Source organism: Dipodomys merriami, unplaced genomic scaffold, assembly GCF_024711535.1.
Source record: "Dipodomys merriami isolate MVZ:Mamm:240054 unplaced genomic scaffold, mDipMer1.0.p SCAF_177, whole genome shotgun sequence".
Taxonomy (NCBI): Eukaryota; Metazoa; Chordata; class Mammalia; order Rodentia; family Heteromyidae; genus Dipodomys; species Dipodomys merriami.
Genome location: NW_027203126.1, coordinates 677,765 through 820,368, shown reverse-complemented (window position 1 = coordinate 820,368; position 142,604 = coordinate 677,765). Strand labels below are relative to the sequence as shown.

General features: G+C 44.1%; 3 protein-coding genes and 3 long non-coding RNA genes across 14 annotated transcripts; 4 read left to right on the top strand and 2 right to left on the bottom strand.

Moving 5' to 3' along the window:
- The first annotated feature begins 21,815 nt into the window (after positions 1–21,815).
- On the top strand, positions 21,816–27,142 carry LOC138829839 (uncharacterized). Its single transcript, XR_011372749.1, has 2 exons — positions 21,816–22,433; positions 25,913–27,142. It is a non-coding gene; the product is annotated as an uncharacterized lncRNA (long non-coding RNA).
- Positions 27,143–28,706: 1,564 nt separating this feature from the next.
- LOC138829838 (ankyrin repeat domain-containing protein 13A) lies at positions 28,707–59,712 on the bottom strand. 2 transcript variants are annotated; one of them, XM_070026385.1, is made up of 15 exons: positions 59,335–59,712; positions 52,349–52,481; positions 50,973–51,097; positions 47,533–47,578; positions 45,328–45,471; positions 44,134–44,323; positions 39,754–39,820; positions 38,293–38,374; positions 36,820–36,881; positions 35,844–35,977; positions 34,977–35,134; positions 33,823–33,930; positions 32,174–32,334; positions 31,457–31,524; positions 28,707–30,618 (listed from the first exon to the last, which is right to left on the bottom strand). In XM_070026385.1, exons 1-15 carry the CDS (start codon positions 59,428–59,430, stop codon positions 30,423–30,425), a joined length of 1,770 nt encoding a protein of 589 aa, XP_069882486.1. In that variant the 5' UTR covers positions 59,431–59,712; the 3' UTR covers positions 28,707–30,422. The 2 variants fall into 2 exon arrangements, with proteins under 2 accessions (XP_069882486.1, XP_069882487.1); XM_070026386.1 differs by having other exon boundaries at positions 35,844–35,974; positions 59,335–59,711.
- Positions 59,713–62,166: 2,454 nt separating this feature from the next.
- Positions 62,167–116,605, top strand: LOC138829837 (ARF GTPase-activating protein GIT2). 8 transcript variants are annotated; one of them, XM_070026378.1, is made up of 20 exons: positions 62,167–62,343; positions 67,556–67,689; positions 69,808–69,920; positions 70,502–70,607; positions 72,706–72,792; positions 73,199–73,329; positions 77,108–77,202; positions 82,731–82,776; positions 83,937–83,985; positions 87,947–88,019; positions 88,269–88,366; positions 90,846–90,957; positions 94,622–94,764; positions 96,505–96,654; positions 102,027–102,275; positions 103,810–103,899; positions 109,031–109,113; positions 110,094–110,276; positions 112,644–112,707; positions 113,440–116,605. In XM_070026378.1, exons 1-20 carry the CDS (start codon positions 62,292–62,294, stop codon positions 113,650–113,652), a joined length of 2,271 nt encoding a protein of 756 aa, XP_069882479.1. In that variant the 5' UTR covers positions 62,167–62,291; the 3' UTR covers positions 113,653–116,605. The 8 variants fall into 8 exon arrangements, with proteins under 8 accessions (XP_069882479.1, XP_069882477.1, XP_069882483.1 ...); XM_070026376.1 differs by having other exon boundaries at positions 83,934–83,985; XM_070026382.1 differs by lacking the exon at positions 96,505–96,654.
- A 1,623-nt stretch (positions 116,606–118,228) lies between these two features.
- Positions 118,229–122,632, top strand: LOC138829835 (uncharacterized). Its single transcript, XR_011372747.1, has 3 exons — positions 118,229–118,609; positions 119,078–119,286; positions 122,330–122,632. It is a non-coding gene; the product is annotated as an uncharacterized lncRNA (long non-coding RNA).
- LOC138829834 (trichoplein keratin filament-binding protein) lies at positions 120,225–135,077 on the bottom strand. Its single transcript, XM_070026375.1, has 13 exons — positions 134,946–135,077; positions 132,029–132,222; positions 131,118–131,328; positions 130,589–130,645; positions 128,900–128,968; positions 127,729–127,902; positions 126,840–126,952; positions 126,674–126,740; positions 125,673–125,845; positions 124,750–124,831; positions 123,114–123,299; positions 122,494–122,637; positions 120,225–121,467 (listed from the first exon to the last, which is right to left on the bottom strand). Exons 2-13 carry the CDS (start codon positions 132,220–132,222, stop codon positions 121,435–121,437), a joined length of 1,503 nt encoding a protein of 500 aa, XP_069882476.1. The 5' UTR covers positions 134,946–135,077; the 3' UTR covers positions 120,225–121,434.
- On the top strand, positions 125,005–132,025 carry LOC138829836 (uncharacterized). Its single transcript, XR_011372748.1, has 3 exons — positions 125,005–125,197; positions 125,480–125,584; positions 131,939–132,025. It is a non-coding gene; the product is annotated as an uncharacterized lncRNA (long non-coding RNA).
- Positions 135,078–142,604: the final 7,527 nt, after the last annotated feature.

Below are 142,604 nucleotides of genomic sequence, written 5' to 3'. Positions count from 1 at the left end.
TTGAGGTTTACTTTTGCAGTTTGTGAGAACCGACGGGTTCCTTCTGGCCCGGCGTGGCTGACTTAGCAGTTGGGAGTAAAGCAAGAAGAAAGCGTGTTTGAAACCCGCTGTGCAGAGCTCAGCCCCAGAGCATGGCTGCAGACAGGCGGCCGATGGGCTCTCGAACCTCACACCTCACAATGAAAGCCACGAGCAGCTGTGATCTGACACACGAGAATGGTGACCTTGGCAGCACCCAACGGGCACAGCCATCCTCAACCCCAAGACAGCCCTGCCCAGCGCTCAGCCCTGATCACCCTCAGGACCCCCGCGATTGCCGCCCTGAGCTCAGGAAGGGCAGAAGTCCTGCGGAAACTTACTAACGGACACTGCACTTTATTTCTTTGTGAACCCTTCTCATCTACCTACCAGCCTTTGAGTTTCAGCGACTTCACCCACAGGCGCTGAGCGTATTGGTGTATGCATCCTGTACTTTTGGGGAACCCTCCTATGTACAGAAAGTGAGGAGTGGACAGTGGGCGAGGGAGATGGCTCTGGTTGCCCACCCAGTCTCCATTTCTCTTTTTCCTTAGTATGAAGATGCTGTTTTAGGACAGCAGTGTGCTGATCTAACCCAAATCCTGGCATAGTACTAGATTTATTAAGAGCTATGGCTAATTTTGCTGGCTTGCGCTATCACAAGCTAATAATTTAACTTTCCTTCTCTCTCTAAACATGTTCAAGTGTGAGCAGAGAGTTCAACATCCCTAGTACCACAAAACAAGAAAACAAACACAATCAATGGAGCTGGTTTTGAGACTGGCTTGGGAAGGGAAGAGGAAGGCTGTGGGGTGAGGGACTGAGGTGGGGTGAGTCTGATCAGGTAAATTTATATGTGTATATGGTCAAGACACCCCCTCCCCTATACCACTCATTGATGCTAATCAACACTGTAGAAAAGAAAAAAAGCAAATATGGGTATATGCGTGCTGTTGTATTTGTGTATTTTGTTTTGTAATGCAGCAGAAGTAAAAGGAAGGAATAAGTGTGAACATCAATTAAATAACAAGACCTGGATAAATGGGCAGCATAGTGTGGCATGGATTTTCAAGTTGTTAGGAATTCTCTGAGCTCTAAAGCTCAGAATCACCTTTTATATTTACTAATAGCATCATCACAGATTTTAGTTAAAGGTAGGATCTGTAGAGAATTATAGACTATCAAACATCAAACAGATTGCAAGAAGAAATGATTGAGAATTACTAGAGGAACTGAGGGTATAGTTCAGTGGTAAGATTTGTAGGTAAGGCTTAGCATGTATAAAGTTCTAAGTTTGATCCATAGGACCACAAAAACAAGCCAGTACACCCATAAAAAAGAACGATGAGGAAAAAAGTAAATACAGAACACATTCCATGTAATGAGTTAGACCAAGCGATTAGGGCCGGGTTGAGAAATGGAAGTTGGAGCCTTTATATTTGCTCCATTCAGACATCCAAAGAAAGAGAACACTCAAACAGGTTAAATAACATGAAATACGGAAATAGAAGTTCTGATCATCTTATTTTCTTGCAAGGAAAGCATAGGGGAGAATACATTTGCAGTGACAACACCCAACCCATTTCTTGGGTTTGAGTAAAGTAGAACTGCTCAGGGTGAAAAAACAGAGCATGAATAAACAAAAAACCCAAACCCAAACCAAAAACAAAAATTACATTTGCAGTTGAAGAAAACCACAATAGCCGGCTGGCTATGGAATAGCCAGCACTGGGGAAACCAAGGAAGGAGAATCTGGAGTTTGAGGCCTGGTTGGGCTACATAGCAAGACTCTGTCTCAAGAAAAAAAAAACAGCAAAAAACAATAACATGAAACAAGAAAAGCACAGGGAAAGCTTAAATACCTGGAACCCACCCTGGAACCATTAGCAAACAGGAGAGAGAAGAGGGGAGGGGGGAGCTCACCATCACTGATGTCACTTCCTCCCAGGAGGCCTATTTCCTGGCTCTGTCATTTCCCCAAGGGCCACAAGCTGCTGACATGATCTTTGACACGTAGATTCCTGGGGGACACTGCAGACCCAAACTACAGCCAACAGAATAAAGAGATCTCCCCTTCTCCCCCCTCCCCGTCCAGGTCCCCAGGTCATTAAGGACAGGGGGGGAGAATGCTCTGAGCTGTTAATTTGAGGTGTCAGAAGGTGCGGCAAACGTTGGCAAATGAGCCAGGGAGCCGGGCACCGTCCACATCTGGATGGAAGCACACTCTGAGAGGGCCAGCAGGAAGGAAGGCCCAGCAGGGCCCACGGTTCCCGACTGGTGGGCAGTAGTGAGGTACCACCACGATGGTATTCTCCATTTCCAGTGAATTTAACGAGCTGCTGAATTCAACAGGGAGCACTAAGAATAGACACGGGACCAGCTCCAGCAGACACTCCTGAACGCGGGTCCAGACAAACATGCAACGCCCAACAAGCTGTTCCAAAGAGCAGGATTCCGATCCTCGGCCAGCAGGGCAGGCTGGAGACCTCAGACAGCCCCTCCCCGCTCGGGGCCTCCCTTTGCCAGCGCCTCGCCCAGCCTGGACCGGTGGGTTGTAGTGGTGGTGGGGAGCTGACCCCAGCAGTCAGCTTGGGAGGGCAGGAAGCGTCCCTCGCCCCCCCCCAGGCTCCTCCGCCACACACGGCAGAACGCCCCCCACCCTGGTGTTGACCCATTTTGTGTGTGGGGGGGGGCAACAGCCCAGCTGTGGCTTGTTGTGCTGTGGGGTGGGGGCGGGTGGCAGGGGCTCCTCCAGGCCAGCCCCTCCCAGCGCAGGCTGGGAAGGGAAGGGGGTAGGAGGGGGGGAGAAGCCCCCAGCACCTCTTCTAGCTGTGTGACCCTGGACTGGTCGCTCCACCTCTCTGAGCAATGTCTCCTGAACAGTGGGGCTGGGGGACGCATAGGGTTGCTGGAAAGAGGGAAGCTTGGAGCATACAGTAAGTGCTCCATAAATGCACCTGTCATTACATTCCTTCAGAATAGTGGCGGCAGAGTGTTAGGTTTTTAAAGAAGAGGCCGAGTAAGAACAACACCGCACATGTGGTAAGGGGTAGGTTTATTCATCATTCCGGCTGGCACCAGGCTAGGTTGGCACTCCACGAGGCTGGGAAAGAGAGCGTCTGGCCCTCTAGGGTAGGGGCGGGGAAAGGTGTGGCCACATCGAATCCAGATGTGACCATCCAGGAGCGGACCTTACACGGAGCATCTGTCTTCCACTCAGGGGAGGCTGAGGCCCAGAGCGGGCAGAGACTTCTCCAAGGTCTCAGAGCCTGTCTCTTGCTGGCTCCATTCTCCTGCCCAGCTCCAAAGCACCAGGCAGGGCAGGGCTGGGCTTGGGGCAGTCCAGTCCCACTGGGCTGCGGGTGGGTGGGCAGAGGAGAGATGGGGAGGCAGTTTCTCCCTTGCCAGCCCCCATTGTTGAGGGGCGCCTGGGTGCCAAGGGCTTTGCTGCTTTTCTCATTCAATCCTGGAAGTCCTGGGGTGGGGGGTGGGGGAGCTGTAGCTCGGTCCTCTCCGTCTGTACACACGGGGAAACTGAGGCTCAGAGAGATGAAGTGAGTTACCCAAGGTGGAGGGGTGAGGGAGGGGAGGCCTCAGACACCCCTCTGCCCGCCTCCCACCCCCCAGGTCTAAGGAGACCTGAAGCTGGTCCTGGAGGGATGCACACATCTGTCTCCTGACCTTGCAAAAGTGAGGGGTCAAACCTCACCCTTACCTTGGGGTAGCAGAAGCTTTTCCTGTGAGCCTTTACTACAGAGGTGTCCAGATGTCCAGGAACTAGGTGCCCTCCTGTGGCCGGTGCCCACAGTACCCACACTGGACCACAGACTCCACTCCCAACTTGCAGCCAGTCCCAACTTGGCCTTACTGGCCCCTCATTGGATGCTCCAACCCAGTACACATCTCCTACTGACTTACTTTGTCAATACTGCTGCCTATTGGCCTTGGGGGCTTAGGGGGACATGCTGGTCCTTCCTGACCCTCCCTCTCCTCCAGGCTCAGATTTCATGTCCATGGGTGGGAAGGGGGGGCGGGGAATGGAGGGATTCACCTGCGCCATGCCAGCCCCAGCAGGTCCTTACAAGCACTCCTGTCTTCTCAAACCACATTGACCAGCCCCTTGGGGCTCCACCATATCTATGTTCTGTAATCACCCTCCCAACAGAGAGGCTGGGGTTTGTCCTGTTTTTACCGATTTCAAAAACAAGAGACTATACCAAGGAGAAGGAGGAACACAGTTCGCCCCTTCCCCTCCTTCCTCTCCCATCTAGGGTGGTCTTCACCCCTCAGCTCCCTGGAGATTCCGCCTCCCTTCTCCCTGAATTCCCTTTGGGGGTCTCTGGGAAGCATTTCTTGTGTGCAGGTAACCCAGGCGGCCAGGATTTCCCAAAAACCCTTCTCACGGAAGTCCAGGAGAGATCCCACAACTTGTGGGTGGGAGCGGGGAGATCAAAGCGCGCGGTGAGGACATTGGGATTGGGTGAGGAGCAGGAGAATGTCTCTGCGTTCTGGGGGAGAAACGCTCTGGAGATGGAGAGGAAAGCTCTGGTTTCCACAAACTCTCAAGCAGCCAGCAACGGGTTAAAAGCCAGGCCAGGCTGGTGGGCGGGGCACCAATAAGTATGGAGAGTCTTTGTAAAGGTCATTGTCAGGAACCTGGACTTGACCCTGAAGGGCACTGGGGAGGCTGGGGGAGGCTGCAAATTCTCTGGGGGAACCAGCGTCTTCCTTCTAGAGCTAGGCTCTCTAAACAGAAATCATGAGTCTCCCCTAGGGGACGGCACGGCTGAAGGCCATGCCCACCATTACAGAAAGTTCCACAGATGGCAGAGGGCCAGGGGCACTCAGGTTTGAGGTGGTGAGTATTTCTCAGAGGAGAAAAGCATCAGTCAGAGATGTAGGGTGGCTGGTGCCTCATCCCTGGACTATTCTGTTTACATTTAAATCCGATTGTGATTATTGTAGTTCTCCTCCCCCTCGTCATTTTAGGTCTAGATTCCACAAATGAGTGAGAACATTCCACGGCTGGCTTTTTGGAGCTTCGCTTACCTTTCTTGACATAATTTCCAGTTCCATTTTCCTGCAAATGATATATCTTCATTTTTCTTTATGGTAGAGAAACATTCCATATTTATGTACGTACATATTGTATACATGTATATATATATATACATATATATGCCATCCATATTTGCTAATTGTGAGGCTCCCTGGCTATTTCCACAATTTTGACTATTGTGAACAAGGCTGCAATAAACACAGATATGCAGATATCTCTCTTGGTATATTGATAGGTACCCCATTAGATATATTCCCCAAGAGTGGTAAGGTGGGCTCATAAGGTCAGATCTATTCTTAGATTGGTTTTGTTTTTTTAGGGGGGGGAATTGCCATATTAATTTCCATAGAAATAGCACTAATTCACTGGGAACTTCCTTTAATGTCCTCACAAGGCAGATCTATAAGCAAAAACTCCATTTTTATTTTAGAAACTCTTCATTAATTTTCCCCCTTTGCCTTAGAAGGATCATTTCAATGGACATGAAGCTCCACAGTAGGTCAGATTCTTTTTTTTTTTTTCTCCTCTCAGCATTTAACTCTTTCTTTCCATTGCTTACATGATTTCTGAAGTTTAATGTAAGTTCTACTTCATTTCTTCATCAAGGAAGATGGCTTCTCCTCCTGGGGCTTCTTTCAAAGTTTTTCCCCTTGTCTTTGATTTTCCAGACGTTTAAATAGGATACACCGACTTTTCAGTGTGCTGGTATTTATCCTGCCTGGTTTTCTCTGAGATTTCTGGACCTGTGGTTTGGTGTGTCTCAAAAAAGTTACCATCCACTGTCATTTTACATGCTTCTTACGCCTCTCTGTCAATCTCTGGCTCCACTAAATGATGTTTTTCTTCAGTATTTTTTTGTATTTGTAACTTGAGAAATTTCCTTTGAGAAATTTCCTTCGATGTATCTTCAAGTTCAGTGATTCTTTAGTTTACTGAGGAGTCCATAAGACATTTCCCCTCATTTTAGATTTTTTTCTTTCCATTTTCCCTCCTTCCTTTATTACCTCCCTTTTTTTTTTTGACAAGACTGGGTTTGAACTCAGAGCCTCACAGCAAAGCACTCTGCACCCCAGCCCTTTTTGCTTTAGCTAGATATTTTTTCAGGCAGAGTCTCACTTGTGCCTGGGAACAACCTCAAACCATAATCTTCCTACCTATGCTCCCTGCTTATCTCTTTTACAGACATGAACTACCACACCCAGCCTCTTTGTTGAGATGGGAATCTCACTAACTTTTTTTGTCCTTACTGGCTTTGAACCAATCCCCCTGAATTCTACCTCCAGAGAATCTGGGATTAAGTAAGAGGCTCACAACACCACACCAAGTCGAAATTTATTTTCTTTACCCACTACACAGCTTTTTTTTTTTTTTAACCTCAAGGCTCGTGCTCTACCACTTGAACCACAGCTCTACTTCTGGCTCTTTGGTAGTTTATTGGAGAGAGGGGTCACATGGACTTTCCTGCCTGGGCTGGCTTTGGGCCATGATCTTCATATCTCAGCTCCTGAATAGCTAGGGTTACACTTGTGAGCCACCAATGCCCGGCTCTTTTCATTGTGTCATTCTTTATATGGGATACAAATGATAAAAATACAAGAGGAAGAACACAAATTTGCTATTGCAAATAACACTTCCAGTGGCATCCTTTTTGTAGTACCAAAGTAGCACTTGGTCACTATTATTTCTTGACAAATCATATGGACTTTTTCTTGGCTGAAAAACATAAATTTGTTAATGAAGATAAGACAATGACACTTCACAACAGCAGTGCTTCCTGGGCTCAAGTGACAGACTCCATGATTCACAAGTTGGAAAACCAGCTATAGGTTGTTTTGACTGACAGGAAAGTGGTTAAAGGTCTTTGGTATGCTGTAGCAAAACTGGACAAATCTGATTATTACAAATATAGATGTCATTATACCTATAATGTGTAGTCTCCAACTTCCCATCCCCCCCCCCAAAAAAAAAATCACAGAAGTCTAGGCTTCATTTTTGAAGCTTTTCAAAAAACTTTATTGGAGCACAAAAATTGTCTTCATGTACATTTACATGGTGACACAATTATTACATGGAAGGAATTCACACACCACCAGGCACAGCCCCCACCTTCTCTATGGGGGGTAAAAGGCTTACGATCTACTCTCAGGAAATTCTAAGTACACAGTACAGTATCGTGTTTTGTAGGGGCCTTTACCTGTTGCTTTTCTTGCATCACTTCTGAAGCCTTTACTTTGCTCAAACAGCTCCTAATCCAGAGCTCCTGGGCCCCCACTGTTCTGCTCTCTGCCTCTATGAGTTCAACAGCTTGGATCCCACAGCAAAGTGAATCCCCATATCTAAGTGAGATAGTTTCTTCCTATGTCTGATGATCCCATCAGTATACAATGCCCTTGAAGGTTCATAAAAATTGCCACCAGTGACAGGATTCCTTTTTTTTAAAAAAAAAATTAAGGCTGAAACACATTTGTGTATATAACCATATACACATATAACCGTAGTTTTTAAAACTCAAGAAAATCAAAGAGCTTTTTCTTTACAAGGTATTTTTTTCTAGTAGGCTGCCTTTAAAAGCAGACCATAGAGAAATGTCGAGAAAAATGCTTGGCACCGCTGTGACCTTGATAAATCATCAAGATACAAACTGCTATGTGTTTGTGAACCTAACCAAAAATCATTTGCCAATCAGATCACATTGTGGGCCATGTTAGCTACAATCCTGTACATCCATGTCTGGAAATCCAAAGGATTCAAACTACCTAACAGCCCTTCTGTAACAATAAGTTTTTCTCCCAGTGAAAAGCCAAAATGGATACCCCAAGATACAAAGTGACAAGTAATGCTCTACAATGAAACGACTCAAAAATGTTTGAAGAAAGAGGAATCCTAGGACTGAAATAAAGCAAAAGAAAGGAAAAGTCCGTTATCGCTTAGGCTGTAATACTAATCAGTAGGAAGAGTAAAATAAAACGGAAGGAAGGATAAAGTTCTTGGGTGTATAGCAGTTGATAACTGAGTTGGCAACACAATTCAGGAAATGAATGCTCCTTACAGAGGACTGCCGACTTTGTCTTATGATAGCAGTTGTCTCCTTAAAGAAAGGCCTGACATGGAGAAGCAATTATGAAGGGATCATGGGGGAGGATCATGGCAGGACAGGTACAAGGCATGTGATGAGTTTGGAAAAGCTCTGGTGAATCCTGAGGCTTACACGATAAATTTCAGGTCAAAATAAGCAAGAGAAGCACTGATGCCAGTTCCACCCAATGGAATGTTGGGGAAACCATGAATCAGTATGATGTAATGGCACCACCAAACATGAAGGATCTCAGTATTGATGGGACTTATGTACTGGATAATGTCATTTTTTTCCAAAATAAGGAAAAAGCCATTATGGAAAATGGTGCGTAGCATGAAAAAGCATCACTGAATGGAATGAGAGAAGTTCAGAAGTGAAGGGACAGGATCAGGAGAGAATAAGCAAACACTGAAATCACTTTAGCAGTGAAACTAGGAGAAACTCAAGGCAGAGGTTGATTGAGCCTCACAGGGAAAGAATGCAAAAGAGAGAGCAATATTTGAAGAGAAAATGGTGCAAAAGACTGTCAGAGATTGGAGAGAAATACCAGCCGTGGAAGATAACCACAAGAAATGGGACGGCTGAGTGATGGAGTTGCCAGAACGAGAAAAAACCAAAGCACAGGATGGAGCCATGGCCCTGCCATGGCCCATAAGTCTCTTAAGCAAAACATGATTAGTTTCCCAGAGTGCTTTTCTCTGTCTATGCTTATTCCTTATGGAATACTATCAGAGCATCTGGCCCATACTTTTCTATTAAAAGCATTGGAATGCTGTAATCTCCGTGGTAAGAGTCCATGCAGACATACGCCAAAAGAAAAAAAAAGAATCCATAGGCAAAGCAATAGGTTGAACAAACACTGAAGATCCAAGGGTCTCAAGTATCTTCATGAGACCACAGCCTACAGCAAAACTCATAAGAGACAGAAAAGAGGGACATGGGAAAGAGCTCCAAAGGTGGAGCTGATAGGTAAGAAATCAGACACAAAAGAGATGGAAATAGGAATTGAATGACATGCATTCTGCTGCTCTCCATCTCTGTCTCTCTCCCTCCCTCCTCCTTTCCCTCCCTCTTCCCTCAGAACCACTGAAGTAGGCTTCTGTATGCACAAGGGCAGCGACAGTGATGGAGTGACCTTGAGAAATGCCAGAGGAGAAGGTGGATTCCTGTCTCCTCCTAGGAGCGTGCGTCCCACCCTCAGGACTGCACTCTCCCGCCTGTGCTCCTGTCTCGGAGCCTCAGTCACCTGAGGCCCACAGGGCAGGATGCCTTACTTCCAGGGCTCCTTTCCAGAGCAGATTCCACCACTGTCCCAAAGGGTGGTACTCATGTCCAGTTTCTTTAAGAGGAAACCACTGTGTCTGGGACCTTTGCTTAATCCTGACTTCCCCCCATCCCTCCCTCCCTCCCTTCTTAAGCTCCATCTCTCTCTCTATCTCTCCTTATTTCTGCCAATTTTCCTTCTCCTGGTCAACCTCCATCTTTAGAAGGTTCTCCACTGTGGGGAAAAACTGGTGGGAAGGTCAAGGATCACCACTTCCCCTTTCCTTACTACTCATCACATAACCAGACCATCCTAATTCTCAAGAGAAGCTTTGGGGCCCTGTTGTCACCTGGAGGAGGAAACTGGATCCAACCACCATGTTGAATGAGATTTTGGAATATGGGGTAAGCTTGAGGAATCTGGGAGATATTGTGCCCTGACTAGTTCAGAGGTGAGATGGTTTGTCCACATCCTCCCTGCAACCCTAAACCGGCCAAGGGAATCTCATGTCCAGGTGACTTTATGATGGAAATTGTACGGAACCAGCAACGCTTCCATTTCCTGTGGGACAACTTAAGGGCGGGGGTAGGGGCTCTTGGCGGGACCTTTTGTTGGAGTAAGTAGTTGAGTGAGAGAGGCAGGGGTCCCCTGGACCTTCTTCCCCAGAGGCTCCATCCTGATTCCATCAATGCTAGGAGAAGAGAGGCAGCCAGTTGAATGGTGAGGGCCAGTGTGTGCTGCCATTCCCTTCACCCCAGCTTCAATGACTCTTTGCCTTGACCTGGAGGGGCTCAAGGGACAGCTGTACACAAGCAGCTCAAATGGAAGTAACTTCAGGGTTTTCTATGAGCCCTAGGATTTGGGAAATGACTGATGGAGGAAGTGCTGCTCATCAGGCTTCTCCAGAATGACCGAGAAGTGTGGATTAGGTAGCCTCTGGATATATTCTATAACTCACCACACCCTCCGCCAATACTGGATAAAAATGGCAGAACTGAATTGCTGCCACCAGGCCCTGAGAGTTCCAAGCAGAAGGTTTGGCTTCTCCTCCACCTCTTGGTACAGGTGAGGGGAGCATCTGTGTCCAGGTTCCCTGAGGCACAACACTTGAGATCCAGGCCTGTTCTCTGAGAGCCTGTCCATGAGTTCCAGTGCCCAAGGCCCCAGTACGAATGCCTGGTACGCAGGCTGAGATGTGTGCCAGGGGCAGAAGCGGGAAGCACCAGGTGTGTGGGGAGCATTGTGTTGAACTAGCAAAGCACGTGAGACTGGATGCTGGAGGCCTGCCATCCTCCTCTACTTCTCCCCAGGTTACTGAAGTAGGAAGAAAGCACATGCTCCTTGTTGTTTGTATCCTGTGCCCCCTGCTTCCCTCTCCAGAGCAGAAGTGCAACCTGTTCCTCCTGCCCAGGAACCCATCTGGGGGCCCGGCCCGGAGTGGGGGGGGTGTCAATCTGAGAACCCTTCCCATGGGGGCTTGGCCCAGGGGGTCTCTCTACTTGCACAATCTTTGTCTTCATTATTGGAATCATATCAGTGTCCACATTCTAGCCTTTGGAGTCACAGACATTGAGAAAAAAAATCATTATAATGAGCACCTCACCCATTCCTTCTAATCAGTTGAGTTTATGTTCGGTCCTACATAGGATTTAGATGTTGGTTGATGGCAAACATCTATATGATGGAGGCTTGGTCCTGAATATGACATTGTTGAGAGATGGTGCAGATGTTCAGAGGGTGGGGCCTCTAGAAAGTAATTGGCCATTAAGAAAAATCACTCTAAAGAAGAGAATAATGTTGTGTTCCCAGGCCTGCTTAATTCCCCTGGAGTTTTGTGTTTTAAATACAAACCAGGCCTCCAAATATCTTGGGCATTCTCTCAGTTGATACTCTCCCTCTCACATGAACACATACATGTTTTCATGAGCCAAGGGGGTCATCAGGACAGCCAGGAAGGTTCCAGGTCTGGGGGGCGAGGTGGCTCTTGAACTCTCAAAACTGTGAGCTAAACACAACTCTCTATATAAAGTACTGAGCCTCAGGCATTGTGTGAGATGGCATAGAAAAAACTAACACAGTCAATTACACAAGATTGCTCTGGTCTCTCCTCTGGGTTCTCAGATCTTTCCTGGGCACTTTAGACCCAGAATCCTTCAAAAAAAGAAAAGAAAGAAAGGCACTGTAAATACCTGCAGCAAGTGCCTTCAAGTGATTTCTGTCCTGAAGGAATCACCTTTCAATTCCCTTTTCTCTGGACACATTAAGCTCACACCTCTATTCTCACCAAGCTGGAATCCTAAGTCTGACATATGCACATTGAGTTTATGGGTTCCATGAAAAGTTGGGCAGTCTTCATGGCGGTAGCCCAAGAGGGGATGGGATTGTGTTCTCCATATTAGAGACACATGCCAGCTTAGAGATGTGAAATATAGCTAGTTGGCTGAGGCGCTGCAAGTTCCGCTTTATTAAGTTAATGATAATTGGGTTGGTACAGACATGGTATTTGCTATCATACTGGTCAAGGAGACCTGGTCTCCACTCCCGGGATATGTCCTTGCAAAGTAGTCTGGGGCCCGATCCAATCACTCTTCTAATCCTCCCCGTCCACAGGCACAAGAGTCAAGTACCGCATGAGGACCTGGGGACCCCAAGTCAGTGCGGTCAGTGTCCAGGCCTTCCTGGAGATCTAGCAGTGCCTGGACTGAACATCCTGTCTAGACACCACGAGAGCAGCAGGATCAATAGGGCCTGGATGTCCTGTCCAGACGCCACGAGAGCAGCAGGATCAACGGGACCTGGACATCCTGTCCAGATGCCATGAGAGCAGCGGGATCAGCAGTGACTGGAATCCTGTCTAGATCCCATGAGAACAGCGGGATCAGCAGGACCTGGAAGTCCTGTCTAGATTCCATGAGAGCAGTGGGACCAGCAGTGCCTGGACGTCTTGTCTAGAAGCCATGAGAGCCGTGGGATCAGCAGTGCCTGGATGTCCTATATAGATGCCAAGAGAGCAGTAGGATCAGCAGGACCTGGACTTCTTGTCTAGAAGCCATGAGAGCAGTAGGATCAGCAGGGCCTGGACTTCTTGTCTAGACGCCATGAGAGCAAAAGGATCCGTGGGAAGCTGCTGTCTTCAGGAGGCACCCTCACCCTGCACCCCTGGTTCAGAGTCCGTAGAGACGCCTGGCTCAGGCTATGGTCAGGAGGAACAACTAGGCATAGCCTGCATGGCCTGGAGCTACAGCAGTGCATAGAAGGCCCTGCCCTGCACTCTGTGCTGAGGATGTTGCTAAGAGATGGAGCCTGAGGCCTTTCACACAGAAGACCTGGACACGCACACAGTGTAAAGGTGCAGGATGTTGGCCTGTCCAATGCCATGTGGAAATACAGAGAGCGTATGTCAGGTGAGTCTTCTGATTAAGTGAGATACTACTGGTCCATCAGTAGAGATTATGAAACACACATTGTTCTTGTTAACCTCTGGTAATATTGTCCTGGATTGGGCTAGGATAAATTTTCTTGATTCATTGAGATTTACATGACATTAAGTGATTATTTTTTTTGCATTTGATTTATTACATTTTCTCAAAAGATTTTTGCTTCTTAAACATAATTTTTTTGCTGATGCTGTTATTTGCTTTTTTTTTGATGATACTAGAACTGCAACTTGGAGCCTCTTCACTTGCTAGGCAAACGCTCAAACAGTTGAGCCACGTCTCCAGTCCCAATCTGATTAATTTACATACATGTATAACAATAGCTAAATGGTGATGGTATTTAATTGAGAATAATGACACTGATAGCAAGTGGAATATGAATGTAGAAACACACACAAGAAGTCACACACACACACACACACACACACACACACACACACACACACACACAAAACAGAAGTCACACACAGCACCCCCACATGTTTACTGTGACCTAACCACATCCTTCTCCTACAAAGCTCAGATATTTGGAAGGAATTCATAGAGTCATTCTGTATCTGCAGATCAATTCATCCCCTTGCACCTTAGTCCTCAAATCAGCAGTACCCAGGACCGGGCAGACTGTCCACACTAAAGAGACCACCCCCACCCCATCTAGATTAGCCACCTGCAGGCAAGTGATTCCACAGTGGATCCATTTTCGGTTAGTCTTTTTTTTTTTTTGTCAGTCGTGAGGTTACAACTTGAGCCATAGCGCCACTTCTTTTCTTTTTTCTTTTGCCAGTCCTGGGGTTTGAACTCAGGTCCTGGGCACTGTCCCTGAGCTGCTTTTGCTCAAAGCTAGCATTCTACCACTTGAGCCACAGCACCACTTCCAGCTTTTTTCTGTGTATGTGGTGCTAAGGAATCGAACCCAGAGTCTCTCATGCATGCAAGGCAAGTGCTCCACCACTGAGTCACCTTTCTAGCCTGACTTGGTTTTCTGATGGTTTATTGGAGATAAGAGTCTCATGGACTTTCCTGCCCAGGCTGGCTTTGAACCATGATAGATCTCAGCCTCCTGAGTAGCTGGGATTACAGGTGTGATTCACTGAAGCCTGGCTTTTCAGTTGTTCTTGCATCAACCTGTAATGTCAGAAAAGGAGCCGCTGTGAAGGCCAGGCCAGCCCAGGTGCAGGCACAAGTCTTCTGATCACTCTGTGACATTAGAAATCAGATGAGAAACCAGTGAGGTTATGGGCACAGAGCAAATCAACTGCTGCCTAAAGACAGCACTTGCTGGCATACGCAGGTCACAATTGTATTTATTTATTTATTTTTGGCAACTATAAAGTTCTTTTCCAAGGAGGAAACAAATGCTGCTCAGAATAAAATTCACTATGATTGTGCTTAAAATTTTTTTTTTTAGTCAGTTGTGGGGCTTGAACTCAGAGCCTGGGCACTGACCCTGAGCTCTTTTTGTTCAAGGCTAGAGCTTTATCATTTTGAGACACAGCCCTATTTCCAGTTTCTTCATGGTTAATTGGAGATTTATCTCACAGGGACTTTTCTGTCCAGGCTGGCTTCAGACTGTGATTCACAGATCTCAGACTCCTAAGTAGCTAGGATTACTGGCTTGAGCCATCAATGCCCAGCTAACTTAATTTTTGATTGTTATAAAGGTGATGTGCAGAGGGGTTACAGTTACACAAGTCAGGTAATGAGTACATTTCTTTTTACACCCTTTCCTTGCTCTCTCACAGTTTTTCCCTCTCCACCCACAAGTTGTATACTTCATCTTCAACATAGTGTCTAGTGAGTACCACTGCTGCATTGGTTTGCCCTGTCTGGTACATTTTTTGCTGGCTAACTGCATAGGAAGCCTCATAGACTCCCTTCCCCTGCTCCTGCCCCAATACACACACCTTGCTGACTTCAAACTGCAATCTTCGAAGTCTCAGCCTCTGAACAGCTAGGATTGCAGGTATGAGTCACCAGTGTTCTGCTTGGGATCAGTTTTTTAATGATATCTGGAATAAGAACTCCGTTAATATTCCCCCAACCCAGGAAAGCAGGCCACATGTAATGCACACGTTTTCATGTTGTCATAGTGTAATACATTGTGCTATATCTCACACAAAGATGGGTGAACTTGCTTCAGCATTCAGGTGTCACTCTTCACGTGCCTTGTGACAAGGAAGAGAATATAGCTAGGAAGGTGCAGACGAACTTTCAGTAAAATGATAGTCATGCTTTGGGTTACTCAGAAACATTTGTTCCTGGGATATGGTCAAGAATACAAAGCCAAGCAGAAGGCCAGGAGAGAAATAACAGCTCCTCTTAGCTTACCAGCTAAAGGAATCACATCAATATAAAACAGCCCATTTATAACAGCAGCAGGGGAGGGGGGGGGAGGGAGGACCTCTAAGGGTCATGCTGTGACCAAGTCCCAGTCTAGACCTTATCTGAAAAACAAACTAGAGCAAAAGGTGCTGGGAATGTGGTCTAAGCAAGGGATGCTTCCTTAGGAAAGGTGAAGTTGTGAGTTCAAACTTCTGAAAGTCAGGAAAAGAAAACTGCTTGGTAAATATTGGTTGAAAGTCATGGCATCAGAACCAGGCAGAAGAGGGTGTATGTGGAAAAAGCTTAAGTTTAGCCTGCAGTCTCAAGTGCATTGGGTGGCCTGTGCAAAGTGCTTTTACCACCCTAGGAAAGTGACCCTGAGGAAAGTGCTAACTATACACTTAGCTTGTAATTGATGCGGTCTCATCTGTGTACCATCTTGAATCCACCAGCACTTGACAATAGACCTGCTTTTGACATTGTTCCACAGAGGAAGTTCTGAAAGCCTTCCTGCATGTACAGAAGAAGAGTCTGATATTTCACGTTATTGGAAGAAAAAAAAAATAAAAGAAGCCAAGTAAGCAACATTTGTACCTCAGATACAGGACAGCTTTGCCTTGGTGTAGGACATGGGTCTTTCTCCTATGTGCATTCCCACAGGAGCTACCACCACTATGACCCCCATGGAGTCAAGTGGGAAACACTGGTATTCCTGCAGAATGATGGAAGGAATTTTCAAGGCTTGGATGGATGGAGGTGGCCAACTGACACAGACTTTCTAGCAAAACTGGAATAAGCTCCTTAGTGGATGAAGGAAGGAAATACAAAATAAGGAAATAATAAAGAGTAGAGATAAGGATAGATAAAATGGCAAGGGGAAACGGATGAATCCACTATTACAGTGGAAGATTTGAACCCCACCTTGTCAGGATTTGACAGATTCAACAGGAAGAAGAAAGTCTAGAGTCTTAACTGCACAGCTATGTTATGGATCAAATAAGTCTCCTTCAACACATGCTAATGTCATAACACCAGAACCTCTTCATCTGGCCTTATTTGGAAATGGAGCCATTGCAGATGCATCCAGTTAAGACGACTGAAAGCCACAGTAGTGTGCACCCTTTATCTAATATGATTATGTCTGGCACAGCCTCAAGAGGAGAGAGTGTCATATGATTCTGAAGGCAGAGGGAGTGCTGCAGGTACAAAACCAAGAAATCCAAAGAAGGCGGAAGAACCAAGCAAAGATGCTTCCCCTACAGATTTCAAGAAAGTATGGTCCTGCCTATACCTGGATTTTTAGGTTATCTTGCCTTCTGAGCTCTGAGACATACAAATCCCCTTCAAGCCAACCAATCTGCTCGTTGATCATGGGCGTACATCCAAACTAATGAACACATTACCTTTCAGCGAATCAGCATTTATACCACTCTTTATTGGACAATAAGAAGATGAGGTTGCTTCTCAAGGTCAAATGACTCATTTTTTTAAATCCATAAAACATAAAACATTTCGTTGACACATTTAAAAGAATACAAATTGGGGGCGGGAGGTATGATTCAAGAGGTAGATTGTCTGCCTAGCAAGCGCCAGGCCCTGAATTCAAACCCCAGGACCACTGAAAGAAGAAAGTTAGAAAGAAAGTAAAGAATATAAATCTTACAAAAATGCTCACAAAGTAAATTAGGGCTCAACAAAAGGAGACCAGGAAAGCTCTTAATATTTTGAACTTAAACTATACACTACAAAACACACTGACCAAAGATGAAGGCTTCATCCCAAATTTTAAATGTTGTAACAAAAGGAAATGAAAGTAGACCTTGCAGGGCTGGGAAGGTGGCTCAGTGGTAGAGTGCTTGCCTTGCATGTATGAGGCCCTGGGTTCGATTCCTCAGCACCACATAAGCAAAAAGAAAAAAGCCGGAAGTGGTGCTGTGGCTCAAGTGGTAGAGCGCTAGCCTTGAGCTGAAGAGCTGAGGGACAGCGCCCAGGCCCAGAATTCAGGCCCCACGACCGGACCCCCCCCCAAAAAAAAAAAGAAAAAAGGAAAGTAGACCTTGCAAAATGAGTGGCATGAAAGTGTTGCTCATTGATCATAATCTGTGATGCTGAATGCAATATTATAGAAAAGCAAAAGGCCTACATTCAACAATCTTAAATAAAAGATCAGTGTAATTTAAACAGACACAAAGAAAAAGTAGCTTCAGCCGGGCGCTGGTGGCTCACACCTGTAATCCTAGCTACTCAGGAAGCTGAGATCTGAGGATCTCGGTTCAAAGCCAGCCCAGGCAGGAAAGACCATGAGACTCCTATCTCCAATAAACCACTAGACAACTGGAAGTGGCACTGTAGCTCAAGTGGTAGAACGTTTGCCTTGAGCTGAAGAGCTGAGGGACAGTGCCCAGGCCGAGAGTTCAAGCCCCATGACCGACCAAAAAAAAAAAAGAAAAGAAAAAAAGAAAAAGTAGCCTTTGTTGCAGAAACTAATATGAAGAAAAAGGAAAATCAACAGAGAAAAAGCAACACAAAATCTAATTTCTCCGAAATGATGACAGAATTGGCAAGCCTCTAGCCTGGCTAGCCTCAAAGAGAAAGGAGAAGACACAATGAGCCAATGCCACAAATGGAAGAATTGTCACTGTGGAGTCAGTGATTATTAGATGGATGTTATTTGTGTGTGTTGGTACTGGGACTTAAACTCAGCGCCGAGATCATTGTTCCAGCTCCAGGCTGGTACTCTACCACTTGAACCTTACCTCTACCTCTGGCTTTTTGCAGGTTAATTGGAGATAAGAGTCATAGACTTTCCTGCCTAGCTAGCTTCAAACTTCAGTCCTCAGATCTCGGCCTCCTGAATAGCTAGGACTACAGGCATGAGCCACTGATGCCTGGATTTATTGGGTGGATATTAAAAGAATACATTTAATAGCTCTCTACCCCAAATTTGATAGTCTGATGGGACAATGGTTCTATCCAGGGCATCAGTATTTGTGATAAGAACCACTGAGCTATCAAAGCTACAGAGAAATAGAAAAGTCATCTTCAATGTGCATCTCCAAAGTGAAGTAAATCAGACTGCAAAACCCTGTGTGCTGGTGATTCTGTATGAGATCCCTTTGATAGAAAAATCCACAGAGACCAAGGCACAGGTGGTCCTTACCTGTAATCCTAGCGACTTAGGAGATTGAGATCTGAGGACTGAGGTTCAAAGCCAACTCAGACAACTCCAAGAGGTTTATCTATGGAGGAATTAATTAATAAAGCAGAGGGGATGATTCAGACTGAGAAACTATTTTGCAATGGTGATTCACAATGTTAGGCGATTGCCAGACCCCATAGAAATGGTAACGTTGAGTGAACCTTAATGCAACTCTGGATGGTTGGTAATAATGCATTAGTATTGGTTTAGTTTTGGTAACACAAATGTATCACACTGAGTTGTTCTTTTGAGAAAGGCAGGGAAAAACAGGAGTGCGTTTGAAAACTTTCCATGCTGTCCTTTCAATTTTGATGTTCACTGAAAATTGCCCTAGATATCTGTTAATTTTATAAATCTGGCAAGAGTGTTGGAAGAGGAGAGCTTTTTCAGATAACATCTAATCCTGTGGCAAATGTGTAAACCTTCACTGGAGACGATTACTATTAAAGTACAGAAAACTTTATGTTGTAAGTGAATCTTTGCTTCTGAAATCATAGGAGTCATGATTAATATATAAATTTGCATGCATCAAATACAGAAGAGTATGGTTTTGCACATTGACAGTTTTCTCTACAATGCAGGGCACTCAATAATCTAGTCATTCTTGAGGGTTGACTCCAGGACTGAATTTCCCCCGAAACATCATCTGACTCTTCAGCAGGCTTCCCACAGCTGGGTGATGAGAGGAGGTTTCTGCCATCTTGACCTTCAGAGAGGGATTGATTCTTATAGGAGATAAGAGCAGCACTGTAGTTACCAGAGGTAAAGGAAGTGATGTCACAAGAGGACCATAGAAATGAACTCTGATGTATTGTTGCTTATGGTTGCAGGTGAATGTTTACTGGGATGACTTATAAAGTTAGAGTAAGGGAGCAAGAGCACTGAACTGGGCTGCGAGGACTGGGTTCAAATCCTACTTAGAAGCTGTTGCACACCTGGGAGAGTTCAACAGACTTCCCTGCTCAACTTTGTGGAGATGGTCACAATCTGTTGAATTGTTTTAGGTTATAGGATAAACGTGTTTAAACACAATGTGTTAAGGAGACAGGTGTATCGGTTGTACTCTCATGTGTCCATTCATTAAATATCAGGAAGCATCAGCTAGGCCCTGGTGGTAACTGGACAAAGAGGTGGCTTCAGCAAACTGGACGATGGATTCTACTCTTCATTCTCTGATGTGTATCACCAAGCTCAAGGAGACAGTCTCTTCTTTTCTGTCACCTCACAGAAGCCCATGCAGGACAAGGGATTGTACTTAACAGTCAAGGAACAGAAATTGAGAAATTTTCCTTTCATTTGGGAGGTAGGAGGAGAGGAGATGGCTGTGATAGTGGGGTTTGAACTCGGGGCCTATGAGATGCCCCTTAGCTTTTCCAGGAAGGCTGGTATTCTGTCACACAAGTCACAACTCTACTTCCAGCTTTTTGGTAGTTAATAGGAAATAAGAATCTCACAGAATTTCCTGCCAGGGCTGGCTTTGGACCACAATTGTCAGATCTCAGTCTCTGAGCAGCTAGGATTACAGGTGTGAGCCACCAGAATCTAGTGCTAGCCTTGAGCACAGAGAGGCTCAGGGACAGTGCCCAGGCCCTGAGTTCAAGTCCCAGGACTGGCAAAAATTGAAAAAAGAGAGTCTAGGAACAGGCACAGTGCCTCCCGTGCATAGGTCTGCCACCACAGACAGCATGACAACGTGGGATCTTGCTAATTTTTTGGTCCAGGCTGGCCTTGAATCTTTATCCACTCATCTCAGTCTCTTGGATAGCTGGCGTTACAACCATCGTGCCAGCTACCATGGCTGGAAAATTCTTGAGTCCTGACACAAGCTTTGAAAGATCATGAAAGTAGAAGAGATGTGCAGCAGTCTTTGACAAAGGACTTCAGTTCTAGAATAGAGTTGTAACTTAGTACTGTCAAAATGTGTAATTTTTGAAGTGCTCAAACTAGATGCATTCAAGTTGACTTAGGGCAAGAGTTGCTGAGTTGATGCTTTTAAAATGAGAAAAATGAGAATGTTGATGTAACTAAATGTGACTGTCTTGGGCCATAAATATTTGAGAAAATAGAAAAAGGCATCCTCATTGCTGAGAGAGAGAGAGAGAGAGAGAGAGAGAGAGAGAGAGAGAGAGAGAGAGAGAGAGAGAGAGAGAGAGAGAGAGAGAGAGAGAGAGAGAGAGAGAGAATGGTGTTGAAAAAGATTACTGTTACTCTGTTCTAAATGTGTATCTGTGATTTTAAGTGTAGAACTTTTTTTTGAAATCCAGTCTTCTGACATCACTGGACACTTTTGGAGTTTGTGTGAGTGTGTGTGTGTGTGTGTGTGTGTGTGTGTGTGTGTGTGTGTGTGTGTGTGCGTGTGCGTGTGTGTGTCTGTATTGGGGCTTGACATCCCTTAACTTTTTACCCTTAAGGCTAGTACTCTACCACAAGAAGCCTCAGCACCACTTCTGGCTTTTTTAGTGGTTAATTGGAGGTGAGTCACTTGTAGTTTTCTGCCCAGGCTGGGTTCAAATCATGATCCTCAGAACTCAGCCTCTTAAGTAGTTGAGATTATAGGTGTGAGCCACTAGCTCCTAGTCTAGAGTTTTAACCTTTGAAAACAGTAATCTCAACTTCCTAAATAAGAAAAATGGGTTTTATTGTTTTGTCATTTTAGGAGGACGCAAAAAGTGGGCACAGAAATTGAGGGGGGAAAGGTGAACAAATGCAGTCACGGTATTCAGTGTACACTATCTAAAAAATGAACCACGCAAGTTGTGGGCAGGGACAGGAAGGGGAACCTGGGAGAAAGAGAAGGAGTGACTTTGTCCAAGAAGAACTGTACTCATTACCTAACTTATGGAATTGTAACTCTTCACCTTAATCGTAACAATAAAATTATAAAGTGTTTCAGAAAAAATGGGGATAAAGACATAAAAGGGCTGCATGGATGTAGAAGGAATACCTACATGTAGATAGGTAAATTAAGACCACAAGGGGAAGGAGGAGAGGATGAAGATGGTTGTGATTTATTTCAACTAAAGGGAAAGGGCAATAATTGAGCCAACTATTTCCTTTGCTAAATTACTTGGGGGTATTTCCTGTTCAAGTTTCTACAGATTCATGGCACCAAACTCAACAAGTACGATAAAACAGAAAAAGAAAAGGAAGGAAGGAAGGAAGGAAGGAAGGAAGGAAGAAAGAAAGAAAGAAAGAAAGAAAGAAAGAAAGAAAGAAAGAGAGAAAGAGAAAGAAAGAGAGAGAGAAAGAGGGAGGGTGGGAAGAAAGGAAGAAAGATGGTGAGAGGGAGAGGGAGGGAGGGAGGGAGGGAAGGAAAGTAGCACACAAGAGAAAAGTCGTTGGTTTAAGTGACTATGAAGGCTGGCTCAGGAGGGCCAGTGACATCATATTTTGTTCCATTTCTCTGATTCCCCAGATCCCCTTACTTCTGTGGAGGTCTAGATACATCTCTGATTGGTCTAACTCAGTCACCTAGTAGGTCTTCTCCAGTTCCTGAGGTTCATGGGATGGATCATGCTCATTGGCCAGGTTCGGGTCATGTGTCCACTCCTGGAGCGAGGGCCTGAGGTCCTCTCCTAGGCGGGGAGGGAGGTGTGCGTTGCCACTGGGCACCAGCTATAACTTAAGGAGGAACAAATCCCAGGCAGCCAAAAGCCGCCAGTGTCCATTTGTCATCATCGCGAGATGTCCGGAACGTTTCTCCACAGGGCCGCCGACAAGAGCGGAAAGTTGGCCGGGCGGAAGAGTAATCAGGAACAAACCGACGTAGAGGCGGAACTTTGGCCGAAGTATACGGTTACCAAGGCAACGACGCACCTCCCGCCCTCCCCCTCCTCGTGGGCGGAGGCAGCGGAAGGGCGTGTGCGGATGGGACGGAATGGGTGGGGCTTAAGGCGGAAGTGGTTTCTCGGCTTCCCCCGAGCAGGTGAAGATGCGGCGTCTCGTGTGGCGGTGGTGGTGTCTCTGCTGCGTCCTGGTGGCCCAGGCCGAGGCCCCGAGCTCAGAGGAACCCCCAGAGCGGAGCCGGCCGTATGCGGTGCTGCGCGGGCAGAACCTGGGTGAGTGGTCGCAGGTTGGCGGGGTCGGTTCTGGACTGCTGCCATTCCGGGTGGCGGAGGCCTGCGCACGCACGCGCGCGGGGCCGCACGCCGCGCCTGCCTGGGGTGTGGCGTGACGGGGCGGGCGGGGCTGGGAAGGGGGCCTCTCGGGGAGCCCCGCCACCCTTCCACGCAGGAGGCGTGGTTCTTCGTTTAAATCATCTCCTGTTAATACCCCACCTACTCCTTTCTTTAGAGGGGCCAATAACAGAAGGGTCATTGATGGGGGCCCTTACGATTGGTGTTGTGCCATACAGAGAAGGAAAGTGAAGCTCAGTCGTGACCTTTTACTACCGAGGTTTACCCGGGAAGTCATGGAGGCCAGTACTAGAACCTGGGCTTTGTGGAACTTTCAATTCTTGGGGGGAGGGGGAGGAGGGAGGAAATCTCTTCAACCAGGCACACATGCATATACATGTATATGGCTTTAAAAGAACCCTGGAACTTAGAGCTTCACAGTCAATCGGCCTGGTCCTTATAAAGTCTTCCTTTCCTTTTGTATTTCAATCGTACATCTATATAGCTACATGAGTGGCCACGTGGTATACTTCATTGTCTTGACTCCCTAACTCAATCTCTGCCGTGTACTGACCACTTATATACCGCTCTGCTAAGTAGTTTGCACACATTAACATCCTTAATTCTTTTTTTTTTTTTTTTTTTTTGGTCCGGTCGTGGGGTCTGAACTCTGGGCCTGGGCGCTGTCCCTCAGCTTTTCAGCTCAAGGCTAGTGCTCTACCACTTGAGCCACAGCTCCACTTCCGGATTTTCTTTTTTTTTTGCTTATGTGGTGCTGAGGAATCGAACCCAGGGCCTCAGGCATGCAAGGCAAACGCTCTACCACTGAGCCACCTTCCCAGCCCCACATCCTTAATTCTTTAGAACCTACTGATAAAATGGATCAAATGATTTTTTTTCAGGGTTGTGTGTGGGACCATCCTGACACTAGAATGTTCAGTAGCACCCCTATCAATTTTCTAGATGCCACCTACAGCCAGGAGGATTAAAATGTCTGTGGACATTGCCAGTGCTGAGTTAACATCTCCATCGCTGTGACCACTGCTATATAATAGCACTGCTCAGAGAGTGATCTGCAAACACAAGGAGAGGGGAGAGGGGATATACCTATACTGGGGCTTGAATGTAGGCTATGGCCACTGTCCTTTAGCTTTTTTGCCCAAGATTGGTGTTCTACCACTTGAACTACTCAGTTCCACTTCTGGCTTTCTGGTGGTTAACAACATAAGAGTCTCACAGACTTTCCTGCCCCAGCTAGCTTTGAACTGTCATCTTCACATCTCAACTTCCTGAGTAAAGAAATGGATGGATTTCCTTTGTCCCACTTAATGAATGGAGAAAACAAGGCTCAGGGCAGGGAAGGTGGCTCAGTGGTTGAGTGCTTGCCTTGCATGTTTGAGGCCCTGGGTTCAATTCCTCAGCACCACATAAACAAAAAGAAAAAAGCCGGAATATGGCACTGTGGCTCAAGTGGTAAAGCGCTAGCCTTGAGCTGAAGAGCTGAGAGACAGCACCCAGGCCCAGAGTTCAGGCCCCACGACTGGACCCCCCCCCCCCACAAAAAAAAAGAATACAAGGCTCAGTGATGGGAAGTGTCTAATAAAGATGGACTAAAAAGGCTTCTTACAGGACTGCTGGTCAGACAGACGATGCTGCATGCAAAATACCGGGAGAGGTAGAAACACCAAGTGTGGAAGAATGTATCGAGCCCCAAATGAATATTGTGCCTCTAACAACACATTTTAAGCTGCTTTTTCTTTTTTCTTTATAAAATTCATTCCAGTCTTCAGACTTTGCTTTAAAATTCTTTTAGCAGCCCCTCCACAATGAGAGACAATCGTTTCAAGCCCAATTATAGTTAGAACAATAGAATTTTAGAATTCAAAACTTTCAAAAATTAGGGCAGGTATTTAGTTAACAGATGACATTGAGCTCATGTAAGGTGTTGGTTTTAACCAAATCCTTAAAATTACTTTGGGCTTTTTGGAATTATGGCATTGTCTTTGTGTCTTCCCTTCACCAAAAAAGATGATCTTTCCAGATAATAACTGGGTTCAGGGTGGATGATGGGACTTGTGTGGGGTGTAGAGGGAGATCACAGATACTCTGAAATTACTGACTTAAAGAAAACTGGTTTTCTTAGAGGAATAGTAACCATGGTTACTGGGTTCCAGCTGGAACCTGGGATGGACTCACATACACATATAAATGTACATTTGCTTAGTGAAGGAGACAGAATTTTGAATGTTTCCCAATACCTCTGAGATACCCCCAGGCACTGTTGCTGTTGAATAAACTAAACCTGGCAGGTGGCTGGTTAGGTTAGTAGTTTAAAACCCAGATCCTTAACATCTTGTACCACAAGGCTCAGCCTAAATAATTAGTCCTCACTTGAGATCTTGAAAAACATAATGGGTTTGTAAAATTAGTTGCTGTTTTATTGCCCTTGTCAATAGTTTTCTAGAGCCAGCCAGTTAAGTCTTTTTTATTTTTGCAGGGAGAGGGGAGGGAGGTGGTACTTCTCCCGGGGCTTTGAACTCAGGACCTGGGCACTGTCCACAACTCAAGGCTAGTGCTGTTACTTGAGCCATAGCTCCATTTTCCCAGCTTTTTGGTGCTTAATTGGAGAAAACAGTTGGGCTGGCTTTGAACCATGCTCCCCAGATCTCAGTCTCCTAAGGCTTACGGGTGTGAACCGTTGCTGCCGGCTCATCGGGATCTCTTGTCCCTGCATAAACTGGCTTCTGCCTTCCTGTCTCATGTCCTGTGCCCATCTTAGCCCTTTCTCCCTTCTTTCATGCCTGCCTCCTTTCTGTTCACTGGACATGCTGGGCTTGCTCTGGCCTCAAGGATCCTTGGGACTGCAGAGCTCTCCTTTTGGAGCTGTGCATGGCCACTTAACGGCTCAGCGTGTGTCTCACTTCAGATGCTCCCTCAGTCACTTGACTTCCTACTCCCACGTCACCCTCAATCACCCATTCTTTTTTCTTTTTTTAATCAATCATGGGGCTTGAACTCTGGGCCTGGGCGCTGTCCCTCAGCTCTTCAGCTCAAGGCTAGCATTGTACCACTTGAGCCACAGCGCCACTTCCGGTTTTTCTGAGCAGTTAATTGGAGATAAGAGTCTCATGGACTTTGCTGCCTGGGCTGGCTTTGAATTGCAATCCTCAAATCTCAGCCTCCTGAGTAGCTAGGATTACAGGCATGAACCACTGGCACCTGGCTAATCACTTATTCTTTATGGCATCCCAAGCTATGTGAAAGGCTCTTCCTTGTTTATGTTTCATGGGATTACTTGAATTAAGGATGCTTTTGTTTACTACTGCTTCCCCACATCCAGCACAAGTACATTTGGTAAATCATGTTGCAGGAAATGAGGATCTGAAGTTTCCATTTGGAGGTAACCTGTTTTCCCTTTGCAGTGTTGATGGGAACCATTTTCAGCATCCTGCTGGTGACCATCATCCTTATGGCATTTTGTGTCTACAAGCCCATTCGTCGTCGGTGACAGCAGAGCAACTTCCGCTGCAAGTTTTGGGGAACAGGATAAGTTGTGTTGCACATGGGCCAGTGGAGATTTGGAATCAGAACTTTTCTACTTAGAAAAGACCTTTGGTCTGGACAGTTGATGAATGCTAAGCTAAGCAATGTAGAAAAAAAAACCAAAACATTTACTAGCAATGATTTTTTTTCCCCTCTATATTAATTATTGGCTGCTGAGTATACTCAGTGTTGTTTTTTTATGCCTGGATGTTCTTAAGAGTAAGACCCAAAGTCGCAAGCTTTGAGTAAAGTTGAGTGTTCATGAGAAAGCATGTGACCCACGAATGTCTGGAGACCCACACTGGAAAGGACTAACCGTTAATCTTGAAATAGCAAGAGGAAGCAAGGCATCCTCTGCTTTTGTTTTCTTTGTGAATTAACACACATTTGTAACAGGAGGAAGTTTCATTGTGCATTCTAGATATGTGCACAGTGCAGTTTGAATAAAATCATCCTCTCTCCCTTATTCCCCTCCCTCCTCCACCAGTATTCCCTCATCCCATCTGCTCTGTTCTCAGATGCCCCCACTGAAGTCAGGAACTTACCAGGTGGTGTTATGGAGTGCTGTCTTGGCCTTGAAGGCCAAGAAATGCTACAGTTGACCCATTAGAAAAAGTCCCATCGTACTCAGATTACCTTCATCTCCCTGTACTATATGCTGTCACTGTAGCCTACCGCCTAGACGTGTGTAGGAGCTGATACTCAGCCTGAGTGGAGGGCTTGGCTGAGAAGGGCACGTATGCTGTGCCAGAAGGTGTTTACAAATTTAATCTCAACCTTGAAAATGCTGCTGCTGTTTGCACTGCTGGTAAACTGGATCATTTTTCCCCTACTGAAATGACACCTTCATACTAAAAAGGTGGTTATTAGTATTTATTGAAAGGTGCTAGATTTAATGTTCTTATAAATCTGAAATGCTTACCTTGTGCTCCACTTAAGCACAGCACTGATGTGAAATAACCTGCACTTAATGTGAAATAACCCATGAGAGATGTTGTAACTGCCTGATGTCAGGATTTTGGTCAGAACCTTGTAATACGAAGTCACTCAAATGTTCAGCATTGTGTGCTTTTGAGCAAAATGTCAATTAAAATAAAGATGAAACCTTATATGCCATTTTACTCCTAGTGATTATTTAAAATGCGCGCGCACGCGTGTGTGTGTTTGTGTGTGTGTTTGAATCTGATGTTATTTTTTAAAGAAGTGCTGCAAACTTTAAACTTGTATGTGAGATAGCACCATTGTCATAAGGCAAAATACTAATTCTCTCAGAAAACTGAGCCATAAACAGTCAGGCTGGGCCTAAGGTAGAAGCCTGGCTTCTTGTCCTATATCCAGTTGTAACAACTTCTCTAGAGCCTCAGTTTTCCCATATGTAAATCGATTTTTTTTTGGGGGGGGGGTCCGGTTGTGGGCCTGAACTCTGGGCGTGGGCACTGTCCCTCAGCTCTTCAGCTCAAGGCTAGTGCTCTACCACTTGAGCTACAGTGCCATTTCCGGCTTTTTCTTTTTGCTTATGTGGTGCTAAGGAATCGAACCCAGGGCCTCATGCATGCAAGGCAAGCGCTCTACCACTGAGCCACCTTCCCAGCCCGTAAATAGATTTTTAAAAGGAAATAGTAAAAACTTGCAAAGCTCGTAATCTTTTGTAACGTACTTTTTGCTTTAGAAATACAATCAGGTAGTCAGGAGCCCAGTGGCTCCCACCTTTAATCCTAGCTGTTCAGAAGGCTGAGATATGAGTATTAAGGTTTAATGTCAGCCTAGAAAGAAAAGTTGAAAAGACTCCATCTCCAAATAAACAGCAAAAAACAAAACAACCAACAAACCACAACATAAAAACCAGACTAGAGACGTTTAAGTGTTAGGATGCCAGCATGAACAAAAAGGCTGAGCTAGTGCACAAAAGGTCTAAAGTTCAAGCCTCTGGTAGTCTCTCTCTCTCTCTCTCACTCACACACACACACAAATTTACTATAGTAAAATAAGTATTCCTCTTCAAAAGAGGCTTATTACAAAGAGATGTGTAAAGACAAAAGCACCAATTTTGGGACAATTATAGTGAATACTTTTAGCCATCAAAGACTGGCCAACTAAGATATTTCTAGACAGTGGTCTAGGCAGACTTTGAACCCCATCACTTACTGGATCACAGTCACTTGAACCTCCTTAGCTACTTCATCTTTCCTGACATCATGGTCAGGAGATCTGGACTAAACTGGTAACATCATTTACCTTATTTCCCTTTCCTGTCATTTACTTTTCTGCTGCTGTGTGTTGTGACAAGCTTGTTTGCAGAACAGACTGTCTTAGAAACTTTCTTCTACCTGATTGCCATAGTGTGTTAGGAGCCACTGTTCAGTCAAGTTTTGGTGGATATTGAGCCATTAAGAGGCTTATTGAACTGAACAGTTTTCTACATGGTGCAGTATGGCTCAAAGTACTGGTGGTGCCCCCTAAAAGCAAAGCAGCCTCACATTTAGGTATAAGGTGAGTCTGGAGGCACTGATTATCATTTGAGCACTGACTTGAGAAGCAGCAAGCCCTGGCCTCCCAGAAGGCAGCCTTGGAAGAGACTCCAAGTTGGGAGTTGCCCATGTGGCAATGTGATGTGGGTGGGAAGTGAGTGGGGTACATCCAGTAACTAGAAAACAGACCACTTGGACTCCAGTGTATGAGCACCCTCTAGGGAAGCAAGCTTTATTTGCATTTTGAGGGAACATGAAAAACAGGTTGACACAATGCTCAGTCCCTTTTTAAGTGACTCCTTGGGGACAAAGTCAAAGAAGTCAGGAAGCAGAGCAATGGAATGCAAACATAGAAATTCCCTATGATTTGCCTTAGTGAGTAAACAACGCGTAAAATAACTGCAGTCATTCCCAAGAACTTGGCTCATTGTAAACGCCGCTGTGTAAGGAATGAGTGTGATGTCACCTCTACTGGCCTTGTGTGCAAAGTTTTTGGTCAGAGCATGACAAAAAAAGGCAGATGGCTATCGGGCATTAAAAGCACAATTCTTTGTGTCTAGGAACATAACTGGCAACGTTCACTGTATGATTCAGACATCAACTAGAATAGGAGTTTGTGTTTCTCTTCCTATCCCAAAAGAAGCGCAATTGGAAACAGACGCAAAACAAAGGAGGATACAGTTTACCGGGTGATTTCAGTGCAGCCTGGGAGAATGGTCGGCCGTATTCCCCAGGGTCTGTGTATTATGTGATGGATATTTACAGGAGAGCTAGACAAAATAGTTAACTACTAAAAGTATCCAAAAGAGGCCTGAGAAAAATCTGGTTAAAATGTATAACCTTGTATTGCTACTGATGGGAGTAGTCATTTTTATCTTTAAAAATAATAAAAAGATTCTGTTAAAAAATAGATTTATCCAGAAAGATGTTGTTTTGAACTCTCAAAAGCAATGTGGAATCATCACTTTCCCTTTTGAGGAGCCATCATGCTCCGTGTTCACATCTCATCTCAAACCCATCCTTTCCTGCCAAATTCCAAGTCGGATTTGCAGCTGGTGCCTCCTAGGCCTCCCTGGAACAGGCAACACATTTGTGTTGGCAACAGCCCTGGGTTCCCCTCTCTATCCCGCCAGGGACAGGATTAGCTGCCTTGGGTTTTGCCTGGAGGAGCCTGCTCTCAAAGGAGCTGCCTTCTCAAAGACAATCCAGATCCCTCAACACATGGAGTGAGGTGGTTTGAAACTATTAGTAAGTTTTAAGGCTAAGGCAACATCCGTGGTCATTCATCTTCATTTGATGCAAATAGTTAAGCATAATCTAAAATAGATCCTGTACATATCTCCTCTTTAACTTTAGCTAGGGTGTGAGGAGGAGGTGGAAGGGGTGGGGGCTGGAAGGTATGGAATAAGGTGGAAATGGAGAGGAATGATGGCAATATCCTAGAAATCCTATAGAAAGGTAAAAATAAAAGAGTAGATCGGCACAACCCATTTCTTTGGTGAACACTAAAGAAGGTGTCCAATTCTCATAAGCCACTCTACAAAGGCTGCTGCTCTCCTATATAAAAGCACCCTGACTTAGCAATAATGTTATCACTCTGGGGTAGAAATGTATCTAGAACCCTGCACGAATTGGGGTTTTGTCTAAAGCTGGTAGTAAAAATGTGACCTGCAAGCCAATACAGCTAATGGAAAGTGGCGGTGCTGTCCTCCTCATGGCCTGGAGCTGGGCTGCCAGGCCCTCTTTCCACTCCAGGGGCACCTACAGGGCCGGGGAGTCACTGGTCCTGCACCTCTGTGGAAAGAAGGGGCAGCTGCCATCTACACGAAGGTGGAGGCCCTTAGGCCTGGGGCCTGGCAGCAGACACAGCACTCATGTGCAGCCCAGAGCCTTGGTGCATGGCCCATCCGGACAGAAAGATCTATTTCTCAGTGAGTGACAGCTGTAAGACTTGCTGGAGCTCAGCCTCCTCCTCCTGGAGACGGAGTTCCCGCTCTTCCAGCTCTTTGGCAGAGAGCTCCATGGCCAACTGCAAGTCGCTGTCAAAACGGCTGGACTCATTCAGGGCACCTGGGCACAGGCCTTCCATGTTGGTGAGGAGGCTCTCCTGGATGGCCCTGGGTTGAAGAGAAAGAAGAAAAGGCAGTCAGCTACTACATCATGGCAGTGGCAGCAAGGACACTGGGCCAGGTGCTTTTCTATGTGCATATAAATGTGCATGGGAGCGTGGGTGCCACACACCAGCCAGAAAGCTGCTACTCAGAAGAGGAGACCCTGCCCAAGATCACCCAGCTACTATGTGATGGTGCTGGGAATTGAACTTGAGTCTGTTTTACAGCAAAACCAGGTTGTTTACAACTCTGGCTTATACCTAACTTACAGAAAAAAGTGCCTTGAAAATGCATCATTACAGTTTTCTTTTCCTTAAAAAGAGCTAACATCTCTGTAATTATTCCCCATGTCACTGTCTTTAAAATGGTATAAACTTCTCACTAGAGACATCACAGGCCGAATAGACCAGAAAACATTTTCTCTCTTTTCTGTCAGTAGCATTGACCTGTGCCCTGTCAGCCCTTCTACCACTCCTTCTTGAAAAGGAGCTATCAGGCATGTAGAGGGCTAATTTAATGAGTAGTTTTGCCATAAAGAAAAGAGTAATATGCACAGCCACACATTTGCCAAAGCAGCAAGGGCCTGTGTCAACCTCAGTTTGACAAGAGCCACATCGTCAAGAGTCATGCCAAGCCAAAAGTAGGAGCTCATGGCAGTCATCCCAGCTACTCAGGAAGCTGAGATCCACAGGATCCCAGACCAAAGTCCACGAGACTTTCATCTCCAAAACAGCTATCAGAAAGCTGAGCTGGAGACGTGGCTCAAGTGGTAGAGTGCCAGCAGTGGGTAAGGAAGCCTGAGTTCAAAACTCAATACTAGCAAAAAAAAGTTATTATTTATCACCTCTCATACTGGGCCTCATAGCTGTGTGTCGGGCTGATCCCTCCATTTGAAGCTGGTCCTGAAAGTTCCTACAAATACAAATACGATGGACGTGAACAACTCTGAGAAGGAATAGCTGCCACCTTGACAAGGAAATAAGAGCTATAGAAACAAAATATTTTCCATGCCTATTATTGATAATGCTGTGTGAAATACTAATGGAGATTGGGGTTACCTCAAAGATCCTACAAGATTTTGAAGGGTGTCAGAAGCCATGCTGATTGGGCTGCCATCTTCTCCTAGATTACACATGATACCCTTAGGCTACATTTTACATGGCCAAAGACATCACTCTTTTAGGGCTAGATTAGAGGATCACAGTTCAAAGCCAGCACAGGCAGGAAAATCCATGAGACTCATCTCCACTAAACCAACTGAAAACCGGAAGTGGCACTGTGGCTCAAGTGGTAGAGTGCTAGCCTTGAGCCGAAGTGCTGAGCGTGCCTAGGCCCAGAGTTCAAGCCCTATAACCGACAAAAACAAAACAAAACACCTCAATTTTAACTACATTTTAAGCATGAGGAATAGGAAAGATTCTGAAAACACTGTCAGCAATGCAAAGTAGGGTTTGCAGACGGTCAGCTTTCATAAAAGACAGGGTATGTAAAGCTTAAAATAATCTATAAATACCATGAGTCAAACTGGTTATTTAGGTAAGTGCCACTGATGCCAACAAACCTGGCTCCTGCTGGACTCCAGCAAGCTCTGTTGAATGGCAAACTGCATGATTTCATAATCTTCATCTTGTAAGTGCACATTTCTGCCATTGTCTTGAACGTGATAAGATTCAGGAATTTCAAATACAGATTGATCAACCTCAAAGTTTGTAACCTGGGAAGCTAAAACACAAAAGGAAACAATCCAGTGTCTGAGCTCATTACCATAAATTTTGACCTTTCTTATTTCCAGACAGGATCTCAATGTGTAGTTCAAGGTGACCTCAACCTTACTACGTAGCCCAGGCTGGCCTCAAGCTTATGATCCTGCTTTGAGCTAGGAAGTCAGACACATTCCAACTTGTCCAACCTTCAGACTTTTTTTTGTTTGTTTGGAAATAGGGTCTTGCTGTGTTGCCCTGGCTGGCCTTGAATTCCTAAACACAAGAGATCTTCCTGCCTCAGCCTCTCAAATAGCTGAGACTACAGGAATGAGCCATAATACACAGCTTTAAAGATTTTTAAAAAAGGATCACAGTAATGATAATTACTATTACATGAAAGATTTTTAAGACTAGTAAAACAGTAAAATGTATTGCAGTACAGTTTTTCTTTATGTTTTGATCTTGTAAGTGGAAACATTAATGCATAATCATAAAAATACTGAAAACTATTACATAAAAAGTGAAGATTTCTCTTTCAACTCTAGTTCTATTTCTAGATTCTAGAGAGAGGAAGGGTTTACTTGTGTATCCTTTGAGGACTAAGTCTAATATGTGTGGTTGTGTATTTTTCCAAAAGAAAAAAAATTGGATCGAATGCAAGAAAACATGAGGGAATTTGGAAACATCTATAAATGCTGTCTTAACTGTATTGGTGTTTACACAGAATGCATAGATCTGTTCAAATGCATGGAATTGTCACACTGAAGTGAGACCATTTGACTATGCATATTAAACTCATTATAGATGATTTTCTTTGGATTTTAAAAATTAATATATCAATTATACAGGGGACCATGTTCATTGCTACATCTTCAATAAAGCTGATTTTTAAGAAAAGCTGTCTTCCCGGCTAGGGGCAATGCAGGCAACTGAACTCAAGGCCTTGTGCTTGACTTCTTGAGCCATGCGTCCAGCCTTTTTTGTTTTAGGTATTTTTCAGTTAGTACCTTGTTCTTTTGCCTAGGGATAGTCTCAGGCACACCCCTCCCCCCCACCTTCCTGGCTGCCATTAAATAAGCAGTTCTGCCTTACCATACCCTTTGCCATTATATTCACCCACAGAGCCAGAAACAAAGGAGCCAGCAGAACACAGCCTATAACCTATGAAACCATGTGCCCAAAGTAAGTCTTTCCTCATTTTGCTTCACTCTTGTAAATCACAGTGATGAAAACTGACTAATAAAATATCCTCCAAATTTTTTCTTTTCATTAACTCTGAAGGAAATCTAAAAGGTTCCATTTATCCAACACAGATCTATTTCATATAGATACCTGAGTATCAAAATGATTAGTACAATAAATATAATAAATCAATTAATGTTAATCATTAATATATGAATTATTGATATAATGCATTAATATGTTATACTATATCAATAATATATTGTAATATATCAATAATGAATATATTTTGCTTTTAAAATCACAAACTGATTTTTTTTTTTACCTGAATCAGCCTGGGTCCCTTCCACATTTTGACTTTCTTCAGCAGTACTGCAGCCATTAACATTTCCAAATGTAATCCGTGCATTTAAGACATGAAATAAGGGAATTTCTAACAAAATAAAAGCTTTTATAAATAAACTTTACTGAAAATAATAACAGCCATCATTGACTGAATGCTTACTAAGCTGGTACTATGCTCAGCACTTCTTTCTCAGTATGATTTCACTTTATCCTCAATAACATCGCTAATATCAAGATGGAAAACTGAGGTTCAGATTCAGATTAAGCATGTGATTAAGTGACTGAGCTAGAATTCATATGTCATGAATACACAACCAACTCAAACTAAAATTCATCAGCTTTCTTATTCATAGCTAGCACTCTACCACTTGAGCCATGCCTCAGTCTGCCATTTTTCTCGCTAAATAGAGATAGAATTTTTTGGACTTTTCTGTCTGGGCTGGCTTCCAACCATAATCCTCTCTGATTTTAGTCTTTTTTTGGGGGGGAGGAGGGGAGGTCTGGTCGTGGGGCCTGAACTCTGGGCCTGGGCGCTGTCCCTCAGCTCTTCAGCTCAAGGCTAGCACTACCACTTGAGCCACAGCGCCACTTCCAGCTTTTTTCTTTTTGCTTATGTGGTGCTGAGGAATCGAACCCAGGGCCTCATGCATGTAAGGCAAGCGCTCTACCACTGAGCCACTTTCCCAGCCCTTGATTTTAGTCTTTTAAGTAGATAAAGTTACAGGTATGAGCCACTGTATTTATATACTATATATAGCATTCTGCATACTAAGTTAGGCCCTAAATCATAGTTACCTATCAAAGGTTCTTAATGAAAGTTGTATTCTCTAAATAATTACCTAATCTGAAATTTCATTTGAGTAAAGTTTAAAGTTTCACTTAAGGTTTGACTTTAAAACAATGTTATATTTTGATGGCTTTTTACATCTTTGTCAATGGAACCAAATGGCTAGAGATCTCCTAATTCACATATGCAAAATGAACCAGATTGTAATGCTTCTTAAAACAGAGCATAATTCTGTTACCTCCTCTATTATATTTATCATAGGCTACCTGGTACCTCCAATTCCATGAAACATTGTATCATCCACAAAAATGAGTAAATCTCACACTTGTGCCTGAGCTGAATGGTACCTATTTTGACAGGAAATCCAGGCGGGAATTCCAATTTGATGAAATCTCTTAGTCTTGCAAAATGAGCGCTAGTTCGAGCCATGAGGTCAATAATGGGAATGACTTGCTCCACAAGGGAGAGGGGAAACTCTTCACACATCCACAGTGTAGCTTTAAACCTGCAGGATTTGATGGAAAAAGACAGATGCTCTCAGATGGGGAGAGCATATCAGTACAGCACGGTGAGTTAGAACACCAGCTTCTCACTCCACATGCTACTGAGTTATCTCTTAAACTCAGAACCACTCAGGCCTGGAACCATGAGGAATTTACATCACCCAGAATTCTTGTGATCAGGAGAAGAGGCCTTACATTCCAACCTACTCCTGCAATAACCTTAATTAACAAAAAGCATGGAGAAATTGATAGCTGATGGAAATCATTTCATTGGAGCAGCCAATGGGGGGATAAAAGATCCAGGCACTGGTGGCTCATGCCTATAATCTTAGCCACTCAGGCAGCTGAGATCTGAGGATTGTAGTTCAAAGCCAGTCTCGGAAGGAAAGTGTGTGAGACTTTTCAATTAATCACTAAAAAAAGTCAGAAGTAAGAGTTGTGGCTCAGGTGGTAGAGCACTAGCCTTGAGCACAAAAGCTCAGGGACAGTGCCTAGACCCTGAGTTCAAGCCCCAGGACTGGCACAAAAAAAAAAAAATAGAATACTTTCATTTATTATCCCACTTGAAAAAAGCTAATGAGAAAGGCAGTCTATTATTACTTTTCCCAGATAAAGTAACTTAAAAGTGAAAGGGCCAGAGGCATGAAGGACCCTTACACTATAAAACAGTACAACTTCTGACTCCATCTGTAAATTGAAAATGGCTCTTACTTTTGCGTTCTAATTGTCAGCTCTTTTGGCCTTCCGATGTCCCTGTCTTTCAGATCAAAGTCTTCATCAAAGTACTGGTCAGGTGTGATGGCCGTGGGGTTGTTTGCGGTGGCACACTCTGTAGTGAGGTCCTGCTGAGCCAGAACTCAGAATCAGAAGTGCAAATGATGCTTACAAGTAGTGGCCTACAGCACTCAGTCTATGAGGCAGACATGTTAACCAGCTACCATCAGGAAATTCTAGTCACTAGTTTTGTTTTTTTTAACTATTTAATGGAACATGCCAATCAAAAACTCTGTTAGCAAGCTACATGGCAAATCCAATGGATTTCCCCATCTAAAAATGTTCCTGTACTCTCTCTTCCATTTTTATTGAAAAGAAATTGACAAAAACACTTGAAAGTTGGGTTGGAGGCATGGTTCAGGTTTCTGAGGTAAGGTTCCTGAATTAGGAAATCCATTTATAGCAGGTGTGCAGTTCTGAGTTCAAACGGCAGTAACTCCAACACACACATACATATTTTTTTCAAAGAATGTGAGATTTGAATCTTGGAGTTTAAGTTCCAGCTCTGTGATTGTCTAGCTTTGACACTGGAAAGGAAATTTCATTTTTCTGATCCTCAGTGATATCCACTGTGCTAATTACATATAGTGATTTGGGGGAATCAAGTAAAAAAATATTACTGTGCTGTCACAATAGAAACAGTGTCATGTCATATAGAGGTGCCTTATTTATAACAGATGAGAGAGAGAAAGATGAGAGAAAACACACCTAATTTCTGTAATCATACCATTCCTTCAAAAGCTTTGTTTTCAAAGACTCATTCATCTTAATTCTCTTTCAAAAGAGAGCCTCTTACTCAAACTTGGGAATTCTTTTTACACAAAGTAGCCTACTCAGGATGCAGAAAATACCATCATAAGCACCGATGAGCTGATTTCACTTTTCATTAAACTGCACTAAATGAAAAACTCACCCCTTGAGCACCAAACTGATGTTCCACAGTACCCAGCAGGGATTCTAAAGGGTTCCTGTCCGCTACAAAGGAAGAATAGTTTAATGCTTAATATTATATCTCACTGGTGCCTGTAGAAAAAATATCTTCATCACATTTTAAAGTTTCTGAGCTAAGCTACCTGGCATTAGGAAATCCATTTATAGTTAGGCTGATAAAAATCATCCACAAAAACAACTTTATTCTTTATAGCATACTAATTAAGATCTTTAAACTAGAGCATTACAAGAATTGTTTGTTTGATTGCATGTTGGTTGTGGGACTTGAACTTGGCCTAGGCGCTGTCCCAGAGCTCTTCAGCTCAAAGCTAGCACTCTCCCACTTAAGCCACAGCACCACTTCTGGTTTTCTGGTGGTTAATTGGAGATAAGAGTCTCATGGACTTAGCTGCCCTCGCTGGCTTTGAACCATGATCCTCAGATCTCAGCCTCCTGAATAGCTAGGATTATAGGCATGAGCCACCAATGCCTGGCTCCTGAAATCCATTGCTTTATACAATTAATATATGTTAATAGAAGAAAACTGAGTTAAAACAGAAGAATATTGGATGGAACTTGGATTTAGGAATGAGCCAGATATGGGTTCTGATCCCACCTTGGCCATTCACTGCTGTGTGCTCTGGGGCTCAGTTCCTTCCTCTGTCACAATGGAGCAATGGAACAGTGCTAGTGGTACTGGTGCTTAAGCAATTACTATATACTTCAGGCACAATGCTAAAGTGTTGTATGTGGGAACTCATCCAAGTCTCTTAGCAACTAAGAGAGGGTCAGTATCACCTCCTTTTTGCTGCTGAGGAATCTGAGACACAGGGGATATGCAGTTTCACAAGAAATAGCAACACCAGGATGTGGAAACCACTTCTTGGTTCAGAGCCCATGTTTTATCCAGATCTTTCCTTATGAGAGGTTAGATGACATCACTCATTGATAAACATTCTCTAATACTCTTTATCTACTTCTTTGGATAAATCTAACAATTGTCATAATTCAGAAAGAAGCCTCATGAATGGCTTTAATTACAGCTGAAAGCAACTATGGAAAAACTCCAAGAGTGAGTCAGTCTGTGGAAACTTTTATAAAAAGGTTAGCATGCCCCAATAACATGAACCCCAAATGTAATAGAGCCAACAAAGGCTCTCGCTAAACTAAAAAGAATAAACAAGAGAATTAAAAAAGCAAGGGGAGCCAGGCAATGGTGGCTCACGCCTATGATCCTAGCTACTCAGGAGGCTGAGATCTGAGGATCGCGGTTCAAAGTCAGCCAGGGCAGGAAAGTCCATGAAACACTTATCTCCAATAAACACTCAGAAAACCAGAAGAGTGCTGAAGCTCAAGTGGTAGAGCGCTTGCCTTGAGCTGAAGAGCTGAGGGACAGCACTCAGGCCCAGAGTTCAAGCCCCACGACCGACAAAAAAAAAAAAAAGGGGAAGATTACCTTTATATCTCTTTTTTTCTTCCTCCGTCAAATGCTCTGTGCGTATTTTGGTTATCACACTCACATTATTTACTGTGTAAACCTTGAGAGATGTGCACAAAAGAAAACAGTGACACAGAACATCAAAACTCAGAAAAGAAAACATCTTAAGAGCAAGAATGCTGAAGCAAAAGAAACCAAAACAATCTAGCCAAATTAAAATGAGAAATGGTTAACAATCATTAGGATCCTTTCAAAATACACAAGCTATTCATCTGGAAATGCATCCACAGTTATCCTTCATAGCTGGTCACCGACAGGCTGCATCTTCCCACTTGCCCTGCCTTTTGCTAACCAGCCTCCATGTCTTGGACTTAGGTTTCCCAGCCGAGCTCCCACTGCACCCAAGCCTGCTTCCCACTCCTCCACTGCTCTGATAATCTTCTAACAGTGCTGTCTTAGGCAGCCATCTGCAGGGCTGGACAGAGGGAAAAGGGAGAGGTTCTGTAGACCTGGCAGATTCAGAGAAATCCTGCAAAACACTAGTGAAGACATTCTACTAGTGACAAAAAAAATTTATATATATATATATATATATATATATTCCTCCAGAGAAAATGCTCCCAGGGGTGACTGAGGAATATGGTGATGTGAAAAATCAAGGGTCACAGTTAACAAAGAATTAACTGTCTGTGCCATATGTGGATTCCCAAAGCTGAAAGCTGCAGAAAATAACACTCAGGACTGTTTCTGAATACATCTCACTGAGCATGATGTAAGATTTCTCTGCTCACTCAGAGGCCACCAGAGGATCCTGCAGCACCTGGCTCCATCCATAAGCCATCAATCCCTGACGCACTGCGAGACCAAGCAAAGGCCAGCTGGCAGCTGGCCAATGGACAAAATCAAACGCCAGATGACCTGACAGAGCGCGGCTTCCACGACTTCAAGGTTTTCAATTCCCTGACGTCATGTAAATGCACCATGAACCCACTGGTTACAATGAGGCTAATTTTTTTTTAAATAAGAGACTTAGAGTCAGCTAGAGAAATAATTTTTTTAAAGTAATAGAAATGAACAAAAATTACTGTGTAATATTTTTAAAAGATGACAGGTCTAATCTCCCTCTATCTCTAAAGACCTCCTCAGGACACACTATCCCATTTTCTGAATGTCAAATAAGATAAAATAAAGCATCTGAGTGGGGGAGGAAGGGGGAGGGAGGGAGAGAGAGGGACAGAGGGTGGAGGGAAGGGGGAGAGAGGGAGAGAAAGGGGGGGAGAAGGGGGAGAGAGAGAGGGAGAGAAAGGGGGGGAGAAGGGGGGAGAGAGAGAGAGAGAGAGAGAGTGAGGCATTAGACAGAACTTATTTCCCCAAGGACCTTCTGGCACAGATGCATGAAACAAAAAATCTGAACAGACTCCCCATTTGCATAGAAGCTAAATAGCTATATTAAATCTTACTTTAAGAGTTTCCTTTTACCTTTGCTTCGTAACCATTAACAACTTCTGCTTTATCTGTCCTCCAGCCCCAGAATCCGGATTTAGTTCTGATAAAAAGTGAACACCACAAATTTCTACATGTACAATATGCCATTCAGATTCATCCCTGAAGCCTTTACAGTTTTCTCCCCCAGCTTAAGTTAGCGAAGGACATTTGGAAATCATGGTCCTGATGGCCACAAAAGGATGCTATCGATGACAGATGGTTTTAACATCCCCCGCCCGCCTCCCACTGTTATTAATCAATTTGCCTCACTCCACACGTAGAAAGCTTCCATTCTTGGCTTCTTTACAAAAACTGCCAGTGTAAAGGACAAAGGTGGTGACATTGATTGGACAGCTGTCCTAACGAAGAGAATGAAGATGACCAGCATCCAAAGTCTCACCGCAAGGAAAAGTATGTGGGTCGCCATTTATCTGGGTCATCTTAACTACAGCCACAGATAAGCGGCCACATCTCCATGGAGGAATCTTAGAACAATGGAAGAGTGCCCGCTGGACTGGAAGATGGTGGGTGGGGCACGAACTCCTTACTGCAGTAGAAGAGGCTAGGAAAGCTGGTGGTTTGTGAATCACCACTCCAGCAGGTCCACAGCAGTAGGGGAGAGAGGAACACAAGCAGTTTTTCAGCACCGTTTTTGGATTCCAACAGCAACAGTAGCTGCAAGCGTTGCAATGGGCCCAGAAACCCAGTGAGTCAACTCTATATACTCCTGACAAGAAATACATTCAGAACCAAGGACAGCCAAGAGGTTTTAATTCTGATTCTCTTTCTTTCCTTTTTTCTTTTTTATACCATCTCACTACATAGCCCAGGCGGACCCCAAACTCTCAGTCCTCCTACCTCAGCCTTCTGAGTGTTGAGATTTATAGGTGTAGAGATATAGGCATGGACCACCACACTCAGCTCTGGTTTTGGGGGTTTTTTTTCTCCCTTTTCTCTCACTTCTTTCCTTCTTTCCCTTCCTTTCTTCTTCTTCTTTTGTTTTGTTTTGTTTTGTTTTTTGTTTTGCCAGTCTTGGGGCTTGAACTCAGAGTCTAGGTGCTGTTCCTGAGCTTTTTGGCTCAAGGCTAGCCTCTACTACTTGAGTGGCAGCTCCACTTCTGACTTTTTTGGTAGTTTATTAGAGGGAAAAGAAGCTCTGGCGATCCTCAGCTCTCAGCCTCCAGTAGCTAGAATAACAGGCATGAGCCACTGACACACTGACACACTGACACACTGGCTGTTTCTTTTTTTTTTTTTTTTGGGGGGGGGGTGGTCCAGTCGTGGGGCCTGAACTCTGGGCCTGGGCACTGTCCCTCAGCTCTTCAGCTCAAGGCTAGCACTCTACCACTTGAGCCACAGCGCCACTTCTGGCTTTTTTTTTTCTTTTTGCTTATGTGGTAACTGAGGAATCGAACCCAGGGCCTCAGGCATGCAAGGCAAGCACTCTACCACTGAGCCACCTTCCCAGCCTGATGACTGGCTTTTTCTTAAGCAGACTAAAACACTACCACTCAGAAGGGACCCCTGCATAGCCCTGCCCTTGGTCTAGGATAGCACATGTTAGCTTTATTTGGCCCTGTGTAGGGCAAAAGCCTGCCTGCTGTTCTCCCGGCTGAGTGAGGAGAAGCTCGAGAGCAGCTTTGGGAACACTAGCAGGTTAACCAAGTCATCAAAACCAATGCATTTATTCATCTTTTGTGTTTCTTGTTTCCTTTCCTTCCAGTGGAAGTTGGTAATGACATGGGTCTGGATGGGGCATCATGAGGTTTTGGTCTGTTTTATACCATTCTAGAAAGAAGAGACCAGGCCTTTCCATTTCCTCTGAGTTGCCTATAATTAGTGCAACATAACCTATGCAGGAGCAGGCAGGACTCTGAACAGGATTACATCAAATGCTAGCTCTCGCCCCTCAGAACTTACATTCCAGAAACAAAGTAAGTGTTAGAAGGCAGATGTCTGGAGATCACAAGTGTAACAAATAAACCACAATCTCATGGCCATCTCTAAGTGAATATCAATTAACAAATTCAATCCTCAGTTTCTGGTCATTGCTTGAGTCACTTCGTGTTTAAGCTGGGACATGGTCTCCTTGGGGACTGAGAGGTGATGGCATCTGTTCCACATCATTGTTCACATTGGCTGAAGGATGAAACTACGCCATTCCCCAAGGGCCCACCAAGCTCTTTGGCTGTCTATAACGGCTCCATATCAATCCTGGCTTCTAGTGACTTCTAACACTGCACTATAATTAGTGAACTCAGAGGCAACCGATTTTAAAACCATGATGCTAATGGCCTTGGCCCTGGGATAACTGCATGTAGAGGTATTCAAATGACAACCTGACTTCGCTCTAACATCCTTTTCGCCTCCGCCTGTCTTCCCTGAGATCAGACACCAAACACAATTTAGAGAAAAGCCCTAAGTGACAGGGAATGTTTTATTTGAGGTGGGCATGGCATAATCTTTCAGAGAAAGGAAAATCCAAAGTACGATCAAATAGTACACACTGCAGACCAAAAATCCATCAGGGACATATAGTAATTTGCAAGCATGAAAAACTGATTGACAGACTCCAAGAAAGCAATGGACAAAAGTGACTATTGCCAAGTGGGAGAGAGCCATACCTTCCACATAAAATGGGAAAGAATCACATTCAGCCAAATAAACACTTGCACCTCTGTGCAAACCTCACAGTCAAGAGTGGCTAAAATCCTTCCTTGATGCATGAGAAGCTCACTGATCACATATTTAATTATGAGGTCTGTAAAGCAGCTCAGCTGTCCCAGAAATTCTTGCTCAGCAGCCAACTGTCAGCTGCAAATGGAGAGTCAGCTAGAACCATTTGAAACCTTGTGACCATATAAATACAAAACATGCCTTCTTCCTCAATACTCGTTTCCTATCTGCACTGGTGGAATAAAATCATTTACTGCTTCACTCCTTTTATAAGGCACAAGCAATGACTCTTGCAACTGTGCTGATGAGCTATATAGGGAACAATCTCTTTTCTTATGACATCTTAGCGTCATAGACTTCTAAGACCTCATCTTGAAACACACATGCTCTCTCTCTCTCTCTGTCTGTCTCTGTCTCTGTCTCTCTCTCAGCTAAGGAAATGGAAAACTGGAGAGATCAAGCCCCTTGCCCTGAACCATGGTTATTCAGTGGCCCTACTGATAGCATTCAGTCTTTCCCCTCTCATCTCTACTGATGGGCTGTGGGAATGAGGGCAGCCTTGAACTCCTGGGGTTATAAACAGAGTCCTAAACTGAAGGTATGCTCCCTGCCTGCAGAGGAGCATGGGAAACCTGGAGATACTTCCAGGTAGATCCACAGTTCAGTCCCTCAACTCTGCTGTCCTCAGCGTTGGCAGGAAGACATCCCTATCTCAGGGGATGCTTATGGCTCCCATCAGAACAAAACCTGGGGACATCACACAAGCTGTGTTGTTCTAGCTTTCTTTCTGCTCCAACAGATACCCTAATCCTACTGTCTGATGTAAGTTGGAAGGTAAAAAGCACAAATTTTTAGGTTTGCCTAAAAATCTCTCAGTTTTATGAGGCAATTTTACACCAGAATCATAGAAGAAAAGAGTAACTTCAAAAGAGGACAGTTAGCATATTTGCGAAGAGGAAAGGATGTCTGAAGCCAGGGTGAGTGCCCCTTTTAGTTCAGGTTATGCTACTCTGGTTCCAAAGAGTTGGATCTGACATACTAGGCAAACACTAAGGGCTCATAGGGACTCCTTGATCGGTGTGACCCACGGTAGACAGGTGACAGCTACTGCTTCCCCTATACTCAAAGGCCTCCCGCCTCCTCTCATAAGTGGATAATCAGGAGTGGTACTCTCATCTGGATCAACCCAGGTACACAGCTCTCTGGAAAATTCTCATAGAGTGTGCAACAAAACCAAACTCCTTCTAGATTCTTGTTCTAAACTATTGCTCATATACATGGGGGGAAAAACATATTTTGCTGTTATAGTAAGAGCAAATTGGACTAATATCAGTACAATTGAATTCAATACTAGGTTAATGTTAGCTGCCAGAAACTCACAGCTCTATGGTTTAGGACTAGGGATGTTGTTGCAGATTCAAAATACCAAAACAAAAATAAGATCCAAATAATATCCACTAGAAAATGTCCATGGAAGAATATGAAGTCATTTCTCTAACACTTAACCAATGTACTATAAAAAGGATAGGTAATACTGGAGGTAAGCTATGGTTTCTATTTGGTTGGACTAGAGGTCATTCTTGAAACTTGCTAGTGTTTATCAGGTCATATTAGGAAAAAAGCCCAATTAACCCATAATTTCCAATGAATACAGAAAGACATGGAATAGGCATTAAAATCTAGAGTCCAACTTCATACCTTTCGAAAGCAATGTTTTTAGTATCAAGGCTGGTATTGATAACTGGACTTGTGAGCCGCCTTTCAACTTCCCTGCTTTTCGGCTTCATCAAGTCCAGAGTGAGACGCTCCATCTCTTGGGAAAGATCAAAGTGTTCAGTGGTGACCACTTTGTCATCGTGGTTGACTTCCATCAACTCTGCCCAGTTGTCTGTTAAAAGAGACAAGAGCATAAGGAAGCTCAGCTCTAGAAAGATGCAAAATCATGTTAAGTCTCACATGCTAAAACATATCATCTTTCACATGGTTACTCTTTTTTCAAATGTTGCCTGATAAAGCCTCAAGAATGCCGATTCTTGGGGCTGGGAAGGTGGCTCATTGGTATAGTGCATGCATGAAGCCCTGGGTTTGATTCCTCAGCACCACATAAGAAAAAAAGCCAGAAGTGGCACTGTGGCTCAAGTGGTAGAGTGCTAGCCTGAGCTGAAGAGCTGAGGGACAGTACCCAGGCCCAAAATTCAGGCCCACGACTGACAAAAAAAAAAAAAAAAAAAAAAATAGAATACTGATTCTTGATTACCTCTTAGCACTGGGATTATGTGGCCAGCTTTCTAAAAACTTACACATAGAAAGCCTTGAAATATTCTGTCCCAAAGACACAGATTAAAAAAAAATACTTTGCATTCTTTATTTAGCAACACATTTCATCTATGACCCTTATAAAACATACTACTGCAGAATTAATTAATATAAATTTGCCAAATACAGTAGGTGAGCAATGCCATTTTTTAGCCTCCATGGGGAGGATCATGCTTAATTATGGAGGAAAACAGAGATGCAAGACAGAAAGCTTGTACTCAAATGCCCAGGAAAGCAAGCTGTCTCGTGTGTCACAAAGCTAAGTGTTGTGTGATAAATGACATGGGCAAGACAACTAGCCCAGACAGAAGGGATAGAGAGCTGAATGACTGATAAGAAAAACAACAACAAAGCTCCATAGTATCAGAAAAATAAACCACATACATGACTGTGAACGGGTGCTAGTGGTTCAAAATCACTCTTACTAAAGGGCTGAAGCGTGGCTCAGCAGTACAGTGCCCGCCTAGCAAGCAAGAGGTCCTATACAACAAAGTAATAATATTAGTAATAGTCATAATAATTTTAAATGACTCTGTATTTAGCTTGTGCAATGATTACTATAATGGAATCACTTACCTTCTCCTTTAAATATAAAACTACGTCTCCCTCTTATCCAGCTCATGTTCTCAAATCCCAGCAATGTGATATCAACACGTAGTTTGGCACCACTTTTCCATATACGACAGACATCGTTTGGGCATATTCTGGAAACCAAGGGCACTGAAGAAAAAATGTACTACTGAGAAAACTCCAAGGGCCAAACTCTCAGGATTTTGATTTTAGCAAAAGAAGGGAAGTACAAGATTCTGACTGCCAAAGAGAACTAGACTTCTTGGCTCCCAACTTATTATGTAAGAAGTTAACCTTAAGAATAACACAGAAAGCTGGGCACTGGTGGCTGTAATCCTAGCTACTCCTACTACCTAGGAGGCTGAGCTGTGTGGATCATGATTCAAATCCAGCCTGGATAGGAAAGTCCATGAGACTCTTACATTCAATTAACTACCAAAAAGCTGGAAATGAAGCTGTGGCTCAAAGTGGTAGCACTAGCTTTGAGCACAAAAACTCAAGGAGAGTGTCCAGATCCTGAGTTCAAGCCCCAGGACCCGCACAAAACAACAACAAAAAAAACATGGAAGCCAATGTGCATGCTGAAATCCCAACACTTTGGAGGCTGAGGCAGGAGGATTGTAAATTTGAGGCTAGTTTCAACCCTGTCTCAAAAATGGGGGTCTGGGGACTTAGCTCAGCAGGCAGACATCTATTCAAGAGGGGGGAAAAAAGCTTAATCAAATAAATAAACAAAAATGGAGGGGCTAGGTCTGTAGCTCAGTGGTATAACATCTGCTTAGCACCAAACTCTGAATTCAATCCCTAGCATCAAAAAATAAAAATTAAGAATACAAAGGACCTTCTGTTCCACTTGTCAGAGAAACTCTAAACAAACACGAGTTTTCTCAGTCCTGAGATGAACCCTGCTTACTAACCCCCTCCAGGACTCGGAGTATATCCATCTGGCCTTTGTCATTCACACATGCTATTCTTGCCATATGGCTCCAGCCTTCTACATGACCACGTCCACCATTCACAAAGCAGATGTCTAAAATATGCCACTTCTCAACAACACCTGAAGAACTCCTAAGTTTCCCAAACCAGGCTAAGGTTCTGTTCTAGAAACTTCTCATTGCATTTAACTGCTTCAATACAAGTATACGTCTTCTTGCCTGAAAGAGAAGTCTGGAAATGAAAGTGATTGAAATCTTGCTAATGAAGTGTCATTATTAATGAAGCAACAAACAGAAGTGGAGCATATTTAAAAATGTTCTCATTGCAGAGCATTGGTGGCTCATACACGTAATCCTAGCTACTCAGATGGCTGAGATCAGAGGACCAAGCCTTGAAGCCAGTCCAGGCAGATAAAAACTCAAGAGACTCTTTTCTCCAATTTACCAGCAAAAACCAGAAGCAGAGATGTGGCTTAAGTGGGAGAGTGCCAACATTGAGTATAAAAGCCAAGCCAGAGTGCAAGGCCCTGAGCTCAAGCCCCAGCACCAGCACACATATGCTCACACATGTGCACACATACACACACTCTCACTTGCTTGTTCTAACATTGATCTCACTTTCTTCCCCAGAACAGGAAGTCTGACAGAATCAAGTGAAATCATGGAAGTCTGGTTACTAAAATTTTCATAATTTAAAGTGATATTTTATTCTGGCCAAAGCAGATTGTTTGCAACTGCGAAAACAACAATGAAACCTGTTGAAATGTTTTGGGCAGGGAGGATAGGGAAAAATGGGGATGAGAATGACTAGGAAACATGGTAAGCATATGTGGACTAGAACATGAAATTTTCCCTGTATAACTACTGTATGCTCTTAAGCAAAAGAAGAAGAAGAAGAAAAAAAAAAAAAAGGCTGGGCGCAGGTGGCTCACGCCTATAATCCTAGCTGAGTTCTCAGGATTGCAGTTCAAAGCTAGCCCAGGCAGGAAAATCCGTGAGATTCTTATCTCTAATTAACCACCAGAAAACCAGAGTGGCATCATGGCTCAAGTGCTTGCCTGAGCTGAAGAGCTCAGGGACAGCGCCCAGGCCCAGAGTTCAAGCCCCATGACTGATAAAAAGGGAAAAAAAAAAGGAAACTAGTAAGATGGACGGGCATAGTAGTGCATACCTAATGAGGCACTCAGGAGTGAGAGGCAGGAGAATGGTTAAGGAGTTCAAGCCAGCATGGAAAAGGAGAAATCCCAGAAATAAATTCAAACCTACTGCTACTCACCCCAGCTGGTAAATTCCCACTTCATCTGTACATAGAAATCTGGCGCCTGAAGGAGAGACGAAGTAGGTCAGGTTCTTTGTTTTTTGGTCAGTCATGGGGCCTAAACTCTGGGCCTGGGCGCTGTCCCTCAGCTCTTCAGCTCAAGGCTACTGCTCTTCCACTTGAGCTACAGTGCCACTTCCAGCTTTTTCTGCTTTATGTGGTGCTGAGGAATTGAACCAGGGCCTCATGCATGCAAGGCAAGCACTCTACCACTGAGCCACCTTCCCAGCCCAAGATGAAGATTTTATTTTTTTTTTATTTTTATTTTTTTTTCGGTCGTGGGGCTTGAACTCTGGGCCTGGGCGCTGTCCCTCAGCTCTTCAGCTCAAGGCGAGCGCTCTACCACTTGAGCTACAGCACCACTTCCGGTTTTCTGGTAGTTTATTGGAGATAGGAGTCTCACGGTCTCTCCTGCCCGGGCTGGCTTTGAACCGCGATCCTCAGATCTCAGCCTCCTGAGTAGCTAGGATTACAGGCGTGAGCCACCAGCGCCCGGCTTCCAAGATGAAGATTTTAAATATATGATCGTTCATGCCATTAGCTAAATACAAGCATAGCAAGGATTAATAGGGTTTTAGGGGGGGAAGAAAGGAGAACAGAGAAGAAAAATCAAGTGCAAACCCATTGAAATGAAAAGTTATATGAAAGCTATTGTTTTACTTTGATATCATATATATCTAGACAGTAAAGAAATTAACAGAAAGTGACAAGGTTGGAAGGGAATAAAAGGGGGTTCAATCAGGTTCCTAACAGTAACAGGAAGATGAGCTTAATTATTGCCATATGCTGTGGGCGATGGTCTAGCCTCAACCAAGAGGAGGAACTCAGTTCTGTCAGCTCTACGGGGAACTTGACGAGAAAGTACTTCAGATTTACTGGACTGCCTTGGGAATCTAAAACAGGAGGCTGCTAGACATCACTTCCTGAAGTGATTTTTCTCTCTGGTACCTTAAAAAGATTGTGCCCCAATGTCCTCCTAAACTTTCAGTATTTGGCTTTTGGCAGTTTTATACTACTAGAGCAGTCTTCTTGAGGATTATTTTTTTACACACCATTAATATCTTTAGAAGGGTCTTGAAGAGGTACTTAAGAAATCCAACAGCTGGGCACCCTTGGGTCACACCTGTAATCCTAGCTACTCAGGAGGCTGAGATCTGAGGATCAAGGTTCGAAGCCAGCTGGGGCAGGAAAGTCTGTGAGACTCTTATCTCCAATAAACCACTAGAAAACCGGAAGTGGCGCTGTGGCTCAAGCAGTAGAGCACTCACCTTGAGCTGAAGAGCGCAGGGATAGCGCCTAAGCCCAGAGTTCAAGCCCCATGACCAACCAAAAAAAAAAAAAGAAAAGAAGTCCAACAGCTACCATTCAAGAAGACAAATACAGAGATTCCAGATGTTTTTTCTTTTCCTCTTTTTTTTTTTTGGTCAGTTGTATGACTTGAATTCAGGGCCTGAGTGCTGTCCCTGAGCTTTTTTCCTCTAGGTTAGAACTCTACTTTGAGCCACAGAGCCACTTCCGGCTTTCTGGTGGTTAACTAGAGATGAAAATCTCATGGACTTTCCTACCCAGGCTGGCTTTGAACTATGATTCTCAGATCTCAGCCTCGGGAGTAGCTAGGATTACAGGCGTGAGCTACCAGCACCCAGTTTCCAGGTGTTTTCTAGTCCCCCAAGGTTTGGGGGTCTTTACAGAAGCACTAGGTGGGAGGGCCAGGAATCTACTTGGAGCTAAACCAGCTGATGGAGGTAGCTGATTAGAAATGTCAGCATACTTTATAAGGAGATTCTGCTGAAAAACACCATGTCAACAATAGCCTCTGGTACCACTAAACACACAAGTCATTTAATGGCTGTCCAAAGCCTCAGAGTACAAATCAGTATAGTCTACTCCTATAGATCAATACAGGTAAAAAAAGAAAATCTTTCATGGGCTAGGACTGTGGCTTAGTGGTAGAGTGCTTGCCTAGCATGCATGAAGCCTAGGTTTTGATTCCTCAGTACCATATACACAGAAAAGGCCAGAAGTAGTGCTGTAGCTCAAGTGGTAGAGTGCTAGCCTTGAGCAAAAGAAGCTCAGAAACAGTGCCCAAGCCCTGAGTCAAAACCCCAGGACTGGCAAAAAAAAATTTACACTGTATTTTTAAGTGAAGTGTGACCCCATGTTAAATAAGTCACTTGCTGCCCCACCAAATGTATGATGTTTTTAGTTCCTTCTACAGTAAGCTAGATAAGAAAACAATAAACCCATGTGACCTTTGCACAATCCTAAACATGTATCTATTTTGAAAATAGTGCATGAACTATTTGATATTTTATGGGAAATTGCATTCTGCCACCTAGTAAAGGAATATCTTAGTTATGGCTTAGAAAAAAATTTAAAGAATGCTCAATTAACACACAACAATCATCTCATAATGAAGTTGTTACTCTTCTTGATAGGGCTATTGATTTTTCTAAAGAGATGTACTTTAATGTGGTAAAGCTGATTTAACTAGTAGATATCTTAGGAGTTATTGCAAGAAACTCACTTTTGTACTTAAGACGAGAATAAACAACACTGAAAACTGAGTCACTGCTGCTTTCTTGTCTGCTGCTACCCTGGGAATATTACACATGGCTGACTGATAAGATGGTTCTTTCAAGTAATAAAGATTATCCCAGGGCCAGGAAGGTGGCTCAGTGGTAGACTGCTTGCCTTGCATGCATGAGACCCTGGGTTTGATCCCTCAGCACCACATAAGCAGAAAAAGCTGGAAGTGGCACTGTGGATCAAGTGGTAGAGTGCTAGACTTGAGCTGAAGAGGGACAGCACCCAGGCCCAGAGTTCAGGCTTCACAACCGATTATCCTAATGAGGCAGCCATCATTCCAAACCATCCATGAAAGGTCACTGGGGGGCCACAGAGCTCCTATATTTTACTTCTCAAGATTAGATAAACTTTCCCCAAAGCTTTAAGTATAAATAAGTTAAGGAAATGGGCTAAAAGTGACAAAATATAAATGGCTGGAAGTGATTAGGAGAAGGGCAAGGAGAAGCCACACACAGACCCTGGAGCCTCGGCAGGCCCTGAAAATGCCTAGACCCATCACTGTGCTCGCCACCATTTTCTCAAGGTAACCTCCATTCTAGATACTGCTTTTAAGAAAAATAGGTGCCTGGACAAACTGTTTTGTGTCCAGGTAAGTGATCATTTTAAGTAGCACTTAAAATGGCAAGCCTGGTGACCTTGAAACATAATTTGTGAGAGGCCCCACACTTTGACAAAGGTGAACAGGCAGGACTGGTGCTAAGTGGCCATCAAAATGCCATATTCACTATTCATGAATCTTTCAAGGAGATGAATATGGATGTCTCCAGCTATTATAGCAGCATTTAGTTCAAGCCCAGGTTTCTGGCTACCTCAAGAATTTTATGTAGCAGCTCAGGAACTCCTTCAAGGGCCATGGATGTGTTATGGTAGTCTCGATGTTGAAGAACCGTGTATACCATCTCAGGATCGCCAGTGCTCACAGCCTCATGTAAGACTGGAAAATAAAAGGGGGACGTTAATGGCCAAGTCTTCTCATACATGCTGATCAATTCTAAGTCTTCTCATACTTTCCAATCAATTCCAAAAAGCCAGTCTGAAAAGCTATCTGTACAGATTGAAGACCAATATTTGCCTCAAAGAGGGACAAAGGCTACATGCAGCTGGACCCTGACTTCTGATTGCTAGCTCACAGCAGTGTAAAAGCAAACAGACACCTACAGCCTCTAGATCCTAGCTCCCTTTTCACTGCTGGTTCTGAAGCCCTGACAGGGTTTCAGACACCAAACCCTCACTATGTGCTCACACACTAAGATTACTTGTAGATAAGTAGGTAGAACTGCACTTACTTATGAGTATATCCTTGCTTGGCTAATAGTAATAGAGCTTGAAAAAAATGACAAAATGCCAAGATTTCACAGACTCAGAAGAGACTGTCTCTAACAATAATTTCTTTTTTCTTTATTTATTTTTGTTGGTCGTGGGGCTTGAACTCTGGACCTTGGCACTGTCCCTCAGCCCTTCAGCTCAAGACTAGTACTCTACCACTTGAGCCACAGCGCCACTTCTGGTTTCCTGAGTGGCTTATTGGAGATAAGAGTCTCACAGACTTTCCTGCTCGGGCTAGCTTTGAACCGAGATCCTCAGATCTCAGCCTCCTGAGTAGCTAGGATTACAGGTGTGAGCTACGGGCACCTGGCTCTTTTTTATTTTTGCCTACTCTGATGGACTCAGTGGGGATCTGACCATATTTGCAGGTTAAAATTGGCCTCAGAATTCATGTATAATGGGACAAATTTGCATGAGAGCATTCTACAGGAGCCATCACCCTTTACCAAGGGATCAGGTCACTGTGCTATAGACCTGTCAGCCCTGCCTGGCAGCAGCCCCATTCTCATCTCCTTGCCCCTAACCCTGTCCCTAGAAAGGATCAATTGAGTACTGAGAGTGTGGCTTAGTGGTAGAGTGCTTGCCTGGCATGCATGAAGCCCCAAGTTCAATTCCTTAGTACCACATAAACAGAAAAAGCTGGAAGTAGTGCTGTGGCTCAAGTGGGAGAGTGCTGACCTTGAGCAAAAGAAGCTCAGGGACAGTGCTTAGGCCCGGAGTTCAAGCCCCATGACCGACCAACCAAAAAAAAAAAAAAAAAGTTCAACTGACTTGGAAGAAAATCATGATTGAAACTAGTCTTTTTCAGAAAGAGGAAGTAAAATGAATGACTTGAAATTACTTTTTGAAGTATACTTACCTGTCCATCCCTGGCCATTTTCTTTGGTCACATCTGCTTTATGTCGGAGCAAGACCCGAGCAGATTCCAAATGTCCCAAAGAAACTGCAAGGTGCAATAATGTTCGACCTCGAGGATCCAGAGCCTCCACATTCTGTAAAATAAAACACTGGCACTAAATACACCTAGATACTTAAGAACATAACATGCTTGAGAGCTGCCTTAAGTACAAAGAGGAGAAAATGGTATTTACACACTAATTACAGCAATATGTTAAGGCACATTTGAAATATGAGTTTAGGGACTATAAATAAAGATAATTACTGTCTCTTTTTAAAACTTTTTTTTTTTTTGCCAGTCCTGGGCTTGAACTCTGGGCCTGGGCACTGTCACTCAGCTCTTCAGCTCAAGGCGAGCGCTCTACCACTTGAGCCACAGCACCACTTCTGGCTTTTTCTGCTTATGTGGTGCTGAGAAATCGAACCCGGGGCCTCATGCATGCAAGGCAAGCACTCTACCACTGAGCCACCTTCCCAGCCCCTTAAAACCTTTATTTAAGCGATGAGTTTCTCTTTGTATAAAAGCTTAATAGTTACACATGACTCTTAGCCTTACATCATCTACTACAATCTAAATCTCTTGTCAGCACTCAAATCTAAGAAAGGTTAGAGGCTTTCATGAAGTACAGTCAGCTACTACACAGAGCACCAAAGTACAGGACATACTCCAAACTCAAAACACAGACGATAATCCATGTCAGAATAAAATTATATCCTGTAGATAGATTCACACAAAAATCCTCTTTCATGGATGTGTACTGAGTTCTAAGTACCCTGGAGTAGTGCATGACCTCCAGGGGCATCTGTGGGTCCCTCTGATTACGGGTGTGCTGTGTGGTCTGCCAGGCACATCTGCAGATGACACATGTCACTTCATCCATCCTGGACATCTTTCCTAGAGCTAGACATACAAATCTGGCCTTTAGCTCTTCATCCCAATTCTGCTATTCGGCCCTCCTTTCAGTGCCATGTGGGAGCTACAAAGGCAAGCTGCAGATTCTCTGACGCACTGCCTGCAGTAAGGCTCTGAAAGTTCTTCCAAGGACACGAAGAACTGCTCCACAGCAGTTTTGGCAGTCCTAAGCCATTTTTAAGTGTCACAGCACTTCTTAGGGAATGTGCTTTATCTTGTTTGAAAAGGCTGGATGCCCCAGGGCACTTACTAAAGTCTCCAAAGACATACAACGTGCCACTTAGGAAGGAAGTGAGACTCTGAGTAGACAACTCTTCTGTTTTACTAAAATTATGTCACTCAAGGAATAGGAAAAGTGGTTGAAAGCGCTGCTAGCTGAGAACCAGGCCTTCTGGACCAGTCCCAGGTCTTAGTGCTCTCCCAGGTGCTGAAATACAGTAAGCCCCTTTTCCAGAGCTGGAGGGGGTGTGGAGGGTGGGGGAACTGCGGAGGCACATATGGCATATGTTCCAGAAGTCCCAGTGGATGCCTAAAATAAAGCCTAGTACCAGCTTCTATGTGTACATGGCATTTTTCCTGTGCACACATGTGTGGGATAAATGAACAATTTCCCCTCGGCACTTGAAGGAAGCAGTTTTCAGCATCTCTCTGGTATCAGTATTCTTGTGTGCTTTAGGGCCCTTGTGGAGAAAAATCAGATACTGAGCTATCACTACAATGGTGAATCTGATACTGAAAGTGGTACTGTGACTGACGGGTGGACAGCAGATGAAGTGTGGATTCGCTCCACAAAGGGACAAATCACATCTCCGGCAGGATGGAACAGGATGACAGGAGATTCCAACATGCTACTCACAGCATGCAATTAAAAGAAGCACTGTTTATTTCTGCAATTTTATATTTCCTATTTTCAGACCATGATCGGCCACAGATACATGAGATCTCAAAAAGTGATGTCTGGCAAAGGGGAGACTACTGTAGCATCGTGTCTCCTGACACAGCGGGGTCACAGCACCTTTTCCCAAGAGAATGGCTTATCTATCACACCAAAGAAATTGAGAACTCCAAAAGGCAGAGCTCTGCTACATGATTCTCTAACTTGCATTCAGTAACTATTTTCCTGAAAAAAATAACAGGTTATAAACTTAGGAGCTATGAACAAAGCAGGAAAGAAATAACTATTGGATTCATTATCTTCCTGTATCTCTATCGTATAAACTAAACCTTCAAGTTCAATTAAATGAAGAAGGGAAAGGAAAACTTACTAGCTTACTGTATGAGCCCAGTATTACCCTGATGATGAATGTATCATAGGAAAACTATGATACTATTATCTCTTATATGAATATAAATGAATAACTCTCCAACAATCTGTCATGATGGTACATACCTATAATTCCAACATTCAGGAGGCTGAGGTAGAAGAGCTCAAGTAAAAGCCAGCCTAGGCTACATATTAAGAATCCATCTTGGGGCTGGGAAAGTGGCTCAGTGGTAGAGTGCTTGCCTTGCATGCATGAGGCCCTGGGCTCTACATAAGCAGAAAAAGCCAGAAGTGGAGCTGTGGCTCAAGTGGTAGAAAAATAGCCTTGAGCTGAAGAGCTGAGGGATAATGCCAGGCCCAGAGTTCAGGCCCCACAACCAAAAAAAAGAATCCATCTCAATGCTGGGGGCCAGTAGCTCATGCCTATAAGATCTGAGGATTGTGGTTCAAAGCCATCCCAGGCAGGAAAGTTTGTTAAGACTCCTAACTACAATTAACCACCCAAAAGCCAGATGTAGAGCAGTGTAAAGGTCCAGCTAGAACTGGCACCAAAAAAAAAAGAATGGCGGATTTAGAATAAGTTCAACTTCCTAGGTTTAAATTCTGACTCAGACAGTGAAGTATGTACCTGAGCCTCTCTTCCCATCTCGAATATGGGACTCAGAGGAGTCTTGCCACAGAAGGCTGGTGTCCAAAATAAATTCATAACTACACGTGCGCACACACACACACACACATACCACTACTACTACCACCACCACCATCGCCACCAACAACAACACTGCAGCACAGCACTGCAAGAGTTAGCTTCCAGGGTCACTCTCCTCATCTTTACAAGATTAAATACACGGGCTAGGAAGATGGCTCAGTGGTAGAGTGCTTGCCTTGCATGCATGAGGCCCTGGGTTCGATTCCTCAGCACCACATAGATAGTAAAAGCCAGAAATAGTGCTGTGGCTCAAGCAGTAGAGTGCTAGCCTTCAGCTGAAGACCTGAGGGACAGTGCCCAGGCCCAATGACTAACAAAAAAAAAATAAAGATTAAGTACCAAACTCAGACTCAAATAGTTAAGAATTTCTAGGTGGTGACAGCAGAACACTCAACCAGTCATGAAGGGCCTGTGCAACTTCCCTGTCTGAGCCCCTTTGATGGCGAAGATGAGGGGTTATGACAGTCAAGCTTCCCCATCAAGATGCGCAGGTCAGTGTCTCCTCCCTTGAAGAAACTGCTAGACTATGAGATGTCCCATAATAATAGCTGATAACAACATTAAACCACCTAGCCAAGCATGATGGCATTCACTTATAAACCCAGCTACTCAGAAGGTAGAGGTAAGAGGGTCACAGTCTGAAGCCAGCCCAGGCCAAATCAAAAGACTCTAGTTGAAAAACACAAAACAAAACAAAAGCAAAAGGATTGGGAAATCTAGTGGTAGTGTCCTGAATTCTATACCCAGAACTAGAGGAAAAAGCACACTAAACCAAACCAAAAAAACTTAGCAAGTATGAATATTCTTCCTCAACCTTAGATAAGGGCATTAAGAACATAAAGTTTACTCTAGGAAAGTCATCTTAAAGATTTTAATTCCCAAATTTCAATACAAATGTCCTTAAAGTTTGCACAGAGAGCCAGGGGATAGTGGCTCATGCTTATAATCCTAGCTACTTCAGAGCCTGAGATCTGAAGATCATGGTTTGAAGCCAGCCCACGTAGTAAAGTCTGTGAGACTCTTATCCCAGTTAAGCTGGGCTCAATTGGCACAGCCTTGAGCAAAAAAGCTCAGGGACAGTGCCCAGGCCCTGAGTTCAAGCCCCAGGACTGACATACAAAGAAGAAAAAAAAGTGCAAAGAATTTCCAATAGCTACTTTTATCACATTTTGCAGGCAGAAAGATTACTATGTCACACTTTAGATTATAAACCAACACTTTGTTCTTGTTTTAATGAACATTTAGCTCTTAACTTCACCTCCAATGATTGTAAAAAGCCTGCTGTTTTCAGCAATCAGGATTGAAAGAGTATAGTTTGGTTTAAATGAGAACAAGAGGTCTTGAGTTCAAGCTCCAGTACCAGCACCAGTTAAAAAAAAAAAAGTGTGGTTTAATGATAATGAAACTTTTTTTATTCAGTAGGACGTTAATTCTCTCATTTTTTTAATATTGCATAAGCGGGGCAGCAACAATAATGAAAGGTACAGATAAAAATTTCTGTCCCCTAAAAACCAGAACTATTGGGGTTGTTTACTTCCCTCTTTGGATTGTTAGGCAAGTGTCTACCACTAAGCTGCACCTAACACTCCTTGTATGTTGCCAGGCTGGCCTCAAGCTTGTGTTTCTCCCATGTCAGCTTCAAGTGAAGCTGAGATCATAGGTCATAGGCATGCACCAGGATAGAAATGGTGAGACACAGATGTAAGAGTAAGCCAGGTGCCAGTGGCTCATGCCTGTAATCCTAGCTACTCAGGAGGCTGAGATCTGAGAATTGCAGTTCAAAGCCAGTCTGGGCAGGAAAACCCATGAGACTCTTAGCTCCAATAAACCACCAGAAAATGGGAAGTGGCATTGTGGCTCAAGTGGTAGAGTGCTTGCCTTGAGCTGAAGAGCTGAGGAACAGTGCCCAGACCTAGAGTTCAAGCCTGAAGATAGGGGCAGTGAGGGGGGAAGAGTAAAAAAAATCTTGGAGACTGCCCTGGCTCTGGGCCATGTCTAGAAATAGAATAAGAATTAAATCATCAGGTATACTGGGATACCTAATGGTGAGTCATTTTGTCTAGGGGCATGTGCCATATCACCTTAACAATTAAATAGTTACTGTGTCATCTAATTGATTACAGTGACTCTTATAAAACCTTGCTCTGCTATTTTTTTTTCTAAGACAGGGTCTTGCTAAAGTGTCCAGGTGAGCCTCCAAGATACATCTTCCTGCCTCAGCCTCCAGAGTTGTCTGGATCATAGGCAGGTAGCTCCATTGCCCAGTGTGGAATTCTTTTTTAGATGAAAAAAGAAAAGACTTTTTGACAGCCAGCAGATGCTTAACCAACTTTAAATAAACATGGCAGGCTGCAAGCACACACTTAGCAATAATGGGTCAAATGGGGTGACGCTGACCTTGCACAATTTTTTACCAACCTGAAGAGAACCAAGACTCCCTTTCCTCTAAAAGTTCGTGACAATTATTACAGGGTCAATTTGAAGCCATTCAAAAGCAGGTCTTTAACACTCTGGATAAAATGAATGGAGCTAAAGATAAGAATTATACTTAAGGGGCTGGGAAGGTGGCTCAGTGGTAGAGAGCTTGCCTTGCATGCCTGAGGCCCTGGGTTCGATTCCCCAGCACCACATAAGCAAAAAGAAAAAGCCGGAAGTGGAGCTATGGCTCATGTGGTAGAATGCTAGCCTTGAGCTGAAGAGCTGAAGGGCAGCGCCCAGGCCCAGAGTTCAGGCCCCACGTCTGGACCCAAAAAAAAAAAAAGAATTATACTTAATCTCAGGAGCAGTTACAAATCCTTATCCTACTTCCTGAATTTGTTAGTTTGTAACTAGAGAGTACCAACACCAACTGGAGTTGCTGGCCTTTAAAACAAGGTTTCTCCAAGGTACTATGACATTCAGAACAGATTAATTCCCTGCTGAGGGTGGCTGCCTAGTGCATTGTGGGACTAGCAGCATCCCTGGCCTTGACTCAACTAAGATACCAGTACAGCAGCCCCTCCTCCTCAGGTACCACCAAAAATGTCTCCATACATTACCAAATGTCAGGGTGAGAGGTGGGGCGCTCTCTCTCGCTCTCTCTTCTCTTCTCTCTCTCTCTCCCTCCCTCCCTCCCTCTTCCTCTCTTCCTCCCCCCTCTCTCTCTGTGTCAAAATCCGCCTCCAACTGAAAACCACTTCTTTAGAAAGATGGCAATAAATAAAAGATAAAGAATCAAAACATGTTAGAACAGGAAGGGATTTTAAAGGACCCTGAGCACCAATGATTCTCAAACTTTCCCATGGACCAGCCTCCCTGAAAGCTTGTTAATTGCTTATTGCTAAGCCTCCCCCTCCCACCTCCCCCCTAGAATCATCAATAATAGAGTCCAGTACTGAGTTTGCATACATCCCCATCAACTTCCTCATTCTAAAAATCTGTTATTACGGGCCTCACAATAAAAAAAAGCCATGCCCAAGGTCACAGGGCAAGTTAAAACCTGGTCTTAAAAAAAAAAAAAAAAAGAAAAGAAAAAACAAGAACCAAACTCTTTCTCGAAAGAATGGGTGGAATACGGTGTGTGTGTGAGTGTGTGTGTGTGTGTGTGTGTGGTTCCTAAGTCTTTGAGGCAGTTGGTTAAGACTGAATTCTGCAGCTAGCCGCCCTGAGATAAAATGCCGACTTGGTATTAATGAACAGAGTGGCAGCAACTAACCTCTGGGAGCCTCAGTTTCTTTCCCAGTCAGATAGAATAATACCAACACTTCTCACCGACCTACCTACCTACCTACCTACCTTCCTACCTTCCTACCTATCTACCTACCTACCTACCTACCTACCTATCTACCTACTACCTCCCTACCTACCTCTCTGCCTACCCCCTGGCGTTCTTGGCAAGGTTACAAGGATAATGACAAAAGAGGAGAAGAAGAAAAGCCCTCGGCACAGGGCCTGGCATACAGCAAGCGCCCCATACGTGCCCTACTGTGATTACTGTCCCACGATCGCAAAGCCGAAGGCGAGGGCGAGACCCCTCGGCACTGAAGGCTGGCAACCACCCGGCTCCCTCCGCCCCCTCCTCACCTGGTCCCGCAGTTCCTTCTCCAGCTGCCGGTAGTCGTTGTTCCAGACCAGGAGGTGCAGGGGAAACTGACCGCGGGCGTCGCGGGCCGAGGACATGGCGAGGATGCCGCGGCCCGGATGGCCGGCCGGCCCACGAGCCTCAACCCGGGAGGGGTCTCCGGCGTCTGCCTGTCTGTTCGTCCGTCCGGCGGCTGCCGATCTAGAGAACTCCGGCAAGCGGACGGACGAAGAGAGCGATACTCCGTCCGCCGCCTGGCAAGCGGGTGCGGGGCGCGCGAAAGGCCAGGGGTCGCGGGCCGGGTCGGGGACCGGGTCGGCCGCGCCCACCCCGCGCCCCGACGCGCTCGCGCCCTCGCTGACAGCTCCGGAACCGACTTCTGCGACCCGAACTGCCCCAAACTGGGAAGTACGGAGAGCGAACCACTGCGCACCGAGGTGGGGGGCGGGGACAAGGACCTGCAACGAATCCCAGATCCACCCGATCCCACCCATCGCCAATCCCACACCACGAATCGTAATGAAAGCACGAGGAAAATCTTCAGTTCTCGGAGTTGGCTCAAGATCTCAAGGAGGAAAGCTCAGTTTTACCCGTCACGAGGAAATAACCCTCCTGCTCGAGGCGCCTGAGTTGGTTCGCTCCACAACTGGGCCTCTTCCATTGACTCTGCAGTGGAGGGGTGGGGGGAGATGACAACAGCGGCTTGGACCAAACCATTCTGGCTACTGGCATCCTTGCCAGCTTTTTGGATCAGTGCAGATCCTTCCATGACTGGTCAGGAGCCATTTTGGAAGTGGGCAACACCAAATAATTTTCAAAGGTGGATCTTTAAAACCCTAGGGAAGTGGCTTCAGGTAGCTGAATAATAATAGATCTACCTTTTTATATTTCTCAGCCTTGGAACATTTTTATTTATTTTTTTTGGCTTGAACTCAGGGCCTGGGTGCTGTTCCAGGCCTTTTTTGCTGAGGGCTAGTGTTCTAGTGCGTGAACCACAGCTTCCCTTCCGGGTTTTTTGGTAGTTTAGTGTAGGAAAGAGTCTCACGTGCAAGTTATCCAATGCTTCGTAGGATAATGAACAGCCCAAGCCTCCCTAGCCTCAAAACACAACTCCAGAAATTTCCAGAGAAACACTGTTCTATATTCCAATGTTATGATTTAGTTACCTCCAGGGGTGGTTTATTCCACATGTGTACCAGTGTGTGTGTGAGGAGGGCATGCATGAACTCAGTCGCTAGACACTGGTCCCTTAGCCTTTTCACTCGAGTCTTGTGCTCAACCATTTGAATCACAGCTCCACTTCTGGCGTGTGTGTGTGTGTGTGTGTAAATACTGTACAGAGGGCACTTCTGGCTTTTTGATGGTTAATTGGTAATAAGAGTTTCACAGACTTTCCTGGCCAGGCTGGCCTCAAACTGTGATCCTCAGATCTCAACCTCCCAAGTAGCTAGGATTACAGGTGTGAGCCATCAGCACACTTGAGTACCATTTTTAAGCTAGCCAAAATTGGATTTGGGGTTATGACTCAAAGGACTAATCCAGTTTGCAAAACTTAAAATTCATCCTTGACTCAATGAAAACCAAGTCCTTCTGTCCAGCTGTCTATAACTAGACCACATAGCTGAGTAAAATTATTCCATGCATCCTGAAAACATTCCTCTTGCCTTTTCTGCATTATTTCCATTAAGCTTTTCAGATGACTGCAACAGCTGTCGAAGAATCCTGTTCTAATCCATTTTCCACCCGTGTGGATTGGAGCCCAGAAGATTTGTGAGTTGAGCTAAAACAGGGTACAGGAACATTTGGATGACACCCAGAGGCTCTAACTGTGGAAAGTGTGGAAATTACATGTTTATTTCTATATTACATACACACTTATCACTGGAGAGACGAACTCTACACTAACACTGCTGAAGCCTCCTCTTGGGACATCTCATTCTTTCAAAAGTCTTACGATACTTATTCATTTCTTTTCAACATCCCATGCTTAATCAACACTTCTAAAGTATCATTAGTCTGAAACACCACAATGGCAGTGGCCACATCTATTTGACTTACCTAAAACCAAAACAGTAGCTGACCTGCAGGAAGCATCCAGTATTTGCTGAACAAAGGTCATAGTTGTGTTTACATGTAATGCATGCAGGACTGTGTGTGTAGCTCAATTGGTAGAGTCCCTTCCTGGGTTCAAATCTCAGTACCAACAGAAGCAAAGAAACAAAAGGTAACATAACTATTCACTAGTTAGGCTCACCTATTTTCCCACTAATCTCATTTTATTGTATTTTACTCATAGCATCTGGTTAATCATTCTAGGTTAGCTATTCTAATTCTTGAATCCCAAGTAGAAATTATGAAACAAGGATAATATGGAGAATAATAGGAGCTATGATTAATTGAAGGCTTTACCATGGAGCAAACATACCTCATTTTCTCATAACTTACTCCATTTCCCCTTAGCCATGAAGTATTTTACTTATTCTATTGTAGATCTACCTCAATAGAACATAAGCTCTCTGGAACAGTGTGTAGAATATATTAAGTACTCAAGTATTTGTTGATTAAAGGAACTTGTCTTTGTGATACTGTGGTACTGGTCTGTCATAAGATAGTGCTGCTTCCTCTGTTAGGAATCCGAGCTGGGAGCAGGAGAACTTCTTCTAGCAAGGAAGATCCAAATACATGTAGCCTTCACAGAGGATGCTGGATCAGGCACCTGCCCTCACTCAAGATGGCAATCAGGAAGCATGCCCTTTCCGGTCACATGGCCTGCCAATCGCAGGCAGGCCCCGCCCCGCGCGTGCGCGTTGCGCTGCGGCTTGTGAGGCGCTGAGGGGAGAGGCGCCGCTGCCAGCGCTGCCGCCGCGACCCGTTAGAGCGGAAGCGCTGCCGCCGCCTCAGCCGCAGTTGCCTTGGCTGTCCTGGGGTCCCTGGGTCCCGGCAGGTGGAGGCTGGAGCCATGTCGAAGCGGCTCCGGAGCAGCGACGTGTGTGCTGACTGCAGTGGGCCGGGTGAGTCTCAGCAGCCGGGCCCGCTCCCTTCTTGCTCTCCCGGCCCGGACCCCCATCCCCGGGGCCGCCCCCTCGGGCCGGGTGGGTCCTGCAGCCGAGCCCCGCACTCCGAGGCCGGGGTTCTAGTTAGTGGAGCCCCGGGGTGGCCTTGGGACGGGACTGGTCCCGGGCCTGTCAGCCGGCCGGGCTGGGGGCCGCCGCCCGCTGCTCCCTCTCGCCGCCTCGGTCTAGCCCCTCGCTCGGTTCCAGGCTGGCCAGGGAGGCGGCGGGGCCGAGGCCGGGCTTGGAGCCGCTCCCTGACAGGAAGGGTTTGGGCAATCCACGGGAAGGCTAATTTACAGAAGTAAAATGCGGGCGTTCTCCCTGCTGCGGCTCCCCCCCCCCCAGGCTGCAGGTGTCACCACTATCCGGACGCACCCCCTCGGACCCCGAAAGGCGACCCTGAACTGAGACTTTCCCGGATTCCCTTGTGGAGGGAGGGACTGCCCTGCTCCGGACCTCCCGGCAGCCCCTCTCCACGGGGAGAAGCTCCGCGTCGGGGTCTCGTGGACAGTAATCAGCACTTAGGAGCCCACGCATGGCTTAAGTTTAGTGGATCCGAAGGGCCTAGGTTCACACTAAATGTTGCTTTTGGATGACCTTGGATTCGTGACTTCTCTTCTCCAGAGCCTTGATTTCCTCATTTTTTCCGATGGGGATAAGTGGGAACACAATGCTCAGTGGTTAAGAAGAGTCAATGGATACTCTTAGGAGCCACCTAAGTTTTGTTTTGTTTTGGGTCCTCTTTCGTATTATGTTATTCCGTTTCAGTGCCATAAAGCTAGAGTTTCATTCGAAGCTACAACATTAATTACAACTTACCAAACACAGTCACTGGTGATGTAAACATGTTAGGGGCTTCGAAAAGCCGCAGCCACTTTTTCCAAGGCAGAATAACTGGATTTAAAGATCCGATCTGTTTTAACAGTTGGGCCCAAAGTGATAGATCTTGCACAGTCTATGTTGTTTTTCATCCTTGGACCTATTAGATTTGAGTTTGAAGTGATTTAAATGTCAGGTGGCTTTCTTGGCACACCAATGTCCAATAAACCATCTTAATTAAATCATTGAACAGCAGTGCCTTTGCAGCTGTTCTGATTTTCGCCTTGTCATTTAGAAGGAAAGACTTGATTTTAAATAGTACTGTGATAACTCAACCCATATGATTATTTCATGGCTTGAGTACTGCAGGTGGTGGTAACGGTTTTCTTCACAGGATGAGTTTTTGAAAGAGGTGTTTTTATAAACCAAGTTTATACAAACTCCATGGTTCTCTGCAAAAGATATGTTTAGAGAAAACTTTTTTTTTCTTTGTTCCACTTCCTTTTCTTGCCTGTTTTCAGTTGAACTTTTTGTGATGCATTGGATTCACATGTGTCTAATGTCAGACTTCCTCTTGAGATCCATAGTCTTCTACTTCTCAAGGGATTATCTGGGGCAAAGGTAAATTTGCTTCTCCATTGGCATTCTGAAGTGCTATCTTTCACTTTTGGAGTGTTTTGTGCTTTTCAGAAGAGTTTCTCTTCCATTGTATGGTTTTAGTTGTCTTGAATGTCTAATCTACAGGGACTTGAGTCACTTCCTTCCTGTTTTGAATATAATGAGGCTACCTTGAAATGCTCTGTGAACTGAGTAGCTAGGAATTTATGCTGCCTTTTCTGCATTGTCCTAGTGAAATAGCTACCTTTGAGATACTGATGCTGAGGTCTTCTCCCAGAAAATGCTAATGGGCCTACTTTCTTTCATATAGAATTTCCTAAGATTTGAGAAGGCACATTTTTGAAAATGATTTGTGGTGTCTGTACATGCCACATTCAATAGTCTCAGCATAAAACATCCAGGTAAACTAAGCTTTCATCCAGCCTCATTCATATGTACTCAGTTTTGTTTTTTCTATGTTAATATTCTTCCTGTGGATTCTGATTTATGATGATTAAATTATTAACAGAGAACCTCATTTAATATATGTTAAATCCTTATCATCTTGTTCCTGTTAATTTCTCCAAGAATATTATGTGCAAAGCAAAATTATGCTTTCAATCTTTTTTTTTTTTTTTTTTTTTTTTTGCCAGTCATGGGGCCTGAACTCTGGGTCTGGGCGCTGTCCTTCAGCTCTTCAGCTCAAGGCTAGCGCTCTACCAACTTGAGCCACGGCACCACATCCAGCTTTTTCTGCTTATGTGGTGCTGAGGAATCGAACTCAGTGCCTCATGCCTGCAAGGCAAGCACTCTACCACTGAGCCACATTCCCAGCCCTGCTTTCAATCTTGTCAGTAGTACTACCTGTAAAAAATTATGTTCTTGCCTAAGATGTATATGTGTGCGTGTGTGTGTGTGTGTGTGTGTGTGTGTGTATGTGTGTGTGTCTGCTGATACTGAGGCTTGAACTCAGCCTCAAGCTCTTGCTGTTTTTTTGTTCATGGCTGGAGCTTTACCATGCCTCTAGTTCCATGTTTTTATGTGTCTTTATAAGGGATTCTTCATCTTAATGTTTCCTATCTAAGGGGAAAAAAAGGTAACTTAAGGATGACATCGGAGTATTCATGGTTATGTCACTGAATGATTTATGGAAGCATTTAACTATGATATCTTATTTACTTTTAAGATCTAATTGACTACTTTTGTGTGTGTGTGCCAACACACACACATGTGAGTGTGCCAGTACTGGAGTTTCATCTCAGACCTTGTACTCTCATTGAGCTTTTTCTGCTCTTGGCTGATGCTCTACCACTTGAGCCACCCCTTCAGTGCAGCTTTTTTGCTGGTTAATTGGAGACAGTCTTTTGAACTTCTCTGTTCTGGCTGGCTTTGAACAGAAATCCTGAGATCTTAGCCTCCTGAGGATTACACATATGAGCCACCAGTACCTGGTACATTTTTTTTCTTTTTTGAATCAAGGTCTCATCATGGAGCCCAGGGAGGCTCAAACTCCAGATCCTCTTGTCTCAGCCTCCTGAGTGCTGTACACCACCATGCCCAGCAGTTTGTTTTTTTAAAATTTAGTTTATTTATATGTGTGTCTGTGTCCTGGGGACAATCCTCACAAAAGCTTGGCAGATGGTGAGCCACGTTCCTGATTGTGTTTGTGTATGTGCGTGTGTTTGTCAGAACCTAGCTAGAACCCAGGCTATCCCTTAGCGCTCCCTTACACCCCCCCCCCCCCCCGCATTAAGGGCTAGGCTCTACTACTTGAGCCACAGCTCTATTTCCAGCTTTTTAGTAGTTAGTTGGAGATAAGAGTCTCATAATTTTTCTGCCAAGACTGGCTTTGGATCTTAATCCTCAGATCTTGGCCTCCTAATGAGCTGCCAGTGCCTACCTATATGTTTATGTTTTAAATTTATTCAAGTATAACAAACTTGGAATTACCTGGAAACTCCACTAATATTTCCACTGGAATTGTACGGTGTTCACATGAAATATTCAATATTGTAAGTATTTCCAACCATAAACTTTCTCCAATGATCATTTTAGTTTTTTAGAAAATAATTCACAAAAGCTCTAACGGCTAACATTACTGAGTATTGATGTATAAAGGCCATTTACTTGCTCTTTATATTGTCATCTCCCTGTGATGTGTTTTATACTTATTTAACATACAGGGAATACACTCAAAAATAGTAACTTGCCTTAGATTACTGTGCAATAAGTGTCCGAGTTGGGATTCAAAGCATGGACTGCTTGTCTCCAGATCCAGCCTCTTTTTTTCTTTTTGGTCAGATATGGGGCTTGAACTCTAGGCCTGGGCACTGTCCCTGAGCTCTTCAGCTCAAGGCTAGTACGTTACCACTTGAGCCACAGTGCCACTTCTGCCTTTTTTTCTGTTTATGTGGTGTTGAGGAATTGAACCCAGGGCCTCATGCATGCGAGGAAAGCACTCTACTGCTGAACCACCTTCCTGGCCCCAGATCCAGCCTCTTTACCACTACACTTTCTGGCTCCTACGATTTGTCTGATTGAAATCCCATAACTTTTCATTATATGGTTCATGAAAGGGTTTGGATAAATGGTTACCAAAAAATGGTAAAGATGATGTGAATGCATTTTAGAGATTTTTGTGGACAATTGAAGAATTTTAAAATATAACCCTTAGACTAGGCAGTTTGAGTGGCACCTACTATCACCCCTCTGTGAATCTGATGAAGTGTGCGAGGCTTGTCTGTAAATATTTGGGCTTCTAAGTGCTCAGATTCCCCCTGTTTGCCTGATGTAAATTATTCCTTGTTTGAAAGAAGGTCTAATGAAATTCTGTGGGATTTGAAAGGATAAGTAAGTATTGTATACAGCTGGGCGCTGGTGGCTCATGCCTGTAATCCTAGCTTCTCAGGAGGCTGAGATCTGAGGATCATGGTTCACAGCCAGTCCGGGCAAGGAAGTCCATGAGACTCTATCTCTAATAAACCACTCAGAAAACTGGAAGTGGAGCTGTGGCTCAAGTGGTAGCATGCTTGCCTTGAGCTGAAAAGCTGAGGGATAGGGCATAGACCCAGAGTTCAAGCCCCACTGTGACAAAAAAAAAAAAATTTACTCCTTCCTCCTCCCCCCCCATCAGTTGTAAGCTTAGACTCTGAAGTTTGCTTAAAACAGTGGTAATCAAAGAGCATTGCCTAGTGGAGGGGGCCATATTTCCCTGTCCTCAGACCATGGCAGCTGAGTGGTTTTATAGTTCTGTTACTCACAGCTTTCTGTTAGCAGATAGATGTGTTGACTTCTTCCAGTGGGTTGGGGCAGCAGTTGTTTCTCTGTTTACTGTAGATACCACTAGGTGGATAATCAAAATTATATTGTTTTGCTCTATGTGGAGATGAAGCCAGAATGATTCATCTGTATTCTCTCAATTTGCTTCTCTGACATAATGAAAGTACATACATCTGAGATTGTAGATCCATAATCAGGTTATAGACTGTATCCCTAAACCAGAAAGAAAGTAGCTGCTTATTTGAGGCTGTTAGTTTCAGCTAACAATTTACCTGGTCAGCCAAGGTAGGTGGTATCAGCAGACAAGATCTCCAGCTTGATATGTTAGTGAGTATACCAAACAATATGCCTTGTTTTTCTGGGGTGGGGGGGTTGGGGTTGGGGAAACACACAGGAAAAAACCTAAGTCATCTTTTGCCTTCTTGAAATATAGTAGCACTGGGATCCTTGCCAATGAGATTTCATTCTCTTCCAGATCCTTCCTGGGCATCAGTAAATAGGGGAACTTTTATATGTGACGAGTGTTGCAGCGTTCATCGGAGTCTAGGGCGTCATATCTCCCAAGTAAGGCATCTTAAACACACGCCGTGGCCTCCAACACTGCTTCAGGTAAAGGATAAGAGTTCTTACAATTCATAATTTATGTTTGAAGGCTTGTTTTGTTAACAAACAAGATTTCTCTTCATGTACTTCTTAGGTCTCATAAACTATTTGCATCATAATTGAATAGAAGTGCTTTGCCCATTAATTCCACATATAGACTAAATATTTTCCAGTACTGAATTCCTCATTTAGGACTTTTTTCTCTCCTGACATAAATCTTGTACCAAAGGTTCTTTTTTTCTTTTTTTTCTTTTTTTTTTTTTTTGCCAGTTCTGGGGCTTGAACTCAGGGCCTGGGCACTGTCTCTGAGCTTCTTTTTGCTCAAAGCTAGCAATCTATCACTTGGGCCACAGTACCACTTTTGGGTTTTTCTGTGTATGTGGTACTGAGGAATCAAACCAATGGCTTTATGCTTGCTAGGCAAGCCCTCTACCGCTAAGCCATATTCCCAGCCCAAAGGTTCAATTTTATGCAGAGATAAATAAATAGAAATCTAACATTTAAAATATGCAAGTAGAATTTTCAATAGTATTTTTCTGCTGACTTTCTAAACTGTTACTAGAAATAGTTTATAGTCAATCTTCCCACATACTGTGTGCTCAGTGTTCTGAACACTACTTCCTGAGAAATTTTATTTATTTTAATGTTTTTTGTTAGTCCTGGGGCTTGAACTCACGGCCTGGGGCACTGTCTCTGAGCTTTTTTGCTCAACGCTAGCACTCTACCACTTTGAGCTACAGTTACACTTCCAGTTTTGGGGTGGTTAATTTAGAGATAAGCGTTTTACAGACTTTGTGCCTAGGCTGCTTTGAATTGTGATCCTTGGATCTCAGCCTTGTGAGTAGCTAGGATTACAGGAGTGAGCCACCAGTATCCTGAGAAACTTCTTACTAATATTCTGTTCCTGAATACCTGCTAATACTTTTAAAAACTTTTTTTTTTCTACTTAGTTGGACCAGAATTCCAATGAAATTTCTGAAACATTTTACTTAAATTTTCTTAAAGCTGTCATTAACTAGTCAAAGACCAAATTAAGGTTACATGTTTTGATGGCATGCCTAATACTTTGTTGAATGGACTCTTATTTCAGTTCTGATGTCACATCACCTGTACTTCTATGTTGGATATGTATTCAAGTTCTCTTGGAAATTGATTAAATGTGTTTTGCTTTATTTGTCTTCTGTGGCAGCTGCATACCATTTCCTTTTAACTTGCCTGAATGAACCAGGGACCAGTGCACATGGGTTTGGATCTCTGATATAAATGTGAAAAGCAGATGGGGTCATTTAAGTGTCATTCTTTGAAATGAAATTGAGATGTTGTTTGCTTAGATATTTTGTTTAGACGCTTCCAATAGCCTACTCTCATGTGTAAAGGAATGCATTGCTCTTAGATCTATTTAAAAAGCCACACTGGCCAGGTACTGTGGCTCAAGCCTGTAATCCTTCCAACTCAGGAGGCTGAGGATCTGAGGATTGTAGTTCAAAGCCAGCCTGAACAGCAAAGTCCATGATACTCTTTATCTCCAACTAACCACCAAAAAGCCAGAAGTGGAGCTGTAGCTCAAGTGGTAGAGTGCTAGCCTTGAGTAAAAAAGCTCAGGGACAGTACCTTGTTCCTGAGTTCAAGCCCCATGACAGACCAAAACAAAACAAAAAAAATCCTAAGAACCATAAGCCAGCAGTGTTACTCAAGATGCATACTATACTCAATATTTGCTTTAATGGTTGCATACAAAACTACTGGTACATCAGATCATAGTTGTTAATAAAAGTTCTTTAAAATGTGTATATTTTAAGAAAAGTAAGTGAATAGTACTCAGCGTATGTGAGTAAAACAGTATTTGTTCAGGCTTGGGAAACAAGTTACTGGTGTCAAAGTTTATACTTCTTTTATCTACTTCTGTGTTTGTATGTGTACAGTACAGCCAAACCCATTTATGGATTTAGCTATCCCGCTTGTTGGAATTGAATCCTGCATAGGGTCTTCCGCACTCTAAAATCAGAAAACAATGATATGAATGGTATGCTAAACATGTTAGTATTTATAATTTCTGTCACTGATTCCCTTCAAATATTTGTGGAAAGAATTTAAGATACACAATTTCATACTGCTTCATTTTAGATGGTTGAGACCTTGTATAACAATGGTGCTAACTCTATATGGGAGCATTCTTTGCTGGACCCTGCCTCTATTATGAGTGGAAGACGTAAAGCTAATCCACAGGATAAAGTACAGTGAGTGGAATGTTTATAAATACTTCTGTTTCTTCACAACAAATGGGGTGTGCTGAAAGTGCAGCTATTTTTGATCAGCCTCCACAAGGGGAGGCAGGGCGGGGCAGCTGCTGGAAGCTTGGACTGAAGCAGGCAGGACCCTTCCACTTCTCCATGGCTACCTGACATGAGTTAGGGATCTCACCACTTGGGGGCCAAGACTTGCTTGTAATCAGACTTAAAAAGAAGAGGAAATCTAGTTTGGAACACCATTCCGCCTAATTCCTCACCTGTAAGATGGAACTAACTGCCACTTCCTCCTAAGTTTACAGTGAATTAAGAAAATTACACAGAGAAGAGGCATGCTATAAAAAGCAGTTATTCTGCAGACCCACCATTATAATGACTAATGTATGTTTTCAGACTTCAGGCCTTCAACACTGCTGAAACCTATTCCATCTTTGTTCGTTTTATTCTCGAGTAGGGGGTGGGGGATGCAGGTTACTTCCTCTTCTTACAATACAAAGAATGGGAAATGCTGAATCTGAACTGCAAGTGAACTGTTTTTGTTGTTGTTTTGTTTTGTTTTGTTTTTGAACCAGTCCCAATAAAGCAGAATTCATCAGAGCCAAGTATCAGATGTTAGCATTTGTCCACCGCTTGCCCTGCCGTGATGACGATAGTGTGACTGCCAAAGACCTTAGTAAGGTGGGTCACATTTAAAATACAGTCTCTAAACAAGCTGTATGGTGACTTGAAAAAATAGAAGGAATACAGAAGAACAAAATTTCATTTTTGTACACTTAATACCAGCTTTTTTTGTAATCATTTTTGTCTTTAATCTTAAGTTAAACGACAGCCATTCCTCCCGATAGAGGTACAGAGCAAAGAGGAAACGAGTGTCTAGAAACCTTTTCTTTTTTCCTACATGGTTTTAAAATTATATTGTGTTTAATTTGGAAATAGAAGCCACGTTTGTTTCTAGAAGAGATGAGAAAGTTTACAGGATGATTGATTGTTTGAAAAGGACTAGAGAACGAAATAGCAAAGGAAGAGGGCTAAGTTCTTCAGAGTTCTAGGTCGCATAGTGAGAAGAGTTTTCAGAAAGTAGGCTACAACTGAAAGCTATACTGTACAAGATGGTTTATTGTATAAGCAGATGGTATTCTCCTTTTGTTTGTTTGTTTTTGCCAGTCGTGGGGCTTGAACTCAGGGCCTGAGCACTGTCCCTGAGCTTCTTTAGCTGAAGGCTAGCAATCTACCACTTGAGCCACTTCCAGCGCCACTTCCAGTTTTTTCTGTTTATGTGGTGCTGAGGAATCGAACCCAGTGCTTCATGCATGCTAGGCAAGCACTCTACCACTAAGCCACATTCCCATCCCCAGATGGTATTCTTTATGTGGGTCTTAGAATGTTTTTGAGAGATGCTATGAAAAAAGATGCATCTTTTTTATTTGAAGCAGTGCTTTTGACATATGTCCGCAGAGCTTGGCCAGTCATAGTTCAAAATACTCTTTACCAAAACAAAAATATCCAAGGAAAAAAAAAACCAACTTATGTGTAGGTGTTAGAGTAGTTATTATTATTCCTATAATGAAGGTTATTATATCTTGGCTAATCCCAGGTAGATGTGAAGGAAGGAGATTCATGTTTTGAAAGGTTGAGCTTTTCTATGATGATATGGTGTGAGGCAGAGACCTGTAGTTGACATAGTATAGAATTTAAAGCCCTAGGCTCAATAACAATGAAAGCAGCTAATTATAACAGCATCTGAATTCACTGAGCATTTTCTTTTTTTTTTTTTTTTTTTTTTTGGGTCCGGTCATGGGGCCTGAACTCTGGGCCTGGGTGCTGTCCCATAGCTCTTCAGCTCTACCACTTGAGCCACAGCACCACTTCCGGCTTTTTTCTTTTTTCTTATGTGGTGATGAGGAATCGAACCCAGGGCCTCAGGCATGCAAGGCAAGCGCTCTACCACTGAGCCACCTTCCCAGCCCTCACTGAGCATTTTCTATGTACTAGGCTCAATGGTAGGCTCTTTATTATTGAATTCTTACAATAGCCCTGTTGATAGTTTTTTTTATCACTACTTTGAAGATTTTTTATTTTTCTCAGTCCTGGGGCTTAAACTCAGGGCCTGGGCACTGTCCCTGAGCTTCTTTTGCTCAAGGCTAGCACTCTACTACTTAAGTCACAGCGCCACTTCTGGCTTTTTCTGTGTATGTGGTACTGAGGAATCGAACCCAGGGCTTCATTCATGCCAGGCAAGCACTCTACCACTAAGCCACATTCTCAGCCCTTTATCACCACTTTAGAGATAAGGAAACTGAGGTTTCATCAACTTAAAGAACTTTCTCGAGGGGCTGGGGGTTTAGCTCAGTGGAAAGGCGCCCACTCAGTGCAAGCAAGGCCCTGGGTTCGGTCCTCAGTCCTGGGGGAAAAAAAAAAAAAAGAACTTTCTCGAGATTACAAAACTTGAAGATGATAGGGTTTGAAAATTCATGTCCCTCAAGAGTAGTTACTAGTAGTTGCTCATACTGCTTTTCCCTTAGGTTCTAATGGTGCTACTTTCTTGACCGAGTCCTGCCTTTTAGCAGATTAGCTCTAGTTTCAAAGCTCTGGTTTCCTTATCAGTAGTAAAGACCTGATGCTCAAGAGAGAGGGTGTTCCATCTATTATACTTAGCCAAATAAAGATTATGTGTTACTAATGTAACATATTAAAATAGGCTGCCAGCTGTTCTGGTACATAATTCCTGATGCTTTTAACAAATACTCTGTTTGTTTGTTTTTTGTGTATATTTTAGCAACTTCATTCAAGCGTGAGAACAGGGAATCTTGAAACCTGTCTGAGACTGCTATCTTTAGGAGCCCAGGCCAACTTCTTTCATCCTGTAAGAAAATACCTATTGATTCTGATAATAAATTGAAACTGAGTAGTGTTTATAGATTTTAGTTTATGTAATTTGTTATTTATTTTTGTCGGTCATGGGACTTGAACTCAGGGTCTGGGAACTGTCCCTGAGCTTTTCTACTCAGGCTAGTGCTCTACCACTTTGAACCACGGCTCTACTTTCAGTTTTTGGTAATTGGAGAAAAGAGGCTCGCAATCATTCCTGCCAGGGCAAGCTTGGATCCGCAATCCTTAGATCTCAGCCTCCTGAAGGTCTAGGATTATAAACATGAGCCACTAGCTCCCAGATTGTGTGATTTGCCAATTTTTTAAAATATATTTTTATTGTGAAAATACTGTACAGAAGGGTTGCCTTTTAATTTTGACTTTCAATTAATGATCCTTAGGAAAAAGGAAACACCCCACTCCATGTCGCCTCAAAAGCAGGACAGATTTTACAAGCTGAGTTGTTGGCAGTATATGGCGCTGACCCAGGTACCCAGGATTCTAGTGGGAAAACTCCTGTTGATTATGCAAGGTAGGAGGCCAATATTGTTGCCACTTCTCTCTTTTACAGTGGATATAACTTACTGCTAAGTCATTAAATTGTGATTGATTAATACTTAACCCCTTTAAAGATTTATATTTTATTTTGCAAATGAAGACATTTCAAATTATTAAGGTTTGCCTGGCAGAGTCACAGAAGGGTAGAATCATAAACCATTGTGTTTAGCTTCCCATTTTTTAATTTGATCCTGTATGGCACAATGGTGTTTGATTTGTAGTTGGAGTATAAGTCAGTTATTAAGAATTACAAAGGTCTGGTGGTGTAAGATCAACGGTAAGTGTTTGGCTAGCATACATAAGGCTTTGGCTTCCAGCCCTAATGCTGCAAAAAACAATACCTACTCTTTTTTTTTGTGCGGCAACAGGGTTTGAATTCAATGCCACATGTTTATTCTACTTCTTGATCTATTACTTTAGTCATATCACCATCTGTTTTTCTTTATCTTTCTGATAGAGTTTTGTGGTTTTGCCAGCCTTGGACTGTGATCCACATACTTAAATCCTGCCTAGCTGAGACCATTAGTGTGCACCACCACATTGACTTATTGGTTGAGATGGGATCTTGCTAACATTTTGCTTTGAGCTAGCTCCAATTTCTGTCCTCCTGATCACTGACTTCTGACTAGCTGTGATTACAGGGTAGACCACCACACCTAGCCCAAATTTCTCTCTCTCTCTCTCTCTCTCTCTCTCTCTCTCTCTCTCTCTCTCTCTCTCTCTCTGTGTGTGTGTGTGTGTGTGTGTGTGTGTGTGTGTGTGTGTGTGTGTGTGTGTGTGTGTGTGTGTGTGTGTGTGTGTGTGTGTGTGTGTGTGTGTGTGTGTGTTCGCACGCACACGTGCTTGTTGGTCCTGGGGCTTCAACTCAGGGCCTAGGCAACATCCCTGAGATTTTGTGCTCAAGACTATTGCTCAAGCCCTTGAGCCACAGCACCAATAATGGCTTTTTTGAGGTTAGTTGGAGATAAAAGTCTCATAGACTTTCCTGCTGTAGTGGACTTCAAACTGTAATCCTCAGCTCTCAGCCTCCTGAGTATCTAGATTACAGGTGTGCGATGGCACCAGCCCTAGTTAACATTTTTTTTATTTTGGGTCCGGTTGTGGGCCTGAACTCTGAGTCTGGGCACTGCCCCCCAACTCTTCAGCTCAAGGCTAGCGCTCTACCACTTGAGCCACAGCACCACTTCTGGATTGCTTTTTTGCTTATGGGTGCTGAGTAATCGAACCCAGGGCCTCAAGCATGCAAGGCAAGTGCTTTACCACTGAGCCAACTTCCCAGCCCAACATTTTTTTTTAAATGAAGTAAATTTTAAATTAGTCATTGGTATAGATAGATGTGCTTAGTGTACTAAAAGGTAAACGGTATTTATTTATTTATTTTTGCAGTCATGGGGCTTGAACTGGGGGCCTGGGCACTGTCTCTGAGCCTTTCTTCTCAGGGCTAGTGCTCTACCACTTTGAACCATAGCTCCACTTCCAGTTTTCTGGTGGTTAAATAGAGATAAGAGTTTCACAGACTTTCCTGCCTGGGCTGGCTTCAAATCATGATCCTCAGATCTCAGCCTCCTGAGTAGCTAGGATTACAGGTGTGAGCCACCAGCACCTGGTTAACTATAAATTTTTTATGGCAAACATATGGATAATCTCTGTGTAGTTCTTTAAATTTTTGAAAATTTGTTTATATTTTATTATATTTAAGTAGTTATACAGCTGGGTGCTGGTGGCTCACACCTAAAATCCTAACTACTCAGGAGGCTGAGATCTTAGGATCATGGTTCAAAGCCGGCCCAGGCAGAAAAGTCCTCATGAGACTATTATCTCCAGTTAACCCCTCAAAAACTGGAAGTGGAGCTAGCCTTGAGCACAAAGAAGCCCAGGGACAGCACTTAGGTCCTGAGTTCAAGCCCCACAACTGACAACAACAGCAAAAAAAAATTGTACAAAGGGGTTACCATTCAACAAATCATTTTGTAAGTACAATGCGTCTTGATCGATATCACCTCTTTCATTATGGTATGTGTTTTTGTTTGTGAGATGGGGTCATGATGTACAAATGTAAAAAACAAAAGCAAAAAAACCTGCTGTGTGAGATGGTTCATACATGTAATCTCAGCTATCTTAGGAGATGGAGATCTAGAGGGTTACAATTGGAAGCCAGACTGAGCAATAGATTAGTCAGACCCTATTTCAGCCAATAACCTGGTCATGATGGTGGTATTTATCTGTGGTACCAGCTATTTGAGGGAGGCTATAAATAAACATATTGAAGTCTGAGGTTGTCCCCAGACTAAAAACTCAAGACTACCTGTAAAAATAACACAAAATAGCAAAAAAGGCTTAGAGCATGGCTCAAGTGATAGAGCTACCTCCCCGGAAAGCCTGAGGCCCTGAGTTCAAACATCAGTATTGCAGAGAGAGAGAGAAAGAGAGAAAACACCATGTGTATGTTAAAAAGATGTGCACTAAATTGGAAGGTAGTCTGCAGTGCCTTGAATGGTGAGAAGAGAAACTAACTGAAAGTATATTTGGTCTTTGAAGAAGAAAGCCCACGGTAGTCTCTTATAATAATTTATATGTTGTGTTACTAAAAGATCCTGAGAGACATAAATATTTGGAGGGCTGGAGATATGGTTCAAGTGGTAGAGAGCTGTGAGCAAGAAAGCCAAACGAACCAGGCACCGGTGTCTCAGGCCTGTAATCCTAGCTACTCAGGAGGCTGAGATCTGAAGATCGCAGTTCAAAGCTAGCCCGGGCAGGAAAGTCCATAAGACTCTTATCTCCAATAAACCATTAGAAAACCAGATATGGCACTGTGGCTCAAGCGGTAGAGCGCTCGCCTTGAGCTAAAGAGCACAGGGACAGCACCCAAGCCGAGTTCAAGCCCCACGACTGACCAAAAAAAAAAAAAAGAAAGAAAGAAAAATGAAAGCCAAATGAGAACTCCAAGCCCTGAATTCCAAGTCCAGATACTAACACCAAAAAAAGCAGGGGGTGGGGGGGAGGGAGACAATCAAATATTTATTTCATGAGTGAGAAAAGACAATATTTTTTGTCATGGATATTGAAGATAAAGAAGTAAAAGTAGCTGCATATATGAATTCTTCAGTAGGTTGGCCTATTTCTTCCTGAATTAGTCCTTGAAGAGGTTTCTAGACTGTCACCGAGACTTGACTGGGCACACCAGAATTACCTGGGGGAAGGAGCATTCAAAATCTTGCTGCCTGGGCCCATTTAATACTGATTGAGAATTTCCAAGGAGTAAGGTGACACCTTTTGGGTGTATGTCTAATTTTTGTAGTGCTAGGCTTTGTGCATGTTAGGCAAGTGCTCTATTACTGGGCCATGTCCTCAGCTTTCCAGAGGGATGAGGCCTGGACATTGTATCTTTCTGGAAACACTGATTAACTTTTGGGAATCTCTACCCTCAACCATTAATTTTATTTTCTCACGTAAATGAGGTTTGTCTTTATCCCTCTCATAAGTCCTTAAATTTATTAAGTATTCTATTTGGAATAGAATAAAGGAAAGAGGATACTAGGGGTGGAAAAAGAAAAAAAAAAACAAAACTAACAACCCAGTTTGCAAAGGTGGAACTCAAAGTAGATCTTAACAATCTATAGACAAAGGTTGATTATTCTAAAACATCATGTTTGATAAAGTGCTCAGGTGTCTTGGGATGTCTTTGTACTGTTATACTCAAAAGTCAGTGACTAGTGCAGTTTCAATGGATCTTTGTGGATTTTTTTTGGTAGGCAAGGAGGGCACCATGAACTGGCAGAGCGCCTTGTAGAAATACAGTATGAGCTGACTGACAGACTGGCCTTCTATCTCTGTGGCAGGAAACCAGGTGAGTAAAAGGACAACAACCTTACCACATCTCCAAGTCTAGAACATTCTGGAAAAACAAGTTGGGTAACTTTTTTTTAATAACCTCTGTATTAACATATCCTAAAGAAAATGGTTAATAAAGTTTTTTTTTTTTATTTGAAAGGGTAAGAGAGCTGTAGAATTGTTTTGTTTTGTTTCATGATAGAGTCTTACCATGCAACCCAATTGGCCCTGACTTCAGAAACCTCCTGCTTCCACCTCACGGGTGTAACATTATCTGTATAAGCCACCAAGCCCAGCTTTTTCACTGTAGTTTTTCCAGTTTAGTGTAAAAGATATAAAATTGATCCAGTCTCCTTGAATTTTTAGTTGTTAAAACTTCGTTGTAGCTCTAGAGAAGAGACTGAAGAATCAAAGAACATAACCAAATCAAAGCTGAATGTGTACTACAGTTCTTAAACATCATGGGACTAGCAATGAAAAAGCAAAGCAGTAACCCTTGTTATTTGTATTCTTCCATCTAAAGATGGACAAAAGTCCAGAAATGAACTGCCATTTAACCAGCCTTGCTATTTGTAATATGCAACAAGGGAGCAAACTATGTTCTGTGAACCAACTCATTTTATTAAATGAAATTATTATAAGCTAACCATACCTGCCTACTTATTCCTATTTATGGCTATTTTCAAACAACAGCAGCAGAATTGAATAGATAGCGTGTTGTGGCAGCTTGCTACAAAGCCTAAAATATTTACTGTGTGGGCCGGGCGCCGGTGGCTCACGCCTGTAATCCTAGCTACTCAGGAGGCTGAGATCTGAGAATCGCGGTTCAAAGCCAGCCCGGGCAGGAAAGACCGTGAGACTCCTATCTCCAATAAACCACTAGAAAACCGGAAGTGGCGCTGTAGCTCAAGTGGTAGAGCGCTCGCCTTGAGCTGAAGAGCTGAGGGACAGCGCCCAAGCCCAGAGTTCAAGCCCCATGACCGACAAAAAAAAAAATATTTACTGTGTGGCCACATATATAAAATGTTTGCCAACCCCTGGTGTATAATGTCCACAGAGATTTTTCCACCTAGGTTGGCTTTGAACCATGATCTCAGTATTCTAAGTAGCAAGGATTACAGGACTAAGACACCAGCCTGGTTCAACATGTATCTTTTTAAAAATATAACAATAGGGTAGACAGTAAAGATGGAGTTCTAATCAAACCCCAAATCAACTGGTTCTGGATGATATAGAATATTCTATCTGAGTACATATGCTCTTGAACAAGGTAAGCCATCTGGTGCTTAAAAGGACCATAGAAAATCTAAAGGAATTAGGTGCCCGCAAAGCATTTTATTATCTGGCCATACTGGAATAAAGCTAGAAATCGACTTTAAAGTATTCAACTGCTTAGAAATCAAACAACACACTTCCATGGGTCCAAAAGGAAGTTTCAAAGAGAATTAGAAAAATTAGAAAATATATTCAACTAAATGAAAGTATCAAATTGTAGCTAGCATAATGGTATAGGGAAATTTATGTCATTAAATGATTTAACTAGGGAAAAAAGTTGAAAATCAAGCTTCCTCCAAAGAAACTGAAAAAGGAAAAAATAAACACAAAGCACACAGAAAACAGGAAATAATAGAGTGGGAATCAAAGAAATTGGAAGAGGAAAATAGATAAAAAACAATGAAACCAAAAACAGATTATTTATAAAGACCAATAAGATTGACAGATGTCTTGTCATACTGCTTTTTATAAAAAGGAAAGAGTACAAAGATGTAGAAATCACTTAAACACCACCTGAGAGGGGAAAATAACTTTAAAGGATAATAAAAAATAGCTTTTTTTTTTTTTTTTTTTACTGGTCCTAGGGCTTGAACTCTGGACCTGGGTGCTGTTCCTAAGCTGCTTTGTGTTCAAGGCTAGCTCTCTACCATTTGAGCCACAGCCCTACTTCTGGCATTTCTGAGTAGTTTATTGGAGATTAGAGTTTCATGGACTTTTCTGCTCAAGCTGGCTTCAAACCTTGATCCTCAAATCTCAGCCTCCTGAGTAGCTAGGATTACAGGCATTAGCCATGAGCACCTGGCTAAAAAATATCTTTGAATGTAGTTCAATGGAAAAGCACTTGCTTAGCATATCCAAGTCCCTGGGTTTAATCCCTGTCACTGCAAATAATTGCATAATTAGGACAGCTTAGATAAAATGAACTAATTCCTTGAAAGCCACAGACTACCAATACCTCTCCTAAAAGGAGATAATGTAATTATGATATATTATTTTTCTTTTTATGGTGCTGGGAATTAAACCTACATGTTAATTTAAGCTGCCTACCACTGAGCTACATTCCCAGCCCTATAAATCCTTATTTCAAAGAATTTGGTTTCGTATTTTAAAATATAAATATAAAATATAAAACCAAGGCCCACAAAGATAGGAGAAAGAGTACCTCTCATATTTGTTGAGAGGTAGTATGATTACTGCAGTCAGTACAAAAAACTAAGCTTCATGAGCATAGAAAAAAAGTCCTTACCAAGTTTTAGCAGATTAAATCCAACAATATATAAAAAGAAAAATACAAGTCAATGGTGGCTTGCTTCTATCATTATAGCTACTCAGGAGGCTGAGTGAGAGAGAAATCTGTTCATGGCCCAGGCAGAAAAGTCTGAGACATTCATCTACAAAATATATAGCAAAAAGCTTGACTGGAAACATGGCTCAATTGATAGAATGCCAGCCAAGCAAACAAGCTGATGAATGAACACAGGGCCTGAAGTTCGAACTCCATTACAACCAAAATATATATGTATAAATATAAAACCAAGAGGAATTTCCCATATGGAAGCCTGATTCATACATTATTTGGAAATCAGCTAATCCACATCGCCTTAGCACAATAAAAGAAAAATTATGCAATCATCAGTTGATATAGAAAAAGACATTCAGCCAAAATTGACATCATTCATGATTTTTAAAAAATCTTATCAAATTAGGAACAGATGGGGCTTACTTAACCTGATACTTTTGCTCTCAGATATGGAATCATGCTGGTATGTCCAATCTCACTACTCCTATCAGTATCACACTAGAAATCCTGATTACTCCATGTGAAGGCAAGAAAAGTAGATAAAAGACATTGAAGAGGGAAAAATAAAACTCTTCTACCTGTAATAACATAATTTCTATGTAGAAAATCCCAAGGAACCTATATAAAAATGCTTAAGACTATTGCATTTAATAGGATTACAGAATACAAAGTCCACAGCCCAAAATCTTATGTTTTAGACTAGCAGTGAACAGTTGGAAACTGAAACTAGAAAAACAGTATTTATAATAGTTCCCAATACTTAGGTATATACCTTACCTCCCCTCAAAATTATATATATGTATGTATGTATGTACATATGCACATGCACGGAGACACATGCAGTATTTACAGATTGGTAAATTCAATATATCCAATGTGTCAGTTCTCCACGATATAGGATATAAGTTCTATTCAAGAGTTTTCTTGGATACAGATATTCTGATTCTAAAACAGGAAGTCAAAGGAATTAGACTAGTCAAGACCGTTTAACAAAAGGATATTGTGGAAAGAAGCACACTAACTTCTTTTTTTAAAATAAGTTTTTATTGTGAAAATACTGTACAGAGGGGTTACAGTTACATGAGACACTAAATTCTAAGACTTACAGAAAACTCTATAGTATGTAAGACACAGTGGTATTGAAGTAGTAAACACATGGGTCAATAGGGAATTCAGAAAAAGACATATCGGTTATAAAATTATCAGTTCATAAATGTTTTTGACCAAAGTGCAAAGGTAATTCAGCAGAACATACCATATTGGAACAACTGGACTCCATGGCAAGAGAATGAACTTTTCAATCCAAAATCTTAAACTTTATACAAACATTAGCACAAGCCCAGTGCCTTTGTCTCATACTTGTAGTTCTAACTACTTGAGAGGCTGAGATTGGAAGGATTATGATTTGAGGTCAGTCCAGGAACCCTTTCTCAATTTATTGCTGGGCATGGTGGAGCATGCTTGGGTCCTAATTACATGGGTGGCTGAGGTAAGGAGGACTGTGATTCCAGGCCAGCCCAAGAAGAAAAGTCCACAGGACTTCATTTCAGTGAAAGAAGCAGGCAGGGCATGGTGACATGCAACTCTTATACCAGGAGGAAGTGGAAAATAGGAGGATTGAGGTCTAGATTCATGTCCAGTCAGGAAGAAAGAAAAAAATAATTAGCTTAATAAAGCTTTGGAGGAAATCATTTGGCAATAGAGTATCTGTGTAGCAAGCACAAGGTCCTAAGTTTAAATCCAGTATCACCAATTTGAAAAAAAATAGGCCAAAAAACAGTAATTAATGCTGGAGGCTTTTGGTTCATGCCTTTAATCCTATCTACTTAGAAGGCGGAGATTTGAAGATAGAGGTTCAAAGCCAAGCCATACACATTTGAGAGACTTAACCTCCAAGTAAAAAAGCCAAAATAGAACTGTGGTTCAAAGGGTAAAGTGCAGCCTTGAACAAAAAAAAAAAACAAACAAACCCTAAGAAAGCATGAGACCCTAACATCGGGTGTCAGTACAAATGTGTGTGTGTGTGTGTGTGTGCGTGTGCGCGCGCGCACACACACACACACACACACACACACACACACACACACACAATAACTAAATTGGGTCATTGTCTTAAATATTAACCTAAACTATAAAACTTTTAGAACAAAATATTGGGGAGAGTCTTTGCGATCTTGAATTAAAGTTCTTAATATTAAAGTTCTTTTTTTTTTTTTTTTTAAATTTGGTTGGTCATGGGGCTTGAACTCTGGGCCTGGGCGCTGTCCCTCAGCTCTTCAGCTCAAGGCAAGCGCTCTACCACTTGAGCCACAGCACCACTTCCAGTTTTCTAGTGGTTTATTAGAGATAAGAGTCTCACAGACTTTCCTGCCTGGGCTGGCTTTGAACTGCAACCCTCAGATCTCAGCCTCCTGAATAGCTAGGATTACAGGTGTGAACCACCAGGTCCAGGCTTTGTTTTTAATATTATTACAAAATTTAATATTGCTGGGGACAGGTGGCTCGTGCCTGTAATCCTAGTTACTCAGGAGTTAATTCATCTCCCTCAACATTTTTCCATGGCTAAAGATCATCTGTTATCTTGGGGGTGCACTTACAACTTTTGGCTGAGCTTCGGTTTTCTACTGAATGATGTCTAACAAAAGAGGAGGTGAAGGCTCCTGCCTTTACCAGAAAACCGGAAGTGGTGCTGTGGCTCAAGTGGTAGAGCACTATTCTTGAGCTGAAGAACTAAGGGACAGTACCCAGGCTCAGAGTTCAAGCCAAAGGACCAACAAAAATCAAAAGAGGTGATTCTTGATTCTGCACAGTTTTTCAGGGATTTGTAGCTAATCTGGCAACTACTGTTATCCTAAATTCATAGTTGCAGGAAATATTAACTGTAAAATTTAAATTGAGAAAATAATGAGCATGTTCTTTTACAGACCTTACGAGTATTTCTATGAATAAAATGTTGGTTTCTGTTTCAGATCACAAAAATGGACAGCACTTTATAATACCTCAAATGGCAGACAGGTAAGGCAATTGGATACCAGTCGATTTTATTTGCCCCCTCCCCAATATTTCCCTGGTGATATAGTGCTTGAGCAGTATATTTTATTTGTGTTTTAACAAAGCCCATACATTTTTCTCTTTTACGGCTATACAATGTGGAAATAAGACTGCTGTAAGTAAACCACCATATAAAACTTAAGTTTGAAAGCATACAAGTAACTAGTTTATTAATAAGGAAATTGGAGTCAGTAATAATAACCACAGTTTTAACCAGTTATGATAGTACATTGTATTAATAGATTATATATACAAATATTTCTGGGTCATGGAGTTTCTGTTCTTTGTCCATAATAAGTGATCAGTAAACCTCTTTCATCTAGGGCCCAGATGAGTGTTTTAGGCTCTGAGCCATACAGCCTATGGTAGCTATTCAGCTTTACCATTGTAGACAAAAGCATTGAGCAAAAATTGGGCACTGAGTAAAAATGGGCATGTCTTTTTCCAGTAAAATTTTATTTCTGGATACTGACTCTTGAATTTCATTAAACTTTCACATTTTATGAACTGTTATTCTTTCTCTTCCCCAACCATTTAAAAATATAAAAGCAATTCTTAGCTGATAGGCTGAACAGATACAAGGCCAACTTTGCTGTGTGAAATCAGATGAGGTCATTGTTACAGGAATGAACCTTAAATCCTATTTAGGCTTTGTACAAATACTGTCAGGGGTTTATGAAATGATTACCTACTATTCTAGATGCAATCTTGCCATTCCAGTTTTTCACAGTTTCTTTTTATTTTTTCTGATGGTGCTGTGGATGGAACTCAGGACGTCATGCATGATAGGTAGAAATTCTACCACTGAGTCACATCCACAGCTCTTTAATACTTCAATACTTACATAAGGGCCTAAAGATTAAGCTAGCAGTTGTTTTGTCATTGATTTGGTGGGCAATTTTTTTTCTCTACCATTTTATATAACTATTGTATTTCTAGAATGAGTTACTTTGGCCAGATTATTTCCATTTCCTTACTTATCTCTTCGACTATAGAATGCTTGAGTTGGACAGTGTTCATTAACTGTAATAATATTTTCATAACCTGAGTATCTTAATCTTCTACAGACTTCACAAATGTGGTTCTATTTCTTTGCTTACTTGTTTTGTACATTTTCTTAGCAGCCTGGATTTGTCTGAATTGGCAAAAGCTGCTAAGAAGAAACTTCAGTCTGTGAGTATCTCTTTACTGGTGGACACTATTACGGGAATTCATGTATCCAGTGGTACCTATTGTCAGTCCAAGTTACCCATTACATTTGATGACTTTATTTCATGTTTTGAGGTGATGTTAAATTAGAAACAGATTGTTGAGTTCACTGTTATATGTAACAAGTCCAAAAGCACAATTAACTTTAGCATATCTAATTCACTGGCTCTGCCTCAAATACGCCCATTTTTCTGTCATGTTAAGAGTGAAACCTGCACCTATGTTATTAGGAAGTTGGTTTCCCTCAGGAGAGTTCCCTGTTTCTTTCCCTGGAATTACTTCTGGTAGCCACATAGGATGCTAGGGAATGTTAAAAGTTGATGCTGGCAAGGTGATGAGTTCTGTATTCACTTATGCCATGGTGTAACTCTCATTGCCCATCTCTACCATTGATCCAAACATTTTTAAAGCTGGCCGTGACCTTAGGTCCAGACTCATATATATCTGAAAGTCATTTTTATCTGTGTCTTTATAAACTTCCCACCTCAGCCTCAGCCCCAGAAAACTGACTACTCCAAGAACAATTTCCCTTTGTCCACTCCTTCACGTGAAGCCTCAAAGGGTGCTTCCTGGCCACTGTAGCCACCAGATTGTCCTCATTGTTTTGTGGATCAGATCCAAGATTTATAGCTTCTTTCTGTGACCTTTAAGGAATGCCATCCAACTCTCACCTTTCAGAGCTTGTCTTACTTTTCCATCTGGTTCTGTATGTATGTGTCTCATATGTTGATGGGTTAACACTTTCTGAGACCAAGAGCTGTTGTCTTTAAATCCTTTTCTAGGAATCTTATTCTGTCTGCACATTTGCCTTACCCAGCTAACATAACTTTTAGCATTCTCTATAGTGTAGGGAGCAGCTCACCCAGAGCCCTACTCTGAAATGGCAGCTTCCCTAATTTGTGACTTTCTGCTCATTCCCCCTTTCACAAAAGATCCTTCTTAGAAACCTCATATATTAAATAACATAAAATTAACTTGCCCTTATTAGTATTTAACTGTATTATGAAATAAATGTGTTTTATGTAATTTGTCTGGTGTCTCTTTGTTCTATATATATGGTTTTGTGTGTCTGTGTTTTATTGCCTTTCTTAAACTAGGAGCTCATATAGTATAAAGATGATTAAGATAATATATTTTGGAAGCACAAAATATCACATGGTTTCCTTTTTTTTTTTTTTTCCTTCCTGCTAGTCCTGGGCTTAACTCAAGGTCTGGGTGCTGTCCTTGAGGGTTTTTTTTTGTGGGTTGTTTTTGGGGGGGTCCGTTCGTGGGGCCTGAACTCTGGGCCTGGGCACTGTCCCTCAGCTCTTCAGCTCAAGGCTAGTGCTCTACCACTTGAGCCACAGCGCCACTTCTGGCTTTTTTCTTTTTGTTTATGTGGTGCTGAGGAATTGAACCCAGGGCCTCATGCATGAAAGGCAAGCGCTCTTACCACTGAGCCAGCTTCCCAGCCCCTGTCCTTGAGTTTTTTTGCTTAAAGCTAGTGCTCTACCATTTGAGCTACAGCTCCACTACCAGCTTTTTCATGGTTAATTGGAGAAAAGAGTCTCTTGGACTTTTCCTGCCCAGCTGGCTTCAAACCACGATCCTCAGGTCTCAATTTTCTGAGTAGCAAGGATTACTAGTGTGAGCAACAAGCTCCCAGTGTGGTTTCATTTTAATTACTCATAAACTTACATATAACTTACCTTGATAAAATCCAGATTCTCTTTGACTCTTCTGGTATTTGCTAGGTTAGAAACCATGAAAGCTGAGATGATGTCTATAGTGTCTAGCATGCAGCAGGCATTAAATATCTTGGTCAGAGTTTGATATGGTTCTCAAGAACTCAGGGTGTAGGTCAGATTGATCAGGTGTACCCCTTGGCCCTGCAAAGCACCTTATCCAACCCTGTAAGTTGGTGGTGTCCCCTGGAAAAGGCAGAAAATTATATAGTAGGGCATCCTTAGACCAACAGCACTATTAAATTAGAATACACTATCAGACTAGAACTACTAGATAAGAGGGAGCTGCCTTTATCAGCTGTTATGACTTGGTGGTTTCCTTGAAGGTAGCTGCTTAAACAATGCCAGAATAGCATTCATTCTACATTATCTTCCTCCTCTCCTCTCTTCCCTTCCCACCTCCCTTCCTCCCTTTCTTTCTTCCTCTTTCCCCCTACCTTCCCTCCCTGCCTCCATCTCTCCCTCTCTTTTCTCCTTTCTTCCTAATAAGAGAACTATAACAGAGATCAATGTATATATGACTTAGTAAATGTTAACATTTTAAGAGGCTTAAACCTGAATCTTAGTTTTTTCGCTAATTAGCTTTGTGGCTTTGAGCTACCTACTAACTTCTATGCCTTAGTGTTCTTGTGTGTGCAGTGGAACAGTGGTAAATCCTATCTTCATAGAAGTGGTTGTATTAAATATGATGATGTAAACATAGTAACTCAGATGTAGCCCCTAGTCAATGTTGGCTGTTGTCATTGTTAAGTGATAATAACATCAGTTTGTTGTTCCTTAGAGAAAGAAACAAGGTATTTCCAATAACATCAGTTTGTTGTTCCTTAGAGAAAGAAGGTATTTCCTAAGCACATTCAAGTTCCCAACCTTATTATCTTGTCTAGAAACAGACTTTTACATTTTTAATTAAAAATGTAATTAAAAATCAAAGATGCTGAAATGATCCTCAATTACTAGTTCTTAATCAACTCAGACTCAGTGTTATGGAGGGTTTTTTCAGTTATTTTTTCAAAACAGATTGTTTTGTACCTGTTTTATATTTATAACACCATATAGTTATAGGAATTTTATATTTAAACTGTTGTGTTTTTTTTTTTTTTTGGTTGGTCGTGGGGCCTGAACTCTGGGCCTGCGTACTGTTCCTCAGCTCTTCAGCTCAAGGCTAGTGCTCTACCACTTGAGCCACAGCACCACTTCTAGCATTTTCTGCTTATGTGGTGCTGAGGAATTGAACCCAGGGCCTCATGCATGCAAGGCAAACAGTACCACTGAGCTACCTTTCCAGCCCAATTGTTTTGGTTTTTGAGAACAAGTCTCACTGTAGCCCAGGCTGGCTTCCTACTTATGTAATCCAGACTGGCCTGGAACTTGTGATTTTCCTGGTTCAGTCTGCTAAGTTCTGGGGTTGAAGTTATATCCCCTCATGTCTAGCTCTGTAACCAACATTTTAAATGGCTGCATAAAAGATATTCAAATCAGCCTGAGTGAATATTTCCTTAGTTGCATGTACTATTTGCAGATGGGAGCTATGTAGTGGGAAGTATAACAAACTCAGCATCTGCCCTCACAGAGCAGGGAACATTAAAAAGTGCAAGTGTCAGGATGAGTTTCATGAGGCAGAAAGGATACAGCTGGAGCTGCCTTGGCAGGGGCTTGTACTTGTCTGAGTTGGGAAGAGATCGCCCCCATCCCATCCCTGTCCCTGGCTGCTGTCAGTTAGCCCCCTCTGTCTGTGTGGTGTTTGTGTCATGAGCTGACACCATACAACATGCTGGTTAGTCAGGTTATGATTTGCTAGGAGGACTGCTGCCTGAGTGCTTTTTATCCACTCTGTCAGCACATTTTCATTTCTTTGTCCTACCAGGACTTGGGATTGCCTACTTTTGGGGGGCTTGACAAATGCCCTGAAGGGCAGAAGAGACAGTACTGTCAAAAGAGAGCAGAGAATGAGCCTGCCTTTAGGTGATGTGTTAGTTACTTTGTGCCTTTTCAGTAGCAGCAACCCTGTTTGTGTGTTACAGAGCAGTAATGTTGCTGAGGATGGCAGATGTTTCTAGAGGAAATACTATCTGCTTAATAGTGGGTATTTACCAGGCACTAGCTTTGAATAGACATTGGAGGTAAAATGGTGAATAAGTCATAGTCCCCTCTTCTGGTGTTAATCATTGTCCCTTGTATCCCTGATATTTTTTTCCTTTCAGCTAAATAATCATTTGTTTGAAGAACTTGCCATGGATGTTTACGATGAAGTTGACAGGCGAGAGACTGATGCAGGTGACTTACCATGTGGCTTTCCTAAGCTTCTGTTATCACTAGGCAGTGTCTAGCTGCCAGCCTCAGTGTTTTACTTGCCCAATTTCTCCTGTCCTCCTAATGCGTGTATCAACATATACTTTTGCGTATGTTGGCTTCAAGAGTGTGCTTCCCCAAGTCTCCCTAGTAACGTGTGAGCTGTGCCTCCCAGCGGAGCCGTGGCACCCCAGATGTGATGAGATTCTATCTCTGGCTCTTTCCTCTGGCTAGTCTGGCTTGCCACGCAAAACCACAGCACCCTGGTAACTGAGACAACCGTCGTCCCCTTTCTTCCGGTCAATCCTGAGTACTCATCAACACGAAACCAGGCAAGTGGCTTAATTTGAAAACTAAGTAGTGATATTTGAGGAGTAGTTGATGTCATGGTATTTCCCTTTTCCAAAATGAGTATTGTGTTTCAATTGATTAAAATCTACTATCTTGGGGCTGGGAAGGTGGCTCAGTGGTAGAGCGCTTGCCTTGCATGCCTGAGGCCCTGGGTTTGATTCCTCAGCACCACATAAGCAAAAAGAAAAAAGCCGGAAGTGGTGCTGTGGCTCAAGTGGTAGAGCGCTAGCCTTGAGCTGAAGAGCTGAGGGACAGCGCCCAGGCCCAGAGTTCAGGCCCCACGACCAGAACCAAAAAAAAAAAAAAATCTACTATCTTGTATATACATAAACATACATGCAACTCAAAAATTGATAAGAAAAGAGGTGGATGGGAGCAAATGATTGAAAATGAATATAAAACACTTCATAGAAGAAATATAAATGACTTACAGATGGCAAGAAATGTTTGACCTGACCAGTAATCAAAGAAAGCAACTGGAAGGAAAATTGACATTAGCTCCAAGCTAATGATGAGCAGGTTGGGCTTTCTCATGCTACAGAAAAGATTTTAAGTTTCTAGAATGCTTTAGAAAAGCATTTGATGCTGCATATACCTATTATCCCAGGATGGTGGGTGGTAGAGGGAGGATGGGGGAGTTGGTAAGGCAGGACAAATTATTTTGAGAATTCTGTTTTCAAAAAAACAACAACCATTTTAAAAGGAAAAAGCTAATGGAGTAGTGGCTTAAGTGGCGGAGTATACCTGTCTGGCACATGCAAGATCCTGAGTTTAAGCCCTAAAGCCACCAAAAAAGGAGACACAAAGAAAAGAAGAGAAATTTATCAGCTTGAAAAGCTTCCAAGTTAAGCACATTTTTTGCTCAGTTCCTTGTATGAGAATGTGTGTGTATATATATATGTGTGTGTATATATATACATATATACATATGCATATACATATATATACACACATACATTTTTTTTCCAGTCCTGGGGCTTGAACTCAGGGCCAGAGCACTGTCCCTGAACTACTTTTGCTCAAGGCTAGCATTCTACCACTTGAACCACAGCCCCATTTCCAGCTTTTCTGTTTATGTGGTACTGAGGAATTAAACCCAGAGTTTCATGCATGCTAGGCAAGCATTCTACCACTAAGCCACATTCCCAGCCCCTGAGAATATATTCTAATAAAATTGAAATAGATTTACATACAGAGCAAAGTATATAATAACAGAGCATATAAAACATCGTTAGCTTGCTGGCTCATACCTGTAAAATCCTAGCTACTCTGAAGGCTGAGAGCTGAGGATCAGGCTTCAGAGCAAGCCTGGGCAGGAAAGTCTCTGAGACTCCACTACAAAAAAAAAAGATGGAAGTGGAGTTGTGGCTTAAGTGGTAGAAGGCTAGCTTTGTGCATAAAAGCTCAAGGACAGCAGGCCCAGAGTTCAAGCCCCAGGACTGGCAAAAGGACAACTTCAGCTAGGCTAGAGGTATGGGAGATGGTTAGGCTCAAGTTGGTAGATTGCCTGCCTAATAAACAAAAGCCCCTGAGTTCAATCCCTCGTATAGCAAAATAAAGAAGTTCAGCTTCAGATCCATCAGGAGAAGAAGAAGTGGTGAGTAGATGAGGAAGAAATTTTATTTTATTTTTGCAGGTCCTGGGGCTTGAACTGGGTGCTGTCACTGAGCTTCTTTTGCTCAAGGCTAGCACTTGAGCCACAGTGCCACTTCTGGCCTTTTTTTTTTAATTTTTAAAAATCTTGAGTAGTTTATTGGAGATATGAGTCTCACGGACTTTTCTGCCTGAGTAGCTAGGATTACAGGCATGAGCCACTGGCACATGGCTGGAATTTTTGTTTTTATGACTAATGGCTATAGAGACTGTTAAGAATCTCAACATCTGGATTATAACTTTATCCTGAAAGTTAGAAATTTTTCTCGAATTTTTTTTTATTACTGAGTCTACTTCAGAATTAAATCATTAATAGAAGAAAAGCAGTAAGTAGAACCATATTGTTTATGTACTTACTTTGGTGGTGTTAAGAATAGACCCCAGGGCTGGGAATGTGCTTGCCTAGCATACATTTGGGTTCGATACTTCAGTACCACATAAGCAGAAAAAGCCAGAACTGGTGCTATGGCTCAAGTAGTAGAGCGCTAGCCTTGGGCACAGAGAGGCTTGGGAACAGAGCCCAGGTCAAAAAAAAAAAAAAGGATAGACCCCAGAGCCACTTGCATACTAGGCAAGCACTTTACCATTGAGCTATATTCCCAGCCAGAGTCATTTTATCCATATGAACGAAAAGAAATACAGATTGTGAGCATTTAAATGTTAAGAAGATTTCTTATATAAATGCTTTTAAATAGTTCTCATAGAAAACAATGTTTGATTTGATGTTTGCTGTGATAGGTTATTCTTTGGTCATATTGAAATACCTTTGCATGTTTTTATTTTTGCATTTCCAATTCTCATCCTTAGGGCAGACAGAAATTAGCTCGATTTAATGCCCATGAGTTTGCTACGTTGGTCATCGACATCCTCAGTGACGCCAAGAGGAGACAGCAGGGCAGTCCTCTCTCCAGTTCAAAAGGCAAGTATCTAGCTCCAAGTGTGTACTTCTTTGGGCTTTCTAAGTCTTAACTATTAAATTTATAGCAGTCATTGACAACAACAGCTTACATTCCTATGATTTATTAGTAATTTGACAAAATGTTACCTGTTGCAGCTGAGCTAAATTAGAAGTATTTCAAAACTGGTAACTATTATTCAAATTTATCTTACATATGATTCCCCTTTCCCCATTGGATCTCTTATTCTCCTTATAAAATTGTACCCCGAAATCAACCCAAAAGTCTGTGTGAGCCATAGCTACGTACCCAGCTCCATAATCAGACTTAGTCTCAAGGAAAAAAAAGACTTTTGCATGGGGGGGGGGTTGTTTTAGCAAGTTTAGTATAATGTCAGTTTTGTAAGTTAAACATTTATGTGGAGTGGGAGTTGGTACTGGGGTTTGAAATTAGGGATTCATGATGCTAGGCAAGCAGTTTACCACTTGAGCCCTTAAAACATTTTTTTTTGTTGTTGTTTTGGGTCCGGTCATGGGGCCTGAACTCTGAGCCTGGGCACTGTTCCTCAGCTCTTCAGCTCAAGGCTAGCACTCTACCACTTGAGCCACAGCGCCACTTCCGGCTTTTTGCTTATGTGGTGCTGAGGAATCAAACCCAGGGCCTTATGCAAGCAAAGCAAGCACTCTACCACTGAGCCACCTTCCCAGCCCCCTTAAAACATATTTATATACATATATAAGACAGTGTGTATGCCAGGTGCCAGTGGCTCATTCCTGTAGTCCTAGATAATGAGATGGCTGAGATTTGAAGATGGCAGTTCAAAGCCAGCCCAGGCAGGAAAGTCCGTGAGACTCTCATCTCCAGTTAACCACTAGAAAACCAGAAGTGGCATTGTGGCTCAAAGTAGTAAAGTCCTAGCCTTGAGCAAAAAGAATTCAGAGACAGTACTCTTGCTCTGAGTTTAAGTCCCATGGCTGACAAAAAAATATATACTATATAAATATAATATACAATTGGTTCTCACATGCAAATTACATATTTGCAAATTCAGCTAAAATTTTCTTATAGTCCCCTAATCAATGCTTGTTCCTGGCTGAGACTGAACAAAATAACTTACTGACTTTTTGTTTCAGCCCTTATATATGCACAGAACGTCTGGACAGTAAGCATAATTCTAGCATGACTTGTAGTGCTTTCGACCATGAAGGCAGTGTTCATGAATTAAGTATTAATACATGAGATGTCGTTAAACAGAATCACACATAAAAATATATATTGGGCTGGGAAGATGGCTCAGTAGTAGAGTGCTTGCCTTGCATGCATGAGGACCTGGGTTTGATTCCTCAGCACCACATAAGCAGAAAAAGCCAGAAGTGGCACTATGGCTCAAGTGGTAGAGTGCTAGCCTTGAGCTGAAAAGCTGAGGGACAGTACGCAGGCCCAGAGTTCAGGCCTCACGACTGACAAAAAAAGAAAAAAAAAGTTATATTGGTTGATTAATGAAACTACTATGAACAGAGGTTCTTAGGAACCTAATCCTGTGTTCTCCATAGGGGCAGTGGTTGTTCCACATTGATTTATTCAGTCTTCACAGCATCCCTTTAGAAAATCACTATTAAGAATGACAAAAATTGTCTGGCACCAGTGGCTCACATCTGTAATCCTAGTTACTCAGGGGGTTGAGATCTGAGGATCATGGTTCAAAGCCAGCCCAGACAGGGAAGTCCATGACACTCTTATCTCCAGTTCACTACCAGAAAACTAGGAGTGGTGCAGTAGTTCAAAGTGGTAGAGTGCTACCTTGAGCAAAAGAAGTTCAGGAACAGTGCCCAGGTCCTGAGTTCAAGCCCCAGGACTGGCAGAAAAAAAAGAAATAAAATTGAAAGAAAAAGAACATTAAAAAATTAGTTTAAATTTGGACATTCATTGTAGCACTGTATAATAAAAAATGCTAATAATTTAAGTGTCTAGCACTATGCTACTAATTGGACAGCCATGATTGAAAATATCAAAGCACAATCTAAAATATCAAAGCACAATCCAGAGTTTTCTTGACATATTTAATAACCTTGAAGTTCATAATACTGAGTTGTTTTTTTTTTTTTTGGTTCCGGTTATGGGGCCTGAACTCTGGGCCTGGGCGCTGTCCCTCAGCTCTTTAGCTCAAGGCTAGCACTCTACCACTTGAGCCACAGTGCCACTTCCAGCTTTTTTTCCTTTTTGCTTATGTGGTGCTGAGGAATTGAACCCAGGGCCTCATGCATGCGAGGCAAGCGCTCCACCACTGAGCCACCTTCCCAGCCCCCAATACTGAGTTTTTATTTTTTATTTTTTATTTATTTATTTATTTTTTTGTCAGTCGTGGGGCTTGAACTCTGGGCCTGGGCATTGTCCCTCAGCTCTTCAGCTCAAGGCGAGCGCTCTACCACTTGAGCTACAGCGCCACTTCCGGTTTTCTGGTGGTTTATTGGAGATAGAAGTCTCACGGTCTCTCCTGCCCGGGCTGGCTTTGAACCGAGATCCTCAGATCTCAGCCTCCTGAGTAGCTAGGATTACAGGCGTGAGCCACCAGTGCCCGGCCTGAGTTTTTTTTAAAGAATATACTTTCTTTTTTATTTTCCAGCGTTTTGGTAATGAGCATATACTAATTGTAAAATAAAAGGCTGTTAAACAAAACAAAAAAATTAGTTTAAGCCGGGCACCAGTGGCTCACGCCTGTTATCCTATTGAGCTCTTGGTTCAAGCCAGCCCGGGCAGGAAAGTCTGTGAGACTCTTATCTCCAATAAACCACCAGAAAACTGGAAGTGGCACTGCAGCTCAAGTGGTAGAGAGCTTGCCTTGAGCTAAAGAGCTGAGGGACAGTGCCCAGGCCCAGAGTTCAAGTCCCGTGACCCACAAAAAAAAAAAAGAAAATTAGTTTAAACATTAAAGAGGAAATGATTTTTGTCTTCCTTGCTCATTAATTTCCAAATTCTTTATATTAAAACTTTATTACTTCTATAATCACATCAAATGGTTTAAATATTTTAAAAAATTCAAATAGTCCTTTTAAAAGCCACGATTTATTACTCAGATATCAGTTATCAAGTCATCTGGAAAACAGTAGGAATTGGTGGTTAGCTTTAGCTGCCTGAAATTGGATAGTCCTGGGTAGTTTATGAACCTTTTTATTCCAAGCATGTCAGAGCCTGTAAAACCATCCTTGCTCTATATGGAATACATATTGTTAATAACAGAACTTGTATGTCCATTGGATTACCCCTCCTTTCCTTGCCCTTCCCCGTCTTCTCCTCTACCTTCTCTTCTCTCATTCTCATTTGTATTCAGGAACTAAATGTCAGTGTCCCTATTCTTTGAGCACCTACTTTCAAGGGTCCAGTGTCCTAATTTGCTTTCTGTTTTGACGACGTTTTCTTATAAGTATGTCACAAGGATCAAATGGTACTGATACATCTTCATGATCTGGATCTATGCTCTATGTATGCAAACCTGGGAACCTGCCTCCTCAATCTAATAAGCAGCTCCTTTCTGAATCATCTTCATTTGCCTATATTTCTCTAGGCAAATTTCTCTATATTTCTACTACCCCTCTATTAGTATTGAATATAACCAAAAAGTCATGCCAGTAGGTTTTTGGAAGGAAAAATATTTTAAGCCTGAAGTAAGTTACTTGATTCTACTGACAGACAATGTGGAGCTCATACTGAAAACAATCAATAACCAGCACAGTATTGAAAGTCAAGATAATGACCAGCCAGACTATGACAGTGTGGCATCAGATGAAGACACCGATTTGGAAACCACAGCAAGCAAGGCAAACAGACAAAAGGTGAGAGAACACATCTCACACAGAAGGGCAGACATGTTTCTCTTAAAACTCTTTCCCCTGTAGAATTACCCTATCAGTCTCTCAAGGGGTAGCCCTGCAACAGGTACTAAGAGGGTAAAGTTGGGCTTACTGTTAGTTCTGGCCAAAGAACAGTGAAAAGGGATAAAATGTTTTGAAAATAGAGACTTTTGTCTCTGAGACAGTTGCAGTCACAGCCCACTGCTGTCATGCCTCTGTTAAGATTGTGAGACATGACTGAAAGGTTCTAGTCACTCAAAAAATATTTGCTAAGTGACTTCCTGGGTAACACTTTCCCAAATGAGGCCATTGCCTGGGAGAGGAATGATGACCATGGTGGAAGGTACAAAGCACAAGCAGAAGCTGGGGGAGTGAGAGGAGAAAACTTAGTGCCTGGGAGCACTTAAGGAGGCTTGGTAAATGGCTAGGTCATAAGAGAGGCCTTAAAGGTTATATGGACTTTGGGCTTGTGAAGACGACTGGTCAGGGCAGTCTGAGAAGAAAGAAAGAAAAGCCAAGGCTGTTGGGAGAAGGATAGAAGGATGGTTATGAATAGCCAAAAAAAAAGCGGGGGGGGGGGGACACAAAGGCAAAGGGGGTGAGAACACAAAGCTATAACTGGAAGAATGTAACATGAGAATGAACAACTATGGCTTTAGTCAGAAGCTGTGAGAGCCCAGGAGCTTTAGGTGAGGCAAGAGGACAAAGATCAAATGTGAAAGGAGGGACCTGGTTAGGATGTTCCTATATGGTCCAAGTGGGCTGGAATGAGCTACCTCAGGGTCTGGGCTTGGAGGAGCCCAGTGGGAAAGCCTGAGGCACCATGGAGGAAGCAGGGTTTTCCAGGGCCCATCTGCTGTGGATACCTAGGAGTAGCCTGCAAAGTGCTTGATGGATTCTGAGAATGGAAGAACTGGAAGGTAGAGAGATGTAGAGGTGTGAAGTGGGAGATGGATTTAGATGTGCTTCACATGACTGTGAGAATCATGCTGCCATTGGCAGATTGAGGAGATAACCCCTGCCAAGACTGCCAGAGTGGAAGCCAGTTTCCCTCCATTGACTGATCAGGCTCCCTCCTCCTGTCTTCACATCTACTTCCTCTAGCTGAGCTCTGCAGTCTGCTGGAATGTTCCTCCTCTGGGCACCATCTGACTGATCCCTTCACCTCTGTAGACTCTAATCAAGGCTCACCCCAGCTCCCTAACATGCACTCTCACCTATACTCTTACTTTAGCTCTTGTGCCCCCTTCCCTGTATGTTTCCAAAGCACTAATCACTTTTCACTCACATTGTATATTTAATTATTTTTATGTTTCTCCTAATGCTGCTGGGATGAAAACACCATGGAAGCAGGAACCTATTTTCTGATACATCCCACACACCTGGAAACTGCCTAATGTGCAATAATGTTGGAATGAATTAATTAATAGAAGAATGAGTACGAAAAGAAAATAAGCAAGAAAAGGCGTGAAGATAGGACAGACTTCCTCAGACAGTCATTAGCATTGTAGATTTGTAGCCCTGCTTGCCTGCTCCAACAGAGTATATTGACTTTAAACATAGGGACCCTACTTTTATGTTTCAGTTTTACATTACTCTCAGAAGCCTTGATTTGGTTTAACTTGTGATTCAGCTGGCACAGTCAGAAATGGAAATTCTTTAGCTGTTAGACTTTAACATTATCATCTCAGATTGTGAACATTTTCCCCAATTTATTTTTAGAGCCTAGATTCAGATTTATCAGATGGACCAGTCACTGTGCAGGAATTTATGGAGGTCAAAAGCGCCCTAGTGGCTTCTGAGGCCAAGATACAACAGCTAATGAAGGTGAATAACAACTTGAGTGACGAGCTGAGAATTATGCAGAAAAAGGTAACATGTTAATGAATGCCAGGACGGTTGATTCTTTGATCCCATAGTATAAGGAAGTCAATCCCAGGCACTATGTTAATGGTCAGAGGGAAGAAAAATAGTTACTGTTATAGCCTTAGACATCTTGGGGCCAAAGTGTCTTTCTGGAAGCAGATTGTGTGTGGATATTGGAAATAAAATAGGTTTGTTTACAAATGTATCCAGAGTAGGGGTAGGGATGTAGCTCAGTGGTAAAGTGGTTGCCTCCATTCTCAAGCTCTTGGGTTTTATCCCCAGAACCACAAATAAAGAAAAGAGATATAGTATTTACATGGATATAGTTCAGTGATACAGAGCATATGAGCTCAAAGCCCTGGGGTCAGTCTCCAACACTTAAAAAAAAGAAAAAGAAAAATGCATCCAGAGCCAATAACCCAAGTACATGTATGCTTCCTGAGGCTCTGGATGTCATGGCAAGGATGTAATTCTTCCTATTGCTAATTGTAAAGAATAATCACATCATGCATAAGATTGGGCAAAAGGCCTGGGCAGGCATGTGTACATAAGTCCTAGCCCACGCCGTGCAGGCGTGCTTTTTTTGCTAATGGTAACTCAGCTCTTACCCACTCTTACCCTGACAGCCCACCCCTAATCCCCACTTGCTTGTCACTAGGACTTAACCACTTATCTGTGGTATTCCCAGAGCCTAGAGCAGGCCCTACTACAGGGTAGATTCTCAGTAAGTAAGAGAATCCCATCTGTACTAGCAAGAAGAAATACCAATGAGAGATAGTCCTAGACATTGAGCATTTTGTCATTCATTCCCCTTTGAGAGAATCAGAATTGCATGACTATCTTAGTCTCTAAAAGGAGTGTGGCAAGTATTAGCAAAGCATACATTTAAGGGAGATCATGTATGTTTACTTCTTCCGGAGAAGGCAGAGAAAGAGAAGCTGAAAAATGCCAAATATTACCCAAGACTTTGTGGGTACTGCTCCCATATTTCAGTTTCCTTCAGAAATGAGATTTTTTTGAGGTGAGTGTGAGGTGCATAAAGTGGTAGAGTATTTACCTGGTATGCATGAGGCCCTAGGTTCAGTTCCCAGAGTTGCAGATAGAGAGAGATTGAAAGAGAGAGAGAAAAGAGAGAGAGAGAAGAGAGAGAAGTTTCCCTTAAGCAGAAAGTCTGTAACCCGTGTCTTTATGCTGTCATTGACACTTTTTCAAGACTTAGGCATGAGGTTCATTTTAATTCTGCTTCCTTAGAAAATCCAAAGAACTAAACTGTACTCACTAGAGAAGAAAGTAGACCTTCACCTGGGATTTGATTTAAGACTGATATGCCACTGTGACCAGCCCCTTTGTTGTAACATACAAGACTTGCATTTCCTCTGCCCTTTCCTTTCCTTTTTTTTTTTTTTTTTTTGGTGCTGGTACTAGAGCTTGAGCTCAGGGCTACATGCTCTCTCTTGGCTTTTTCTCTCGCTTTTTTGTTTACAACTGGCACTCTACCACTTGAGCCACACCTCCAGTCCAGCTTTTCCACTGCTTGATTGGAGATGGAATCTCTAGTACTCTGCTGCTGTGGCTGGCTTCAAACCATGATCCTCAGATCTCAGCCTCTTGAGCAGGTAGGATTATAGGCATGAACCACTGGGGCCTAGCTTTCCTGCCTTTTCTGGCATAGATTTTTGCTTAATGGATTATAGTTTGTCTCGTAAATCAGACTAAAAACTTTTAGTTGACTTTTTTCTGAAACATGCTGACATGTTTTAATCTATCAAGGGTTATCTTTTTTATTCTATAATGCTTCTTTCAGTATTCATAGAAATCACCAGCAATAATAACCCTGTATCTCTGAAGAGTGCCCAGTCATTGGTAACTCACACCTGTAGTCTTAGCTGCTTGAAAAACTGAGATCTGAGGATTGAGATTCAAAGCCAGCCTGGCAGAGAAGTCTGCAAGACTTTTCTTTTCTTTTTTTTTTTGGTCAGTTGTGGGGTTTGAACTCAGGGCCTGGGTACTGTCCTTGAGCCTTTTCACTCAAGGCTAGTGCTCTATCACTTTGAACCACAGTGCCATTTCCTGCAAGACTCTTTATCTCCAATTAACCAGCAAAACAATAAACAAGAAAACCTGACTGGAGGTACAGTTTAAGTGGTGGAGCTCCAGCTATGAGTGAAAAAGCCAAGCAAGAGCTCAAGACTCTGAGTTCAATTCTTAGTACTGGCACCCAGAGAAAAAAAGTAGAGTGATAGGTTAACTGTGGTTGTTCATGCTTATAATCTCAGCTACTTGGGAGACAGAGATGAGGAGGATCACAATTCAACACCAACCCAGTTAAAAGTCAAATTCCTGGTAGGTAGGAAACAAGATTGTAGTCTGAGACCAGCTCTAGGTTACCTTATCTGAAAAATCGTGAAAGCAAAATGGGCTAGGGGTATGGCTCAAGTGGTAAAGCACTTGCTAGGCAAGCTTGAGGCTTTGAATTCAGACCTCAGTACCAAGAACACGATAACGAATATTTCAGGCTGGGAATATGCTTAGTGATAGAGTGCTTGCCTAGAATGTATGAAGCCCTGGGTTCAATTCCTCAGTACCACATAAACGGAAAAAGCCGGAAGTGGCACTGTGGCTTAAGTGGTAGAGTGCTAGCCTTGAGCAAAAAGAAGCTCAGGGACAGTGCCCAGGCCCTGAGTTAAAGCCCCAAGACTGGCAAAAAGAAAAAAAAAAAAAAAAAAGAATATTTCAGAGTGAAATAACTTACCATTGTTCATGAATTATCTCTTCATTTCTTCGAAATACATTTGGTTTCCAAAACTATTGAATCATCCATAACTTATTTTCTGTCATACTCCTTCCAAACAGAGTTTAGTCTGGTTCTTATTAAGATAAGCATCATTGCCAGGCACTGGTGGCTAATGCCTGTAATGAGGCTGACATCTGAGGGTCATAGTTTGAAGCCAGCCCAGGTAGAAAAGTTCTTGTGAGACTCTTTTCTCCAATTAACCACTCAAAAACTGGAAGTGGAGCTGTGGCTCAAAGTGGTAGACCACTAGCCTTGAGCAAAAAAGCTCAGAGACAGCACATATTTCCTGAGTTCAAGCCCACAACCAACCAAAAAAACTTACAGGCATATATACATATATAATATGATATATGTGTTATATATCATGCATTACATATATGCATCATCAAAATTTATCCAAGGACACCTCTATAAATACAGAGTGCTAAGCTTTTTAAAAACTAAAACCAGGATCTCGGTTCCATCCTATAGCTCATTCCAGAAAAATCCAAGCAGAAGTCATAAACCACTGTGCTTCAGAATCATGCACTATGTTGGGGTAGTTTCTGACTTTAGTGCCTGGGTCTGAACAGAGGCTTTTTCTAAACACATGTACACTTAAGTCCTCTGCAGAGAGACTCAGATCACTTAGGCTTTTCATTCTTTGGACCTTGACCATTTCATTAAGGCTTCAGGTTCCCAACACATCATTTTGACATGCATCTCCTGCCTGTCTGTATCCTGGAATGCAGGGATTTCTCCCAAGCTGTCATCGTTTTGCATATATTTCTCTTTATAAGAGGAGGTTGCAGATACACATTGCACCCTCGAAAGCCTTGGTGAAGTAGAAGCAGTCAATCATTCTCTCATAGCTTACCCTTCAAGAAGCCAGAGGAAGATCTCTTTCTATACAAGAGGCAGGAAACTACACTTCCACATAATTTTAGCACTAGTAAAGATATGGAATTCGTTTCAGGCACTGGTGGCTCACTGTAATCCTAGCTACTCAAGAAGCTGAGATCTGAGGATCATGGTTTGAAGCCAGCCCAGGCAGGAAAATCTGAGACTCTTATCTCCAATAAAGTCTTCAGAATAAGCTGGAAGTAGCTCAAGTGGTAGAGTGCTAACCTTGAGCAAAAGAAGCTCAGGGACAGGGCCCAGGCCTTGAGTCCAAGCCCCAGGACTGGCAAAAAAAAAAGGAATTTGTGTACATAGCAAAGATGTTATTATTTCAAAATTACATACAATTTTCAATGAAGTTGACAACGTGGCATGATTTATCTCTGATCTTTCACATTCAACAGTTGCTTGGAAAGGATGCTATTTAATGAAGAGGACCAGCCAGTATTGGTGCATTTTTCACTGGTCATGCTTTATAAATAAAAATTGAAAGTGACCGTTAATACTGCATGAGTTTGCTATTGGGAAGTGAGGATCTCCTGGTGCAGATATGATTGCCTGTGGATTTAAACCTTGGTCCGGAGGGGAATTGGTCAGAGTTTACAATCTCTCTCTCTAAGAGTAGACAGCTGAACTCAAACCACAATGGCATGGAAGATGAAGGTGCAGCAGTGGAGACAGACCTGTGCAGATGGACATAGCTACTTGTGTTTAAATTGCTGGATGATAACAAGCCCTACAAAGTCTTGCTGATCCCTTAACTGTGAAGCAGCCTTCATGTGAGGAATGGAAAGAACATTCAGGGCCTCCAAATGACAGTGTCTTAACTAAAATGGGGATGGGGTATCAAGCAGATTAAACTGTTAAAGCTGACACCACCATATTCATGGTTTTTGGGTGACAAAACCTAAGGAGAGACAGGCCACATACTCCAGCCCTGCCAAAAAAAAAAAAAAAAAAAAAAGGATCACCAGAGGGAAGCAAGTGTGCTACGTGGAACATTTCCTTCATGTGAAGAAACTAACGCAGTTACATAGGTTTCCAGTTTTCTTCGTGATCTATTAATATAGCAAACTTACCATGATTCAGTTTTCCCTCTTTAATTTTTAGAAAGCACTGAATTGTTTGGAATACCAAGAGTATTATGTAATAAAAACTTGCTGATCATAATTTTTCTTGTTGGCTCTTTGGAAAGCAGTAGGTGATCTGATTTATCATAGCTGAACTCATTGTCTTTCTTGCTTTGCAGAGCAATCCTACTTATCTTCCTGCTGCTTCCATGGTGTGTGCTGTCACTCTTGGCATTTGCAAATTGCTCAGGGTTCATTTGAAAAGCACTTCAGTGATGTTTTAATGGTCTCAGGCCCTTGCCTGAGACAGCCTTAGAACAATCTAGAATACAGCTTGCCTGCAAATGTTTCCCTGTCCCACCATGACAAAATGTTAAGTGGTTAGACATTTAGTTTTTCAAATTCCCAAACTACAACTCTTCGCACATTCAGAAATGAAACTAATTAGCTTGTATGGTAAAGTGAGTAGAGTGCATTTTATTTATTCCAGAAAGAGTTCTTGTTTATAGTTGCTTCTTTACCTTCAACCAGCTGTTATTGTTCTGTTTTAAGCTGGTAGTTGTGTTTGTTTACTTGCTGTTTGTTTTGTCCGCTTGCTATGGAAAAACAGTCCCACTGCCAAACATTTCTTTCAGCTTCAAACACTCCAGAGTGAGAACTCGAGCCTCAGGAAACAGGCCACAACCAATGTCTATCAAGTGCAGACTGGTTCTGAGTACCCAGACACTTCCAACCACTCCTCCTTAAAGCGACGTCCATCTGCCCGGGGCAGTAGGCCCATGTCCATGTATGAGACGGGATCGGGTCAGAAACCATATCTCCCCATAGGAGAAGCAAACCATCCTGAGGAAAGCAGGACAAGACTCCAGCCCTTCCCTGCACACGTAAGTAATACCACTAGCTTTTCCATGTTTACTCTGTGCAACCTCACTACTCTGTTCCCTCTACTGAACTTGCAGAAGCTTGTGCCTCTGCTTTGCCAAACTGGGCTCTAAGTGTTGCTCTTGTATTTGCTATATTATAAAGGCCAGGGGCTGGGAATGTGGCTCAGTAGTAGAGTGCTTGCCTCTCGCATGCATGAGGCCCTGGGTTTGATTCCTCAGCACTACATAAACAGAAAAAGCCAGAAGTAGCGCTGTGGCTCAAGTGGTAGAGTGCTAACCTTGAGCTGAAGAGCTGAGGGACAGCGCACAGGCCCAGAGTTCAGGCCCCACAATTGACCAAATAATAATAATAAAGACCACTAGTAGAGTGTCTTCTTCAAGGTAGATAGTATGTGCCTCTTTACAAACTGCTCCCTTTAGAATGCAGAGTGTCTTTTCACATGCTTCACGAGCAGATGGTCCCTGTGGTTTGGCATGCTAAGGCACATCCTGAAAGCTCCAGGCCTTACAACCTGTCCACACCTGCTGGGTTAAGCTCTACATCCTTGGCCTGCTCTTCCTGGAGGAAGTGTGGCTTCGTCATCTCATAACGATGAGGTATAAGAGCTCTGGATCCACCTTTCAAGTGTGAAACTCCAAAAACCATTCTGAAGCAAAGTCTCAACCATCTTATTTTACAATGAGTGTCATGTTCTGATGTTTTCAAATCATATTTCTTCAGGATGAATTTATTATAAAAATGTATTTTTGGCAAAATGTTACAGAAATTTTAAACTTTTTAAATGTTTTCTTCAGAGTAATATCCTTTTGAGTGTCAACAGCTATTGTATGCATTTCAAAAATTATCAGAGTAAATGCAGAGTAAAGAATATGATCTAGTAAATTAAGCCTAGCTTAATTTTGTCAGACTTAAGAGTAGTGCAATTATAGTACTGTTGTATGTAACTGGGATTGCATAGTTTGAGCTCTTGAGATTGTTGGGGTTTAACTTGGAAGGCAATTGTTTTGATACATTTAGTGTAGTGAGAGCCTTTGAACTAAGTGAAAATTACCTTTCTTTGGTATAACTGAAAGCAATTTAGGAAAAGCCACTTTTCTTAGCTCCACACACTATTTCATAAACATTTAGAATATAAGGATGTCATTTCAAAAGTTCTGTCACCTCTAAAGATTAGAGTGATAGCGTATGCCAATTTGTAATCCCTTGTATGGTTTCTTGTTTCATATTGGTCCTGGTTGAAGAAAGAAACAGCAATTTATGCTATCCATTAAAAAAAAATACCAGTGATTGTAAAGAAGGTGCTAGGTGCTACTGTTTCCTTTGAGGAAAGGTAAACCTGTTAAATTGAGAACAATTTCCCCAGAGGTGTTTCCCCAAGGGATTAAACACCTCAAAGCCTGTGTTGTCTGAACATCATGGCTTCCCGAGTTGTAGTATGTTGTTTCCTTGGGTTCTTTTCCTGCAGCCAGGGTAGGCGTTCAGGGGTTTGTTGGTTTTGTATTTTCCCGAGCCTGTTTCTCTTTCCCCTTCTAGATTGGGAGGAGTGCGCTTGTGACCTCCTCTTCGTCTCTGCCTTCCTTCCCCTCCACACTTTCCTGGTCGAGGGATGAGAGCGCCCGAAGGGTTAAGTACACTCTGAATGGTCTGCTCTGGAGGAGGGGCAGAGCTCCTGGGCGCTTTGTGCTTGGGTGCTGACCCTCCTGCCCCTGTCCCTTGCTAACTGCCCTCTGTCCTGCATGAGGCAGAGCTTTCCTCCTGGTTTCTCACAGCACAGCGGGCACGCACTCATGCACACACGCACGCATACGTGTAGAGAAATAGCATCACTTCTAACCCCACACTGCTGATTTTCACATATTTAACAAAAGGTTGTAAATCATCTCATACCATTAATTCTGAGCATAATGTCTTAATCAAAAAATTAGCTGGCTGCTGGTTACATACTTGTCATAGGGAATATCTGTCCAATTTATTCAGAGCTAGAGTTAACATTAATATTGTTATATTTGGGCTAACACAAAAACATACTTTTTGCCAGGTGCTGGTGGCTCATGCCTGTAATCCTAGCTACTGAGGAGGCTGAGATCAAGCCCCACGACTGGCACAAAAAAAAAAAACGTAAAAAAAATTTTTTTTTTAACTGCTAGCAGCTAAACTCCGGAACCGGAATTGGCACACTTAACCATAGTGAAAGAGTGCTGGCAGCTGTGAGCATCAGACTTGACTTGGATTGATTGGGTAGACCTGGCCTGCTGGGGCCTGCTGGGTATGTGACCCCACTAAGCCTCTTGAGAGGAGGAAGTACCACAAGCTTATTAAGCAGCTTCTCCTGCCTACCTTTACTAAGTCCTGTAAAGGGTTCTAAGGACTTAAGTGGCATAGTCCCTCTTCATAAAGGTAGTTGGGTTTTGTTTTTTAGAATGCTTTCATGCACAAAGAGAACATGTCTGCATGTATTCACCTGGGAAAGCTATAGAAAGAGACCAAGTTTTGAAGACTTGCATTCAGGTGCCAGCATAAGGTGTTTTTAATGATGGGAAGTTAAAGCAGAGAGGAGGGAAGGTGGCTGGGGCCACCTTTACAGACAAGGTGGGATTTGCACTGTACTTTTGGCCATTCCCTCCACACCTACCAGTGATCCATTGCCAATGGCATGTGACAAGACCCTTTGGAGATACCTAACTGTACTTTGAAGTAGTCTATTGAAAATAATTTTTAGCCAGGTACTGGGGTAGCTTACATCTGTAATCCTGGCTACTTGGGAGCCAGAGATTGGGAGGGTTGAGATTTGAGGCTAGCCCAAGCAGAAAAGTTCACCAGACCCTTTCTCAACTGAGAACTGGGTATGATGGCACATTATAGTTATCTACAGCTATCAGCTATGACCAGGAAACTTAAAATACGTGGATCAGGGACCAGGTGCATGCCTTACTCTGTCTCAAAAACAACCAGCACAACAACCATGCTAGAGGCATAAGATCCCAAGATCAAAATCCAGTACTGAAAAAAAAAAATCTTGGCCAGGCACCGGTGGCTCACACCTGTAATTCTAGTTACTGAGGAGGCTGAGATCTGAGGATCACAGTTCAAAGCCAGCTGGGGCAGAAAAGTCTGTGAGACTCTTATCTTCAATTAACCACCAGAAAACAGAAGTGGTGCTATGGCCCAAGCGGTAGAGCGCACACCTTGAGCTGAAGAGCACAGGGATAGCGCCCAAGCCCAGAGTTCAAGCCCCCATGACCAACAACAACAACAAAAAATCTTGATGTAGTAGTCCTCATAGCCTTGGAACTGAACTATAGCTAGGCGCCAATGGCTTACACCTCTAACCATAGGTTTTCAGGAGATCACTGTTCAAAGCCAGCTGTTCTCTGCCAGCTTGAGCAAAGAAGTGTAAGAGTCTCCAATTCACCAGCTAAAGAACTAGACTGGAGGTATGGATCAAGTGGTAGAATGCTAGCCCTGGTATTGGCACCAAAAAAACCCAAAAAGACAGAAAAATACTAACAAAGTATCTCATTTGAAATTTTGTTAAAGTTGAGCAAACCTTTGTCCACTGAAATTTTGTGGTATTTAAATTTGTTTTTATTTTTTGGTAATTTCAAAAAAAGTTCAAATCCCAATATAGGAGAAAAATCTTGCCAGGCCTGTTTGCTGAGATGACTTCACATAGAAACAAAAACAGTCATTTAAACAGATCAGTTGTGTTGTTCCTGACATCTTCATCACAGGTTCAGATTTTTATGGCATGTCTTGTATTCAAAACAAACTGCAAATTTATTAAATAAACCGAACCAGCACCAGCCTATGAGGTAACTTTTCCATTAACAGCTTTGAGAGAGCAGTACTTTTAACCAGTAGCTCCTGGCTCTGCATGTTCACAATAATTTTCATAAAACTCAATGCTGGCTACACTGAAATCCTGAATGCATTTGTTGACAACGATGAAAGACTTCGCATGTAAGTAACTAATTTCCTGGGCAGTTGTTTTCTGTGCTTGAGGAATATTTCCTGAGTACTTTCAGTTGGTACACAAGTTGTTACTCTTTTAAAATGTTTAAATGAAATTTGGTACTTTTAATCATTGTGAATAATGTGTTTCATCTGCAATTATCAAATCTCTATCAAGGAAAGTAAAAATATCCACTATAAAAATTGGGAACTTCATGAGGCTGAGGCTTAAATATTTACTAGTTGAAGGCCAGTCTAGACTATATATAGTAACACCTTGTCTCAAAAACTCCAAACAGTGGGGTTGGAGATTTAACTCAGTGGAAGAGCACTTGCCTCTCAAGGCCCTGACTTCAGTCTTTGGTCTTAAAAACAAAAAAGTAGGGCACCAGTGGCTCATGCTTATAATCCTAGCTCCTCAGGAGGTTGAGATAGGAGGATTGCGGTTCAAAGCCAGCCTGGGCAGGAAAGTCTGTGACATTCTTTTCTCCAATAAACCACTCAGAAAACTGGAAGTGGCTCTGTGGCTCAAGTGTAGAGTGCTAGCCTTGAGCTGAAGAGCTCAAGGACAGCGTCCAGGCCCAGAGTTCAAGCCCCACAATGGCAAAAACAAAAACAAAAAAAAACAAAACAAAACCCACAGCTGCTGCTGGCACACATCTGTAGTCCTGGCTACTCAGAAGGCTGAGATCTGAGGATCATGGTTTGAAGCCAGCCTGGACAGGAAAGTCCATGAGACTCTTAGCTCTAACTACCAAAAAGCCTGAAGTAGAACTGTGGCTCAAGTGGTAGAGCCACTTGCTGTGAGCGAAAGCAGCTCAGGGACAGCATCCAGGCCCCTGAGTTCAATCCCCAGGATTGGCACCAAAAACAGACCAAAAAATAAATAAATAAAGGTGGAATTTGAGGGCAGTTAATTCTATTTTCTAGATTCCCTCCTGCTGGAACAGCTCTGAGTCACTTTTACAGTTTATTTAAGTGCAATTTTAAAATAAATTTGAAAGGTAAGAAGGTTTGGGGTTAGGGGTCTGAGACTATGTCCAGAAGACCCTTGTCTCACCATCCCTGTACTGAACATGATGGACCATGGACATGTGACCTTGTGCTCTTTCATTCAAGCCTCAGTAGCTAGCAGCCCTCTGACTCACCTATAAAGCCAGATCAAAATCAGGCAACTAGTGAAGTAGAACTGGTTACAGAATTTAGCTTTGTAAACTCCTCATCTGTCTCTTAAGACAAAACTTTTAATCATTTGCCAGGTAAATTTGAGCAGTTAGAGAAGTCACATTAAGTTTTAGTGTGTCCTCTATTATGTGAGTGAGGATTAAGTAGAACATCTCCAGGATGCATGAAAAGCCTCAGCAGAAAGAATGGTCTCTGCCCTGGGAGGAAAAGAGAGATGATAGGAAGAGGAAGTAGAATGTGGGCTGGGGCTGGCCAGTACCCATAGGACTTTGAGAAGGCCAGAATGCATTATCACTTAAGAACAAAAAGTCAGACCTTCTATATCTGTAGACTTTCCGAAACTGAGTTCCTCCAATGGCCTCTGGATGAGACCCCTTGTTTGTCCAAGTGCTTGAACAAAGCTCTTCTCTCATAGAGCCTTAGCTCTGTTTTACTATGATGTCTGTAAAGTTCTATCTTTGCACATTTTGATTAACTGGGATTAAATTTAAGGTATAGAGCTGAGAAGTAGCTCATACTTGTACTTTGCAAGGTAATCACTTTTAAGTTTTGAGTCAGCTTATACCAGTTTCTTTTCTAGTTGAAAACAAACTCAAACATAGCTAAAATGAATGCTGAGGGAAAAGAGTTTTCACTAAACACTATAGAACTAAAACAGTTCCCTTCAGCAAAATGTGTTCCCTTTCACATTTCATTGGTAGTAGTGCTATCATTTGTCCAAAACATTTTTAAAATGTTGCCTTTAAATCTATATCCCATTTTTGAACCTGTACAGTTGTTTTGAACACTGTTTCAAGGGATATTTTTGGACACAGATAAAAGTGAGTTATACTCAAATATAATGGGATCATCCATTCTGGCTTACAAACACTATAACCCAAGTGCCAGTTTTCTTGATACCTCCCCAAAACTGTCTCTACACATGTTCTTTGTGTTTTAAATAGTGGCAGTAGGTCTGGGAAGATGGCTCAGTGGTAGAGTGCTTGCCTAGCATGTATGAGGCCCTGGGTCCATTCCTCAGCACCATGTACACAGAAAAAGCCGAAAGTGGCACTGAGGCTCAAGTGGTAGAGCTCTAGTCTTGAGCTGAAGAGCTGAGAGACAGTGCCCACGCCCAGAGTTCAGGCCCCATGACATACATACATACATAAGTAAATAAATAAATAGTGGCAGTCACCTGAGCCTTGGGCACTGAATATTGAAATCTTTGTATAGGCTGTCTCTTATTCTGCTGGCTTTGTGTCTTCCATGGCCAGCCAGTTTTTGTGGTCCTTCCTTTCTTACCTGGGGAAAATCCAGATTATCTGTAGGTAGCTTTGATCTCTGAAGGTCTGTGGTCAGCTAAGTACTAGTGTGTTTGCTTATTAACTGCATCTCATTGTGTTATAAACTCTATATTCCTTTCAGAACTAAAGGAGACAGCCTTGCATGCCTGTGTCAGTTTATTAGTTTGTACCGAGGATCTGTTGATAGATTAACCTCTGATCTAAGAGTGAAAAGGGTTTCCAAGTGAACTCTGGGTATGAAGGTCATGTAGCCTCACAGGGAATGCTGCTCTGGGACAATTCTGAAGTGTCTCATGTTCTAAACTCACGGGGGTCCCTTCTCTTTCTTGTAGGCTTCCAGGCTGGAGAAGCAGAACAGCACACCTGAAAGTGACTATGACAACACTCCCAATGACATGGAGCCAGATGACATGGGGTATAGCAGGGAAAGTGTGCTTGAGAACAGGCTGAGGAGTGCCAGACACCTGCCAGGCCTTGGCCACCCATACCCTTTGTCCCTATTTTCAGACTACTCCAATGTATATTTATAGTTTAGGTCCTTTCACTGTTCATTATTGCCACAGGAGCTTTGTGTCCTTTTGTTGTTGTTATTGTTGTTGTTGGCCTGAATTTTGGGCCTGGGCACTGTCGCTCAGCTCTTCAGCTTAAGGCTAGAGCTCTACCACTTGAACCACAGCCCCACTTCCAGTTTTCTGGTGGTTATTGGAGATAAGAGTTTCATGAATTCCTTCCAGGGCTGGCTTTAAACCACAGTCCTCAGATCTCAGCCTCCTGCGTAGCTAGGATTACAGGCATGAGCGCCTGGCCTTTGTGTCCTTTTATTGGGATACTAGAACTGTCTCTAGATACCTAGTGTACTCAAAAGACAGTACTGTATTGTTTGTTTTGTGCCAGTACTGGGGCTTGAACTCAGGGCATGGTTGCTGTTCCTGAGCTTTTTTTCCTCAAGGCTAGTGCTCTACCACTGAGCTACACTTTCACTTCTGCTTTTTGCTAGTTAATTGGAGATAAGAGTCCCATGGAATTTCCTGCCTCCACTGGCTTTGAACCTCAGTCTTCAAATCTCAGCCTCCTGAGTAGGATTACTGGTGTGAGCCACCATTGCCCAGAATACTGCATTGCTGACATCAGTTTACATTGTATATTGATGCCCCCCCCAAAATGGGCTCAACTGCAGATGAATTTATTATATAATAACATACCCTCTCTACTCTACTTGCTCTCCATTTTCCCCTCTTTGTCCTATGCAAGTGAGTTGTAGCTGCTAGTTGGTGAAGTAAGGCCTTTTGAGCTTGCTGTTAGACAAGATAAACAATAAAAATGGCCTATTGGAAAAATGGCCAATGGAAAAGATGAGCGCCTTAAAACTGAGGCACACCTCTTTACCGTTCACAGGTCAAGCCGGAAGGGAAGGCAACGGAGCATGGTATGGCCAGGTGATTGCTCAGTGCCAGACTTGGCAGAACCCCATATAAGCCCCATGCTCCCCAGCACTGAAGATGTCATCCGGAAAACTGAACAGATCACCAAAAACATACAGGAGCTCCTAAGAGCAGCCCAGGAAAACAAGCATGACAGGTGAGGGGCTACAGTCCTGGCCTGGGAGAGGTGCATTTCTGCTTCAAAAGGGGTGCTGCTCAAGTTCTGAATGGGGATTACTTTCAATTTGCTGGCTTTGAGGCACATGAAAACTTAACAAATATGTAAGCTTGCTTTTAATGTTTGGATTTTTTGTCAGTATGGGCCCTGAACTTTGGGCCTGGCCACTGTCCCTCAGCTCTTCAGTTCAAGACTAGCACTCTACAACTTGAGCCACAGTGCCACTTTTTCTGCTTGTGTGGTGCCAGGGAATTGAACCCAGAGCCTCATGCATGCAAGGCAAGCACTCTACCACTGAGCCACCTTCCCAGCCCCTTGTTTGGATTTTTTTACATGGTATTTTTGTTTTCATTTTATGAAGCTCAGAAAATAGGTGCATCTAGAAATACATCTAGATGATAGATCTAGATAAGCAATACTCTGTGTATTGAGGACAGAAAGAACCCTAATTCTCAAGGGTTGCCCTCAGCTAGGGATGGGTTGCTGAGACAGACTGAGTCATGAAAGGAGCCTTATCTCTTCCTATCTGGTTCCCTTGGGTATGGTGTGGACATGAAGATTTGGAAGGCTCCCTGCCTTCCCATAAGGAAGGACTGACCCCTGCTCTGATGGATCCTTTTGTTCTCCAAGAATTCTGCTAAGTTGTGAACTGATCTGCATGGCATTCTAGCTTTCCACAGTGGATCTGGACAAAAACATCGTCCCACTGGGTCTGAGAAAACAGTTACTCACCCAGGCACAGTGTCACTCACTGTTCACAGCTTTCTGCAGTGTAAATAGGACAGTGTTAAAGTGATGTCGGGCCATGAATGACTCCTTCTCAAGTACTCCCCACTTCACAGTGTGTTCTTCTTTTGATTGTCCACAGTTTCAGAATTGCTGTGCTGCTGTTTCAAACTAAAAAGGTGCTTAGCATACATTGTATCCACTCTGAAATATATGTATATTTCCCCTAAAGTTATAGTGCTTGGTTCAAAATTCTGGTTTTAAAACCAGGATTGATCTAGAGTATTTTTTGGCGGGGGGGGGGTGGGGGGGTCTGGTCGTGGGGCCTGAACTCTGGGCCTGGGTGCTGTCCCTCAGCTCTTCAGCTCAAGGCTAGCGCTCTACCACTTGAGCCACAGCACCACTTCTGGCTTTTTTTCTTTTTGCTTATGTGGTGCTGAGGAATCGAACCCAGGGCCTCAGGCATGCAAGGCAAGTGCGCTACCACTGAGCCACCTTCCCAGCCCATGATCTAGAGAATTTATATCCTATAAATTGTTCAAGTTGTGTTAAAAATCTCTGGTTACTTATACATCCGAGATGCTCTCATTTACAACTTCATGTTGTACTAAAGCCTAGATCTTGAAGGTGCAGAAAATTAGCCCCATCTGCTGCTTGGCAGATGAAAGTAAAATCTCAGTTCTTTTCTCAGCCCAAGTCAGATCACCAGGCATGAGTAGAAAGAGGCTGGCTATAAAGGGAGATGTGAGCCTTGTGTATCACTGCTGTGAGGAGCCAGGCTCCAGCACTGTCACCAGGCTAGAGCTGAGCCCTTTTCTCACTTCTGTGTGTCTAGGGCATTTTCTCCTCTCTGAGTTTCAATTTTCTTATTTGAAAAAAAGTGAGTATGAGAGTGATCCGACCTCACAGAGCTGTGGGGATGTTACAGGGGGTCTGGTCCCTGGAGGACCAGGCTTGTGTGGAAAGAAGCATGAGGCCAGTCAGTTTTTTAGAGCTTGTCAATATATGCTGATGGCGCTCTTGGGGACCATAGATAAGTGTCACAAATATGTGAAGCAGACCTCAATGTTCTCCCTTTCCAGGAGGTAAAGATTTTCATCCCTAGCAACTTAGATATCTTTGAATGAAAGGAATTTACAAGTGGCCATTGGTTAAATAGCACATGGGTATTGAAGGTCGGCTTCACTTACAAGAGAAAAATTTCTTTAGTCTTTTTTTCATGTTTGTGGTCTTTGGCATTGAAGTCCTTGGCTAGTTTTTTTCTATTTCTAGAAATTAGGAAGATGAAATGTGAGAAATAAATGACCAATTTAAGGTATGAATGCCTTTATGGACCATTTTGTGGCTTCACCTGGCTAATGCTGTAAACTGCCACATTTCATCTTTGGAGACTGTTTTATCAGGTTGAAGGAACTTCCGTGAAAGGATGAGGACCTTGCTTTGAAATGTGTACCTTCTGTAGGTGTGGGACACCACGCAGTCAGGTCCCTGCCTCAGTCAGCATCCTGGACTTCATACATTCCTGTACAATAAAGGAACATAAGAGGAATGTGTGGGAGCCCCTGAGAACTCTGCCTCCACATCGTTCTGTCTTTGAGTGATCTCTCTGATACTTTGCAGCTATACTCCCTGCTCTGAGAGGATACATGGCGCTGTTACAGAAATGGCAGTCTTGTTCCCCAAAGTAAGTTGCTTCCTACTCTCTCGCTCGCTCTAGAGCCTTTAAGAAAACTGCAAGAAATGTTTTTATGGTCTTTGATATTACCCTTTCTATAGTACATAGGTTTTTAATATGTAAATAGTACTATTTAGAGCTTTATTCTACATGAATATTGATTAAAATAAGGATGTACCAGTCAAATACAAAAGGCAAAGAAAGCATGAATAGAATAAAAAAAAATGACTTGGAATATGTAGTCTACAAAGTTAGTTTTTAAAAACTTGCTCAAAATAGCATGCAGTAGTGGTTACCAGAGTATACTTTGGCCTTTGAGTCAGCTTATTTCTTCATCTCTCATACTGTGGGCTACCAAGCTAGCAGTCTTTAAAACATCTCTATTGAAAGAGTGCAGCCAGGCACTGGTGGCTTACGCCTGTAATACTAGCTACTCTGGAGGTTGAGATCTGAGGATGGTGGTTCAAAGCCAGTCTGGTTAGGAAAGTCCATGAGTCTCTAACCACCAGAAAACTGGAAGTGGCGCTGTGGCTTAAAGTGGTAGAGCGCTGGTCTTGAGCAGAAGAGCTCAAGGACAGCGCCCAGGCCCTGAGTTCAAGCCCCCTTCCCCCTGAAAAAAAAGTGTACCGCAAAATTGCCTCTTTGTAGGGAACAACTTGAGTTATTTTCAGGAGTAGGCTTCCCTTGCTGCCAGATGTCTACCCTGCAGACTATGGTAAATGACTGTGTTTTTCTGTTTAGAAACCCAAATCTGACACGGTGAGGACTTCCCTTCGTTTACTGACATCCAGTGCCTACCGGCTCCAGTCAGAGTGCAAGAAGGCCCTCCCAGGGGAATCTGGCTCACCCACAGACGTGCAGCTGGTCACCCAGCAGGTCATCCAGTGTGCATACGACATTGCCAAGGCGGCCAAACAGCTGGTCACCATCACCACCAAAGAGAACAACAATTGAACACCGGGGTGCTGTCCCTTCTATTTTCTAGGCTTTTTTAAGTCTGACTTCAAATTTCAACATGGAACTCTTCAGATTTTTACAAGAACAAGCATTTAATGACAATTTAAGAAAACTTTTTAAGAGAAAACTCAGTATTATTTTTGCATGTTTTCTAACAAATTTTCAACTATTAATTTAACCCACTTGCCTTATTTTGTGCCTGTTTTCCAGTTAAGTTCCTGGAGTTGTATTGTCAGCAAGTGTTGAGATCATGAGCATATACATTCAGAAATAGTTCCATCGCTCAGAGTTTGTTAAACTTTTCCATCCCTTAAAACTTCCAGTGTATGTGTAAAACTATAAGTGGGATTTTTACTAAAACATTTTCTTGACAAAGTTGGATTTAAAAAAAAAAACATTATCTTTTCTCTAACAAGCATCGTGCAATAAGTGAATTTTCCAACCTACTGCAAAATCTCTTTAAGTTTGGGGTATCTCCAAGCATGTATGTAGAGAAAGGACTTTGCCACTTTCTAAAAATAGTATAACCACCTCTCGAGAGGAAACAAGGAATTGTTCCATTTTGTATCATGTTAAGTGTTCTATTATTTAACTTTTTAAAAAATCTTGGTTTTTCTATCTGTTCATATTTTACCCTTTTCCTGAAATTTCCCTAGAGTCTGTAAAGCTTTTGTCACATCATGTCCCATTTGACCGTATTCAGGGCAGGAGCACAACCCATCTACCCACTGTCAAGGGTTCTGCCCACTGTCTGCCCCAAACCGGACAATTCCTTCAGTCTATCCATAGCAGATCTCTACTACCCATTCATTCACATACTACTGCCATAAACTGACATTGTATTGTACCTTTCATCCAAACACCTTTGACCACTTACAGCTTCCTCATGTGAGCTGCTTTTTGCATGTCTCCTCATCTGTAAGGACCTCTTCCAAGGTAAGAGACAGTCATCTGAGTTTATCTTTATCTAACTTTATCTCCTCCTTCTTCCCCCTATTCCTTCCCATACCCTTCTGGTACTTAGGAATTACACATCAACTTTCAAGAATTCCTGGGCTAGGAATGCCCTCATGGTGTGTGTGTAGCATGCATAAAGCCGTGGGTTCCATCCCCAACACTGCAGGAAAAAAAAAATGGTTAGGGGTAGGTAAACTGTGAAAGAGCAGAGGTTGACTGTGTGCAGACTTATTTAATTTAGCCAAAGGCCCTTTCTTGTTCTGAATGTTAGGCACATTCCTGTCCCTGCTTATTGCAGTAGCTTTGTATAGCTATAACTCAGTCCCTGACCTGATTGACCAGATAATGTGCAGAAATGAAGTGAGCCAAACACATAACACAGGCACAGAAAGCAGTGCAGCAGCTCCCCCACTCCTTTCGTTGGTAGAAAAACATCTCTGGGGTTGCCAGTGCTTTGTTTTTTGTTGTTCTGTTTTTTTTTTTTTCTTCCCAAATGACAGCAGTAATCTGGACACTTTTGGTGTTATCTTTTTAGTTAGAAATGTTTGCAGCCAGTCTGGATATGGTCATAGAACAGGCACAGGTAAGCCATGGCCTGTGGGCCTCACAGCCTCTGTTGTGGCCTACATAAGCTGGTCAGTACCAGGGCCTGGCTTCCTCTGAAGTTACTGTCAGCTCTCTCTTTACCTATAGACTTCAGTCTTTGTGAAGAAGTCAAAGTGAGGAGTACTTGTCACCTCACTGTATGCAAATGAGCCTTTTTTTTTTTCCCACAAAACTGACTTGTAAAACACTCCTATAGCTTGACCGAACTGCTGTTGTAAAAGTAGCACCAAACTGTGGTGTCGAGTTTATTGAGTTGTGGTGTATGGATACTCCTGCCAGTTTGGCTACACGGGAGGTAGTGTGGGAAAGTCCCATATCCCCTGAAGTCTTGTCCACTTACCTGTCCTCACAGCCCCAAGTGCCGCATCACTCCTAGAAGATGCCTTCTACAAGGGTGTCCTACCTTAAGCTCAAGCACTATCTGATAACCTTTTCTGCATGCTTCATGAACCTGCTTTCCTTTCTATCAGGCTCCTTGGGGTTCCTGGGGAAAGCCCAGTGGCAATCCTAGCCTCTAGGGGAGGAAGAGGCTTCTGGGAAAAGGTAAAGCAGTCTTTCCTGAACAATAGAACCTGCTACAGTATGTCATTGTGCCCTGAGAAAAAGTCAAAGCACATAGGGATCACAGAGTTTCCAGCATGAGAATACAGTTTTCTTGATTAACTCACAAGTCCAAACCCCAGGCCGAAGTTCCCATATGGAGTGACAAGCAGTGGCAAGAGGGGTGAGAGTCCTTTGGGCCCTGCATAGTTCTGTAGCATATTCTGAGGCTGGGCTCACAACTTGTCTGAACATTTGTCTTGACCACCCTTGCACAGGGATTCCATAGCCTTGTACAAGCCAGCTCTACATCCTGTGAGATTTTTTAAAACACTTTATTCTTGATTCTCCATCCCTGCCACATGACTTGCTCTGTAAGCTGATAGGACAGAGGTGCACTTTATGAACTGACACTGGGCCCCACGCTCCTTTCCCCCAAATCATCTTCCATCTCGGAATACAGATAGTTCTAATTTGCCAAAGAACAGTGGATTGGGCCCAAAGATCAAGTATAGTATTTATGCAATTGGAACTGTAAACGCACAAGTCAGCAGCTTCACTCACAGAACTGAGAGCGGAACTAGCATGTTTTCATCCTTGACAGCAGTCTTTCTTTTCTTCCTTGTCCTGGTTGAAGGCAATCCTTGTTCTTACAAAAGAAAATGCTGCATAGGAAAAAATGAGATGCCTTTTATTCAAACGTGTTTATCTGTGTCACTCATTATTCTGTACTTATCTCTCATTTTTATTGTACATCCTATTCCTGTAACTATTGTACCTTGTGTTGTAAAATCGTTTTGGAATTTATGCCTCCTAGTTATGCAATAAACAGGCTCTGTAAGTGTCATTGTGGTCATGTGCCTCCTGCCAGCTGGTAGAGACGTTTCCAGTACTGAGTGGAAGTGTGGGAGGAACTCTCACATAACCTCATCTTTTTTCTTCCTTTTTATCTGGAGGTATTGGGACTGAATTAAGGGCCTTGTACTTGGTAAGCAGGTGTTCTACCACTTGAACCACATCTCCAGCCTGTATCACGCCATCTTTAATGAGATAGTGTCTAACTTTCCTCTCCTTTGGAGCTCCCAGCTTTCTATTCCTTTATGCTTGACATGTAGGGGGATTTTTTGGACAGAGTCTCACTTTGTGTTAGTCCAGGTTGGCCTTCATTTCTTTTTTTTTTTTTTTTTAATTGTGAAAATACCATACAGAGGTGTTACAATTACATGAGCAAACATTCAAGCATTGTCGCCTCCTCTGTTTCCCCTTACAATCCCTTCCCACTCCCCCCTCCCCCGCCCCCAGCGCTTCTCCCCCGCCCCCAGCCTTGAATTCTTGCCTCCATCTCCACAGTTGCTAGGATTGCAGGAAGTCCTGCATTGGGATACTAGTTCTTTGCCTTGGGTTTTTTTGTTTGTTTGTTTTTGTCGGTCATGGGGCTTGAACTCTGGGCCTGGGTGCTGTTCCTCAACTCTTCAGCTCAAGGTGAGCACTATGCCACTTGAGCCACAGCACCATTTCCAGTTTTCTGGTGGTTAATTGGAGATGAGTCTCATGGATTTTCCTGCCTGGTCTGGCTTTGAACCGCAATCTTCAGATCTCAGCCTCTTGAGTAGCTAGGATTAGAGGCGTGAGTCACCGGCGCCAGGCTTTCGCCTTGGATCTCTATCCCAAGCCAGTCCAGTATATGTGTCCTTACCCCTTTCCCAGCAAGTAAGGAACTCATAGAATTAGTTTCATCTGTTAAGGCCCTTGAGTCTATTTTCACTTTTAGAGAAGGTCTCGTTATACAAATGGATGTGTGGATCTGGGCTTGTCAGGGCCACCCACAGGCACCAGCAGTCTTCTGGAGACTGATGGCTTTGGCTCTCTTCTTCCAGATGGAAAGGGTGGGGTTAGGACCCGACAATCTCAGGGCCTTTTCTGAGCAAGTAGTCTGGAGAAAGTAGAGCATCTTTCCTGTGTGGTCCAGCTTGTCTGGGGCCCAGAACCAGCAGCTTACCCCAAGGCAGCCTCCTGGGCAGGGCTTCCAAGGATCCTTGCAGGGCTTCAGACTTCACAGCTCCGATGGGCCTGGAACCACCATTTCCAACTTCCCCACACTATTCCTGGACCCAATGCTGTAGGTCAAGGACCTCACATGTACTTTTGTACTCTGCTTTTAAACATGGTTTTGAAACATGAAATAATCATTTACTCTGTGCCAGGCACACAGGATCCTGTGAAGAATTGTTTACTTCCATCTGACAGGTGAGGAATTAGAGACATGAAGACGTGACATCCTGACTCAGGGAAGGTGAGTCTCAGTTGCTGTTGCTGTAGTTGGTCTCAGTCATTATCAGGAAGTCATATAACAAAGGCTCTCTGATAAAGTGGCCTCAGAAGGTCAGGAAGCTGGTTGCCATGATAGCAGGTGGCATCACAATGGCCTCAAAGTCCACGACCCTCTCAAGTCTTGCAGGGGCAGGTGAGCAACTGCTCCTGTGTAAACAGCTTTCACAGCCTTGTCAACCTGTGCCCCAAAGCCTGGGGTTCTTGTGCTGAGTCTAGCTCCCCCTTGAGTCCCTAGCAGCTGGACCCAACCAGTGCCCAATGAGGGTCTGACTGAAAGGATGCACGGCTCTTTTGCCCACTGGCTCAGATCATCAGGGCAGTGTCCATCTGTGGGCTTCACAAAGGGCACTTCCCATAGAGACAGCTTGATGACTGCTTAAGGAGGAAGCTGAGCACACAAGAACCAGAAGCCAGTCCCTGTGGTCGACATGCCAAGGTTACTCACCTCTGCCAGCAGACCTCGGCTGGAAGCCCGAACCATTCTGGAGCCAAACTATAGATCACACCACCTTCTTTACAGGTATGTGTACACATGAAAGCAGGTCCCAAAGGGAAGGGCTACCTGGAGATGAGGTGGGTACACTGCTTCAGTCCCCAGTGAACCCCCAACTTTTCTCCACACTAGTCCCTGCTTTCTAGGTCCCTGAGCACAGGTTCAACTTGCTCAAAACTTAGCCCCATTTCCCTTCTAAAATGCAGTATCTCCCCAAGAGCTTTAGGCCATCTTCCTCTCCAAAATCCCTCTTAGCCCTTCCTTCCTTGAACTCCTCCTCCCCTTCCCCTCTGGTCCTCTCAGCTCCCTAACACTTCTCTTTCCAAAGCCCAGGTGATTACTGCTCACTTTGCTAAGGCCTTTTCCATTTGTCACAGTCCTGTAAGCCCTCTCTCCCAGAACACCTTCAAGACAATGACCTTTTGCAATCTAACTTGGTCTTGCTGTGTGCACTTATGAGGCCTTGTGCTGTTTTACTCTGTTCCTGTCTTCCAGCCAGCCCATACATCTTCTAGCCAGTTACCCTCTTTGCAAATAAGGAAGCTGAGGCTCTGCCTCCAGTGCCCAAGTTCGAGCTGGGGCAGTTCAGAGCATGGGGTGTTCTCTCAACTACAAGATGCTTCAGACATGAGCAAGCATCCATTCATCCAACATGAGCACAGAACAGGAACCAGAAGAGGGTGAAGAACCACAGCCTGGCAGAGGTACAGGTGGGAGTGGAGACTCAGGTGTCTTCCTTCTCCTTCACTCATGTTGCTCTTTTCAGGAAGCTAAGATACTAATGTCTGCCTCACCAGCCCCTTAGGTGTTGCTGGCTGTGTGAATTGACCTTTTAGAGAATCTGCTGAAAAAGAAAATCTAGAAACCATTTGAGTAGAAAAATGTACTTAGAAACAATAAAACCAACATAACAGTTATGCACTGTGTAATGTCTTGGTCAATGAAGGACCACTTATTCCAGGATATATACTATATAGCATATGGATGAAATAAGCTATAACATCTAAGTATGTTTAAGTAAACTGTTTTCAGAATGTTGCAATTATACATTGCTCGAAAAGCATCCCTGTTATTGGACAGTGACTATATGTCTAACTACAAAACAAAATCCACATTCAAGAGGTATGTGAGTTCCAATAAGAACAGTAAGAAAGTAATTGCTCTATATTCAGAAATTATTCTGGTTAACTTTTAAGAAGAAATGTGGGCCAGGTGTGGTGATATGTATTTGCATTCCTAGAATTTAAGAGGCTAAGACAGAGGGATCTTGAGCTGGAGGCCAGCCTGGGCTACATAGAAAGTTCCAGGTCCAGTGAGACCTGGTCTGAAAAAACAAGAGGTATGGAGGCTATGTTTAGATATAATAGCGATACAAAGTGACATAATTTTAATGCTAATAAGGAAGATTTCTGCCAGGCTTCTGTCCCCACTGCTTCTGTACTGGAGTTCAGGGTATGACTGCTAATAAATTCTGTTTCTTATGGGGAAATGAGCGGAAGGGGCATCATTTGATCCAGATGAATATAACTCACTATGTGGCAGTCATGGAAACAACCCAGACCTATAGATGTGGACAAAGCAGTAAAAAGCTACCTATGGCAACCCACACTGCAGCAACAGTAACAAAGAGTACACGTGATACCACCAGATCAGAACTTTATTGCACAATTAATGAACATCCAAAATGGAGAAATATATATGACATGAGAAGAGTGGTGCTCAGGGGTCCCAGCACAAGAACTTCAAGACAGGAAAAGGAAAGACTGAGTCATGACACAGTTTGCAACACAATTTGTTTTTATAGCACAATAGGAAAAAGGTAATACAGCCCTTAAACAGGACTTTTTAATAAACTCTGGTTTCTAGTAACCACAGGAAAATGCCCATAATTAGCTGTAATTTACTGAGATAGACTTGAGCAGAACATAATGAAAATTGAAACCTCAGAGAAAGAGTATGGGAAAATACAGATCATAAAAACAATGGCTTCAAGGAGCTGTAGCTATTTGAAGCAACAAACTAAGAACTGTGTCACACTGATGGAACAGAGGACAGATGGGGATGTCTGTGGTTCTGTCTTGGACAGATCCTCTACGTATATAACCCCCAGTAGGCCCTAGAGCTCCCTAGTATCTTGCCCCTGCCTAGTTGGTCAGGTGAGGACCCTTGAGCACGATGCTCTGGAAATTTTTTCTTATGGTCTTGCATCTGCTAGGCAAGCACTCTACTACTGAGCTCCCGCCCACCCTGCAGTCCTTCTACAGAAATTCTGACAAGACACTGCCTGAGGAAGGGCAGACTTGCTTCTCGCCACCTTTGAACAAAGCATCCAGGGACTGCCCACCACACTGTTGGGGAGGGGTCATTAGTTCATATTACTTTTCTTCCTTTGGGACCACTAAGTTAATAAACCTCAACATACACTGCACCAAGATCTCTGTTTTCAAGGCAATAATTAAATGTAAATGGAAATTTTAAAAAGAGAAAACTTTGTCTTCAGTCTTCATTGATGGTTGACAGTTACGGGTTAGAAGAAACCTATCTTGCCATGGAGAACAGCAGGACGCTCTTAGTATCCTTCTAGGATCTTACATTATAAACATAAGACTTAACTCTGCAGCGCTGTGTGAACTTGTTGAGACCTGTCTTGGAGGAGAAAAGCAAGGAAGTATCTTGGTGGGGCATACCCCCAGCACCACGATGTCTGGCCAGGCCTCATGTACCTGAGCAAGTGTGGCTGGACTACCCAACAGTGCTCTGAAGCCCGACCTGAACCAAGCACCGTACAGCTGCCTGGCAGCTGCGCACTGACAGACTCGGTGCCCTTCCCTGTGCTGATGGCACCAATGAGCTCAGTTCCACGCCACTTTGGGATGTCCATAAGGCTGAGGAAAGAAAGCAAGCATAAGATTAATGAGATGAGCAGGCTTTGGAACACTGGGAATTAACCCCGCACTTCACTTAAGAGCTAAAAACACAGCATGAACGACAGCTTTCGTATATAGCTAAGAAAGCCTTGACCCTTAGCCTTGGATGAAGCACCTGCCCTGAGAAACAAGCTCCTGGGCTGGAAATGTGGCTTAGTGGTAGAGTGCTTGCCTAGCATGCATGGAGCCCTGGGTTCCATTCCTCAGTGCTACATAAACAGAAAAGGCCAGAAAACAGCACTGTGGCTCAGGCAGTAGAGTACTAGCCTTAAGCAAAAAGCAGTTTAGGGACAGTCCCCAGGCCCTGAGTTCAAGCCCCAGGATTGGCAAAAAAGAAACATGCTCCTGTGTGTTCTGTGAACGCAGATCCTGCTGTACTCATTAATTCCGGGCTGTGGAGGCAGGAGGTGGAAATGCTGTTTCCCTGCACTCCTAAGGAATGCCCTCTGCACGTTAGGGCATTAAAATTCTCCAGGAAATCAGGATACTCTAACCTTGCTCCCCTCCATTCCCTAGCTATCTGACTAGAAGCAGCCAACCCTCCTGCTGGGTGGCACAGGTCGTGGGGGTGCACCTTAGAGTACCAGAAGCCCAGGTGGCCCTGGCAAGCAGAGACCTTCAGTCAGCTCCAGGGGCTTCAGGGTAACAGCCTTTCTTTCTGTCTCTGTGTTGCCCACAGTATCCTCCTCAGGGATCATTCATACTTAAGAGCTATTACAGAATGATGCAAAGAAGGGAGACAATGAGAGGCAGGTAAGCCATCAGGACCTAGGCCCAATGTCACTGTGGCCACTGCTCTTATATTGTGCTTTGTCCCCAGCACCAGTGGACACCACCACCGCTCAGCAGTCAGACTACTTGAGGGTCAGCAACAAACTCTGCTTCAGGTTGCATCCAAGGGAAGAGAAGCAGGAAGAACTTGGGACTGACGGAGAGCAGAGCCAAGCTCAGGACTACAGTGCCTGGCACCTTGCAGACTCCTACCTTGGGCCGGTAGCCTTGCTGGGTCATGGTCTTCATCTCCTGCTGCAGCCAAGCATCGGAGAGCTGCTCTGCCTGCCTGGCCGCCTCCTCTTCCTCCTTGGCCTGCTGGTCTGCTTCCCAGGCCTGCAGCTGGCGCTCTGCAACCTGGGTATCAAGAACAAAGTCACCTGAGACAGGAAGCACAGGGCAGATCCTGTCTCTGAGCAAGGACCACTAGATCCTGGCTGGGCTGGAGGATCAATAAAGAACAGTGATGGTAAGTGCCAGCAAACAGAAAGGGAAGCTGCAGAGTGGAAAAGGCCATGGGAGTGGGGCTGTGGGCATTATCAGTTATGGATGTGGCCGTGCCTGGGAGAACATTCTCTGTTATATAGCAGGTTCTGAAATGAATATATAAAGCAGCTGCTGGCAGAGACTGATGGCAGGAAAAGACAACAGACTAGCACAAGCCATGGATCTGGAGTGGATCTAAAAGGGATACACCGCACTCAGCCATGAGCAGGCACTGGAATGAGCTGGGGGCCTTTGAACCCTGTTCCACAAAAAAAAAAAAAAAGCCCGCTGCCTGCTGGTCCTTGTCTCCCTGCAGAAGCCAACGCTGCCTCTGAGCTCAGCTTTACCTGGGCTTCCAGCTCCTGCTTCCTGGCCAACTTTAGTTCTTCACTCTCCTCCTTCGCACGCCGAGCTGACTCCCTTGCCTCCTCTAGACTCTGAATGAGCTGCTCCCTGTGTTTTAGGGACTCTTCCTGTGCACGCCGGTTCTGTTCAATTTTCTCTCGTATTTGTTGTTGCCTTCCTGTTAAAACCTGTCCTCAACAACAGGAAAGGGAAGGTCCTCCTTTTAGTGTAAGCCTGGACAGGCTGCAGCCTTAGCGCACAGGCACATAGGGCTAGTCCAGCCCATGTGGGCCACATCTGCCACCCTCTCCCACACAGATGTGGCTGTGTGAGACCGAGCCCTCCCCTAGGACAGAGAAACCTTATGGAACAAGGCAAGACTCATTCTACCAGTGGCTTCAGACAAGGAAAACCCACAAGCCACACAGAGGAAGTCTAGCTTGTTTGCTCCGTGCCTCAGAAACCTGCTGTCTGGGTCCTGGCCCCAGAGCACTGTGACATTCCATCACTGGTCTAGAAGCCAGCAGGACTCAGGAAGCCATCAGACAACACCCAACAGCCTGCTTGCCACATGGGAAACTTAAAAGGAAATCAGAAAATCAAAAATCACTGGGGAATATTTGGTATTCACAAAAGAAAGAAATCACCAATTTCAAAATATAGAATAATTTCTCTTTCTAAACCACTTTAAAATCGCTTTTCAATGCAGGGATGACCAAGACTTTCTCCAGCAGGTTCCCCCAGGGCTGGGCCGTATCTTTTACACACACACTGGTCCATTTCTGGTTGTTATCTGTGCTGGAGGACCCTCCCATACCAGATGTTCCCTGCAGTACCATACGAGGATGCTTGAGATCAAATAGCACAGTGTAAGCTACGTAAGACAGATGGCACGCATAGACCCAGTAGAAGAAGGAGCAGTGCCTGTGGTTGACAGGACTCTGGGCGACTTTTTCATGTGAACATTCTATATGCCTGAATTTCTAATGAGTTTATATTACTTCTATAATGCTTTTAGTTTTTGCTGGTCCTAGGACTTGACCTCTGGGCCTGGACACTGCCCCCGGGCTTTTTTTTTTTTTTTTTTTTTGGTCTGTCATGGGCTTGAACTCTGGGCTTGGCGCTGTCCCTGAGCTCTTCAGCTCAAGGTGAGCGCTCTACCGCTTGAGCCACAGTGCCACTTCTGGTTTTCTAGTGGTTTATTGGAAATTAGAGTCTCACAGACTTTCCTGCCCGGGCTGGCTTTCAACCGTGATCCTCAGATCTCAGCCTCCTGAGTAGCTAGGATTACAGGTGTGAGCCACTGGTGCCCAGCTCGGGCTCTTTTTTTGCTCCAGTCTTATACTCTAGCCCTTGAGCAACAGTGCCACTTCCAGCTTATTCTGTGATTAATTGGCCATAAGAGTCTCACAGACTTTCATGCCTGGGCTGGCTTCAAACCACAATCCTCGGATCTCAGCCTCCTAAGTAGCTAGGATTACAGGCGTGAGCCACCAGTGCCCGGCTCTACAATGCTTTTAAACCCCACAAAATAACCAACACAGATGGTTTCCAGAACATGTGACAGGATCGGAATGTCAGTCCAGCCATCCACCCAGGACCAATGGCTAGCAGCATCCATCCCACAGCTGGGGTTACCTCGCTCATCAGTCTGTCCCTCGCCATCCGCTCTCGAGCCCACTCTGCCTCTCTCTTCTCCCACATCTCCTTGGCTTCCTCCCTGGCAAACAAAAAGCAATGACACTTTCCATCCAGCACTAATGGCAGAGATGGTGCCACAGAACACATGGTCTGAGCAGCACACATCGGGCCAAGCAGCAGGTAAACTCACCACATAGCCTTCAAAGATTACAATTAAGCACAACATTCACAGAAAGCATTGTTATAAGCATTTTGAAGTTATTTGTATCTCATCTCCTTTTAGGCACTTGTGCCAACCTGCAGCACAGCCGTCTAACACTGAATGAAACCATCAAGACTTAGGGAGGCACTGCCCGTGTCTGAGTCTGTCCCTACACAACTGGGGTGACTGCTAGCCCACCCTTGAGCAAGCAAGTGACCTAGAATCTCCAGGAGGAGCTTGGGGGTCAGTATCTAGTAATGGGAGAACTGCAAGACACCACATTTGCCAATTGCTTGATTATTTCAGCCAGATAGTTTACCTTTTATTAAAACCCAAAGCTAGGTCCAGTGGCACAGACCTGCAGCTCCAGCTACCCGAGAGGCTGAGACAGGAGGCGCACTTAAGCCCAGGAATTGGGGACTAGCCTAGACAACAATATTCCCAACTCAAAACAGAATTAGGCCCCAGACTCATTTTTATAGACCCAAGAAGCATTCACCATTTCCCTAATTTGTATTCTTATAGGCTTCTAAGATGGTCGATAAATGGATCATTGCCACAAACTCCAAATAACCGAAGGTAAACACCCCCACAAGCCAATCCAGGAGCAAAGACGTGAGAGAAGAGCAGGTAAGTTATTCCAGCAGATACCTCAGTCACAACAGTGTCCTCTGGGTGGATGCCCTGCCCTGCCCTGCCCAGGCAACAGCCACCTCACCTCAACAGCACCTGCAGCTCTTCCTCCCTTGCCCTCTCCAGCTGCAGCTGCTTCTCGATGACCTGCTTCATCCAAGCCGCATCAGCCAGGGCCTGCTCCCGCTTGGCCAGTTGTGCGCGCTGGGCCTCGTCTTCCTTCTCCAGTAGTGCCTGCAGGATCCGCCTGTCTGCCTCCTACAGGCAGGGGGGTGGCCAGTGGGTGGGCTGTCAGAGCTGTGGTGCCGTTCCTGCCCACCTTACCCCCCAAACAAGTCACATACAGACATGTGGGCTCCTCCGTGTTCTCAAGATGGAGAAAGATAGATGCTGGGCTGAGAAGCATGCAAGCATGGCTCAGAGGCTGCACAGGCCCGGGAGCTTCTGACTGAAGAGAGAGCCCTGCCACCACAGACGCGTCCTATCACACAATCTAGCAGCCACACAAAGATATGCGCAAATGGCTCACTTCAGCCTTAATATAAACGGAAAACCAGACACAACCCACAGATGGAGAATGACCTGCTATGTACAGTGTGTGTCTGTACAGCTTTATTACGGTCAAGCTAACTATCACTTCATAGTCACATTTTCTTTTTGAGACAGTCTCCCTATGCAGCCAAGGCTGACTTCAAACTCAATGATCCTCCTGCATCTACCTCCCAAGTGCTGGGATTACAGGCATGTACTAGCCATAGTCACTTGTATTTGTGGTAAAGACAGACTACTTAGTTTTAGAAAGTTTGCATGTGAGGCTGGGGATTGAGCCCAGAGCCCCATGTTAAGTATATTCCACCACTGAGCTCCAGCCCCTACATTTCAAACATATAACAGCACTGTTATCTGTAACCCCATGTGTACTTTAGATCTGTAGACTTCATCTTACAACTTGGACCTACATCGCCTATTTCCCGAGCATTCAGTTTTCATTCTTTTTTAAAAGAGAAGGCATCCACGTCTAAGCAATGAAAATACCTTTTTTCAAAGAGGGTGACATAGCTGCCAAAGTGGGGGATTCAGACTCACCAGTTCCTCTTGGATCTGCTGGGCACGTCTGTTAAGTTGTGCATTATACTGATGCTTCAAAAAGCGCCTAAAAGGTGAGTAAAGTGAGACGATGGCCCACTCCAGGCTATATCCCCTGTAGTTCAGGAACCCGGTCCAAGTCCTCCCCCGGGAGGCTCCCACACACCCCAGCTCGGCCTTGCGCAGGAAGGACGCCGTCTGCCTTCTCTCCTCCTCCAGCCTCTCCAGCTCACACTGCTGCCTTAACAGATTCTCTTGCTCCTTCTTCAGTTTGCTGGCCTGTGGTCACACAACCCAATGAGACTGGCTCCCAGGCCTTCCGTCCCGCCCTCCCCCACTCCCCGCAACTGGACAGGTACCACACAAGCCTGGCCACCCTGCTGCTCGTGACCTCTTCCACTTTGCCTGGGGCCTGAGCCCCTTGGCCCAGTTTAAGTAGCCTAGTTGGACAACCCCAGCTGAACCCCTTCTGTGAGAGCTCTCCCAGCCCTGTGCACTTCCTTCACTGGTCCACACTTGCTCTAACTTAGCTCCGTCTCCCTCTGCTGACACAGCAGCCATGGTGCCACCTGGAATGAGGACCTTGCCCAAGCTCTACCTCTAGCATGCAGACTCAGTGGTAAGCACTGTCTAGTAAATGGCACCTGCAGGTCAGGGGAAAGGAAGGGACTCCCTTCATCTGAGTAGGAAGACCCAGCCATCCCAGGGAAACTGAGCATAGTTCCCAACAGACAGACCACTGGGCCCAGAACTCTTGTGGTTTATGTCCTGAGACCCATGGGTGGTGCACTGCCGCCCCCGCCCCCCCCTCCACTCTCCCGGCTGCTTGATGCACCTGAAAATCCACATTCTTCTGAGAAGCCTCTTAAAAGGTCTCACAGGCCATCTAAGAGGTCAGGAATCACTTCTAGAATGTTCATGTTCTAGAATGTAGGTGTACAATGGGAGAACCATGGGAGAGAACACGGAGAGAAGAGAGATGCCAGGCCGGCTCTGATCTCCAGATGAGCTTCACCCCCATGCGCAGAGCAGAGGCCCCTGCTGGGAGCACTCACTTCCATCTCCTTCAGCTTCAGCTCTTCCATCTGCTGGCGCAGCACCTCAGCCTGCAGCTTGTCCTCCCGCCGCCGCCTCTCCTCCTCCGCTTTCATCCGCTCCAGCGCTTCCCTTCGGGCTGTTTCATATTCATTTTCATGCCGCTTGTTTTCCTCCTCTTCTGCAGCTTCTTGCTACAAGAGGCCAAGTGAACCTGGGAGTTCAGTGCAGCCAGCAGAGATCCAACTCCCTGCTGCCAGAGCAGGCCACAGGGCCCTCACGGGCTCTGCCCTATCCATGCAACCCAAGCAAGGAGCAAAGGGAGGGATTCAGAAATCCCAGGCTTCCTACCCCGCCACGAGTCAGCAAGCACCTTGCAAAATGAACCTGGAGGCAAAGCAACGGTGTGGACACTTGTCCCCAGAGCCGCCACCACAGCAAGGCTGAGTGCTGAGGCCATTGACCAAAAACGCCCTTAAAGACATAAGCCCAACAAGGAACTAGTGACTCACACCTATAATCTTAGCTATTCAGGAGGCTGAGATCTGAGGATTGCAGTTTGTAGCCAGCCCAGGCAGTAAAGTCTGAGAGACTCATCTCCAATTAACCACCAGAAAACTGGAAATGGCACTGGGCTCAAAGTGGTAAGAGTGCTAGCCTTGAGAGAAAAAGCTCAGGGACAGCACCCAGGCCCTGAGTTTAAGCCCCAAGACCAATTTAAAAAAATAAAAAACAAGCCGGGCACCGGTGGCTCACGCCTGTAATCCTAGCTACTCAGGAGGCTGAGATCTGAAGATCGCGGTTCAAAGCCAGCCCAGGCAGGAAACTCTGTGAGACTCTTATCTCCAATAAAAAACCACTAGAAAACTGGAAGTGGCCCTGTGGCTCAAGCGGTAGAGCACTCGCCTTGAGCTGAAGAGTGCAGGGACAGCGCCCAAGCTCAGAGTTCAAGCTCCATGACCAACCAAAAATAAATAAATAAAATACATCAAAAAACGTTCCATCTACCAGTCCTGCTCACCTGGCCTCACTGTGTCTGAGGAATGGTGGCCTGGGATCTTCAGATGTGTGTGAACAAGCACGCAACTTAACACATGGCAAGTAAACTGAGAAAGGGGCTGGACTCCCATCGCACCCAAAACAAGACAAACTCAAAGTTATGTGGAACCGGTTCCAGAGTCACAAACCAACCTGTTTCTTCTCTTCTTTCTGCGTTTCCCAAGAGCTTATCACATGCTTCTTGTGAAGGTCCGACTCAATCTCAGGAAGAGAAGGGAGAATGATTCCCTCACCAGTTTATAAGACATACTGAGACATACTGTTCATGAGACACACTGAAGGCATGCTACCTTCCATGCACCTACCAGAGTGGCCACAGATACAGAGATGCTCCAACAATTACGGTCTAAATGGGAGCCAACAAGAAATTTAAAGTCAAGCTTGCGTGCTGGAACTAAGTAACAGTGCCCTGGGATGAGCAGCATGTGTCAGCAGACACTGAACTGGAGATGCAGTTTCAAAGGTGCCTATGATTGGTGTAAAGTGCCAGGCCCCTGATCCAGAGAAACTGCTGGATTAGACACCAGTTTCCCCTGAGGTTGGCTTCCAGAACCATCCTCTGGAGCAGCAGCTGCAAGAATGTTGCTCTTGGTGACAAATGACATTACAGCAGCTGCTGTGTCTGTGGTTAGGGTAACAGATATGGGCTCAGAGAACCTTCAAAATCACAAGCTCAATGACAACCCTATCCAAAAGCTTTGGTTTGGAAAATTGTTTAAAAAGTTTCAGATGGGCTGGGAATGTGGCTTACTGCCTAACATGCATGCAGCCCCGAGTTTCTCAGTACCACATAAACAGAAAAAGCCAGAAGTAGTGCTGTAGCTCAAGTGGTAGACTTGAGCAAAAGCTCAAGAACAGTGCCCAGGCCCTGAGTTCAAGCCCCAGGACTGGCCAAAAAAAAAAGTTTAAAAATTCCTCTCCCAACTAGCAAATGTGAACTAATTTGAATGATCTGAACAAATGTCTCCGGATAAATAACTTCAGAGGAGCCACGTAGGCTGAGAGATGGCCAGGGAGAGCGCACTGACCACACAATACTCCATGTCTGAGTAACCACCCATTCTAAATAGAACTATGACTAAACAGCACCAATGTGTACAAACACTTAAGTTGAACTAAATGAAGATTCTAGTAAGAGCAGTCTCTGCTGTTGGTGCCAAGAAGCCAGCCTCCTCTTACATCCATCCTCCTGTCTCCTGCTACCCAAGTTCAAGCCTTCCCTATCCCTCAATCCCCTCAACTGGCATTACTTCTTCCAGCAGCCTCAGTACTCCTGCCAGGGTCCCCTGCACCTTTGTGAAAGGCAGTCCAGGTGCCTCCAGAAAAACGGGAGTCATCCAAGATCTGGCCATGTCTGCCTTGAGCCTCATCTTTTAGGGTGCCCGTCCTGGGCTCCCAGGACTTACTCTGTTCTCATGTGCGTAGCGGCATGAGATGACTGGAAAAGCCACCCCATCTAGATTTCTGTCACCTCACTCAAGTTAAAACCTCCAGTCCTTCCAAACTTCTTCCTTTCCTATAGAATGCCGCCTCAACACCACTGCCCAAAGCCCTGCACCCTGCACAGGAACAAGGGGCCCAGTGACTCCCCTTGGGTAGTGAGCTCCTTACCAGCAAGGGGAGTGCCCCCTCACAGTAGGCATGCAGCAATGTTCACGAATGCTTATGAATTTGATAAACTGCTCAGGCCCATGTCCACCAGATCTGCCTGGTGGCTGGAGCCTCTTGTCTAGCACAGCAAAGGCACATATGAAAAATCTGCAAACATGATTTCATCTACTCAGGCAAATCAGTGGCAGGTTCTTGATTTTTTTTTTTTACCTCTCTTAGTTTTGAGTTGTTCTTTTTCCAGTGTTCATACAGAAGTTGCTCTGCAATCTGTCAAGAAAACACAGGAAAGGAAGCTTGCTATGGCTTTCCAAAACCATTCACAGTTTGGATGAAGCTCAAGGGACATCAGCTCGGGCCCAGAGCTGCTCCGGTCGCGCGTTATCACTGCCCGCTCCGTGCACATCTGCTTGTTTTGCACCACAGCTTCACAGCTCTGGGAGCAGAGCATCTGAGCACAATGGCTGACACTGACAGCTGGCTCTTGAAGTGGTGACGAAAGGGGCCACACTGACGACACAGGTGGGTCCTTTCTAATAATAAACAGACTGAGGCTCACTTTTCACACAACTGCTTTGGAAGACAAAACATGCCCATCCCAGGCCTTTGTGGATCACAAGACTGAAGAGAAGATAGCTGAGTCACACAAAACACACTCTGCTCAGAGCAGAGCAGTCAGAGATGAAGCCACAGGCGTGACCACTGAAAGGCTGCGATGTCTCCTGAGTGCTAGGCCACATACCAGTTTCCTTTGCTCCTCTCGAGCTGATTTTAGATTCCTGTGCTGCTCCCGGATTCTTCTTTCCCGCAAGCTCATGCTCAGCCTCAGCTCCTCCAGCTCCCTAGCCAGCAGGTCCTGCTCCTCCAGGATAAGCTGCCTGAGCTTGTCACGTCGGGCCTCCAGACTCTTCCTCTTCTCCTCCTTCATCTTTTCCCGCTGGTAGGCGTGCATGCTGGGTAAGAAGGAGCCCACCACAATATCCTTTACACTACAGCCACAAGTGGTATGCAAGCTATGCGCCTCCATGTGGGTAAAAGGCTGAGGCAGACATAACAGATATGTGACTGGCGTCCCCAGCCAGAGTGAAGAGAGGATGTCACAGCGCACAATGCATATTAGAACACCTTGTTTTCATAAACAAAACAACAGGCTTACATGCATGTGCAGACAGTAGTAGCTAGTTGTTTGGGCAACTACTCTGTGCCAGGTCAGATATACAAGGAAGGTTTTGTATTACTTGTCACGTAAGTCCTATGAAGTAGACTGGGTTTGGCCCTTACTGATGAGGACACTGAGGCTTATGCATGCACAAGTCGTGTGCCAGGATTTCTTTCTAGGTCTGTCTACCTTTCCAGATTATGGTACTGGCCTCCATGACTGTACATGTATTTCTATAAAAACAGTATTTTTTCGCCAGGAACCGACAGCTCATACATGTAAGTCTGTGAGAGTCGTATCTCTAACCAGCAAAAAGCCAAAGTAGAGCTGTGATTCAAGTGGGAGAATGCCAGGGAGGATTCTAGCTCTCACCAGTGCTCTTCTGTCATTTTATCTTTTTCTAGGAGGATGTACTACTTCAACACACCCTAGGCCACATCCCCTGACCACTAAGTGGCCCCCACTTCCATCCAACAGGCAGTCACCACACTTACCTCCGCTGGTAGGAGGTCTTGGAACTCCATTCTGCCTGTTTGGAGCTGCAGACGTCAGACATCTTGAAATAACGATTGTTCTGTTCCCACTGCTGCCGAAGCTGGGCCTCCTGCTCGCGCTGGCGCTGGCGCACGACCTGCTGATTCAGGAGCCGCCGACTGCACCAGTAAGAAGGCAGCGTGGGCAGTGCCATCTGAGGGGGACAGCAGAGGTAGGTAAAGACCAGAAACCCTCCTCTCTGTAATGAGTGGCCCGCCCCTGCCCCTTATTTGCTGCACCAAGAAATCACCTGATAAAGCATCAAGACCGGGTCCAGTACAGATCAACAGAATAACAAGAACCCCAGACTGTGGCCCAGGCACCATTTTGTCAAATGATCTGACACCAAAGCTTCAAATCATCAATTTAAATGAACCTGAATTGTGCCCAGTAGCAGACCAGACAGGGATTGTCTTGGAAGTGCTGGTCCATACACACAGGGGACTTCCATGCTCTGCATAAAGTAACAAAGACCAGCAAGGCATGGCAGTGTGCAAATATAATCCTAATTACTAAGAAGCTCAGATCTGAAGATTGCAGTTCAAAGCCAGCCAGGGCAGGGAAGTCCATGAGACACGTATCTCCAATTAACCACCCAAAAAGCTGGAAATGGAGCTGTGGCTCAAAGTGGTAGAGCATTAACCTTGAGCACAAAAGCTCAGGGACTATGCCTAGGTGCTGAGTTCAAGCTCCAGAGACAGAAAAAAATAAATTTTTTAAAGTTGCTACTTTTCTTGCATAGCTAGACTCAGTTTTAAATTCTAAAGCTTTTAAGCAAGCTAAGCCTCTTGAAGGCCTAACTAAGCTTTAGCCATGCTAGCTCCTTTCTGAGGCTAAATCCTTGTGCCCAACAGCTCATCAAGTGTCCTTACTGCTAAATAGGATTCTCTCTCCTTCAAAGAAATTTTATTTTTGCTCTAGTCTCTTTTAGATTTGCCCAGCCAGCTCTACACCAGCTTTTCAAAAATGCACTATGCTTAATTGCTTATCGTGTTTTAACTATTCCATTTTCCTGTTTTTATTTTTGGTTAAAAAAAAAAGTCACTTCAGGGTACCATCATTCAAGGAGTGTGTTACTGAGTTCTTATCAATGAATTAGGAGCCCTTGTACAAATGGCATATGTTTCGAGACCAACAAACACAACACACAAGAGAGCAAACAATTCTAAGAGCCACTCTGAAAAACTACTCTGAAAAACTCCCCATAATTATGAATTTTCAAAACAATGATACTTCAACTTTTGGCTTAAAAAAAAAATTGCTGGGCTGGGAATGTGACTTAGTGGTGGAGTGCTTGCCTGGGATGCATGAAGTCCTGGATTCGATTCCTCAGTACCACATACACAGAAAAAGCCAGAGGTAGTGCTGTGGCTCAAGTGGTAGAGTGCTAGCCTTGAGCAAAAGGAGCTCAGGAACAAGTGCCCAGGCCCTGAGTTCAAGCCCCAGGACTGGCCAAAAAAAAGAAGTCATTGTCTTTATTTGTAAAGCTGTTACAAATATATATTATAAAAATGTATACATATATGTGCATAAATGTGTGTGTATATATATATATATATAGAGAGAGAGAGAGAGAGAGAGAGAGATAGTCATGGGCCTGAACTCTGGGCCTGGGCGCTGTCTATAAGCTCTTCAGCTCAAGGCTAGTGCTATACCACTTGAGCCATAGCACCACTTCTGTTTTTTTCTATTTATGTGGTGCTGAGGAATAGAACCCAGGGCCTCATGAATGCAAGACAAGCGCTCTACCACTGAGCTACCTTCCCAGCCCCTAAAAATGTAGTTTAAGAAACAAAAACAGGCCGGGTGCCGGTGGCTCACACCTGTAATCCTAGCTACTCAGGAGGCTGAGATCTGAGGATCACGGTTCAAAGCCAGCCCGGGCAGGAGAGACTGTGAGACTCCTACCTTCAATAAACCACCAGAAAACCGGAAGTGGTGCTGTAGCCTTGAGTTGAAGAGCTGAGGGACAGCGCCCAAGCCCAGAGTTCAAGCCCCACGACCGACAAAAAAAAAAAAAAAAACAGGAGCTGGGAAGGTGGCTCAGTGGTAGAGTGCTTGCCTTGCATGCCTGAGGCCCTGGGTTCGATTCCTCAGCACCACATAAGCAGAAAAAGCCAGAAGTGGCGCTGTGGCTCAAGTGGTAGAGTGCTCGCCTTGAGCTGAAGAGCTGAGGGACAGCGCCCAGGCCCAGAGTTCAGGCACCATGACTGGCAAAAAAAAAAAAAAGAAAGAATGAAACAAAAACAACCCACAGGAGACATCAAGGATGTGCCCAGCCTTTGACATGACCTTTTCCATCCTTGCCAAGCACCTCCATTACTGCTCAGATGAGAAAGTTCAAGTTGGAAGCCGGGAATAGAATCGTCCAAGATCCCAGAGCTCGGAATCAGAGGAAATGAAGAAGAGGTGGGAGCTTAATGGACGGCGGTCGGGAGACCCGAGCCCGGCCCCGGCGCGGTGCGCGCGGGGAGCAGCGCACAGGCCCGGCGGGGCTCCCACCGCCCCGGGGGCGGAGCGCGGCCTGGGTGTGGCCTCTGCCTGGGACCCGCCGCGGCTCCGGTCCCCGGATCGTAAAGCCACCGCCTCTGCCAAAGGTGACACCCGCGTCTCCAGACTGAAGGGTCGCCCGTGGGAGACATCACTGCCACCAGCAAGCTAAAAGCTTCGAGATTCCGACCCGATCGCCCTCCGAGCCAGGCTCAAACCCTTCGGCCTCCAGGCCCTCCCATCAACCCGGCGCGCGGGGCGGGGCGGGCCGGGCCGAGGGAGGCCGGGTCCCCGGCCGCCGCTGGCAGGGCCCGGCGCATCGCGGACGCGGGGCGGGGCCGGGGGGGGGCGCTGGTTCTCCCGGCCGAGCTCAGTCTCTCAACTCACGTTTCTCTGCGCCTGGAGTGTCCCAAGAGTCGCCGAGCTCGGACTGCCGCATGCCCGCGACCGGACTCCGCTCGTCCCGCTCAAAAGTCTCCCAGCCCGCGCTACACCCGCAGCGGGCCGTTTCCTCGTTCGTTGCCCGGGCAACGGAGGACCGGACGACGGCGCGCCGCGAGAGCCAAAATTATCTCCAACGCGATGGTGGACGCGAGAAGAAAACCATTGCGGGTTTGTCCTGTGGCGCCCCCTCGTGGTGGGAGGGGGAGCGACCACAATCGCCGCTAACGGTGCAAACTGCGAAGGATGGAGAAGAAAGGGATGAAGGTGGAAATCAAGGCGATAGGACAGAGGAGGAGACTGTCAGCCAATGGCTCTCCAGCACGGCGACACACGAATACCATCTGGAGAGCTTCTAAAAAATCCCAGATGCCGCCAGCTGCTGGTGGCCCCCGCCTGTCATCCTCCCTATTCAGAAGGCTGCGATCTGAGGATTGAGACTCAAAAGAACAGCCCGGGCAGGAGAACCCACCAAAAAGCCCGAAGTGAAGCTGTGGCTCAAGTGATAGAGCGCTAGCTTTGAGCTTGAAGCTCGGCGACAGCACCCAAGCCCTGAGTTCAAGCCGCAGGACCAGCACACACACAAAAAAATCACTTTATTGGTCACACACACACTCAAGCTGTGTGGGATTTCCAGGGATCTCACCTGCCAACCACCACCCCCTTTGCAAACCCCTATAGAAGCTGTTCTACCCACCCAAAAATGCCTGGCCCATGCACTCCTCTGCATGCAGTGTGACAAGGGACTGAGAGGGCTATCGGGGCTGCTGGTGTCTGGCTCCTGGTCTACTGCACTCAGTACATCCTTCTTTGTGTGGAGACATCACTCAGTAACACCTGTGCAGGGACACCTGTCCTTGGTGGTCTTCCTGAGGTGTATGGCCAGCATTGTCTGGAAATCAGATCTATACAGCAGAACTTGTTCTAATAAGCAGGACCAGATCCTGTGTACACAAGAAGAGACCAGACATGGAATCACATTCTAGAACCTTCTATGCATTCCAGAACATTCTATTCAGAGCCTTGGGGCTACTCAGCCTGCTTCCATCGACTAAGATACATTTCTCTGCTGGAATAACACTAGCAGATTTATTTTATTTATTTATTTTTGTCGGTCATGGTGCTTGAACTCTGAGCCTGAACTCTGCCCTTGATCTCCCCAGTTCAAGGCGCGCTCTCGACCACTTTGAGCCACAGTGCCACTTCTGGTTTTCTGGTGGTTAATTGAAGATCAGAGTCTCACTGGCTTTTGCGCCCCAGATGGCTTTGAACTGCAATCCTCAGATCTCAGTCTCCTGAGTAGCTAGGATTACAGGCGTAAGCCACCAGCGCCTGGCTCAGCAGATTTTTTTGATTCACATTATGAGTGGAGGCCAGCTTGATGGGAAGGAAGGAGGCTTTATCTACCTCTGGATTCTGTCCTAGCTCCCCTTCCCTGAGAGCAGCTACGTACAATGAGCTGCTCATAAGGTGCCCCAAACCCTGCATGGACTTACTGCATAGATATACCAAAGTAGAATCTCTCAGGCTCCATGTGGCTTCCTGCCTGCTTGTTCTCAACCCAATCAGCCCAGCCAGGCCTCCGTCCCACACCCATTCTGCCTGGCTGACCTAGAGAATGGCTCTGGCAATCAGAGGAAACTAGACCCAGGTCAGACAAGAGTCACAGAGACTAAGACCGGGATATACAGTGTTTCCCCAGGAGCGCGCCACCTGGTGGCACACTTTGGCATTAGGCTGTGCACCAGATAAACAGGGTCCTGTGGCAGGCACACAGGGTTACCATTTATGTCACCTTGCCTGGGCAGACCTGAGGACAGGGCGGTGCCTCCCTCTCTGTGCTGCCTAAAAGACCAAAGTACTATTTTCACCAATAACTGAAAAAAATGTCTAAATATTTGGCTGCTGTATGCCAGGCTGTTTGCCAGGGACGGCGGCAAGCAGGCCTATTGGCTGCTGTTGCCTTGGCATTAATCAGGGAGAGTCGGCAGCCAGACCCTGTGGGCCAGCGAGGCTGGTTGGCAAGGTGGCGCTTAACACCCAGAGGAGCTGGCTCAACAAAACCCCATTTGGCATGTTTAATCCTGCTGACAGCCTGGCAGAGGGACCCGTGCTAGCACTGGAATCAATTACTCCACCATTGCCAGTCCTGGATAGAAATAACTCAAGAACTCGATGCATGAGCTGGCCTGCCTGCCAGCATGCCCACTGCCAAAATCACATTATCTGTGAAACCTCACATGGGTCCCGAGACAAAGCTATTACTGTGACAGATGAGCTGGCTGAGACTGACAGAAGGGAAGTAGGGTAGGCTTCCTAGAGACCTTAATTCCGAGATCTCTCAATGTCACCTCATTTGGAAAAGAGGTCTTCGCAGATATGGTGAGGTCAAGGGTCTTGAGATGGGAAGGCCACTATGGATTATCTGGGTGAGCCCTAAATGCCATCTACTATAGTCTTGAATGGGAATGTCCCCGAAAGACTCATATGTTAAAGGTTTGGTCTCCAGCCCATGAATGTCAAAACAGGTGTGGAACCTTTCCGAGGTGGAGCCTAGAGGGAGGTCTCCAGGCTGTGGGTGTGTTGTTGAAAAGGATCACAGGACCCTGGTAACTTAGTTTTATCTCCAGGTAAGCCATTTGTTCTGCCTTGTGCTCCTGTCGTGATACGTCACCAGAGGCCCACACAAGGAGGCCAATTTGTCATGGACTAAACTCTTTAAAAATCTAGGGCTGGGAATGTGGCTTAGTGGTAGAGTGCTTGCCTCGCATGAATGAAGCTCGGGGTTCGATTCCTCAGTACCACATAAACAGAAAAGGCCGAAAGTGGCACTGTGGCTCAAGTGGTAGACTTGAGCAAAAGAAGCTCAGGGATACAGCCCAGGCCCTCAATTCAGTCCCCAGGATTGGCCAAAAAAAAAAAAAAAAAACTAAACCAAGAGGAGCCTTTTCCCTTTATAAGTTGTTTAACTCAGGCATGTGTTACAGTGATGGAAAGGTGACTATCATACCATCACACGTGTCCTTATTAAGGGTAAAGAACAGTCCACCTATGTGTGGAAGGAGAGGGCAATGTGGCCATAAGAGCGTCTGGAGCTATGAGAATGGAGAAGAGACCTCACAGCCACAGTGATGCTGATTTTAGATATCTGACCTCCAGAACTGTGTGATTATGAATTTCCGTTGTTTCAAACCACATTTCAGTTGTTTGAAAAATGGGTGGATGGACTGGGATGTAACTTGGTGGCAAAGTGCTTGATTTGTAAGTGCATCATCCTGTGCTCAATCCTTGGTACCAAAAGAGGGAAAAGAAGAAGAAACCCATAAAACATATAGTTAAAGTGGGTGCTCATTTTTCACCATAAGAAACTTACCAACAGTGACTTGCCCAAGGGCCACATGATTAGGAAGCAAACACATTGGAACCTGGTGCCATGGCTCACACCTGTAATCCTAGCTACTCAGGAGGTGGCGATCAGGAGGATCCCAGTTTGAGGCCTAGGCCAGCCCCCCTCCAAAAAGCAATGGCAAGACCCTATCAGAACTGATAGGGGGACAAAAAGCTGGATGTGGTAGCACATGCCCATCATCCAGCCATGTGGTAAGTACACATAGGAAGATGGTGGTCCAGGACAGCCTAGGAACAAATTCAAGACCCAACAATTAAAGCAAAAAGGGGCTGGGGATGTGACTCAAGTGGAGAGCCCCCAGCTAGTAAGCTCAAGGACCTGTATTCAAATCCTACTACTCCCAAAACAATCCCACCAAAAAAAAAAATTCAAGTAAACTCATTGGGCTTTAAACATAGTTTTCAATAGCTGTTATCTGCTGTTATTACTAATGTTGGTGTTACTATGCTGTACAGTTACTATGCTGTCAGTTTCTAGGCTGAAAGGTCAGAAATACTGCAAAACTAGCCTACTTCTTCCATCCCAATAGATCGTGCTAGGAGAGACAGGTTTGATGATTCATTTGGGAAGATGCTATTAACGCTGGGTGGAGCTGGTTCTGGGAATGGTGAAATTTTGCCGGGTGAACACCTCACTCCCACTGAGTCAATTCTAACTCATGGACTGACTGCCATTGGTCCAGCCGGTCCTGGCAATCAATTTTGGAGGATGTTTGCAAGTCATGGAGAAGTGTGGTGGCTCACCAATACAAAAGGATGAAGGTGCTCCTCTGCGTAGGCTGGAATTTCCCCCACAATGCAGTTTTTTAAATCAACTATTTCATCATCTTTGGTGCATAGTAAATACCGCGCACATATCTGTGGCTTGTGTAGATATCTGCCCTGCTTTAGTTAAGCAGAGAGTGATGGAGACATGTTGGACAGATACCAACACTAGCTTGAAGGGACTGACATTGCCCAAAACTGGGACAGCCTGGTCACTTCAATCAATTGTTACTGTTAGGAATGGGCACTGTGGACCCACATTCTGCCCAGTACTGATGTGAATGAACAAACACATTTGTTTAGAAATGGTTCATTTATAAATCCTACATGAAGATTCCTAAATGAACCAGGAACTTATGGCTCATGCCCATAATCCTACTCAGAAAGCTGAGACTTGAGGATTGAGGTTTGAAGCTAGCCCAGGCAGACAAATCAGAGACTCTTACCTTCAACTAATCAGCAAAAGGCTGTAATGGGAGGGATTGCTCAAGTGGTAGAGCATCTGCTATAAACAACCACCACAAAAGTCTAGCAAGAGCATGAAGTCCTGATTTTAAGCCCCAGTGTCCCCGTGGGGGGGGGGGAGAGAGGATTGCTAATCTCACCGTACTTCCCTGTGAAGTATTATTCATTTCACAAAGGAAGCAAACAGCTTTACAGTAGAGAAGTGTTCAGGGGCGAGGGGTGCCACCTTACACAAAGGATCAAGTTAACATCTTCAATAATAGGACCACCTGAGCGTCAGTGGCTCACGCCTGTAATCCTAGCTGATACTCAGGAGGCTGAGATCTGAGGATCGCGGTTCAAAGCCAGCCCAGGCAGGAAACTCTGTGAGACTCTAATCTCCAATAAACCACCCAGAAACCTGGAAGTGGTGCTGTGGCTCAAGTGTTAGAGCGCTCACCTTGAGCTGAAGAACTGAGGGATAGTGTCCAGGCCCAGAGTTCAAGCCCCACAACTGACACACACGCACAAAAAGGACCAGTTGGAGTCATATGTCCTCTGTGAAATGACTTCACCTCAGGGCTGGGTTATTTTGTGAAGGACAGAACCCATAATCAACATCAGAAGATACACAATCTGCATGTGATCATGAGCGAACACTAGACAAATCCCCAAGAAAGGACATGCTACAAAGTCACCACCCTCAAAGACCTCAAGGTGGGCAGAGTCCAGGAAAGACAGGAATGTTCCAGACTTGAAGGAGACCTAAGAGTTGGGACAGTCACATGAAACATGCAATCTTGGCTGAGATCTTATGCTACCAAGGACATATGGGAACAAACGAGTAACCCTGAGGACTAAAGGCCAAAAGTGATGTCTCAGTGTGGATTTCCTGCAGGAGGAGAATAGGTGATGCTGGAGGAGGAAAAACACATAAAAATAATTACCAGGGCTATCAGTAGCTTCTGTTCAAGTAGTTCAGAACAAAACCTATTATTTGTATAGTCCTGTGCCTTCTTTGCATGCCTGAGGTTGTATCAAAAGAAAAAAAGCCAGGTGCTCAGATCTGTCGTCATAGTCACTCAGAAGGCTGAGAATTCATCTCCAACTCTGCAAACTAGCAGAGCTCTAGGTGTGGCCCTATGTAGTTGAGGGCCAAGCAAGCAAGCAAGCTGAACAAGTATAAGGCTCCAAGTTCAAACCTCAGTACAAAAAAAAAAAAAGCCAGGCTTAATGACACATGCTTGTCATCCCGTAATTCCAGTGCTCAGGAGCCTGAGGCAGGAGGATTGTGAGTTCAAGGTCAGTTTAGACTACATAGGAAGAAAGAAAAGAAAATTCCTCATAATATTCCTCCTGGTAGTCATTCTGGTGTTCTACCACTTAAGCCACACCTCCAGTCTATCATTTTGCTGGTTAACTGGAGATAAGAGTCTTGCTCTTAGATCTCAGTCTCTTGAGTAGCTAGGATCACAGGTGTGAGCCACCAGTCCCTGGCAAGAGGCTACTCTACAATGAACACTTACAATGTGTTAGGAAGGTGAATGGATGGATGGATGGATGGATGGATGGATGGATGGATGAATAGATGATGGGTAGATGGGTGGGTGGATGAATGGATAGGTAAATAGATGAATGGATAGATGGTGGCTTTCAAAACACATCATGAACCCAGACCAGAGACATACCAAACCCATGTTCTAAGTCCAGATGCTTCTTGTATCCGCCATGGTTTGTGAGTAGCTTGACTGGCATAGAACAGGTTGAGAAATCAGGATGTCATCTGGTGCCTGAGGTCCCTGTGTGGGCTGTGATGTTGGTGTCTGAAAAGTGGGTGGGTTTCTGGCACCGGGGCACTGGCTCGGCTGGTAAGGCTGAGATGAGATGGTTTGGTAGGACGCTGGAGGCAGCGAGGCTGGGTGCGGTGGGAACAAGCCAAAGCTGGTCGTTTGTGCTCCTATCATTGGGAGATCGGACTTGATGGGGCCTGTCATAGTCTGAGTTATGTGCAAGATGTGATGATGGCTTTGTCCCTCCTGGCCCTCGTCACTTCCTGGTTCTACCTGGGTCATGCTCTTGGTCTAGGCCAATCTCTTCTCTCATCTTCCCCGTGACAGATTCAGTTTGAATTATTTAGTAAAATTTGGCAGATATTTTTGGGACACTAGTGATTTCTCATCTGTCATATGTAAAACTCAAATTCTTTGCTTCTCTCTCCCCTCCCCACTTGTCTCTCTGGCCTCCACTCCCATCCCTCTCTGCTTACCTCATCCATCCCCGCCCCTGGGCCCTGTGGTGCTCCGGCTCACCAAGTTCTCCCCATATAAGCCTCTTGCTCGCTCATGCACCTCCTGCTGCATCTTTGGCTTGGTTATTTTTTCTTTGGGCTTCTCAGCTCAAATAAATGCTAGCTCTTTACTCTAGAAGCCTCTCTCAGCTCACAGCCTTGAGAGGTTTGTTTGTTTTTGTACTGAGTACTGGGATTTGAACTCAGAGCCTCAAACTCTTGCTTGGCTTTTTCATTGACAGCTGTGGATCTAACACTTGAGCCACACCACCACTTCTGGGTTTTTGCTGGTTAATTGAAGAGTCTTACAGACTTTCCTGTCCAGGCTGGCTTTGAACTATGATCCTCAGATCTCAGGTTCCTGAGCAACCAGGATTACAAGAGTGAGTTACCAGCTCAGGGCTCATTTACCCTGTTTTGCCACCAGTGTTTTGTTTACATTTGTTTACATGTTGTATCCTCCACTGAAACATCAGCTCCACAAGGCTGGACTTTGCTGTCATCCTCACTAAGCCCAGTGTGTAGCAGTTAGCGGACACATAATGAATTTTACTGCAGAATGAGTATGAAGCTCAATGATTTATTTATTTATTTATTTTTGGTCAGTCGTGGGGCCTGAACTCTGGGCCTGGGCACTGTCCCTCAGCTCTTCAGTTCAAGGCTAGTGCTCTAGCACTTGAGCCACTGCGCCACTTCCAGCT

Coding starts and splice junctions, on each gene's coding strand:
- LOC138829838 (XM_070026385.1), bottom strand. CDS start 59,430: ATGTCCTCGGCCCGCGACGCCCGCGGTCAGTTTCCCCTGCACCTCCTG. Junction 45,472..47,532: donor GTGGGAATTTACCAGCTGGG/GTGAGTAGCAGT, acceptor TTTTTTCTTCAG/TGCCCTTGGTTTCCAGAATA. Junction 38,375..39,753: donor TTAATGGTTACGAAGCAAAG/GTAAAAGGAAAC, acceptor ACATCTCTCAAG/GTTTACACAGTAAATAATGT.
- LOC138829837 (XM_070026376.1), top strand. CDS start 62,292: ATGTCGAAGCGGCTCCGGAGCAGCGACGTGTGTGCTGACTGCAGTGGG. Junction 96,655..102,026: donor TGAGAATTATGCAGAAAAAG/GTAACATGTTAA, acceptor CATTTCTTTCAG/CTTCAAACACTCCAGAGTGA. Junction 112,708..113,439: donor TGGCAGTCTTGTTCCCCAAA/GTAAGTTGCTTC, acceptor TTTTCTGTTTAG/AAACCCAAATCTGACACGGT.
- LOC138829834 (XM_070026375.1), bottom strand. CDS start 132,222: ATGGCACTGCCCACGCTGCCTTCTTACTGGTGCAGTCGGCGGCTCCTG. Junction 131,329..132,028: donor AAGACCTCCTACCAGCGGAG/GTAAGTGTGGTG, acceptor CTTCTTACCCAG/CATGCACGCCTACCAGCGGG. Junction 123,300..124,749: donor GGGACAGACTGATGAGCGAG/GTAACCCCAGCT, acceptor TGTTGAGGACAG/GTTTTAACAGGAAGGCAACA.